At 39.4% G+C, this 144,179-nt stretch overlaps 10 protein-coding genes and 1 pseudogene across 10 annotated transcripts; 1 reads left to right on the top strand and 10 right to left on the bottom strand.

Annotated features, from left to right (window-relative positions):
* Positions 1-5,357: 5,357 nt before the first annotated feature.
* LOC118846606 (keratin, type I cuticular Ha4-like) lies at positions 5,358-14,816 on the bottom strand. The gene is made up of 7 exons (XM_036755331.1): positions 14,385-14,816; positions 13,349-13,431; positions 12,594-12,750; positions 11,639-11,800; positions 11,365-11,490; positions 9,128-9,348; positions 5,358-5,664 (listed from the first exon to the last, which is right to left on the bottom strand). The coding sequence occupies exons 1-7, from the start codon at positions 14,814-14,816 to the stop codon at positions 5,358-5,360; spliced, it is 1,488 nt and encodes a 495-aa protein (XP_036611226.1).
* Positions 14,817-36,487: 21,671 nt separating this feature from the next.
* Positions 36,488-50,866, top strand: LOC118846958 (annotated as a pseudogene).
* Positions 50,867-53,363: 2,497 nt separating this feature from the next.
* Positions 53,364-53,900, bottom strand: LOC118848463 (ferritin light chain-like). The gene has a single exon (XM_036757351.1). The coding sequence runs from the start codon at positions 53,898-53,900 to the stop codon at positions 53,364-53,366; it is 537 nt and encodes a 178-aa protein (XP_036613246.1).
* A 14,455-nt stretch (positions 53,901-68,355) lies between these two features.
* On the bottom strand, positions 68,356-75,369 carry LOC118846526 (keratin, type I cytoskeletal 40-like). Its single transcript, XM_036755181.1, has 7 exons — positions 74,923-75,369; positions 73,894-73,976; positions 73,217-73,373; positions 72,077-72,238; positions 71,844-71,969; positions 69,663-69,883; positions 68,356-68,455 (listed from the first exon to the last, which is right to left on the bottom strand). Exons 1-7 carry the CDS (start codon positions 75,367-75,369, stop codon positions 68,356-68,358), a joined length of 1,296 nt encoding a protein of 431 aa, XP_036611076.1.
* A 9,107-nt stretch (positions 75,370-84,476) lies between these two features.
* On the bottom strand, positions 84,477-84,773 carry LOC118848955 (keratin-associated protein 3-3-like). The gene has a single exon (XM_036758016.1). It carries the CDS (start codon positions 84,771-84,773, stop codon positions 84,477-84,479), a length of 297 nt encoding a protein of 98 aa, XP_036613911.1.
* Positions 84,774-91,656: 6,883 nt separating this feature from the next.
* Positions 91,657-91,953, bottom strand: LOC118848949 (keratin-associated protein 3-3-like). Its single transcript, XM_036758005.1, has one exon. The coding sequence runs from the start codon at positions 91,951-91,953 to the stop codon at positions 91,657-91,659; it is 297 nt and encodes a 98-aa protein (XP_036613900.1).
* Positions 91,954-97,308: 5,355 nt separating this feature from the next.
* On the bottom strand, positions 97,309-97,611 carry LOC118846957 (keratin-associated protein 3-1-like). Its single transcript, XM_036755618.1, has one exon. The coding sequence runs from the start codon at positions 97,609-97,611 to the stop codon at positions 97,309-97,311; it is 303 nt and encodes a 100-aa protein (XP_036611513.1).
* A 6,631-nt stretch (positions 97,612-104,242) lies between these two features.
* Positions 104,243-104,554, bottom strand: LOC118848957 (keratin-associated protein 3-1-like). The gene has a single exon (XM_036758019.1). It carries the CDS (start codon positions 104,552-104,554, stop codon positions 104,243-104,245), a length of 312 nt encoding a protein of 103 aa, XP_036613914.1.
* A 16,239-nt stretch (positions 104,555-120,793) lies between these two features.
* On the bottom strand, positions 120,794-121,228 carry LOC118848278 (keratin-associated protein 1-4-like). Its single transcript, XM_036757107.1, has one exon. The coding sequence runs from the start codon at positions 121,226-121,228 to the stop codon at positions 120,794-120,796; it is 435 nt and encodes a 144-aa protein (XP_036613002.1).
* Positions 121,229-126,126: 4,898 nt separating this feature from the next.
* On the bottom strand, positions 126,127-126,585 carry LOC118848277 (keratin-associated protein 1-4-like). Its single transcript, XM_036757106.1, has one exon. The coding sequence runs from the start codon at positions 126,583-126,585 to the stop codon at positions 126,127-126,129; it is 459 nt and encodes a 152-aa protein (XP_036613001.1).
* A 5,150-nt stretch (positions 126,586-131,735) lies between these two features.
* On the bottom strand, positions 131,736-132,188 carry LOC118848891 (keratin-associated protein 9-3-like). The gene has a single exon (XM_036757936.1). The coding sequence runs from the start codon at positions 132,186-132,188 to the stop codon at positions 131,736-131,738; it is 453 nt and encodes a 150-aa protein (XP_036613831.1).
* Between the last annotated feature and the right edge of the window lie 11,991 nt (positions 132,189-144,179).

The following is a 144,179-nucleotide window of genomic DNA, read 5'->3' as shown; positions in this document are numbered from 1 at the left end:
CTCTTCTTGGAAGCAGCCAAGATCCTACAGCTCAGCAGCAGCTTTGAAACAACTTGACTGAGGTCCATCAGCCTTGAGTCTGGTCCATCGAAATTTAAATCTCAAAGCTGAGGAGCTTTAAATTCCACAGTTTTCAAATCTACTTATTAATCAATCAACTAAGTAGTCCAGGTGACTGTCACCTGCCATGGGTGGCACTGTGCCAGGGGTACAGGATCAGGAGATTTTGAGCTGGGAGGATCTTAGCTCAGGTTTCTCATGTTACAGAAGAGAAAACAGGCTCAGAGAGGGAGTGATTTTCCCAAGGTCACACAGGTATCACCACTTAATCTGAGAGTCTTTAAAAAACGAACTCACTTTTCAAAAGAAATATTTTCATAACTGTATTTCAGTAGAATTTGTTTCCTTTGTAATCCTATTTATTTTTTTATGCATTGAAAAACATTACTCTGTGAAGGGGTCCATACGCTTCACTAGACTTTCAGAGAGGTTTAGGACACACAGAAGATTAAGAACCCCTGCTTTACATCTTGGTGATTCCCCCCCAAAAGGATGCAGAGACTGTAAAGTGTCTTCAAGGAGACCCCAATCTAGCTGATGAGAAAACAGGAACAAATTGTGGCAGATCAGAGGTGAAAATGATGTGGTGGAAAATCAGAGTATATAAGGAATTCAGAGGAGACTGGAATCAATGAGGGAGGGGTACTGGGAGAATGGGCAGCTATGTGGTGCAGTGGATAGAGACCCGGACCTGGAGTCAGGAAGATTCATCTTCCTGAGTTCAAGTCTGGCCTTAGGCAATTATTAGCTGGGGACCTTGGGCAAGTCACTTCACCCAGTTTGCCTCAGTTTCCTCATCTACAAAATGAGCTGGGGAAGGAAATGGCTAAACCACTTCAGTATCTTTGCCCAAGAAAACCCCAAATGGGGTCAAGGAGAGTTGGACACAACTGAAACAACCAAACAACAACATTTGGAGAGTGCCTCATTTAAGAGTTCTGAACTCTCTTTGCCTGTTTGGCTTCTTATGGAAGTATGGTATAACAGATAGAGCATTGAGCTTGGAGGGACCTGAGTTCAGATTCTGCCACTGACACACTTATCTGTGTGAACCTAGCTAAATCACTTAATCTCTCCATGCCTCAGTTCTGTCCTCTGTATAATGAAGCTCATAATATCATCTACTTCTCCAGACTTCTGTAAAGTTCAGATGAGATAACATATGTAAAGCTGTATGACCTCTCTGGGCCTTAGTTTCTCTATCTTTAAAATGGGAAAATTAATACTACACATAGTAGCTATCTCATGGGCTGCTGTGAGGCTCAAAGGAAAGAATATATAGAAAGAGTGCTGTGTTATTTTTTTTGAGGGGGGAAGGCAGGGCAATTGGGGTTAAATGACTTGCCCAAGTGTGTCAAGTGTCTGAGGCTGGATTTGAACTCAGGTCCTCCTGACTCCAGGGCCAGTGCTCCACTTCATGTATCACCTAGCTGCCCCAAGTTATTTTTTTCTCACCATAAGTCTGTAGATGAATGAATTATTTCAAGCCCATGGCACAGTCACGATTTAGCTGATGCAGGTATCAGACCACTATCCCAAATGTGGAAGCCTTGCAGTAATCAATTTCTAAACCAGGAGAATGTTGTACACAGTAACAGCAATACTGTACAATGAAGAAGTGTGAATGACTTAGCTATTCTCAGCAATACAATCATCCAAGACAATCCCAAAGCAGTCATAATAAAGCATGCTATCTGCCACCAGAGAAAGAACTGATACTGTCTGAATACAGCCTGAAGCATGCTATTTTTTTACTTTCGTTCATTCTTTTTTTTTTAATTTGAATTTTCTTCTATAAAATAACTAATATGTAAATGTTTTATATGACTGCACATATATAACCTATATCTGATCTCTCACTGCCTCTGGGAGAGACAAGGGGAGGAAGAAAGGGCAGGATAGAATTTGGAATTGTTTTACCATGTAATTGCTGTAATGGTAATCAGGGCAGGGTTTTTTGCTATTCTTCTCTTTTTGGTTGCTAAGGCTATCACGTGCCTTTAATGAGTCTGGCCTTTGTTTGAATGGGGCAGGTGAAGTGGATTCTTTTTTGTCTTGGAATGTTTCTCAGCACTAAGACAATCGGGAGTCATTGATTTGTATGTGATGCGGTGCTAGAGATTGAGGAACTTTCCTACACCCTGGATGGTGAGCCTCCAGGCCGCAGGGCCCTGAACACTGTATGTGTACTAGAAGGTTAGCGTTTGACTTCTGGGGGTACACTCATTGAAAGAGTAAGGACACTTTGGGCAAGCCATTGAAATAGCCCTGCTCTGGCTTTGACAACCCAGATGTTGGAGGTTCTCTGGTAACTATGTACTGCTATGGATAGACTGGTTTGGGTTATTTGATCTGTTTATAATGTATGCTTGTAATTTCTGTTTGTATTTGCCCTCAAGTTCAGGAGGCTGATTTTTTCCCTCTGAACTAAGTGAATGATATATGTATGTTTAATTAAAGTGAGATTGTTAAGTCCTTAAAATTGCTTTCCTTAGAGAAGCAGATCAAAGAACCTGTGGTGGCAGCCCTTCTGCATGCTGGTGTTATTGGCCTTATGCAGCCACAGCAGCTGCTAGCAACGTTGTTGTTACTTACAATTGGGGAAAAAAATAAAATATTATATATCAAAAAATAATCCATTTCTGACATGCAAACCCAAGACTTTCAAGAATTGCTTTATTGAATAAAGATTGTTTGCAAGACCTCTGGATACATTGTTGAAGTCTTTATTCAAGTGCTATGAAATATTAAAATTCCAAGGCAAATTTGTGGAGAAAAAGTTTATTGTGGATCACTAAGGAGAGATTTGGATATGAGGAAGTAGCAAAGGAGCAAGCTGAGAGCCACTGAGTCCAGGAAGTGCCAGCATTGGAATGCATGGCCTAGTAAAAAGATGTGCTTAGAAAACACAGCGTTTGGTTTTATTTACAGAAGACACAGAAGATGTGAAATAATCGCTACAAGAAAATCCATCTGGTTGAATCCTCTTTGAGATGTTATTAACAATACATCGAAGACCTGTGTTTTTTCAGTAAGGAAACTCCTTCCATTTAAGAAAACTGATGCCTAGGTCTGGAGGTGGCATCTTGGATAGAGTGCTGAACTTTGGAATCCAAACCCTCCCCTAGACACTTATTAGCTGGGTGACTCTGAGCAAGTCAATTAACTTCTCTGTTCTTCAGACTCCTTTTTTTGTAAAATACGGATCATAATAGCACAGACCTCCCAGGGCTGCTGTGAAGATCGAATGAGATGACAAGCATACCATGCATTGCAAGCCTTAAGACATCATATAAATGCTAGTTATTATCATAACATAGAAAGGTTTTAAGTGACTTGCCTATGGCATGCAGTTAGTGGGTACTAGAGAGGTCTTGAGTGACCTGCCCCTGTTAGTGGGTTAGCGCTAGTTAGTAAGTGTCAGAGATATTGTGACTTGCCCATGGCGCACACTTAATGGGTTCCAGAGAGGTCTTAAGTCCATGGTTACCCACTAATTATCAGAGACATCTTAAGCGACTTGCCTAGAGTCACACAGTGTCAGAGAGGTCTTAAGTGACTTGCCCATGGTCATGAAGTAAGTGTCCAAGGACTGATGTGAATGCAGGTTGCCCTGACAGCAAATCCAAAATAGCCACCAAGCCATAAGCCATAAGATGTTGCCATTACTGGAGATTATAATAATGACTAAGAAGCACCACCTTCAGAAGCCCGCTGGTCCACCAAGAACAGCAAGAGCCCTAGCAGATGTATCTGGGGAGAGCAGCTGCACTCCCTTCAGAATATTGTTGTTCAAGCCCACCCTTGGAATCCAGGAAAGATATTTAACCTTTCAGTGCCTTAGGCAACTTTCTGAAATGGGTCAGGAACCTGCAGCCTTGAGGGCACCTGTAGCCCTCTAGGTCCTCAAGTGAGGCCCTTTGGATTCAGTCAAAGGGCTGCACTTGAGGACCTAGAGGGTCTCATGGGGCCTCAAGGCCACAGGTTCCCCTCTCCTGCTCTAAAGTTAGAAGGCATTTCCTCATTCAGCAGATCCCCCCCAAAATAAAATCACATACCCAGTCTCTATTAAAAGGGCTACTTGGGAGGCTGCATTTGGGATACCTAATATTATATTTTCACCTTCCTGTGTTGTGGCCAAAAGCAGTTCTTGTGAAAGAACTGGTCCAACCAGCTCTAGTGCTGAGGATAAATAAACAAGGCCTGGATATGCAAAAGTGGGGTGGGTTACCTGGTGTCTGTGAAGTCAGGTAGCTTAGTCCATCGTTTTGGGCGTTTATTAACAGACTCTTAGGGCTCATGTGGAATGCAAAATGGTAGACCAGAGAAATGTGATTTATTAGGGCAATGACAAAGATGCTTCTGGTCATTTGGCAGATTTGGAGTCTGATGACCTGTCTTTGTTTCTGAGCTTTGACACTTACTACCCTATGTGATTGCCCCAACTCCTTCTCTAAATTGGCTTTACATATAGTTTGTGTTTATTGCTATTGTCGACATCTTTTATAGCCCAGAGACAGGAAGTGACTTGTCCAAGGCCATATAGGTAGCAATTAGCTTAGCCAGATTCATAACCACATCCTCTGACTCTAAATTCCATGTTCTTGCATAACTACAACAGGTTCCTTCAAAGCAAAGATCTTAGGGCAGCTAGGTAACACAGTGGAGAGACCTGACTCCTTGGAGTCAGTTCAAATTCTGCCTTAGACACTTAATAGCTGTGTGACCCTGGGCAAGTTACTTAACCTTTTTTGTTTCTTAGTTTCCTTACCTGTAAAATGAGCTTAATAACAACACCTACATGAGTTAGTCAATAAACGGTAAGTATCTACTACTTGCCAGGCACCCAGTGCTAACTTCACAGAATTGTGCGGGTTTGATGAAGGAAAAAGTAAAGCCCTTTGCAAAGCCTGCAAGCACTACCTAAATAGTAGGTATGGTCATAATGATTATTGCTTTTATTTTGTCTTTGTACTATCACATCTAGCACAGTGTTTAGTATATAGTAGGTGCTTAATAAATGCTTGTTGAATTGAATCAAATTGAATTAATTGACTTTGGGCTGATAATGAACTTTCTGAACCTCTTTCTCTTCCTCTGCAAAATAAGAATGTTGGGCTAGTAAGCTCTAATCTATGATATTATCTAAACCTATGATATTAAGAATTTATATTGAAGAGTAGGAAAGTCTGAAGCTTACAGAAGAAACACACTACAGAATAAGAAACTGGATACCTTCAAAGGATCGGAGAAGGCAGTATTTTTTGAAAGGCATAGGTAGTTATCATCTTGTTCGTTCAACTGATGCCGTCTTTGTCTCCGTTGACAAAGTGGACTTGGAGGCGAGGGATGAAACAAGGTTGTACGTGTTCTCGAGAAGAAATGACCTTCCCGTCCTGGAACTCCTGGGTTAAGGTATAGATTCTGGCAAGGATCGCAGGCAGGGATGAGTAGAAATTGCAGGGCTTAGCTCTTACATTGCATACTGAAGAGTTGCATGGCCTGGATTCTATATAAGCTGGGGCCATACATTCCATGGTCCTAGATGTGCAGGGATTACAAGGTGAAGGCTTACATTCTGTGGCACATGGATTGCAGGGAAGCCTAGGAAGCAACATCATACAATTTAAGGTAGGGTTTACTGGGAAAGTATTGGTGACATTTAAAAAAAATTAAAAAGCAAGGAGAATGATGATAACAACAGGTTAACATAATTCATGCAAAATAATCCCCTTCACAATCTGATCTTTTGTTCTCAATTTACCTGAAGAAAATAATTAAAATAAAGGTTCAGATAAGTAGATTGAAGTTATTGGAAAATAGTCTTCAGAGAGTTTTATGAAACATTAGATCTTATGAACTTGCCTCTATTAGATTGTAAATTTCTCAAGGGCAGAAATGTGTTCTATTTCATTGTTGTATTCCCCAGTGCCTACCATGGTATTTTATATGAAATTAATTGAATTCTGGTCAATCCCTGTTATCTGACATAGCTGGGAAGTGGGGTCTTCAATTTACTACAAGATTCTATTTATTTGAATCATGCTAGCAATGTGCTACAAATACTCCACTATTCCCTTTGATGAAGGGTCTGAGACCTGGGAAAGATCTTAGTTTAAAAAGGCCAGGGTCTCCCATTTCATCTGGGCCCATTAACAGTTGTCCTGACCTATATGTTGCCACTGGACTCTGATGACTCTGAAGGAAAGGGTGAGGCTGATGGTTTTGCACAGCCTTGCCTCATTTAACTCCAATTCCCTTGAAAGTCATGGCATTACCCTTCTGATATCATTGAGCCTCTTCAAGAACAAGGGACAAATAACATTAATAATGAGGGATTCTTGCCTTAAGCCTGCACAGCCTCTCCAAACCCTCTCCCCCAAAAGATACATAAATAGATCTTAAGGTATTTACGAACTTGGAAAGGGAAAAAAAAATCTTTGTTTTCTCTAACCTCAAAATGAAATATTTGGCATTTCCTTTAATTATAGATTTTACAAAACTAAAACAAAACATTATTCTAATAAAAGGTCCTTAGTCTTCATTAGACTCTCAACAGGGTCTATGACACATGAGTCCATGATCTTGCTATAGAGCCTAGCAATATTCCAAAGCACAGAAGAATCTCTCTTTTAGGATGTGGGCATGTATGGAATAGGAATATTAAAAGAATTAATATATATTAAAGAATATATCGATAACATGTCATTGATATACATTTGAAGAATATAGCAGCAATAAAAATAATAGTGTTTCTATGGCACTTTAAGGTTTGCAAAGCTCCTTACAAGCACGATCTCATCTTATCCCTATAATAGCCCTGGAAGATAGATTATTTCTATGCCCATTTTACAGGGGAGGAAGCTGAGGCAGACAAAGGTTAAGGGATTTGTCCAGGGTAACACATCTAATAAGTGTCTGAGGCTTAGTTTGAACTTGGGTCTTCCTGACTTTGGGTGCAGTGCTCTATCCATTGAGCCATCTGATTTTTTGAGGACTATGCTGGGAATGCCATTGGTATAGAGAACTCCCAATGGGGAAACTTCTGTAGACTTAGATTGACAATCATCAATAGAGAGTCTTAGAGAATTTCTTGGGGCAGCTAGGTGGCGCAGGATAGAGCCCTGGGCTAGGAATCAGGAAGACTTATCTTCATGAGTTCAAATCTGGCCTCAGACCCTAATTAGCTGCATATGACCCTGGGCAAGTCACTTTTTATCTCAGTTTCCTTATCTTATCAAATGAGCTGGAGAAGGAAATGACAAACCACTCCATTGTCTTTGTCAAGAAAACCTCAGATGGGGTCACAAACAGTGGGGCTGAACAACAACAAAGAGTTGCTTAAGCATAGATAGAACCATATATTCTATGATACGGAACCATAGCTAATAGATGTCAGAGGCAGAAACCTGTGTTCCTGACTTCCAGACTGGTCGTCTACCTACTAAATTATAATGTATCATCTCACAGTAATAAGAGCAGCTGGCATTTTTATAGTACTCAGAGGCTGGCAAAGTACTTTACAGTAAGTGATCTTATTTGACCCTAAAAGGAACTTTGTGAAGTCGGCATTGTTGATGCTATTCACTCCATTTCAGAGATTAGGAAAACTGTGGCTTCAAGAGATGAAGTGATTAGTCCATGGACTCACAGCCACTAAGTGTCAGGAATACGATTCAAACCCAGTTTTTTTTAGACTAGAGGTCTAGAATTCTATTTGCTATATCTCCTTGCTTTTCTATGAATATTTTAATTAATCAATATTAATATTAATTAATATTAATTAAGATACATGTGATGATAAAATGCTACTGAGTACAGTATAACATTTCTTTGATGATTCAGAAAGTCCCTGTAGTAAGTGTCTCATTATCATAGTTATCGATATACTGGTAACAACAACAACAACATTTTAAGATGTGGAATTTGAGACCGAGAGAAGGTAACTTGCCTGGTGTCACAGCTAGTAAGAATCTGAGGAAGGATTTGAACTCATATTTGTCCTGACTCTGGGTGAAGTGCTATTTGAATTGCGCTGCCTAGCTGTCTCTGGTAACATAATAAAAACAGCTTAAATTATATAGTGCTTACTAAATATTATCTCAACAACAACCTGGGAGATAGGTGCTACTATTACCCCCATTTTTACAGATGAGAAAAAACTAAGGCAAATGGAGGTTGCCAGGGTTCCACAGCTAGGAAAATATAAGACTGGATTTGAACTCAGGTCTTCCTTAGTCTCTATTCACTGCACTATATAAAAGCCTGATGCAAAGAGCTGTTTAACAGAATCTGTGTAACAGATTCTGGGGATAGCTAGGTGGTGTGGTGGATAGAGCACTGGCCCTGGAGTCAGGAAGATCTGAGTTCAAACCTGACCTCAGAAAATTCCTAGCTGTATGACCCTGGGCAAGTCACTTAAGCCTGTTTGTCTCAGTTCCTCATCTACAAAGTGATCTAGAGAAGGAAATGGCAAACCACTTCAGTATCTTTGCCAAGAAAGCCCCAAATAGGGTTACAGAGAGTCCAACTGGACATGACTAAACTACTCAACAATGACAACAATAGATTCTGCTGTACTTTAGAGGGTTCTTATCAGAGGGTTTTAAAATCTATTTATAGAGTGTTAGGCTGTATGTATGTTGATAGAGTGTGACAAGCTTAAGAAGTCACTATCTCTGGCTCACTTCTCATATGGATCATTTAGCCCTTCATATGGAAAAAAGGAAAAAGAAACAGAAAACCTCTTTGTTGCATAGCATTCATTTTCTCCCTGACTCCAGACTTTGTTAATATCCCTATTACTCCCTCTTATGGATATTTACTATTGGTTATCAGAGCAATTCCTTAAGATCTTATGGTTCCCTTTTCCCAAACCTTTCTCCAGGACTAGAAAAGCCACCAAAGGTATAGTCCAGTTCTGTAAAATTTGGATTCAGTCAAAAGGCTGCACTTAAGGTTGTAAAAGGCCACCGACAGCCTCAAGGCTGCAGGTTCCCCAGCCCTGGTATAGTCAGTTCAGAGTACCCACACCACAGGCTGAAGAAGTCACTCTGGCTTCACAAACCTGCAGTCGGTGTTCTCCAGAAGATGTTGGTATGTGGTGATCTCACACTCCAACTTGGACTTCATGTCCAGCAGGACCTGATACTCTTGATTCTGCCTGTCCAGTGTACATCGGATCTCAGCCAGCTGGGATTCCACGCTCTCAATCAGACATTGGATCTGGGCTAGCTGGATCGTGTAGCGGCCCTCTGTTTCTGTCAGGATGCATTCCTGAGAATCTCTCTTAAGACAGAAAGGGAAAGGAAGTTAACGGTTCATTATGAAGAGTCGTTCTTTAGAGTTCTGCTTTGTGCTCCTTGGTGATATTATGGAAAATTCAGGCTAAACCGCATTTTAAATGATGATTTGTACAGGTTAGAATAATTTTATATTATTTATAATAATTTTATGAGTATACTTCTTATTAAGATTGTAGAATTAAAGCTGGAGTACAAGTGGCCTGCTCTATACTCACTTTATACATAGGACAACTAAGGCTGAGAGAGATGAAATATAGTTTTCTGCAATGTGATTTAATGAATTTGTGCAGCTTTTTCAAAATAAATCTTAAGGTATGAATTGAGTTTCCTCTGAGGTTGGTATATTTGCCTCATCTGGGATACCTATGATTTTTAAATCTCATCCATGATACCTATAGGTTTTAAATCTTGTCTCCTCTAGTTAAAGATATCAATTCTCCCTTGACTTTTAAATACTTTCATTATCCACTTGCTGTAGTTTGGTCATTTTTCCTTCGTGTCCAACTCTTTGTGACTCCTTTTGGGGTTTTCTTGGCAAATCTGCTCTTGTCATTTGTTATTTCTTTCTCCAGCTCATTTGACAGATGAGGAAACTGAGGCTCACAGAGTTAAGTGACTTGCTCAGGACCACACAGCTAATAAGTGACTGAGGCTGGATTTTGAACTCAGGTCTTCCTCATTTCAGGCCTCACACTCTATCCACAATGCCACCTAGCACTGAATAGGTTCAAATCTTAGGCACCATTGTGAAGTGGGGAAGTTTATCTTCCCTTGACCTCCCTCTCTCCACATTAGTTGTCCTCTTTTCTTAGAATCATAAATTTGGAACTAAAATGTCCCATCAAAGTCATATAGTCTAATCCCTTTATTTGACATAAAAGGAAATTAAGGTCTCAGGAGCTTAAATCACGTGCCAATAATCACACAGATCTGAACCTGGGCCTTTTCATTCTGTGTCCAAAACTCCACTGCCTCTTCTCTCAGGGTCTCCTTCCTTCTCCCTCTCCTAGGTAGCCAGTGCTACCACATTGCTACACTCAAGGGAAGACTCCAAGAAAGGAATCTTTTAAGTTCATTCCTTTTAAGATATTGGGACTCACCCATTGTCCTAGCCTTGCATTTTAAAAGATGATGTGGAGAGAGAGAAAAGAGAAACACTAAAGCAGGGGTGGGGAACCTGCAGCCTGAGGCCACATGTGGCCCTCTAGGCTGGGCCCTGCTTGAGGAGCTAGATGGACACACATGCCCTCCAGGCCACAGGTTCTCCACCCCTGATGACTAAAAGATGGATAGACTTAAGTAATGTTAAGGGATTAAATTGCTAATAACAATAGCAATAAGGCTAAATCACAGCCAACATTTATATAGGCTTTAAGTTTTGCAAAGTGCTTAATATATAAATATATATATATGTATATATACATATATGTACATACACATACATATACATACATATACATATATACATACACACATATACACATATACATACATATATATATATGTATATATGTATATATATATGAAAGCTCATTTGGTAGAATACCAGGCCTCATTGGGGTAGACATTTGGGAAAGAGGTGAGTTTGGAAAGGAAACCTGGAATCCCTGTAAGGTGGATTGGAAATAACCCTGAATTTAGAGTCAGAAGGTATGGATTTGAATGTAATGGGACCATGGTCCAGTCACTTAACTAATACCAGTTTCTTCATCTTCAAAAGAAAGAAGATGAACTAGATGACCTCTCAGGTGCCTTCTAGCTCTAAATTTATGATATTATGAAATCATAGCATACAGATGACCACAGACTCTGCCTAATCTAAGGGCTGGCCCTGATGCCAAAGCTTTTGATCTTTTGCCATTTTGGCTTCAGAGAATGCCAAGGACTAGATGGCAAAGGAAGCTCCTAAGTTAATTGAACTCACCTCCTACACTGAATCATCCCATATCTATAGAAGTCAATGCATACTAGGCTTTGGCAACTCCTATGGGCTACACACCAGGCTATGCTGGGCCTGCAGTTCGATCTCCAGAACACTGACGGTACGCCTCAGATCACAGATCTCCTTCTGGAAGCATTGCTGCTCTTCTGAGCTGGATACCACCTGCTGGTTCAGTTCCTGCAACTGAGACACAGACAACATATTTTTTTAACATTTTTTTAAAAAATGTTGTTAAAAAGTGATGGGGACTTTTCTAAGAGCAAATGTGTGTGTGCTTATGTGCAAGTATATGTTCATATATGTGTGTGCTGGTCTATCTCAAAGCGCCCACCTGGATGTTGAACCATTCTTCAACATCTCTGCGGTTAGTCTCAACCAAAGACTCATATCTGCATCTCATTTTTTGCAGTGCCTCATTCAGGTCAACAGAAGGGGCAGCATTCACTTCTATGTTGAGTCTGTCACCAAGCTGGCATTGTAATGAATTCACTTCCTAGAGAAAGGGGGAAAAAAAGACATGTTTAGTGAATGGATTTATACCACATTTCATGGTACAGTAGCCTGGGAATGGTAAATTTCTTTCCAGGTTCCATTTAGTATCAGCATGTAGAGTTTCCTAAATTTTTAACTGTGGTTCTGAATAAAGGATTGAATAGAGAATTGGTATGCAGAGCTGAAACTAAGGTGGGAGGCGGGGAGAGTTTTGTACTAAGGCACTGAAATTACATGGAAAAAATAGAGCGGAGCACCAACTTTAGCAAGAATAATAAAATAGAAAGGTACCATATAGTGGATTAAGCTAAGACCTGTCCCCTTACTTACCCTTTCCATCCTCCCCCTATAAATTGAATTGTAAGGGCTTTAAATTGTTTCTGAGGACACCCAAAGGATAAAGCAGTATAGGGGACTAGAGCAATGAGACATCTCTTTTCCCAGTTGTGCTGATTGAAGGCCAGGACTGCCTAAACCCACTTAAGGAAACTCTTTGTGTCTTTGTGTTAGACTAGGGAAATGTGGCTTTTTCCCATCATGGTAGAAGCCAGAGTTGCTGCTGATTTTTCAACCCAGGCTCTCTTATACAACTTTAAGAGTGTGTTGCATTGTACCCATACTGCTGAGATGGGAACAGATTGGGGGGATTGACAGTAGTCAGAACAACTCTTCTTTTTAAAATGTAGAAATGAGAGAAACATTTGGTAGGGCAGGCCACTCTCTGAAGACCAGCTCAACAGAATTGAAATTTCTGAGGTTTGGGGCCCTGATGACTTTTTTGATGTTTTGCTAACCTCTTCATGGTTGTGTTTGAGGTGAAGCAGTTCCTCCTTCAGAGACTCCACTTGCCCTTCCAAGTCAGCCTTGCACAAAGTCAGTTTATTCAGGATTTGATGGAGGCTGTTGATGTCAGTTTCCACCAGCTGCCTCTGGGCCACTTCAGTTTCATACCTTTAAACCCAAGAGAAAGCAAGAGAAGGGGAAGGAAAGGATGGTTCAGTAACAGAAGGTAACAAATCCAAGCAGCAGAAATCTCTAAGTTTATCGCTGAATCTCCTGTTGGCTCGCTTTCTACTATGGGGCATTTTAGAGGTGAACGCCACTCTTTCAGCTTCAGCCTTTAACATTCATTCTTAATTGTCCCTGGACCAGGAGCAAAGAGGCACTGGCAAGTATTTGCTAGTATGACATCAGACTGTCATTTTCCTGAAAGAAGGAAGACTAGTCATTTCCTAACTATGTTAGAAAGAAAGATTCCCTTTGAACCTTGATGAAGAATCCAGGGGAGTGACTAAAAAAGATGTTATAAATTCTTTAAGTATGGGAATTAATTAATTTGGATGTCTATAGCTGGTAATTAAATTTAGGTGGTTGTGTTGATGTTAAGTATTAAGCTTTTAACAAAACATTTTTCAAAAAAAACAAAAGAATCATTCTTGCTGGACCCCTGCATGTATCCGCATTGGGACATAGTCGGTCCTCAAGTGAATGCTTAACCTTGGGCTGGCCTTGAACAAAACAACATATGAAAGGGTCCAAGTGAGCTTACTTTGCTCTGAAGTCATCAGCGGTCACTTTAGTGTTGTCTATTTGGGAGACCAGCCTGGAATTTTCAGCTTTGGTGCACAAGATCTAGGATTTAAGAGATTGTGCAAATGAATGAGACTTGAAAGCCAGCAACTCTTCCTAGGATGTTTTCCTTTGGCCCTATCTCAGCTGCTATGAAAGACTTTTAAAGATAAAATCTCTGTCTGTGGTTTCATCCGTGTGGGGAACTGTCCACATGGCATCCTACAAGTAGTTTATCATCTTAGAGCGAGCTCCCTGAGAGATTAGGCAACTTGCCCAGGATCATATAGCTGGTTTTCCAAGTTTTCCTGACTCAAAGGCTAGCCTTCTAGCCACCATGCCAAACTGCCTCTAACAAAAATGCTTTAATGCTTTCAATAAGCTTCATGGTTTGGTTTATAATCCCAGAATACTTTTGTAAATCAGAAGTTAAAAACATTATAGCTAGCATTATATAGCGCTTTATATGTATGTTGTATAGTGCTTTATATATGATATTTTATATATATTATTTGGTTCTTGCATTTGATCCTGAAAAAACTCTGGGAGGAAATTCTATCATCATTCTCATTTTTACAGCTGAGGAAACTGAGGCAAACAGAGGTTAAGTGACTTTCCCAGGGTCACACATCTAGTCAGTGTCTGAGGCTGTATTTGAACTCAGGTATTGATTTTAAGACCAGCATTCTATCCACTGTATTATTTAATTAGCCAGAGAGCTGTCAGCTATTATAACTTAGTACTGGGTAGTCTAATTCAATAGTACTGGGCAGAAGGCACCTCTGCAAAGATGAGGAGATATAAAAGGTTGGATGGGACCCTTATATAACATTTTTCAAATCTACTTGAGGAATTCCCTCCAGACATATACACAAAACAACACAAAAATCTCTTTCAAATGTTATACATGAATGCTAGTTCTTATTATTTCCACAAGTGTTAAATTCTAGCAAATACCTTTGTCTCAAAGGTCCTAAGGCCACAACTGGATTGCACAGAGACTCAAGAATCATTACCTTTTGCTGAAGCTCTTCTATGATCTTGAAATAAGGGAGGTAATCAGGACACACAATGGGGGTCTGCTTTTCATGCTTCTCCCGGATCTTGCACTCTAGGCAGGCATTCTCCTGTTCCAGGTTTCTCACTTTTTCCAGGTAGTTAGCCAGGCGCTGATTTAATGTCTGCATGGTCTCTTTCTCATTGCTATCAAAGTTGCCCTCACCACAGCTGGCTCCACAGAAGGATACCCTGAAGTTGTTCAGGAGGTAGATGGGAGAGCGATAGGGAACTGGATGGCACGCATTAGGTAGACAGATCTTAGCCTGGCACTGGCTGATTTGACGATGGCAGCTCATACAGGCAGAAAGGGCCCTGGGAATTGGAAGCCTAGGGAGGCTTTTAGAAGTAGCTGAGGAAGAGCATTTGGGAGCACCACAATTGGATGCCATTGTGTTAATATTGGTGGTTTCAGTTTCGTTTCAACACCTTCCTTACCCCACCTCCATAGTCCTCACAACCCAACCCCAAGCCAAAAGCCAGACTTCTTCCTTCTTCACACATTTATATAGCCTTCTATGAGGGGGCGTTACACCATGCAGGATGTTTTCCTTTCTAATGTTTCCATCAATTTCCATAGAAACATCTAATTACTCTGCTTATTTACTTGCCTGAGAACTCCTAGTCCCATAAAAAAAGGTGTAGTTTGAGTTGTTATTAAATTATTACCCATCTCATAACTATTATTTGCTACTGGGCCCAAGGCTTCATAGGATGGCTTCAAAAGGGACGCTCATACCAGCATCACCCAAATTATTAGCCAGCTGTGAGTGGATAAAAAAAGCAAGTCACTTAAGTGCCTGTTGACTTCTCCATCTGTCATTGATATTTGCCAATAATGAGAAAGCAGGGAGATGTAGTAGATAGAGAATTGGCCCTGGAGTCAGGAAGATTTAGGTTCAAATCCTGTCTCTGACACATCCTTACTGTGTGACACTGGGTGAATCAGTTAACCTCTCAGTGACCCAGGCAAATTTGTAGATTGGGGCAACTCTGTATTGGTGGAGGGAGTCTTTTCATGGAAAGTTCTCTATAGCAATGAGGTTTAGTCAAAAAGAGAAAAGTAAGTGGTTCAGAAAGCTAATATGAACTGAGAGGCATAGTTTTCAGAAATTAGGGAGGTGAGGGCCTATTCAATCCAAGCATCCCTAAACCTCAACAGTTGTTTTGGAGGTGCTGTATAGAGAAGGCAGTTTTTAATCTGATGTTCTGTGTGGTAGGTAAGTCATGCATTAAACTCTTCCCTCATTAAGAGAAACTCTTCTCTTAATGAAGGAAGAATTTAATGAATAATTTGGGCATGTGAATATGAAATAATTTTAGACTATCTACTTGAAAGGTAATGTGTAGAAGGAGGCGGAGTCAAGATGGTGGAGTAAAAGGAGGGACTTGCTTGAGCTCTCTCCCAAACTCCTCCAAATACCTGTAAAATGACTCCAAATAAATTCTAGAGCAGCAGAACCCAAAAAATGACAGAGTGAAACAAATTTCCAGTCCAAGACAACCTGGAAAGATGACAGAAAGGTCTGTTACACCAGTCTGAGAGAGGAGCACAGTCTAGCATGGGCTGCACCAACAAAGACAGTGCTCTAGCAAACCTGGAACAGGCCTCAGGTGACTGAATCACTGGCAGCTGTGGCAGTTTCCAGACTTCTCAACTCAGAAATGCCAAAGACAACTTAGAAGGTCAGTAGGCAAGGTCTGTCAGAACTGGGTGAGAGAGGAGTGAGGGAGGTCTGATCCCAGCTCTGGGGTGGTGGTGGTGGCAGTGGCTGTTTCTGGAGCTCTTGGCCCACAGAAAGTGGGGGGATCAAGCAATTGATTAGAGGGGGATTGCAGGGATCTATTTGCTGGCTCTGAGGCAGGATTCTCCTGCTTTGCCATACTTGGATCTGGGTTGCGGTCCTAGGTGGTGGCCCTGGGGCAAGGAGGTATGCTGGCATGGTGGTGGTGGGGAGGGAATCCTCCTCACAGTTCCAAGGCAGAAAATAGTGCTTGTGGTCACTCACAGGCCAGAGCACAGGCTAGGAGAGGAGTAAACATGACTCCTTTGATCATACCACCTTGAGAAAACTGATAATTCTAGATACTAGAAGTATCTTTGAAAATGGCTGTAAAAACCCCTGCAGCTTTGGACAGTATACCCTCCACACTGGAACCAGAGCCCTTCCTTAACAAAGAGTTAAAAAGTCAAATAATTGTTAGGGAAAATGAGCAATCAGCAGAAAAAACTCAGACTATAGAATCTTACTTTGGTGACAAAGAAGATCAAAACATACAACCAGAAGAAGACAACAAAGACACAGCTCCTACATCCAAAGCCTCCAAGAAAAATATGACTCAGTCTCAGGGCACAGAAGAGTTCAAAAAGGATTTTGAAAATCAAGTAGGAGAAGTAGAGGAAAAATTGGGAAGAGAAATGAGTGATACAACAAAATCATGAAAAATGAGTCAACAGCTTGCTAAAGGAGACCTAAAAGAATGCTGAAGAAAATAACACCTTGGGGTGGTAGAGGCAAGATGGCAGAGTGAAAGGAGGAACATACCCAAGCTCTCTCACAAATTCTTTTGGATACCTCTTGAGAAGTAAATCTAAACATATTTGAGAGAGGTAGAATCCACTAGGAGACAGAGTATGGCAGATTTCCAAGCCAGGAGAGTCCAGAAAGAGAGGGATCTGTCTCACCAGGCCAGGAGAGCACTGGGCATGTGGAACTACTCCAAACCATACCATAGCACCATACTGGAACAGGAGCAGGCCTAGCCTTCTGGCTGCAGTGGCAATCCCCAAGCCTCTTGGCATAAAACAGGAGTCTGTTGGAGCTAGGTGAGACAGAAGCACAGAGACTGCAACAGTGCCAGCAGCTACTCCTGGGGCTGTCAGCCCATAGTCTAAAGGTTTGAAACTTACCTTTTTGAACTTCTGGGAGGCATGATGACTGAGTAAACTCTAAGCTCTGATCCTTCCCTTGAATAACCCAGAGAATACTGCCCTAGGGGAAACCCTGGAATAGAGAAGCCAGAAGTGGGAGTTCAGTAGTCTTTTAGCTCAGGAAGCTAGGTAGACCCCCTCTTGCAGTGACAGAAGGAGACCAGTGCAGGAAAAGAGGCATACCAACAAGCCCCACCTTAGCAGACCAGCAGGAGTTCTTGAGCTCTAGTGGAGTGGAGCTGGCAAGCACCAACACCAGGATCCCAGGTGTGCCTTTGCACAGATAGGGGAACTGGTAGACACCAGAACAGAGCAATGGCTGAGAACACCCATGCTATATAGAGCAGCCCTTGGGGAAGAGACTTCCAGCAGCCAGATCACCCCTTCCCCACACCTCATGCTGTGAGCTTCAGTGTAACCCCAGGGAAATGTAAAAAGACTTCACTGGGCCTTGATCCTTGGCACACACCAGCCAGCTCCAGCTCAGCATCAGGTGAGCTGCAGCAGTATATAGCTTGCAGCTGACAAAAACAGAGGCTGCAGCACACAAAGCCAGTAACCAGTCCCCTAGGTCTCAACACAAGAAACTTGGGACAGAGCCCCCTGGGCCCCAGAAGCAGAGATCCACTTTAAAAGACAGGAAAAAGGCAACCACCATGAAGAAGCAAGCTAGAAAAGTAAAAAAAAAAAACCATTAAATTGTATTACGGGGACAGAGAAGATCAAAATATGAATTCTAAAGAGGACATCATTGACACTATACCCACATTTGAAACCTCAAAAGGGAATATGATCTGGTCTCAAGCGCCAAAAGAATTCCTGGAAGAGCTCAAAGAGGATTTTAAAAGCCAAATTAGAAAGGTAAAAGAAAAATTACAGAATATAACAGGAGAAAATGAATCCTTGAAAAGTAAAATCAGCCAAATGGAAAGAGAGAGGCAGAAGCTATCTGAGGAAAATAATTTGTTAAAAATTAGAATTGGGCAATTAGAAGCTAAAGACTCTATGAGGCACCATGAATCAATCAAACAAAATCTAAAGAATGAAAAAAATAGAAGAATATATAAAATATCTCATTAGAAAAACAACTGACCCGGAAAATAGATCCAGGAGAGAATCTAAAAATTATTGGTCTTCCAGAAAGCCATCATGAGAAAAAGAGCCTGGCAAGTATCTTCCAAGAATTCATCAAAGAAAACTTCCCAAAGGTCCTAGAACAAGAGGGTAAAATAGTCATTGAAAGAATCCACCAATCATCCTCTTGAAAGAGATCCCAAATTGAAAACTCCAAGAAATATTGTAGCCGAATTCCAGAATTATCAGGTCAAGAAGAAAAGACTGCAAGCACCCAGAAAGAAACAATTCAAATATCATGGAACTACAGTCAGGATCACACAGGACTTTGCAGCTTTTATGTTAAAAGATTGGAGGGATTGGAATATGATATTCTGAAAGGAAAAGAGCTTGGACTACAACAAAGGATCAACTATCCAGCAAAGTTGAGCATAGTCTTTCAGGCAAGGAGATGTACATTCAGTGAAATAAGGGAATTCCAGACTTTCTTGATGAAAAGGCCAGAGCTCAATGGAAAATTTGATTTTTAAATACAAAATTCAAGAGAGGCATAAAAAGGTAAACCAGGGGAAAAAGAGAAAAAAAAAACACCTTGTTATTCAACAAAGGCAAACTATTTACATCCCTATGTGGGAGGATGATATTTGCTAATTTTGAGAATAGTATAGTTAGTACAACATTTAAAAGGGATTTGCATAGACAGAGGGTGTGGGTATAAATTATCTGACATAATGATAAAAAATTTAATTAAGGGATGAAAAGGAATTGTAATGGGAGAAGAGGTAAGGATGAGGCAGAAAAGGATAAATTACATCACATGAAGAGGCACAAAAACATATTATACTAGAGGGAAAGAAGGGAGAAGAGCAGTGTTTGAGCTTTACTCTCCTTGGATTTGGTTCAAGGAGGGAATAACATATTCTGTTAAGTATAGAAATCAAACTTGCCCTATAGGCAGTAGGAGGGGAAAGGGGAAAGAAAAGGGGATGGGTGTTTAGAAGGGAGGGAAGAAGTAGTTAGGGAAAAGGATAAGGGAGTGCTGAAAGAGAGAGAAAATGGAGGGAGGTGGTGGTCAAAAGCAAAACTCTTTTGTGGAGGGGAAGGGAGAAGAGAGAAATAAAAACATAAATGGTGGGAATAGTATGGAAAAAAGGACATAGATAGTAATCATAACTGTGAATGTGAATGGGAAGAACTCTCTCATAAAACAGAGGTAGATAGCAGAATGGATTAAAAACCAAAATCCTCAAATATATTGTTTGCAAGAAACACATTTGAAACAGGGGGAAATACACAGGATAAAGGTAAAAGGATGGAGTAGAATATATTACGCTTCAGCTGAAGTAAAAAAATAAGTAGGGGTAGCAATCCTAATCTCAGGCAAAGCAAAAGCAAAGGAAGATCTAATTAACAGAGATAAGGAAGGAAACTATATCCTGCTAAAAGGCACCATAGACAATGAAGTAATATCATTACTTAACATATATGCACCAAGTGGTATAGCATCTAAATTCTTAGAGAAATTAAGGGAGTTACAGGAAGAAATAGATGGCAAAACTATACTAATGAGGGACCTCAGCCTCTGCCTTTCTGAACTTGATAAATATAACCTCAAAATAAACAGGATAGAAATTAAGGAGGTGAATAGAATTTTAGAAAAGGTAGATATGATAGACCTCTGGAGAAAACTGAATGGGGATAGAAAAGAATATACTTTTTTCTCAGTGGTACATAGCACATACACAAAAATTGACTAGGGCTTAAAAGCTCACAATCCAGTGCAGAAAGGCAGAAATAGTCAATTCATCCTTTTCAGATCATGATGCAATAAAAATTACTTGTAATAATAGACCATGGAAAGATAGACTAAGAATTAATTGGAAACTAAATAATCTAATACTAAAGAATGAGTGGGTCAAACAACAAATCATAGAAATAGTCAATAACTTCATTCAAAAGAATGACAATAATGAGACAACATACCAAAGCTTATGGGATGCAGCAAAAGCAGTTCTTAAGGGAAGTTTGATATCTCTGAATACTTACATAAATAAAATAGAGAAAAAATGAGATCAATGAATCAGACATGCAACTGAAAAAGCTAGAAAAAGAACAAATTGAAAATCCCTAATTAAATACCAAATTAGAAATACTGAAAAATCAAAGGACAGATTAATAAAATTGAAATCCAGAAAATTATTGAACTAATAGATAAAACTAAGAGCCAGTTTTATGAAAAAAAAAACAATAAAATTGATAAACCTTTGGTCAATTTAATTAAAAAAAGAAAGAAGAAAACCAAATTACCGGTATAAAAAATGATAGGAGTGAATTCACCTCCAATGAAGAGGAAATTAAAACAATAATTAGGAATTATTTTGCCCAATTGTATGCCCATAAATTTGACGATCTTAGAGAAATGGATGAATATTTACAAAAATATAAATTGCCCAGATTAACAAAAGAGGAAGTAAAATGTCTAAATAACCCCATCTCAGAAAAAGAAATTGAGCAAGCCATCAATGAACTCCCCAGGAAAAAATCTCCAGGGCCAGATGGATTTACAAGAGAATTCTATCAAATATTTAAAGAACTATTAATTCCCATTCTTTATAGATTATTTGGGAAAATAGGAGAAGAAGAAGTCCTACCTAATTCTTTTTATGAAAGAAATATGGTACTAATACCTAAACCAGGAAGAGTCAAAATAGAGAAATAAAATTATAGACCAATTTCTCTAATGAATATTGATGCAAAAATTTTAAATAAAATATTAGCAAAAAGAATACAGCAATTTACCAAGACAATAATACATTATGACCAGGTAGGATTTATTCCAGGAATGCAAGGCTGGTTCAATATTAGGAAAACTATGACCATAATTGATCATATCAAGCAGATCATAGTGGAAACCATATGATTATCTCAATAGATACAGAAAAAGCTTTTGACAAAATACACACCCATTCTTACTAAAAACACTAGAAAGTATCTACCTAAAACCATCAGCAAGTATTATATGTAATGGGGATAAGCTAGATGCATTTCCAACAAGATCGGGGGTGAAACAAGGATGTCCCTTACCACCCCTATTATTCATTTTGGTATTCATGTTAGCTTTAGCAATAAGAGAAGAAAAAGACATTTTTTAAAAATTATTTTTTATTATTTTGTTTTTAGTTTACAGCATTCAGTTACACAGGTTTTGGGGATTTAAAATTTCTCTCCCTCCCTCTCCTGCTCCCTCCCCCCAAAGCCAGCATGTAGTCCAATGTAGGTTCTATATTTACAAGAAGAAAAAGAAATTGAAGGAATTGGAATAGTCAAAGAAAATAATTTATCACTCCCTGCAGATGATATGATGATTTACTTAGTAAATCCTAGAGAATCAAGTAAAAAACTACTTGAAATAATAAAAAAACTTTAGTAAAGTTGCAGGATACAAAATAAACTCACATAAATCCTAGGCATTCCTATATCTGACTAACAAAGCCCAACAGCAAGAGATAGAGAAATTCCATTTAAAGTTATTGTAGACACTATAAAATATTTGGGAGTCTACCTGCCAAGACAAATCCAGGACCTATATAAACACAATTACAAAGCACTTTTCACACAAATAAAGTCAGATCTAAATAAATGGAAAAAACATCAGTTGCTCATGGTTAGACTGAGCTAATATAATAAAAATGACAAATTTACCAAAATTAATTTACTTATTCAGTGCCATACCAATTAAACTACCAAAAATTATTTTACAGAGCTTGATAAAATAATAATAAAATTCAACTGGAAGAACAAAAGGTCCAGAATATCAAGGAAATTAATGAGAAGAAATGCTAGGGAAGGTGGCCTAACCATACCAGACATTAAACTGTGCTATAAAGCAGCAGTCATCAAAACTACTTGGTACTGGCTAAGAAAAAGAGTGGTGGATCAGCATAATAGGTTAGGAACACAAGATGCAGTAGTTAATGACTATAGCAATCTGCTCTTTGATAAACCCAAAGAGTCCAGCTTCTGGGTTAAGAATTCACTATTTCACAAAAACTGCTACGAAAACTGGAACAGTATGGCAGAAACTGGGCATAGGCCAATATCTTACACTGTATACCAAAATAAAGTCAAAATGGGTTCACGATTCAGGTATAAAGACTGATACTATAAGCAATTTGGGAGAGCAAGGAATAGTTTACCTGTCAGATTTATGGAGGAGGGAAGAAAGTGTGCCCAAACAAGAGATAGAGAGCATTACAAAATGCAAAATGGATAATTTTGATTATGTTAAATTGAAAAGTTTTTGTACTAACAAAACCAATGCAACCAAGATTAGGAGAGAAGCAGAAAACTGGGAAAGAATTGTTACAACAGTATCTCTGATAAAGGCCTCATCTTTAAAATATATGGAACTGAGTCAAATTTATAGGAATTGAGAATATTTACAAAAATATAAATTGCCCAGATTAACAAAAGAGGAAGTAAAATGTCTAAATAACCCCATCTCAGAAAAAATGGTCAAATTGAGAAATGGTCAAAGGATATGAACAGAAATGAGTTTTCAGAGGAAGAAATTAAAGCTATATATATATAGTCATATGAAAAAAATGCTCTAAATCACTATTGATTAGAGAAATGCAAATCAAAACAACTCTTAGGTACCACATCTCTCTTGTCAGATTGGCGAGCATGACAAAACAGGAAAATGATAAATGCTGGAGAAGATGTAGGAGAATAGAAACACTGTTACATTATTGGTGGAGTTGTGAACTGATCCAGCCATTATGGAGAGCAATTTGGAACTATGCCAAAGGGTTATAAAAATGTGCATCTCCTTTGACCCAGCAATACCACTTCTAAGGCTATATCCCAAAGAGATCATTCAAGTGGGAAAAGGACCCATATGCATAACAATATTTATAGTGGCTCTTTTTGTGGTGGCAAAGAACTGGAAATCAAGGGGATGCTCATCAGTTGGGGAATGGCTAAACAAGTGTTCCATTACATATATGAATGTAATGGAATACTCTTGTGCTATAAGAAATGATGAGCAGACAGACTTCATGATAAGATGGAAAAACTTATGTGATCTGATACTGAGTAATGGGAGCAGAACCAGGAGAACATTATATATGATTACAGACACACAGTATCTGTAATGACTAACTTTGCTAGACATGGGTCTTTCTAGCAATGGAACATTCTAAGACAACTCCAAAAGACTCATGATGGAAAAAGCTATCCACACCCAGAGAAAGAATTGAGGAGTCTGAATGCAGACTGAGGCAAACTATTTCTCTCTCTTTTTTTTCTTTCTTTTTTGGTTTTGTTTCTTCTTTCTCATGATTCATTCCATCGGTTATAATTCTTCTTTACCACTTGACTATTGTGTAAATAAATAAGTTTAATGTGAAGGTATATGTGGAACCTATATTGGATTACATACCTTCTTGGGGGGAGGGGAGAGGAGAAAGAGGGAGGCGGAGAAAATTTGGAACTCAAAACCATGTGCAACTGAGTGTTGTAAACTAAAAAAAAATTAAAAACAATAAGAAAATAACACCTTAAAAATAGACTAACCCAAATGGCAAAAAGGTTCAAAAAGCAAATGAGGAGAAGAATGCCTTAAAATGTAATATTGGCCAAGTGGGAAAAGATGTGCAAAAGCTCACTGAAGAAATTAGAATGGAGCAAATGAAGCTATGAGAAATCAAGAAATTACAAAACAAAACCAAATAAATGAAAAAATAGAAGACAATGTGAAATATCTCACTGGATAAACAACTGATCTGTGTGTGGGTCTGAGACCACTACTCACATTAAAAATAGAGACCATTCTTGAGAGAAGGCACAAAGGAATGTTATTGCTTTCTCATGAGAAAGGGTGCTGCTCAAGCGGGGGAGCTTTAATTATGTTTTACATTTATTCGGTCTGAATAAATGGGCACATCCGCTGAACATAGTACAGGAGAGTACAAAGGACTCAGATGGATGCCAGTCCTTTTATTTATTCTCCCTTTGAATCTCCCGCCAGGCTCTTCATTGGCCAGGTACAGTGTCCTGACTGCCTACTCATGCTGACCTCAAATGGCTTGTTTAAGCATGCATATAAGCCTCCAACCTTTCACCCCAGAGTTTTGATTAGAACTAGTTCTAACCAGTCATCTGAGTTACATTCTGCTATGGGGATGGGGAGAGGGAGGAAGAGGAATGCTTTCAACTCTGTGGAAACAAAACTGTTCCCACCCCACCCCGCAACTCTTAAACCTGGAAAACAGATCCAAGAGAGATAATTAAAAAATTGTTAGACTACCTGAAAACTGTGATCAAAAAAAAAATAGACATCATCTTTCAAGAAATTATCCAAGAAAACTGTCCTGATATTCTAGAACCAGAGAGTAAAATAGAAATTGAAAGAATCTACTGATCACTTTCTGAAAGAGATCCCAAAAGGAAAACTCCTAAGAATTTTGTAGCCAAATTCCAGAATTCCCAGGTAAAGGAGAAAATATTGTAAGTAGCTAGAAAGAAATAATTCAAGTATTGTGGAAAGACAATCAGTATAATACAAGATTTAGCAGCTTCTACATTAAAGAACTGAAGGGCTTAAAATGTGATATTCCGAAGGTCAAAGGAGCTAGGATTAAAACCAAAAATCACTTACTTAGCAAAACTGAGTATAATCCTTCAGGAAAAAATGGATATTCAATTAAATAGAGGATTTTTGAGCATTTTTGATGAAAAGACCAGAGCTGAATAGAAAATTTGACTTTCTAATGCAAGAATCAAGAGAAGCATGAAAAGGTAAACAGAAAAGAGAAATCGTAAGGGACTTACTAAAGTTGAACTGTTTACATTCTACATGGAAAAATGATATTTGCAACTCATGAGACCTTTCTCAGTTTTAGAGTAGTTGGAGGAAATATATGTATATAGACAGAGGGCACAGAGTGAGTTGAATATGAAGGGATGACATTTAAAAAATAAAATTAAAGGGTAAGAGAGGAATGTACTAGGAAAAGGAGAAAGGGAGACATAGAATGGGGTAAATTTTCTCTCATGAAAGAGCCAAGAAAAAGATTTTTACGGTGGAGGGGAAGAAAGGGGAGGTGAGAGAGAATGAGTGAACCATATTCTCATAGGGAATAATACACACAGTCAATTGGGTATTGTGAGAATTGTGCTCACAAAAGAATAGGCCATTAATTACTGAACCCAGGAAACCATTTATTACATTCTTACAAGAGCATGTAACCTATGCATAGACACATTTGTTTAAGGCAAATACATAACTTTTACAACTTATCCTGATTCACATTTCCCTCCCTATTCCCCATCGGCTGGGAATTTCAGGGTTCACAGACTATCCAAAGATGCCTAAAACTACCCCCATGTAGGTCTACTCCCCTGATTACACATTTCACATTTCAACCCCACCCCCACCCCCATTCTCATTTCCTTTATACTTTATTTAGTAAAGGAAGGACAAGTCATACATACTTTCTTTTTTTTTTTTCCTCTTCCTAGTTTTTTTTCTGGATTATTTATTTATTTATTTAATATTTTTAGTTTTCTGCATTGATTTTCACAAGAGTTTGAATTACAAATTTTCTCTCCATTTCTACCCTCCCCCCTCTCCAAGATGGCATATATTCTGGTTGCCCCATTCCCCAGTTAGCCCTCCCTTCTGTCACCCCACCTCCACCCCGTCCCCTTTTCCCTTACTTTCTTGTAGGACAAGATAGATTTTTATGCCCCATTGCCTGTATATCTTATTTCCTAGTTGCATGCAAAAACTTTTTTTTTGAACATCTGTTTTTTAAAACTTTGAGTTCCAAATTCTCTTCCCTCTTCCCTCCCCACCCACCCTCCCTAAGAAGGCAAGCAATTCAACATGGGCCACATGTGTATCATTATGTAAAACCTTTCCACAACACTCATGTTGTGAAAGACTAACCATAATTTACTTCTTCCTATCCTATCCCCCTTTGTTCATTTTCTCCCTTGACCCTGTCCCTTTTCATTTTAAAAATTTTTTTTATAATTTTTATTTTTATTTTTTTTTAAATTTTAGTATACAACACTTGGTTCTACATAATTTTGAGTTCCAGATTTTCATCCCTCCCTCCCCCCCCCCACCAAGATGACATGGAATCCCATATATCTTCCATGTATAATTTTGCGTTGAATTAATTTACACACTAGTCAAGTTGTGGAGAAGAATTATGACCAATGGAATGAATCATGAGAAAGAAGAAACAGAACCAAAAAAAACCACCCCAAAAACAAAAACAAAAGAGAGAAAAAAAAGGGGAAAAAAGTGTGCCTCAATCTGCATTCATACTTCATAGTTCTTTCTCTGGATGTAGATAGTATTCTCCATCGTTGGAGAATGTCTTTGGAGTTGTCTTTGTACCTTGTGCTGCTGAATGTCTTTGGAGTTGTCTTTGTACCTTGTGTTGCTGAATGTCTTTGGAGTTGTCTTTGTACCTTGTGTTGCTGAGAAGAGTAAAGTCTATCAGGGTTAGTCCTCACAGAGTGCATATATCTGTGGTTGTATATAATGTTCTCCTGGCTCTGCTCTGCTCACTCAGCATTATGTCATGTAGGTTTTTCCAGGTTGTTATGAAGTCCATATTATCCCCAATTTTTTTGGCACAATAGTATTCTATTACCTTCATATACCACAGCTTGTTCAGCCATTCCCCAATTGATGGGTATTCCTTTGATTTCCAATTCTTGGCTACCACAAAAAGAGCCGCTATAAATATTTTTGTACATACAGGTCCTTTTCCCACTTGTGTGATCTCTTTGGGCTACAACCCTAGAAGCGATATTACTGGGTCAAAGGGTATGAACATTTTTATCACCCTTTGGGCATAGTTCCAAATTGCTCTCCAGAATGGTTGGATTAGTTCACAACTCCACCAACAATTTAACAGTGTTCCTATTCTCCCACATCCTCTCCAGCATTTATCATTTTCCTGTTTTGTCATGTTAGCCAATCTGACAGGAGAGATGTGGTACCTAAGAGTTGTTTTGATTTGCATTTCTCTAATCAGTAGTGATTTTGAGCATTTTTTCATATGCCTATAAATATCTTTAATTTCTTCCTCTGAAAACTGCCTGTTCATATCTTTTGGCCATTTCTCAATTGGGGAATGACTTGTATTCCTATAAATTTGACTCAGTTCCCTGTATATTTGAGAAATGAGGCCTTTATCAGAGACATTAGTTGTAAAGACTTTCTCCCAATTTTCTGCTTCCCTCCTAATTTTTGTTGCATTGGCCTTTTTTTGTACAAAAACATTTCAACTTAACATAATCAAAATTATCCATTTCGCATTTTGTGATGCTCTTTATCTTTCACAAATTCTTTTCTTTTCCATTAGTCTGATAGGTAAACTACTCCTTGCTCTCCCAAATTGCTTATAGTTTCAGCCTTTATTCTTAAATCATGAACCCATTTTGACTTTATTTTGGTACATGGTGTAAGATATTGGTCTATGCCCAGTTTCTGCCCTACCATTTTCCAATTTTCCCAGCAGTTTGTGTGAAATAGTGAATTCTTAGCCCAGAAGCTGGCCTCTTTGGGTTTATCAAAGAGTAGATTGCTATAGTTGTTGACTTCTCCATCTTGTGTACCTATCCTATTCCACTGATCCACAACTCTGTTTCTTAGCCAGTACCAGGTAGTTTTGATGACTGCTGCTCTATAGTACAGTTTAATATCTGGTATGGCTAGGCCACCTTCCCTAGCATTTCTTTTCATTAATACCCTAGATATTCTAGACCTCTTGTTCTTCCAGATGAATTTTGTTATTATTTTATCCAGCTCTGTAAAATAATTTTTTGGTAGTTCAATTGGTATGGCACTGAATATTTAGATTAATTTAGGCAAAACAGTCATTTTTATTATATTAGCTCAGCCTAGCCATGAGCAACTGATATTATTCCATTTATTTAGATCTGACTTTATTCATGTGAAAAGTGTTTCATAATTATGTTTATATAGTCCCTGGGTTTGTCTTGGCAGATAGACTCCTAAATATTTTATAGTATCTACCTAACTTTGGATGGAATTTCTCTTTATATTTGTTGCTGTTGGGCTTTGTTAGTAAAGTATAGGAATGCTGAGGATTTATGTGTGTTTATTTTATATCCTGCAACTTTGCTAAAGTTGTTTATTATTTCAAGTAGTTTTTTACTTGATTCTCTAGGATTCTCTAAGTAAATCATCATATCATCTGCAAAAAGTGATAATTTAGTTTCTTCTTTTCTTATTCTAATTCCTTCAATTTCTTTTCCTTCCCTTATTGCTACAGCTAACACTTCTAGTACCAAATTGAATAGTAGAGGTGATAATGGACATCCTTGTTTCACCCCTGATCTTATTGGGAATGCATCTAGCTTATCCCCATTACAAATAATGCTTGTTGATGGTTTTAGGTAGATGCTATTTATAATTTTAAGGAAGGCTCCATTTATTCCTATGCTTTCTAGTGTTTTTAATATGAATGGGTGTTGTATTTTGTCAAAGGCTTTTTCTACATCTATTGAGATGATCATATGGTTTCTGCTAGTTTTATTGTTGATATGGTCAATTATGCTAATCGTTTTCCTAATATCGAACCAGCCTTGCATTCCTGGAATAAATCCTACCTGGTCATAATGTATTATTCTTATGATAAGTTGCTGCAATCTTTTTGCTAATATTTTATTTAAAATTTTTGCATCAATATTCATTAGGGAAATTGGTTTATAATTTTCTTTCTCTGTTTTGACTCTACCTGGTTTGGGTATTAGTACAATATTTGTGTCATAAAAAGAATTTGGTAGGCTTCCTTCTTCACCTATTTTCCCAAATAGTCTACAAATTATAGGAATTAATTGTTCTTTAAATGTTTGATAGAATTCACATGTAAAACTGTCTGGCCCTGGAGATTTTTTCCTGGGGAGTTCATTGATGGCTTGCTCAATTTCTTTTTCTGAGATGGGGTTATTTAGAAATTTTACTTCCTCTTCTGTTAACTTGGGCAATTTATGTTTTTGTAGATATTCATCCATATCTCTAAGGTTGTCAAATTTATGGGCATACAAATAGGCAAAATAATTCCTAATTATTGTTTTGATTTCCTCTTCATTAGAAGTGAACTCACCCTTTTCCTTTTTTATACTGGTCATTTGATTTTCTTCTTTCTTTTTTTTAATTAAATTGACCAAAGGTTTATCAATTTTATTGGTTTTTTCATAAAACCAGCTCTTTGTTTCATTTATTAATTCAATTGTTTTCTTGGTTTCAATTTTATTAATCTCTCCTTTGATTTTCAGTATTTCTAATTTGGTATTTAATTGGGGATTTTCAATTTGTTCTTTTTCTAGCTTTTTCAGTTGTACGCCCAGTTCATCGATCTCCTTTTTCCCTAGTTTATTCATGTAAGCATTTAGAGATATAAAACTTCCCCTAAGAACTGCTTTTGCATCCCATAAGTTTTGGCAAGTTGTCTCATTATTGTTATTCTCTTGAATGAAGTTATTGTTTCTCTGACTTGTTCTTTGGCCCACTCACTCTTTAGAATTATATTATTTAGTTTACAATTAATTTTTAGCTTATTTTTCCATGGTTTTTTACTAAAAATAATTTTTATTGCATAGTGATCTGAAAAGTATGCTTTGACTACTTCTGCCTTTCTGCACTGAATTGTGAAGTTTTTATGCCCTAGTACATGGTCAATTTTTGAGTATGTGCCATGTACTGCTGAGAAGAAAGTATATTCCTTTTTATCCTCATTCAGTTTTCTCCAGAGGTCTATCATATCTGCCTTTTCTAAAATTCTGTTCACCTCCTTAACTTCTTTCTTATTTATTTTGAGGTTAGATTTATCAAGTTTAGAAAGGGGGAGGTTGAGGTCTCCCAATATTATAGTTTTGCTTTCTATTTCCTCCTGTAACTCCCTTAACCTCTCCCCTAAGAATCTGCATGCCATACCACTTGGTGCATATGTGTTAAATACTGATATTGCTTCATTGTTTATGGTGCCTTTTAGCTGGATGTAGTGTCCTTCCTTATCTCCTTTAATTAAATCTATCTTTACTTTTGCTTTGTCTGAGATTAGGATGGCTATACCTGCTTTTTTTTACTTTAGCTGAAGCACGATATATTTTACTCCAGCCTTTCACCTTTACCCTGTGTGTATCCCCTTTTTTCAAATGTGTTTCTTGTAAACAGCACATTGTAGGATTATGGTTTTTAGTCTATTCTGCTATCTGCTTCTGTTTTATGGGAGAGTTCATCCCATTCACATTCACCATTATCATTTCTATCTGTGTCTTTTTCTCCATCCTATTTCCCCTGTTTATGCTTTTATTTCTCCCTTTCCCCTCCTACTACCTGTAGGACATGTTAGATTTCTATACTTATCAGGGTATGTTATTCTCTACTTGAACCAGATCAGATGACAGTAAAGCTCAAATACTGCTGTTCTCCCTCCCTTCTTTCCCTCTACTAAAATGTCTTTTTGTGCCTCCTCATTTGGTGTAATTTACCCTTTTCTACTACCTCCTTACCTCTTCTCCTGTAACCCTCCCTTTATATCTCTTAATTATGTTTTTTATCCTTGTATCAGTTATTTTATACAGACATTCACAGTCTATGTGTATCCCTTTCAATTGTCATAATAACTGTACGATTCTCAAGATTGATATATATATATATATAAGATACACAAGATGATATAATCCTATATAAAGATGCAAATAATTTGCCCTTATTGATTAATAAGGTTTGTGGGTTTTTTTCCCGTTGTTTACCTTTTTATGTCTCTCTTGAGTTTTGTATTTGAAGATCAAATTTTCCATTGAGTTCTGGCCTTTTCATCAGGAAGTTCTGGAATTCCCTTATTTCGTTGAATGTCCATCTCCTTGCCTGAAAAATTATGCTTAATTTTTCTGGGTAGTTGAACCTTGGTTGCAGTTCAAGCTCCTTTGCCCTTGGGAATATCATATTCCAACTTCTCCTGTCTTTTAATATATAATAATATAATATAATAATTATAATAATAATAATAATAATGATAATATAATAATGAGAGATCCTGTGTGATCCTGACTGTAATTCCAGGATATTTGAATTGTTTCTTTTTGGCTGCTTGCAGTATTTTCTCCTTGACTTTGTAATTCCGAAATTTGGCTATAATATTTCTTGGTGTTTTCAGTTTGAGATCTCTTTCAGGGGGTGATCAGTGGATTCTTTCAATGACTATTTTGCCCTCTGGCTCTAGAACATCATGGCAATTCTCCTTGATAATTTCTTGAAAGATAATATCTAGGCTCTTTTTTTTTGATCATGGCTCTCAGGTAGTCCAATAATTTTAAATTCTCTCTCCTGGATCTATTTTCCAGGTCAGTGGTTTTTCCAATGAGATATTTCACATTGTCTTCCATTTTTTCATTCCTTTGTTTCTGTTTTACAATATCTTGATTTCTCATAAAGTCACTAGCTTCCACTTGCTCCAATCTAATTTTTAAGGTAGTATTTTCTTCAGTGGTCTTTTGGACCTCCTTTTCCATTTGGCTAATTCTGCCTTTCAAGGCATTCTTCTCCTCATTGGCTTTTTGGAGCTCTTTTGCCATTTGAGTTAGTCTATTTTTTAAGGTGTTATTTTCTTCAGTATTTTTTGGGTTTCCTTTAGCCAGTCATTGACTTGTTTTTCATGTTTTTCTCATGTTACTTTCATTTCTCTACCCAATTTTTCCTCTACTTCTCTTACTTGATTTTCCAAATGCTTTTTGAGCTCTTCCATGGCCTGAGACCGATTCATATTTTTCTTGGAGGCTTTTGATGTAGGCTCTTTGACTTTGTTGACTTTTTCTGGCTGTATGTTTTGGTCTTCTTTGTCACCAAAGAAAGATTCCAAAGTCTGAGTCTGAATTTGAGTCCATTTTCGCTGCCTGGCCATGTTCCCAGCTGACTTACTTGACCCTTGAGTTTTTCATTGGGGTATGACTACTTGTAGAGTAGAGAGTACTTTGTCTCAAGCTTGAAGGGTTGCACTGCTATTTCCAGAGCTACTTCCACATGGCAAGCTCTGCCACACAAGTGCTCCTTCTCACCCAAGAACCGCCAACCAGGATTGGGGCCCAGATTCAGGCTGGGCAAAGCAGGTTTTGCAGTCTTGCTCTAATCTGCCTCTTAATTCCTCCCACCAGGTGGGCCTGGGGCCAGAAGCAACTGCCGTTGTAGCTCTGGAAGCAGCCTCCGAGCTGCACCACCTCCACGGGAGATGGCGAACCGAGAACTCTTTTCACTCAGTCCCAGCAGGTTTTCCCACTAACTTTCTTTGTCATCTTTGGCATTTGTGGGTTGAGAAGTCTGGTAACTGCCACACCTCACTGTATCAGGATGCTATACCTGTTCCGCCTGGCTCCAGATTTGGTTGGTCCTTGTGTGGCCCAGGCTGGGTTCTGCCTTGCTCCGCTGCAAGCTCTGTGCAATAGACCAGTCCCAGTGACCATCCAGGCTTTCCTGGGCTGGAGCCCTGCTTCCCTTTGCTATTTCATGGGTTCTGCAGCTCTAGAATTTGTTCAGAGCCATTTTTTTTATAGGTGTTTGGAGGGACCTGGGGGGGAGCTTAAGCAAGTCCCTGCTTTCCAGCAGCCATCTTGGCTCTGCCCCACCAAAGTCAAAAATGCATATTTTCAAGAAATGAAATGAATGAAATTTTCAACCAAGTTTTATTTAATTGCAATATTAACAAATAACATCTTCAAAAGATTTCCATCATTTGTGATGCAAAATTTGGTGCACTTTGCAAGATTAACATGAACTCCATCCAATAATTCCACACTGCCATCAATTTTCCTATGTGTCCAGACTTTAGGGACACCCTGTATGTGTTTTGGGAGGTTGGTCCCTAGATATTTTATGCATTTTGTGGTTATTTGGAATAGGATTCTGTTTTTGCTTCTTCTGTGGTGTTATATAGAAATACTATTGATTTTTAAAGATTTTATAGCCTCCAACTTTTTCAAAGCTATTGTCTTAATTAACATCTTTGCTGATTTCCAAGTAAATCATATCATCAGCAAATAAGAATAGTTTTATCTCCTCTTTGTCTGTCTTTATGCCTTTAATTTCTTTCTCTTGTCTCCTTACTGTTGCTAGTATTTCAAGAACTATATCAGATAATAGTAGATAGTAGGCATCTTTGCTTCACTTTTTATTGGAAAAGTTTCAAGTATTTACCTTTCGTATGTGACGTTTGCTTTTGGTTTTAGGTAGATGCTTTTATTAAAGAATGGTCCTCTATGTCTGTACTTTGCGGGGTTTTTAGCATAAAAGTGTTGTACTTTATCAAAGACTGTATGCATCTATTAAGATGATCATGTGGTTTTTTGATGTTTTGGTTTTTAATATGATTAAATATATTGTTTTCTTAATGTTGAATCATCTTTGCATCCCTGTTATAAATTCTACTTGGTCATGATGAATAATATCTTGGGTAAATTGCTTTAACCCCTCAGAATTTTGTTTAAAATGTTCATGTCTGTTCATTAATGACATTGGCTTATAGTTTTCTAATGTATGTTTCCCTGGTTTAGTTATTAGAACTATATTTGTCTCATAAAAGTATTCTTGTAGAGTGCCTTCCTTTTTGAGAATAATTTATGAAATATGGGTACTAACTGTTTAAAAGTTTGATAGATTTTCTATATGAATCCAGGAGTTTTTTCATTTGGTACTTCCTTTACAATTAAATCTCTTTCCTTTTCTGAAATTAAGTTATTTAAGATCTCTATCTGATCTTCTGATAATCTAGTTATTTTATATTTTTAAGACATTCCTTTATTTCTTTTGTGTTCTCAGATATTTTGTTAGCATGTAACTATGAATACTACACTCTATTTTTCTTTTTAGTTCTTCTGGTCTTTCTGTGATTTCACCTTGCTCATTTGCTATTTAATTGATTTAATTTTCTGTTCTCTTTTTAGGTAAATTAGCTAAGGGGTTATACATGTTGTTGGCCTTTTCAAAAAATCAGCTTTTAATTTTGTTATCATTTCTATAGTTTTTAAAATTTTCTCCTTTTTCTGTATGCCCTTCTCCAAAAAAGGATTTCTTTTACTCTTTGTCATCTGTCTTCTCTGTCTATTCTAGACCTTCATTCTCCTGATTCATGATGCCTATAATTATCCGGTCTCTCTCTACTCTCTGTGTTCTTCATGCAGTCAAAAATTCCAACAAATTCACCACAGGCTTTTCCCTGTAGTTGGTTTCTGCCACTTCCTTGTAGACCTTACTCTTCAGTTTCCCTTTCCAATTGTGTCTCCTAAAACCATGCCAGATACTACTGGTGTCAGAGAGGATACTGCCGTGTATTAGGGCCTCTTCCCCTTGATTTATTATGCAGCCCACAACTGATCTGTACCCTCCCCAGTTACTGTTTGTTTTTATTTTCCCTTTTCCCTCAAAAGTCTCCTTCCTGGGGGTTCATGCTCTCCCACTCCCCAAGTTGCTCCCACCCACCAGATCTGATTCCTCTTCCCTTGGAGTAGGATGAGTGGACTTTAAAAGCACTAAATCCACTAGACCACCCCTAGCTTAAGGTCCCTATCTCTCTTCATAGACCATCTTCACCCATAAGAGTAACCATCAGTGGAACACTTCTACTACCAAAGAGAAGCCCTCCTTTCTTCTCTCCCCCTTTTCAGTTCCACCCACTACCCTGCATGCTAGTTTATTTCTGAGGATGAGGATTATCATCCTCCATTGTTAGCTCTCCTTTGACTCCTGTCCCATCACACATTCCTCTGTCCTCCTGCTCACTCCCCTCCTTTCATGTATGTTCCCATGTTGTAATGTAGTTCTACAAAAAAGCATTGATTCACCCTAATGTCACCTTGTCCATAATGCTCTAGGCTTGCCTTTTCACTGTTACCTCCACCAGACTTCCACGTTTGCTTCCATCTCCTTGTGTGGATTTAGGAAGGAGTCTCTTACTGGTCACTCAACTGTTCTGTTGCTATTCTTGGCTCCTGCATTTATTCGCTCCATTTGCATTTCTGTTGTTTGGAGTGTTTAAGAAGTAAGTGATCTCTCTAGTTCTGGTTTTCTTTTTTAAAATGTTTGAAATACCTCTTTATTATTGAATGTCTACCTTTTTTCATTTACTGCTTAGATCAGGTTTGCAGAGTAGGCAACCCTGGGCTGCATCCTGATCTCAGTTGTTCTTTATAATACATTATTTTTTGTTCTCTCCTAGTTTTCTGATAGGTACAGAATATAGTTTCACATTATTAGAACATCCTTACCTTTATGTTTGAAAATCCTTCCCCTGGTAGCTTGTTGAATGTTTTGTTTCTGAATTGAATTATTAAATTTAACCACTATGTGTCTTTAGCTTTGGGATTTCTTTGTTTGTTTTTGTTTTCTGGAGATGATCTATGAATTCTTTCAATTGGTATTTCTTTTTCTATGCTCAGAAGTTCTGGGCAGTTTTATTTACTGCATTATGGTGTTATTTGGCGGGGAGGGTCATATTCTCCTGGGAAACCTATGATCCTTGGGTTGTTTCTAAGCACCTTATCTTAAGATTGGTATGCTTTGTTTGTATAATTTGCATATTTTCTTTTACTGCTACTGTTTTTTACTTTTCTAGATTGTTCTTCACTTCTATATATTTGCATTCCCATTTTCTTGTCCTTTCTTTTGTTTCTTTGGTGAGATTTTCCATCACAGATTCTAGTTTTTCTGTTTTGTCCATTCTTTTTGCTCTGAGGGTCATACATTCTGCTCTCAGACTTCTCATTTCTCTTTTGAACCTCTCAGGAACAGTGTGTTGTGGTTCCATGCTTTCCTCATTATTCTGTAGGGTCTTCTGTCTGAAATCTTGGATCATTTTCTTTTTACTAGGTCTGGAGGCCCTGGTACCTTCTGTTGTTAAATGATTTCCTTGTTGATATATCTGCTAATGTTCAAGACCTTTGAGTTTTCTTCTCCCAAATCTCTTTGGTAATTTTAGTCTTTTTTTCCCTTTTTTCTTCCCCTGATTTTCCCTATTAATGCACTTTCTGGCTTTGTCTTCTTCTGGTGGTTTCCTTGGGGCCTGGATCTCAAAGTTTCTCAGCCTCCTTTTAAACCAGGTAATTCATGGTTCATCTGCCCAGGTCTCTGCCCCAAGTGACTTTTGGGTAGCTGAACTTGTTCCAGATGAATGTTGAACTCTACCTCCAGCTTAGTGGAATGCTGCACAGCCCTTCACACACAGTGTCTTCACCTAGTGTCCTGCTTACTATCTATTCTTCTGGCCCAACACCAGCAGTTTAGAGAGTTGCTGTGCTGGCACTATGGAATTGGCTCCCCTGTCACTGGCAGCCCTGGCAGGGCAGAGCTTTGTAGCACTGGTGCTACAGGGTTGTCTGCTGCTATAAGGATGGCAGCTCCCAGCATGCCTTTGCTCCTAAAGGGTTTCTGGAGCACTTGATGTTGAGGACTGAACTTTGGCAGCCTAGAGCTAGAATCTCCAAGGCAGTAGAGAAAGGAAGGGGGCACCGAAGGTATATTTTGTTGCAAGCCTTTAAGTCCTTGAATCTGCTCAGTGCTGCCTTAATAGTGTGGGAGCTAGGGAAGGGGTGCTGAGTGAACTTGGCGTCAGTGAACATTGTTCATTTCGGTTTTGGTTTGGTTTGATGACAAATCTACCTGATTGTAGATTCTGGGTGCCCATGACAGTGGAGATAGCTGAAGTTGTTTTATCCTTGGTGTATAATTTCTGTTGTGAGAGGTCATGGGGATGAGAGAAAATGTCTAATCCTCCATCCTGTTGCTCACATCTTGACCATCTCTTTTCACTTCTTGCTTATAGATTAGTCGAATTGAATACATTCATTCAAAGAACTTCATCCACCGTGATGTGAAGCTGGATAATTTTCTTATGGGACAGGGGAAAAAGGGTAACCTGGTCTACATCATAGACTTTGGGTTGGCCAAGAAGTACCGGGATGCTAGGACCCATCAGCACATACCGTATCGTGAGAATAAAAACCTCACAGGAACTGCTTGTTGTGCCTCCATCAACACTCATCTTGGAACTGGTGAGCTTTTGTGTAGTGTACTCTCTTACCAAGAAAACGGGGAGTCACTGACCTTCTGGATTACTTATCTCTCAAATCTGGAAATGTACTACTGCTAATCTGTGTTCTTGGGCATCATCAGAATGTGTACCCCTCCAGTGACCATTACATCCTTGTGGCAGATAGGTTGTAGCTTCTGAGTAACTGAATTGAAAGCAGGTTTTTTTTTGTTTGTTTTTTGCTTTGTTTTGTTTTAGGACTTGAAGGGTTGGTAACTTTGCTTTTTATTTACAGTCATTATTTTACCCCAGTCTAAGGGTTAGTTGACTTAGTTTAAAGCAAGAGTGGCAATTTATTATAAATCCAAGGTACCCAAGAAGTTTTATTGTAATTTTTAAAGGTTTTTTTTCTTTTTTCCATAATGTGACTGTTAAACATTTACTTTGTGAATTTTTTGTTACTTTAAAAATACAGTGAATGAATGAATGTTGTCACCCTGTCATATATTTTTCTTTCCTTGTCCTTTCTCTTCAGAACAATCTCGAAGGGATGACTTGGAATCCCTGGGCTATGTGTTGATGTACTTCAATTTGGGCTCCCTACCCTGTCAGGGGCTGAAGGCTGCTACCAAGAGATAAAAATATGAAAGAATTAGTGAAAAGAAAATGTCCACTCCCATTGAAGTGTTATGTAAAGGCTACCCTTGTAAGTCTCTGTGGGAGTCTGCCTGTTTCACACTGTTAAATTGCACTTAGTAAACTATACGTCCGCTCTGTCACTATATGGAAGAAGTATAATACAATAGCAAACAAACACAAATGGTATTAGGCTTGCTTCTTAGCACCTCCATTTTGTCTTTAGAAGAAACATTGTGGAAGGAAACACTTTTTTTCTCTCCACAGACCAGAAAGGTGACAGACAGTTAATCCTTTGCACAACCTGTCCTTATCTTCTTTGCTGCTTAAATGTTGGACATGTCTGATTGTCAAGAAGAGACAGGTTTTTGCCCAGTTCCTTGACCTTATCTCTTATATTACTAGCATTGTACTCCATGGCCTTACCTCATTTCACTTGCTGTGCTGAAATAACTCTTCTTTCAGCTCCTGATGTTATTGTTCCACTAGCTTTTCTTCATGTTCTTTATATGGGCATTCCCAGAACGCATGCCTCAGTTCTTGGTAGCGTCAGATAAATTTCCTTCTGGGATCTAAGTTCCAGAACAATGATGAATACCTCTGATTTCATCAATGTTTTAGATCATGGTTCTATTTTTTAATGTGTTTATAACACAGATAAAAGGTAAAAAGATAAGATAAAGATAAGCACAAGGAAACTGTAGGGGGAGAATTGTACTAACACTCAAACCAGGTTTCCATACTGTGGCTATAGCTTTGAGTTTCTCAATGTTTTGCTGCTGAATTTGCTACATACCTGAATTTCTGTCATTCCTTGTGTTTTGATGACAAATCTGACTATTCCTACCTGAGACAGCTCTTCAGGAACCTGTTCCATTGCCAGGGTTTTTCCTATGACTATGTGTTTGATTGGAACATGCTCAAATTTGTAAGTATCACTGTTATTCCTTTTAAGAACCGGGGTTCACAAATAGGATTTTACTTTTCATTTTAGAGTTATTTAGGTAGCATTTCCTATTTTCTACCTCCTTTTAAAATCACTTGGATAATCATAATCCCAGTAACATTGAAATGCTGGAGTAAAAAGGAAAAGACATTGGAGTCCTTCAAATGTTTATGCTATACCTGGCAGCCTCCTGACAACCTGGAAATATACCATGGGTCATCATGACAGCCTGGTCCCAGAAAAGAGACTAATGGGGCCTTGGGAATTGTGTTTTGCCTTATACCTATTCAAGTATTGTCTTATATCTTTCATTGGAATTTTTACTTCTTTGCCCATAGTTAATTGATTTTGTAAATCCTGGTTCCATGCTACTGCTATCCCTTGGCCTTTTTTTTCTTCTGACAACACAGGGTTGGTGATATTTGGTACAGAACCACTAAGAATTCAGGCTTAAGCTGTTCTACATCCACTTTTGTTAAGAATTCATTCTATTTGGTTATTACTCAAGACAAATTGAAAACCTTCCAGGGTGATGAAATCTATAGCCTACAGAGTCAGACCTCTTCCTCAAAGGGTATGCAAAACAGGAAGCCTTAGAATGACTTTACAGAATGAAAAAGGGCTAACCAATAATGCCAAGAATATTTTGCCCCAGAATTTGGGGTTAGTTTCATTTTTGCCCAATTTAAGCATTTGTGTTTGGAGAGAGGATCATCGTTAGAGATCTTTGAAGGATAATAAAGAATGAACAGATATCTTAAGAATGGAGAAGGCCAAATGTCCTGATTTTTATTTTTTAAGGAGAAACAGGGTTGGAATATGTAACCATAAGTCAGCAACTTCATCCTCGAAAATTAGAATATATTGTAAAATAGGTGGTTTGTGAACATTTTGAAAGGTGAGTTGTGACCACCAACAGCCAGCATGGCTTCATTAAAAACAGCCATGCCAGTCTAACATGATTTTTCTGACAGATCCATGTTTTGCCTTGGAGGATGATACTCAGTTTTGCTGGGTAGGTGATTCTTGGTTTTAATTCTAGCTCCATTGACCTCTGGAATATCATATTCTAAGCCCTTTGATCCCTTAATGTAGAAGCTGCTAGATCTTGTGTTATCCTGACTGAGTTTCCACAATACTCAAATTGTTTCCTTCTGACTGCTGCCAGTATTTTCTCCTTGATCTGGGAGCTCTGCAATTTGGTGACAATATTCCTAGGAGTTTTCTTTTGGGGATCTTGTTCAGGAGGCGATTGGTGGATTCTTTCAATTTCTACCCTCTGGCTCTAGAATATTAGGGCAGTTTTCCTTGATAATTTCTTGAAAGATGATATCTAGGCTCTTTTTTGGATCATGGCTTTCTGGTAGTCCAATCATTTTTAAGTTATCTCTCCTGGATCTATTTTCCAGGTCAGTGGTTTTTCCAATGAGATATTTCACATTGTCTTCCACTTTTTCATTCCTTTGGTTCTGTTTTATAATATCTTGATTTCTCATAAAGTCACTAGCTTCCACTTGCTCCAATCTAATTTTTAAGGTAGTATTTTCTTCAGTGGTCTTTTGGACCTCCTTTTCCATTTGGCTAATTCTGCCTTTCAAGGCATTCTTCTCCTCATTGACTTTTTGGAGCTCTTTTGCCATTTGAGTTAGTCTATTTTTTAAGGTGTTATTTTCTTCAGTATTTTTTTGGGTCTCCTTTGGCAAGTCATTGACTTGTTTTTCATGGCTTTCTCACATCCTTCTCATTTCTCTTCCCAATTTTTCCTCTACTTCTCTTACTTGCTTTTCCAAATCCTTTTTGAGCTCTTCTATGGCCTGAGATCAGTTCATGCTTTTCTTGGAGGCGTTTGATGTAGGCTCTTTGACTTTGTTGACTTCTTCTGGCTGTATGTTTTGGTCTTCTTTGTCACCAAAGAAAGATTCCATAGTCTGAGTCTGAATCTGAGTCCATTTTTGGTGCCTGTTCACGTTCCCAGCCAAATACTTGACCCTTGAGCTTTTCGTCAGGGTATGACTGCTTGTAGAGAGTACTTTGTCCCAAGCTTGAGGGGTTGTGCTGTTGTTTTCAGAGCTATTTCTACACAGCAAGCTCTGCCACACCAGCACTACTCCTCCCCCAAGAACCACCAACCCTGACCTGTGACTCAGATCTAAGCTGGCTCTGCACTCCTGCTCTGATCCACTACTTAATTCCTCCTACCAGGTGGGCCTGGGGCCAGAAGCAACTGCAACTGTAGTTCTGTAGCTGCACCTTCTCCGCTGCCCCAGGGACGGTGGCCGAACTGTGAAGTCCTTTCACTCTGTCCTCCACAGTTTTTCCCACTAACTGACTCTGTTGTCTTTGGTGTTTGTGGTTTGAGAATTCTGGTAACTGCTCACTGATTCAGGGTGCTAGGGCCTGTTCTGCCCAGCTCCCAGTCTGGTTGGTCCACTGGACTCTGCTCTGCTTTGCTCCCAGCTCCATGTGTGATAGACCTTACCCAGTGACCATCCAGACTGTCCTGGGCTGGAGCCCTGCTTTCCTCTGCTATTTTGTGAGTTCTGCAGTTCTGGAATTTGTTCAGAGCCATTTATTCATAGGTGTTTGGAGGTACCTGGCAGGGAGCTCAGGCAAGTCCCTGCTTTCCAGCCTCCATCTTGGTTCAGCCCCCTCAAGCCATATATACTTGCAAAGGAACTTTCTCAATAGGTAAGAGTTGAACTCAGGATGTCTGAGTTTCTTTTGCCATTAAAATAAGAAAAATCCCAATATGCAAGTTGTGGAATGAAGTTCTCTGATCTGGCCTTTGGAGTTGTTAACACTGGAGAGACAATTCCTGGGTTTACTCAAAGAACAAAGAAGGAGATGTTTGCCTTTAAATATGCTGATAAGCAGGAGCCTGCATCCTGATGAGCGAAGTGTTAATCAATATCTCCACAATTTTCCCTCTAATCAATTCATTTTCCTGCATTCTACTCCAAATAAAAGGTTTTATGGTATTATAAGTATTGTATGATTTCTGTGGAAACAAAAGTTCAATTCATCTGTTACAGCTATGTAAATCTATTTTGCTCTACAGGAAAGTGGGGGGAAGGGAATAAGAGAGTGGGGATGATAGAAGGAAAGGCAGATTGGGGGAGGAGGTGGACATAAGCAAACACTTTTGAGGAGGGACAGGGTCAAAGGAGAGAATAGAATAAATGGTGGGGGTGAGATAGGATGGAGGGAAATACAGTTAGTCTTTCACAGCATGACTATAATGGAAGTGTTTTGCATGACTGCACATATATAGCCTATATCAAATTGCTTGCCTTCTCAATGACAGTGAGTGGTGAGGGAGGAGGGGGAAGAATTTGGAACTCAATGTTTTAAAAACAAATGTTAAAAATTGTTTTTACATGCAACTGGGAAATAAGATATACAGGCAATGGCGTATAGAAATCTATCTTGCCCTACAGGAAAATAGAAGGGAAGGGTATAAGAGAAGGGGGGTGGTGATGGAAGGGAGGGCAGATTGGGGTAAGGGGCAATCAGAATGCATGCTTACTTGTGGTGGGGGGAGGGGAGAGATGGGGAGAAAATTTGGAATTCAAAATCTTGTGGAAGTGAATGTTGAAAACTAAAAATAAATAAATTAATAAAAAGATTACCACTTCCTAAAAAAAAAAAGAAAAGAAAGGTAATGGGTAGAAGAAAGACTTTTGTCTTTGTAAAAACATAAAATGGAAAAATTACCACCTTTTGTTTAGAAAATAAATTACAGCATTTCCCCCACATTCAGTGATGTTTTGTTACTACATGTCAATCTTCTGTCCACTTCTGGGGACGTGGAAAAATCCCATAAAACCCACAAGGCACAGCTGTGGAAAATGCAATGACTTTCTCTTTTCTATGGATGGTTACTAGTCTGGTAGTTGAGAGAGGTAGATCCTGGGAAAGAAGCTGTTGACCATGAAGGCAAGTGAGACAAGTTTATTTTGATGCTAAACAGTATTACAGACAAACATCTTTTGAAGCCGATTCAGCCTATTGTGTGTGGAGTTGTGAACTAGCCCCAGGATAGATATGAGTTAGAAGCAGATGTGTGTTTGTAAATGTTTAAACTAAAAACGTCTCTGTGAAAAACAATGTGTATGGACAATACACTTTTAAGTTTAATCTGCATTATTAATATTTTTCTCCATCACTTTCTTAAGTCAAAACAACCAATGAAACAATAAATAACCTCTGATTTGTAGCATTTGCTGATTTCTAAGATCTAAGTGCTCACATTGAAAATTTAACAATCTGCTCTCAGAGTTTGCTTGAACTGCCTCTACCATACCCCTTGGTATAAGTGGTTCAGTCAGGACTGGAAAGGTTCTGAATTATGGATTAGTATTTGCCTTAAAATCTTCATCTATGTTAGATGTTATTAATATTTTAGGTGTCATGGACCCCTTTGGCAATCTAATCTCTTATCAGAGTAATATTTTTACTCTAATAAAATGCAAAAAATAGAACAATTTTCATAAATATAAAATATTTATAAAAATTATTTAAAAGATTTTATGCATAAAATAAATAGTAGTACAAAGGAAACCAAAGGTTAATGAAACTAAAGATGCATTTTTTTTCCTACCCAAGCTCATCAACCCTCCCCTACCCCCAAATATGAGTACTGGGAATCTCAGATTAAGTGTCCTTGTTATATATAGTTTATCTTTAAATACAACACTTCATAACATTGTTTAGGTTGACCTGTTTCCAGAAAATATTTTGAGAAAAGAAAACAGAAATTAACATTTACTTACTCCTACAATTGAAGTGCCAATTCACATTTTTTTTAATTTTAAAATTTATTTTCAACTTAAATACAAAATAAGAAAAGAAAAAAATAGTATACAGCAGAACATAAGAGTGGATTCAATATAAAGCAATACATTTTCATTTCAAGAAAACCTACATAATAAATACTGCACTTTATTTTCAAAGCTGCCCAGCTTTTCATTGCTTCTTTGTAGGTTTTCTTCTGTCTTCTGCTATTACATATTATTATATTGCTTTATTTTTTCCCTTTCCTCCCCTACTCCCCCAAAAGACTACCTACAATTAAGCATGGATATACATGGTTGGTGGGTGGTTGTAATTTATTTTCTAAACAAAAGGTGGTAACTTTTCCATTTTATGTTTTTACAAAGACAAAAGTCTTTCTTCTACCCATTACCTTTCTTTTCTTTTTTTTTTTAGGAAGTGGTAATCTTTTTATTAATTTATTTATTTTTAGTTTTCAACATTCACTTCCACAAGATTTTGAATTCCAAATTTTCTCCCCATCTCTCCCCTCCCCCCACCACAAGACAGCATGCATTCTGATTACCCCTTACCCCAATCTGCCCCCACTTCCATCACCACCCCTCTTCTCTTATACCCTTCCCTTCTATTTTCCTGTAGGGCAAGATAGATTTCTATCTTGATGGTCAGTCTAACACCTCTTCTCTCCCACACTTTCCTTTGGAGGCTCCCAAACACTGAGTTAGCTCTGGCAATGCATGTATCAACCTCATTATCAATGTGTACATCCCTGGAAAGTCCACTACCAAGGTAAGTGAACTTATCAACAACATTCAAAACTTCTCCATTCGCTGTAACTGATGGTTCCATGTATGAATCGTGTGGTGGTGGCTGATGGAGCAACTGTGTTTTCTTGGTGTTAATTGTTAGGCCAAAATTAGCACAAACAGCAGAGAATTGATCTATACTTGGTTGCATCTTACCTTCAGAAGCTGTATTGAGTGTACAGTCATGTGCAAACAGAAAATCATGCACCAACACTCCTTCCACTTTGGTCTTGGCTTGTAGCCTTTTCAAGTTGAAGAATTTACCATCAGTGTGGTAGCTGATCTTGATACCTTGTTCATCCTCATTGAAAGCATTTGACAACAGGGCTGAAAACACTGTGCTAAAAAGCACGGGAGCAAGCACACAGCCTTGTTTCACTCCATTGGTGACTGGGAAGGCACGAGAGCATTGTCCATTATCTAGAACCCAAGCCAGCATGTGGGACAACAACTACTTGCTGTACTGTGGCTGTGTAAGGCCAATAAAACCAGCACACAGAAAGGCTACTAGCACAGGTTTTTTGATCTGCTTTTCTAAGGAAAGGAACTTTAAGGGGTTAACAATCTTACTTTAATTAAACATAAATATATCGCACATTTACTTTAGGGGAAAAAGTCAACACCCTGAACTTCAGAGAAAACATAAACAGAAATTACAAGCAGAAATTATATAAGCAGAGCAAAATAACACAAATCAACAGATAAGCTTCTATCTGTCTGACCAAATCACAATACATAGTTACCAGAGAGAGAAGCAACAACATCTGGATTTCCAAACTGGGGTGGGGGAGGGGTGCAGCTCTTAATGGCTACCCAGAGTCATGTCTGTCCAAACCACAAAACCACTCTTCTAATGAGTGAAACCCCCCAAAACAAAATACTAGCCTCAGAACATATATACAGTCTCAGGGCCCTGGGGCTTAGCACTGACTTACCAAAAAGGTGTGGGAAAAGGCTAAGCATCTACTTAGCAAAAGGGTGTGGATCCTGGGTCCTGGGGCTTTCTTGTTTCTTAAGCAGGTCGTCAAAGACACTTGATTAAAACAAAGACTCTTAATTCAAACAAAGGACTCAATCAAAGGCACTTGATTGCCTTAGTCCTGAGAAGCACTCCAAAACAAAAGACAACAAAATGTTGCACTTTGCTTGCCATTACATTTGAAAAGCAAAACTCATTAAAGGCATTCCTAAAGAAAAAACAGAGACAAAAAGTCCCACCCTGTTTGCCATCACTGTATGAATTTCTCAGGGCAACCAAATTTTGACATAGTTTTCATAAGCTGTCCCAACTAACAGTATGGAAGGCCTTGCTCATATCTACAAATGACCTTTGTTCTGCTCCTGGAATTTCTTCTGAAGTTGTCAGGCAGGAAACACCATATCAACTGTTCCTTGGTCCTTCCTGAAGCCACACTGGCTCTCAGGTAGATCACTATCTTCCAGGTGAAGGATCAGCCTATTAAGGAGGACTCTGGCAAGAAACTTGCCAGCAATGACTAACAATGACTAACAATCCCCTGTGATTGTTACAGGGCAGTCTATTTCCTTTACCTTTATAGAGATGGACAAGGGAGGCATCCTTGAACTTCTGGGGGATAACCTCTTCTTGCCATATAACCTGGAAAATTTCAGTCAGCTTTTGTATGAGCAATGGACCCCCACCTTGTAAATCTCAGTTGGAATAGAATCAGCATCAAGTGATTTGCCACATGAATGGAGCCTAATGGCATTCAAAAGCTCTTCTTCAATTGAATCTTCAGCTAGGAAGGGATTGAGTTCAACCTGAGGTAAACAGTCAATGGTTTCAGCATTGATTGATGATGGTCTGTTGAGAACACTATGGCACTATGGAAGTGTTCAGCCCATCTCTCTAGGATCTTTTCCTTATCACTAATCAATGCAGCTAAGTCAACAAAGAGTAGTTGAGATGGACCATAGGTCTTTGTCCCATAAATAGCCTTCAGGGCATCATAAAAGCACTTTGGATTACTACTATCAGCATAAAACTGAATTTCATCTGCCTTCTTTACTGAGTCAAGAACCCTGCATCTCTCTAAGCTTTGCTTGTCCTTTCTTTTGATGGAATTAAATGCTGCCATCTTAGAGATGGATGAGCTGTCCTGCTGGTAAATCCTGTGGGGTTCCAATTTTTCATTTCTTTTAGCAGCTTCTGAATTTCCCCATCATTTTCATCAAACCAGTCTTGGTGTCTGCTAGTGTTCTGACCCAGCTGAGCAAATGCAGTGCTATATACCAAATCTCTGAAAGTTGCCTACTCCTTTTCTGCTCCACTGTTGCCAACTGTGTGTTGGTTCAACTTTTCTTCCAAGTTGCTGCTGAAATGGTTTGCTGGGGTGTGGTCACTGCTCATGCCACAGCTTCTTGGAGTCACAGGTGAGAGTGGGGTGGAACAAGTGGACACCAAATGTGGAAAGCAGCCCTGAAAAGGGCTCAGCAGCCATCACACCAGAGGTACCAGTCCTCCCTGAGCACACCCAACACCCCGGATATACACATATACATACATACATACATACATACATATATATGTATGTATGAGTGTATATGTACATATATATATATTTATATGTATATTATACACACACACTAACATATTGTGGTTTGGGGTGCTGGGAACCCCAAAATATAAGGGTACAAGGGGGTCTGCCTGGAAAGAATTCAACTACTCAAGCCTCCTTTCCATCAAAGTATTGAGGTTTATTATAACACCAGTATGGAAGGAAAAATTCCTAGTAAATCTGCAACTTAATGGGGGTAAGACTGATACTTATGTACAAAAAAGGGAAAAAAGATCAGTGAGAAGATCTGGATGGGATTAAGGAGTGGTAAGTAGCCTGGGGTGGGCCAGGTGCCCACAATGAAAGGAATTAAGTGGTCAGAGAGCCACAGTGAAAGGTCAGTTAAAAGGATTATTGAGTATCTGGGATGGACCAGATGCCTCAGGAGAAATGCCAGTTTGGGAAAGTTCAGGGACAGAGCTGCTTTCAACATCGTGCTCTTTTCCTTTTAAGGGTCCAGGTCCCATCACCCCATCATATACACGTACACACATATATACATAGACACACATACATACATAGGTATCCATAAACATAAACATATATACACATATACACTCACACACATATATGTAAGAACATATTATGCTTATTTCCACTTGTCTTTCTCTGTAGGTGGATAGCATTTTCCTTCATAAGTCCAAGTCTTTCCATATTTTTCTAAATCATCCGGCTCATCTTTTCCTATACCACAACAATATTCCAGCTTAATCACATTCTATCTGAGAGATTGTCTATGAGAATTCCTTAATTTTCTATGTTCCCTCTATTCTCGGCCACATAGGTTTTATTTATACAGGAAAATTTTTTTTTAAAATAAACAAAATTATCCATTTTATACTTTAATACTACCACCTTATAATATGGTTTAAGGTCTGATACTACTGAGTCTAGTTCCTTCACATCTTTTTCTCCCGGTTTCCTTGAAGTTCCTGACCCTCTGCTCTTCCAAATGAACCCTGTTATTATTTTTTTTCTGACTCGATAAGATAATTTTAAGTAATTTAATTGGGATGGCATTACATAAATAGATTAGTTAGGTAAAATTGTTATTTTAAAAATTATATTAGCTTTACCTACACATGCACAATAAATACTATTTCAATTATTTAGATCTAACTTTGTTTATATAAAAGGTGTTTTGTGTTTATTTTCATATAACACTTGTGTCTGTTTTGGTAGGTATACTCACATTTTTTTTAATACTATCTAGCTATTTTATATGATCTAAAACTATGCATTATACATGGGTGACACATAGTGTAGTTTCCCTATTTTTCTCTCTTGATTAAATCTATTTTAGCTATAACTTTGTCTGAGATCATGATTACTATCCCTGCTTTTATACATGATAAATTCTTCTCCTGACCTTTATTTTATGTTTGTATGTATCCCTCATTTTAAAATATTTCCTGAAAGCAACATATTGCTGAATTCATCTTTCTAATCTGCTATCGGTTTCTATTTTATGGATAAATTTATCCCATTTTCATTCTGAACTATAATTACTTGCATATTTTCCTTCTGCATATTTTCCTCACTATTCTTCTCACCCTAGTCCTATACCTCCTTGCTTCTCACTTTACTTTTACCTGCAAACTTGACCTCCTTTTCCTTAACCTAAACCCCTCCAAGAATCCCTCCCTTATCCTCTCCCTCCATTCCATCTCTTTACACTCTTATTTCTTTTTGAATTTAGAAGCTTCTTACACCCTTCTAAATATATATGTTGTTTCCTCTTTATCCCATTCCTGTTAATCTATATACCCTTCTATTACCCTCTCCCCCATCCTATTCTTTATTCCTCCCTTATCCTCTTCCTCTTCCCTATCCCCTTACTCTTTTATTTCTTTCTGAATTTAGGAGACTTTTATGCCTCTGTGAGTGTGTGTGTGTGTATGTGTGTGTGTGTGTGTGTGTGTGTGTGTGTGTATGTCTCTGTGTGTGTGTTGTTTCCTCTTTAACCTATTCCCAGAGTAGGGTTCCAGAATTACCAGTTGTCCTCCCCCTTCTAATTCCTCTGTGTCAACTCTTCCTCTTGCACCTCATTTGTATGAGATAATTACTCTCCTTATCTTTTCCTACATCATTTTGCTTTATGGAATCACTTCATACTCAATTGTACTTCACTTTATTTCAAGCTACCCAATTAGTAATGACAATCTTAGACATACAGTTTACATTTCCACATATAAAAATTAAAAAATTTATCATTATTGAGTCCCTTTTAATTAATCTTTGATGTTTACCTTATATTTCTCTTGGATCTCCTATGTCAATTTTTCTCAAAAAAAAGTTCTGGTCTTTTTGTAACAAAATCCTGAAAGTGTGTCACTTCAGTGAATACCCATTTTTTTTTCATTCAGGATTACACTTAACTTTGTTGGGAATGATATTTTTGGCTGTAACCCCAGTTCTTTTGTTTTTTCATATGTAGTGTTCTAAGACCCGTGGTCTTTTAGTGTAGCTGCTGCTAGGTCTTGTGTAAGTTGGATTGTTTCTGCCATTTTTGAATTACTTTTTTCTTGTTCCTTGTAATATTTTCTACTTAATCTGGGACTTTGAGAATTTGGCTATGATATTTCTGTAAGTTTTCCTCTAAGAATCTCTTGCAAGTGGTGAACAGTGGATTATTTTTTCTGTTTCTACTTTCCCCTCTTATTCTAGCACTTCAAGACAATTTTCTTTAATTATTTCTTGTATTATTGTATCAAGATTCTTTTTTTTTTTGATCATAGCTTTCAGGTAGTCAGATTATTCTTATGTTTTCTCTTCTTGATCTCTTCTCCAGATCAGTTGTTTTCCTTATGTTTCACATTCTTTTCTATTTTTTCATTCTTGCTATTTCGTTTTATTATTTCTTAGTCTTTTATAACTTTGCTGGCTTCCCTTTGCCCAATTCTAATGTTCAAGGAGTCATTTTCTTCCTTAAGATTCCAGATCTCCTTTTCCAGTTGGTTGACTTTCTTTTTCATAATCTTATTTTTCTTTGATTTTTCTTACTTAAATTTTTTCCCCCTCAATCTCTCTTATTTGTTTTTTGAAGTCTTTCTTGAATTCTTCTATGAATTCTTTTTGGGCATGTGACCATTTGATGTTACTTTTTGGGGTAGGAGAATAGCTTTTTTTGCTTCAGTATGCTTCCCTGAAGATGAATCCCTGTCTTCTCTATTCCCATATTAGCTGTCTATGGCTGGGTTCTTCTCCTTTATCTACTCATTAAAAAAAAAAAATTAGTAGCTTGTTATTATAATCACCTCTAATCCTGGGGTGTGGGGGGTGGTGTCTCTGGCCTCAGGTCATTCTTATTGCTATTTTTTGAGCTTGTCCTGGGTCTAACCTCTGCACTGCTTTCTCTCTCCAAGCCACAGGTGGGGCCCCCAGGCACACTATGCTGGAAATGCTCTTGCTCCCTGAGAATCCTCGGTTCTCCTTTCTGGCCTGGAACTGAGACCAAAAACTCAGCTCTGCTGTTTTTACTCATAGCCAGCAGCACCTCTGCCCCACTGCTTCTGCACTCACCAAATGCGTGCTGGTTCTTTCTCTTTCAGGACCATGTCTCAACAGCACACCTGGGTCTGGTGGCCCTTGTCAGCAGAGGCTTCCCCAATCTTCTCCTGCACAGATAACTGACTCCCCACACTGTCTGGGAGGCAAAAATTCCTGTGGCTAAGGTTGAGGCTACTTCCCAACCAGTTGCCCCCAGGGCTTGCCCCTTGCTATTTCAGTGGAGCTAGCCTGGAGGTGTTTATACTTCACTCCAGCCTAACTTCTTACCTGGCCTCTTTCTCCCATCTTCTCCAATTGTCCCAGGAGGATCACTGTTCTGCCCCAACTCTTGTTTATTTTGCTGGTCTATGTTCACCCTAAGGTGTTATTTTGTCTTGTTTGTGGAGGAAATCTGGAGAATTTGAAATTTTCTGACCTATTCTGTCATCTTCTGCCAAACCTCTCCCAATTCACATGTTCTTTTTGTTTGTTCTTCATTTTTGAAGAGGACCAATGACATCACAAGGTGATATCATGACTTGCCTGTGAATTGGATTTAAGTGAGGCAGAACTGCACAAAGTTATCAGCCTCACTCTCCTCCAGAGTCATTGGAGTCTAGTAGTGCGACAAGAGTCAGGATGACTGGTGGTAGCCTGGGGCACAGTAGATGACCTTGGCATCTTGGATGTCTGACCAAGCTCTAAGCATTTTATAGCACCTGCTTCCATTGCCTTCATGACTGTTGGAACAAGTTGCTCTCATCTGCCCATTCCACTGTGGAACTCTTCATATGCTTAGAGTAGATGTTCCTCCAATTCACTGGTGGATTTGTGGTCTGTTTGTTACCCTTAACCTGGTTTAGCTCATCTCCTGGGACCATTCACTGGGTTGTGGTTGCTGTGCATGCTATAGTTTCTTGGGGTCACAGGTGAGAGTTGAGTTCCAGGGGACACCAAAAGTAAAGGAGCAGCCCTGGAGAGGTCTTGGAAAGCCCTCATACCGGAGGTGCTAGTCCTTTTTGAATGCCCATGCACCCTCAATTCATATGTATACTATATGCATATGTATTCGTTCATTCATTCCCCTAGAACTTATCACCTACTATGGGCTAGGCTCTATGCTAGGGTAGTGATCTTCTTATTTGAATATTTGATTTAATGAAAGAGGCAGAAAAATACCATTTGTGTAAAAAACAGAAAAAAGCAGCTTGAGTGGAAACAGATGGTTCTGAGAGGAACTGAATGAAAGCAACTCACTTGGAGGCAAAAGTATTGACCATAGTGAAAATAGTGACAGGGCATTGTTTCCGAGCAGCTAATTTACATACAATTATCTTTAGGATTATGGTACTTAGAGCTGGGAAATTTTGAATCAAAAAGTTATTTGAGGACTGTGGGGAAATTGCATATTGACTGTTTCCTATTTTATAGAAATATGGATTTTGGATTTCTCAATCTAAGATTGATTTGAGCCCCTATATGCAAAGAGGTCTTGCTTTTATCCAGGAAGGACATGAGAAACTAAGGAATTAGAAGGAAGAAGCTGACATTAGAATCTACCTACAGAAGCTAACTGAGCTGAAAAGTTGACATTGGCAGAGAAGAGGATATAATAACAACTGCTTTGATCTGAGACTAGCTAAGATCAGAAGACCAGGCTTTGCAATTGGTATGAGGAGCTGACCTGAGGGGTTGGGGCGGGGAAGCTCTGATGCTAGGAGTTGATTGGAGAAAGCAAAAGCCTTTTCTAACTAGGCAAAGGGTACTTTGCTCTCTAGCATCACCTACAGATTGAGAGAGGGAAAACACTTTAGAGATTTTCCTATGGTACCTGTGGGGAACTCCCAAAGAGGAGAACTTTTTCTACCAATGAAGATAATCAATTACTTTCCAATATATAGCCTTAGAGAATTCCTTGGGGTTGCGATGAGTGGGATGTAATTGTGAAATTAAGTGACTGCCCCAGAGTGACACAACCAATATATGTCAAGTATAGGACTTGAAGCCAACCCTTTATATCGTACTTCTTCTCTAATTAAAAAAAAATATGTGCATGCAGATATAATCCTAAAGTAAAGTCCTACTTTGAACCTGCCCTGTGGCATGGTGGTAACCATTGATTTTTTAAGACTGTGCCAATGGAGTACAAGTTCTGACAGATCCAACCTTACTGGAAGGGACTAGAGTATAGGCCCAGTGAAGGAATGTATGTCTGTTGTTCCAAGAAACATCTACAAGTTGGGTGAGATTTATCACCAGATTAGCCCTAGGTTAATGATTTTGTTGGCTACAGTGATTCTTAAAGACCATGTGCAATTTATAGAAATGTTACAATTTGCACTGGGGTAAGGAGTACCTAAAGTATAGAATTACAGATCTCTGACTTATAGAACTATTATAAAAACACTTTAAGGATTACAGAGTATTTTTGTTACAACAATGCTATGAGGTAATTTGCAACACAAACCATACTACTTTTCAGATCACGTGTCTATGATTAAGATACCCACTGCCACATGGGGTCATCATACCCTAATTAAAAGTTCAGCTTTTTTTTTTTTCTTGCTGGGTGAGCAGCTAGCTTTATTGTGGGTGTTCTTGGTTTGGCCTTGGGGCTGCCTGCCCAGGCCGCTTCCCCTAGTCATTCTTCAGGCTCAGCCTCTCGAACAGGTACTCCCCCAGCCCGGATTGGGGGTCTTCCTGAACATGGCGCAGGGTGGTCAGGTGGTTGCCCAAGTGCTTCAGAAGCTTCACTTCCTCACCCAGGTAGTGGCTCTCCAGGAAGTCACAGAGGTGTGGATCCCCTTGGCTTGAGCCCAGGGCATGCAGCTTCAGGAGGGCCTGGTTCAGGTCCTTCTCTAGGTTCAGGGCAGCCTGCATGGCATCCAAGCTGCGGCCCCATTCATCTTGGGCAGGTTTCTGCATAGCCTGGAGGAGGACACGGCCCCCACGCTGGTTCTGGAGTCTCATAAGGTGCTTGGCACCCTCGTGTTTGTCCTTTGCCAGCTCACGGATAAAACGTGACACCCTAGACAGGGCAACATTGTCCCGGTCAAAACAGAAACCCACGGACAGGTAGAAGCAGGAGGCCTGCAGGTACAGGTTGACCAGGTGGTTGATGGCAGCCTCGGCCTCAGAGGAGAAGTTTTGGTGGATCTGGGAGCTAGAGCTCATGGCACTGTCAGCGAAGGGAGGAGGTGGCTGGTCCCGGAGGTGGGGGGTCTGCTGGTCCCATAGGCGGGGGTTGGCTGGTCCCGGAGGTAGGGGGCAGGTGGTCCCGGAAGCAGGAGGCGGCTGGTCCCAGGGGCTGACAGACTGCAGAAAGGTGAAGTTCAAAATCGAGGGGAGCTGGGGGACCCCAGATCTGTTCCGTCCAAACACTGTTGAAGCAAGAACCAGAACTGGGAGACGTGGTGCAAAAGTTCAGCTTTTTGAAAGGTAAGTCAACTAGAAGAATGAATGCAAAATTAAATATCTACTATGATGCTAAACATCTTGTGATTATAATTTTCTTATTATATGATATTATTCTCTTCACCTAATTCTCTACCTTACTCCTTCTCAGGAAATGGCCTTACTTATCAAGAAGACTAAGGCCATCCATGATAATTGTCCTCAATTTCTTTGATTTCAACTTCAAAATATGTCCTAGCATTATACCTTCATCTCTATCACAGAATTTCCTCTTTTCATTTCTGTCTTATAGGAAGAAGTGCCTCTTTCTCCTTCTTTCCAAAGTTAACCATTTCTCTGTAGTCCTGATCCTATCTCTTCCTATCTACGTCAGTAGTTCAAGTAAACAAGCTACATACAGCAGGAATAGTCAATGATCCCATGTGAATGCGGTGTCATAGAGACCCGTCAGTGAAGAATGGGAGGATGCAAGAATGGCAGCCTCTCAGACAGACTCTGGGGCTAGCTGCTCCAAATCACTCCTTCCTTAGTGGTGACTGGAAATAGCAAATGAAAAAACAGTGATGGAGTGTTCCCTGATGATCTTCATATTTTTGGTCAACTTTATTTTGAGAGAGACAGAACAAGTTTTGTAGTATCATTGAGGTGAATTTCATAAATAGTAGATTGGAATGAGATGGAGAACTCAGAGGAACTTCTGAACTCAAGAAGACTTTCATTATTTCCATAATTGTTGTATAAGTTCAGGGGTATGCTGAAACCAGGCTAGTAAAGGCCCATGAGAGCCAACTGTTAAATTTTCAGCATAATCATTTATACTTTGGAAATTGGCAAATACTACAAATCAGGGCTTGGTTTATTGTTTTCTTTGTTGTCTAGACTTAAGAAAGTGATGGAAAAAAATGTTTATAATGCAGATGAAATTTAAAAGTGTATCATGTGTACTTTTTTTCTTCTGAAGAGCTGATTATTAAATATTAGCAACACAGACCCACGTAGGTTTCTTTATCTTCCTGAAGTTTTCTCAATAATTTCTTGAAAGCTGATGTCTAGGCTCTTTTTTGTGGTGATGGCTTTCTGATAGTTCAATAATTTTGAAATTATCTTTACTAGATCTGTTTTCCAGGACAGTTATTTTTCCAGTGAGATATTTCACATTGTCTTCTATTTTTTCATTCTTTTGGTTTTGTTTAATTGTTTCTTGATTTCTCATCAAGTCATTAGCTTCCATTTGTTCAATCCTAATTTTTAAGGAATTATTTTCTTCTTTTGTACCTCCTTTTCCATTTGGCCAATTCTACTTTTCAGTGAATTCTTCTCCTCATTGTTTTTTGGACCTTTTTTACCATGTGGCCTGGTCTGTTTTTTAAGGTATTATTTTCTTCAGAATTTTTTGTGTCTCCTTTACAAAGCTGTTGACTCTTTTTTCATGATTTTCTTGAATCACTCTCATTTCCCTTCCCACTTTTTCCTCTACCTCTCTTACTTGATTTTCAAAATCATTTTTGAGCCCTTCTATGGCCTGAGACCAATTCATATTTTTCTTGGAGGCTTCAGATACAGGAGCTTTGACTTTGTTGTCTTTTGAGTGTGTCTTTTGATCTTCTTGTCACCAGAGTAACTTTTTATGGTTTGATTTTTTTTTCTGTTGTTTGCTCATTTTTCTAGCTTATTACTTGACTTTTAACTCTTTGTTAAAGTGGCACTCTGCTTCCAGGCTGGAGGATACATTGTCCTAACCTTCAGGGTTTTTGTGCAGGTATTTTCAGAGATACTTCTAGAGACCTGTAAGTTTTCAGTTCTTCCAAGATGGTATCATCTAAAGCAGACCTGTGTAAATTGTAAACTTCTTTGGGCCACAGATAGATTAGACTAGAGAAAGACTGGTGATAGTTGGTTGCTGCAGGTCACATGACAGCTGCCTAAAATCCTTTGGTGGGCCACAAGTAGCTCATGGACCATATGTTGTGCAGGCTTGATCTAAGGAGAAATGTTTGCTATTCTCTTGGCCTGCGCTCTGGTCTGTGAGTGACCACAAGCACTCTTTTCTGCCCTGGAACTGTGACAAGGGTCCCTGCTCCACTGTGGCACTCAAGCTTTTGCGTGCTAGTCTTGTACCGAGATCGAGTGAGACACGCCACAGAGTATAAGTTTTAAATGGAGAATTTACTAGCCGGCGACCATTCGGGGTTCAACCCAAATCAGAATGGCCTTGATTTGGGGTGAAGCAGTCATATTTATAGAAAAATCAAGGTGCAGTGGTTAATTATCTCTTGAAATTTACATATGTTATTTTAGCAGACTCGGCAAGCCTGCGTTATTTCACTTTTTATGACCATGATACAAGAAGAGGAACTTCCTGAATAGATTGTAAATACAACATATCAGATAGCTGACAAAGTGTCTGGGACTGTGCTGGACTGTGCTCCACTCTCACCCAGGTGAGACAAACCTTTCATGCTGACCTTCCACATTGTCTTTGGCTGGAAAATTATTTCATCCTGACCTTTTGTGGGCTCCGCCACTGCAGGAACTGTCTTGTAGCATTATTTAAAGGTGTCCAGCGGGGACAGCTCAGGCAAGTTGCTGCCTTTTCTCTGCCATCTTGGTTTCTCCTCCTCTGAGGCTTTCTCTTAAGGGCATTGGACCCAAGGAGCTTGGTCTTGCTTGTTTCTGGTAGAGTGGTGATGTCCAGGAAGAGTCTGTTCCTTTGTCTATAATAGAAGTAAACTAGAGACATGATCTGGTCTGAGCAGGTCAAAACAGGATCCACCTTTCACGATATCTAACTCTCAGTGCTAGTGAAAAAGTGCATGTTGGCATTCCTTCGTTCATAATTAAAGAGTGGGAGATTACTTTCTGGAAGCTTGACTCACAGGTGAAGGACTGCCTGTGTGAACATAGGGAAGTCCCTTTATCCCTTTGAGCCTCAGTTATTTCATCTGTAAAATGAAGGGGTTGGACCAGATGACCTTTAAAGTCCCTCCTACCTCCAATCAAAGATTCTACATGGTAACATGGAAAAGAGACTGCATTGGTAATCAGAGCACTGGAGAGTCATCAGTCAGGGACCTTCCTTTTGGCTGATTTGTGCCTCAGCAGATTCAGTGGGCCCTGCCAATGCAGTCATTTCTGAGAGGTAGGTGCTATTGTTAGCCACATTTCATATGTGGGGTACAGGGGTCCTGGTCACAGTTCCAGGGCACAGAAGAGTGCTTGTGGCCACTCACAGGCCAGAGCACAGGCCAGGAGAGCGGTGACCATACCTTGGATCACACCACTTTAGAAGAACTGAGGGCTTGCAGTTCTCCAGAACTGGCTCTGAAAACAAAACAAACAAACAAAAAAAACACCTGGCAAGAATGAAAGTGTTTCTTGAAGTGGGGGAAGATGAGGCTAAAGATGTCTGTTCTGCCTCCTTTGAAACCACACACTACAGCCCCTGGCTACATGTGGTCCCTCTCTCCACTTGAAATGTTATTTCTTTACATGTGGGTACTCTCTCTGTGAGAATACAATTATTGTTTGCTTATATTTTGTAAAATATTTGGGGGTTTGAGGGCTAGATTTTTATTCTAAAAACTGGGACAATTTACTTTTTGTCCTGTGTAGTTTTTGTTTATGATTTCTTGAAATATAGCTCTGGAAAAAAAAAAAAAAACAAAAACACAAGCTTTTAAAAAATAATGGTTTTGAAGGAGTCTAGGGATTCTCTGGACCAGCCCATTGTGTTTCAAACAGACCTAATTGACTAAGCCTTTAAACCCAAATCATTCTGATTATCATTGAATGGCCAGTAATAGCCCCAGCCTGAGGCTCTACACCCAGCCCATTGTTTAGCTTTGGATGGCCTAATATGTAAATAGCAAATGTTTTCCATTCTGGCCAGAAACTTTGAGGATCTTCCCCTCCCAGGCCAATATTTTTGTCATGGCAAATTAGGCTATCTTTTGTCTCAATTCTTTCCTAGCTTAGTCATTGAATGGGTATTGCTTCAGACTAACTGAGCCTGGGAAAGTCTTTAGTTTATAAAGGCCAAGGTCTTGATGGTTGTGTTCTTGTGAATGGTTGTACCAAAACCACAGAATAACTTCTTCCTCATTCCCCAGATCACTCACCAAATAGTGTCACTTTTGCTTTTTTCACTGTTTCTAGTATCTAGCCTATCCTTACCATTTTTATTGTTTCTACCATGGGATTATTTTATGCCTGCATTGTTGAAAAGGCCTTCTAATTAGCCTTTCTGCCTCCATTCTATTCCCCCTCCAATCCATTCTGCAACTTGCTACCATATTCACTTTCCTAAGACTAGTACTTTGACTCTGATGGTTCCCCAGTTGGATCAGGTCAAAAGATAGGTTAGTCTAAAGACTAAGACAAAGAAGTTTATGATGAAAAGCATTTAGTATGATAAATAGGACACTTACTACAGTTATGGACTCTCCATGAGGTCCTACATTTGGCAGTAAAATCATTCTATATCTCTATTTATTAGTTCTTCCTCTGGATGCAGATAACATCTTCCTTCATAGGCCTTTTATAGTTAATTTGGGTATTTATAATAGTTAAAATGACTTAGGTACTTAAAGTTACTCTTAAAAGAATTTACTGTATACAACATTTTCTTGGTTTTGCTCTTCATTATTTCATGCAAGTCTATTCATGTTTTTCTAAAATCATTGAGCTCATAATTTCTTATAGCACAGTAGTATTCCATCCTGATTGTATACTACAACTTGAAGGCATCCCTGTAATTTCCAGTTCTTTGCCACCACAAAGAAAGCTGCTATAAATATTTTAGAACATTTGGGTTCTTTTCCTCTTTCCCTAATCATCTTTGGAAAAAGACAATGTAGTGGTAATGCTGGGTCAAAGGGTACAGGTAGTTTAATAACATTATGGATGTAATTGCAGATTACTCTCCAAAATGGTTGGATCAGTTCTTAGTTCCACCAAATTAGTATTCTAATTTTTCCACATCCCTTCAATAATTTTAGCTAATCTGATAGGTGTAAAATGATATTGTTGTTTTAATTTTCATTTTTCTAATCAATAATGATTTATAGCATTTTTTCAAATGACTATAAATTGTTTTAATTTCTTCATTGGAAAACTGCCTGTTCATATCCTTTGACCACTTATCAATTGGGGAAATGACTCATATTCTTATAGATTTGACAAAGTTCTTTACATATTTGAGATATGATACCTTTATCTGAGAAACTATCTATAAAATACCCCCCTGCCCCCAATTTTCTGCTTTCCTTCTGACCGTGGATACATTTGTTTAATTTGTACAACCCCTTTTTAATTTAATGTTATTGAAATTATCCATTTTCCATGTCATTGCTCTCTATCTCTTGTTTATTCATAAATAGTTTGCCCCTCCACAAAAAATATGTATTAAAATAAATTCTTGCCATTTATGACAAACAAAAAAAATGAATTGCAGCAGTCCTAGTTTAATGGATCCTTTACCTTGTGAACTCTATCATTTACTCTTCTCTCTACCTCAAAATATTTTTGTCCTTTCCTTGTCTCCAAAGCCTTCAGAAACATCCCATTGCCTACCCAATAAAGTACCAATTTCTCAGCTTGGCATTCAAGATCTTTCACAATATGACCTACATCTAACTTTTTAGCCGTATCTTCCATTACACCTACATTTATGGTCTACATTGCATATAAACTGGTTTAATAGGATTGTGGATTTAGAATTGGAAGAGACCTTAGATATTATCTCTTCCAGCTCTCTCATTTTATTTGTAGATACACACACACACACAGACACAGACACATACACACACAGAGAGACAGACAGACAGACAGACAGTCAGGGAGAGAGAAAGAGAGAGAGAGAGAAATGAACATCGATCGTTAGGCACTTACTATGTTCTAGGTACTATGCTAAGTGCTGGGCACACAAAAACAAGAAAACTGGATGGTCCCTGCTCTCAAGGAGCTGACATTCCAATAGGAGAAGACGCAAAAAGGGGAGGCAGGAAGAGGGGCACATGGGGTGAGGTAGCCAGTGAAGGAAATGGGCAGCGTGGCAGGGAGTTCTGATGACGTGGCTGTGCTGGGTAAGGGTTCACCAATCAATGAGTAAGTCTTATGATGAAGTTATCCTGCACTGGAGAGAGGGGAGGAAGCAAAGCAGCCAATGTTGAGGACAGAGGTAGAGCCAGCCCAGAAAGTGAGCAGGGAGCAATGATGAGGAAATTGCAGCCTAGAAAAGAGAGTGACTTGATGGTTAAAGGAATGTATTCTTCCTTTTTTTTCCCCTATTTCTGTGTCTTTGCTCATGTCATTCAATCACTCTCTCTCCAGTCTGTCTTTGTTGAAATCTTGTCCATCCTTCAAGGCCTAACCTCAAGCCTACATCCTCCATGAAGTCTTCCTTCATCCCTTCAGAGATATCTCCAGGTAACATTGCCTTTCTCTGAATTTATATAGCACTTTTATCACATAGAGATAGGGACTATATTAGCGATTTCACTGGTACAGGGAATTGGTACAGGAATTGGTAGAGAGGGAATGCAGCTCAGTACATTTCTTCAATGTATGGTCTTAGCTGCCTAGAGTGTTGGGAGATTAAATGACAAACCCAGAGTCACATAACCAATATGTGTCACAGGTAGTACTTTCCCCCAGGTCTTCCTGGATTTGGGGATGGCTCTCTCTCCACTATCCATACTTTCTCTCATACTTTTATCACTTACTAACTTAAAATATAATTATTAATGCGCACATCTGATTTTCTTTACTAGACTATAATCTCCTTGAGGTCAGGGTTAGTCTTATTTGTTTTTTTAAAAATTAATTTTGAGTGTCTTATTAATCTTCGTTTCTCCCAGTACCTAGTGTTCTATGCTTAACACTTGTTTTTACTCTGCAAATAGGTACTTAATAAATGTATGTCAACATGAGTGAAATAATTAACATTAGAACTAAAAGTATGCCTGGAGCTTAGTTGCTCAGATTTTCTTTTCATTTCTTGCAGTGTTCCACTTTCTTTTTTCCCATGAATCCACCTGGGTGAGGAGCAAGCCTGTGTGGCTCATTCTGTGGTATCCCTCTCCAAGAATACAAGGTGAGCATGTGTGAAAAGTCCTCTTCCTTTCTTTAGGTGTGACTGCAGGAAGCTCTGTGTTCCAGAGAGATACATTAGAATGTGAGATATTTCAGGACAGAGACCATCTTTTTACCTTTCTTTTAATCCTCAGCTTGTAGTCCAGTGCCCAAGTTAGTAAATACTTAATAAATGCTTGTTGTTGACTGAGACATCATGAATAACATATATCTGTTTTATAACCATGACCATTTGTTGATTCTTGGTTCCCTACCTTACTCCCTGGTTTTCAGTAGTGGCATCTATTGTACCAATTCACTACCTTTCCAGTTACCTGACCTTCTGGCTCCCTACCAATGGTCCAGTAGTCAGATTCTGACCCTTGTTGTTCCCTGTCCAAGCTCAGTACCCAGTTACTTCCTCATAAATAGGCTATTTCCTAGTGCAGATGCTTGTTCACTTTCTATACCTGACCCTTGTTCCTGGAGCTCCCCCATCTGGGGCTTATTAGTATGTCATTTTACCTGTTAGGAATGACCAGTGCCTTATACAACACCTTTTTCTAGGCACAAGAACTGGGAACACACTCTGCCGATCAGTTCAATCAGGCAGTACTAGAATGGAGCCAATATTCTGGCTTCATCGTTTCTTGTTTTTCAAAATACTTTATGCTGGTGTATACTGAGACAGATACTTATTAATAACTTCCATATGTACAATAAAGACAAAGAAACTGATACCATGGGTGCTTGGGGCATATCTTGATCTCTCCCCTGCATTTTTCTACCAATTTTGACCAGATATTCTTTCCTCCATCTTTCCTTCCTTCCTTCCTTCCTTCCTTCCTTCCTTCCTTCCTTCCTTCCTTCCTTCCTTCCTTCCTTCCTTCTTCTGTCTAGCTAATAGAGGTGGCAAGTACAGGGGCTACTCATGGGCTGGCCCCACTCTGATTGTCCTGGGAGCTTTGATCTGATAATTTTTCTGACCTGGGACATTTTGCCCCATCCTTGACCTACTCTGTTTTCTAAGTTGGGCCAATTTGTTCCTCCTTAAGCAACCTGGGGACCACCCATTTCTAAAGGGCTCACCATATTAATACTAAACTTAGTGCAGACACCCCATAGGCTTAGACTATTATATCCTAGAAGTCCTGAGCCTTGATTCTAGGCACCACATACCCAGCAAGTAACACGCTTTCTGCCCACCCCCCCCCCCAACCCAATCAAAGGCTGAGCCAGTCTGCCTTATTAAACCACTCATACACTAGCCCCCATTTTTATGTCATGGTTTCCTTAAATATCACTGAAAAGGCTTCTGGGACCAGAGCTAATAAGACAGAGTAGGGGAAGCTCTCCCAATATTCTCCTCCAAGCAACTTTAAAATGATGCCTCAAATCAAACTCTGGAGCAGCAGAGCCACCAAAATGTTAGGGAAAGATGTTTTTCTAGCCCAAGAAAATTTGGTAAGTCAAAGGAGAGATATGTAATAGAGGAGTGGTGGATGGTCCATAGCCCTCATGAATGCAACACTAGTTGGTGGGACTTGGTGATGGCAACAGCAGTATTAGCAACTTTGGGAGCACTCAAGTCAGGCATGGTAAGAAGATCAGGCAACTAGTCAGAATTTTACAGAGGTTCTGTGTGCTTGCACTGGGTGTAGGACCAGATGCCGTTTGGCAACTCAACTATCTATACCACCTTCCAGGTCAGAGTTCAAGGGTGGAGAGGAGCATTTTTGGTAATGAAGGAGCAGGCACCCAGAGGAACAGTATTGCTTTTCATAAAAGGGATCAGGGGCCTTAAGAAACAATATCACTTACGATCCCAAGAGATCAGGAGCCTTAAGAAGAGCAGAGTATCACTTCTGGTCCCAAGAGAGTAGGGACCCCATGCAAATCTAAACTGGAGCAGAATCTTTGAAGGAGGATCGACTTTCTCTCAAGAAAAATCATAATGAAGTAAGGAGGCTGGGGCAGGGGTAGGGGCAGCTCAAGTTAAATAAGTGGCCAAATTAAACTGATGGAACCTGGAACAGAGCTCAACTTTAACATAAAGTTCAAAGTCAAGAAGTAAGCTGGAAGAATGAGCGAACAACGATGATAAAAATCTGACCATAAAAAGCTACTATGGTGACAGGCAATATCAAGAGCCAAACTAGGAAAAGACAATGATGTCAAAACAGCTACCAGCAAATTCTCAGAGAAAAAACAACCACATGAATTGGACACAAGCCCAACAAGAATTCTTAGAAGAGCTTAAAAAATATTTTTGAAATGAAATAAGAATGGTAGAGGAAAAATTGGGTAAAGAATGAAAGTGAGGGAAGAAAATTATGAAAAGACAATTAACAGCTTCATAAGAGAGGCACAAAAATACTAAAGAAAATAAGACTTTAAAAAATACAGCCAAATGGAAAAAGAGGTATGAAAGTGCACTGAAGAAAATAATTCCTTGAAATTTAGAATTGGGCAAGTGGAAGCTAAAGACTTCATGAGACATTAAGAAAATAGAACAAAGGTAAAAGAATGAAAAAAAATAGAAGAAAATGTGAAATATCTTACTGGAAAAACAATTGACCAAGAAAACATATTGAGGAGAGATAACTTAATAATTATTGGACAATTGGAAAGCCATGATCAAAGAAAGAGCCTAGATACCACATTTCAAGAAATTATCAAGGAAAACTGCCCTGATATCATAGAACCATTGGGGAAAATAGAATTTGAAAGAATCTACTGATGACCATCTGAATGAGATCCCCAAATGAAAGCTTCAAGGAATATTAGAGCCAAATACCACAGAAACAAGATTAAAGAGAAAATATTTCAAGCAGTTAGAAAGGTACCATTCAAATGTCATGGGGTCACAGTCAGGAACACATAAGATTTAGCACCCACCATGCTAAAGGATTAGAGGGCTAGGAATGTATTATTCTGGAAGACTAGGATTGCAACCAAGAATACTTATTCAGCAAAAGTGAATATAATCCTTTAGGTAGAAAAAAGGATATTTAATGAAAGAGCGGACTTTCAAGCATTCCTGATGAAAAGAACAGAGCTGAATAAAAATCTGACTTCCAAATACAAGACTCAAGAGAAGTATAAAAAGATAAACATGAAAGAGAGATCAAAGGGACTCAGTAAGGTTAAATTGTTTATATTCCTATATGAGAAGATGATACTTGTAACTCCTAAGAACTTTATTATTATTAGAGTATGTAGAATAGTTGATTATAATGGAATGATCTAAAAACATGAAAGGGTGAGAAAGAGGGATGTATGGGAGAAGATGGGAAGGAAAGGAAGAATGGGAAAAATCATCTCATATAAAAGAGGCATGTGAGGAAGGTAGCCTTGCAATGCCAGATTTCAAACTCAATCATGAAGCAGTAATCATGAAAACCATCTGGTACTGACTAAGAAATAGAGTGGTAGATCAATGGAATTGATTAGGTATAGAAAACACTGTACTAAACTACCATAGTAATCTAGTGTTTGATAAACCCAAAGATCTAAACTTTTGGGGAAGAACTCAGGATTTGACAAAAATTTCCATGAAAACTGGAAATCAGTTTGGAAGAAACTAAGCACAGACCATTATCTGCAAACATATGCCAAATTAAAGTCAACATGGATAAATAATTTAGACAGAAAGGGTAATATCATAAGTATACAAGGAGATCATGAAAAAAATTTGCCTGTAAGATATTTGAATAAGGGAAGAGTTTATGGCCAAACAAGAGATAGAGAAGATCACAGGAAGTAAAATGGATCATTTTAATTATATGGAATTAAAAAGGTTTTGCCACAAAGGAAACTAATGCAGCCAAAAATTAGAAGGAAAGCAAGATACTGGGAAAATTGTTTTACAGCAAATTTCTCCGAGAAAGTCCTCTTTTCTCAAATACATAGAAAACTGAGTCAAATATATACATATATACATATATAAAAGTGCATACATATGTATATACATATATGTGTATATATACACATATATGTATGTGTAAATAAGAACCATGCCTCAATTGGAAATTGGTTGAAGGATATCAACAGGCAGTTTTCAGGAGAATAAATCAAAGTTATCAATAGTCACATAAAAATGCTATAAATCACTTGATTAGAGAAATGCAAATTAAAAAATTAAATAACAACAAATTAAAATACACCTATAAGATTGGCTAACATGACAGAAAAAGAAGATAACAAGCATTGGAGGGGATGTGGAAAAATAGGGCCACTAGTGCATTGTTGGTAGAGTTGTGAACTGGTCCAACCATTCCAGAGAATACCCAAAGGTCTATAAAACTGAGTATACCCTTTGACCCAGCAATACCACTATAAGGTCTATATCCAAAAGAGATCAAAGAGAGGATCAAAGGGAGGAGTACCAAGAAAAAAGATTGACTCTTTCTCCAACATCTCTTCTCAGTGCTTATCTATTCACACACTATAATGCAATCTATTATTTCACTACCCAAACATTTCCAGTAAATTTAATTTTGTTTCATCCACAAAGAAGCCAGAGTCTGACTAGAGATACATGTAAGTGTAAAATTAAGCAAAGACCTCAACCTCTACCTAAATGTTAGGAATTTTCCTAACCAATGGCTCAGGCTGATTGTGCCTGAACTTATAACCTTTCAGTTAAAATAAACTCCTTAAAACTGAAGGGTTCAAATGACCTAATCATCATAATCTAATTTTATGCTATTTTACTTTTTGTAATAAAGATAGTAGGCAAAGTGGTGTGGTGGAGGTTGAGTCAGGAAAACCTGTATTTGAATCAGGCACTTACAAGCATTTGCTTTGGGGTCTTTTTTTTTAATCTAACTGTCCTGAAAAATTTAATACATTGTCTTGAAAAAGTTTTCTCTCCTGCTAGTGTGTTAGAGTTGCTCGTCATCTTTATGCCTTGCCTCCTTGCCTTTGACCAAGCACTCCATTCCATGTCCTGCCCTGGGCTCTACGCTCCTGATTAGTAAGAGTTCTCCATAACTAGCCTGGCCCAGACCCATCATTTTACTGCTCTCTAACCATCTTCATTTCATGAAGCCTTTCCCTTCCCCTTTACCTTGCCCTTCCCCTTTACCTTGCCCTTGCCCTTGCCCTTCCTCTTTCCCTTTCCCCTTCCCTTCCTCTCTAATTTCTTGGATCAATAGTCAAATCAATGTTACCATTTCTAGAAAGAACCTATCAGTCTTTCTTATGACTCTACTCACTGTTCTTGTGACATCCCAGTCAAAATCATTCCTCTCTGATCACGTTGCCTTCCCCTATTAAAATACAAATTCTTTAAGGATAGAGATTTTTTAATTTTTATATTTGTAACCCCAGTGATTAGCATGGTGCCTATTACATAGCAAATGTTTCATAATTACATTTTATTTACGCATGAATACATACATTCATTCATTAATCCATTCATTTTACATTGTGATATTTCAAGTCTTTCAAAGGACATATTTATTATTTCAAATCATAAAATTAGTATGCTCAATAATGGCATTTTCCCTTCATTTTGGCTTTATGCACTAAAATCATTGATGAAGCACTTCTTTTTTGAAAAAGACTTTACTACTTAGTTATCTCTCAAGACTTGGTAGTGTTTTATTAGTAGAATTAATAGAATTAGTAGAATTAGTAGAATTAGTAGAATAGTAGAAAATTTCTACCAGTCAGGGAATGAGATGTTCAGAGACAGCACAAACTCCTGGCAATGTGATACCAAGCCCTGCCCTGGGGTCTGGGATGGCTTCAGTAAACAAAAGGCTATTTCCAACACGGTCAATATCAGCAGCTTCAAGGAGCTATTCATGACTGAAACTCAGAAGATCAAAAGCAACAGGTCACCTTCAAACATGAGGGTTCAGAAAGGCATTCAGTTATTGACTATGACAAGAGAGTTCCAAGCTTGAAGTCAAGAAGATCTGAATTAAAGTCCTGTCTCTGACATATACAAGCTATGTGACCATGGGCAAATCACTTGTTCTGTCAGTGCTCCAGAAGGCGCTATAGGATTATAAGTTATAGGTGAGTCAGTACATACCAGTAGAGGTATTTTCCATACCAAGAGTTTCTCATATGGATTAAATCACAAATCTGGACTTACAGTTCCCATTCCGAAATCTGATGTTTGCTCCTCTACATCAAGCTGATCTTCTCAAAATAATTATTATGTGTTTAGACTCACGAAGGTTAATGGAGGTGGAAAATAAGAGAGAGAGAGAGAGAGAGAGAGAGAGAGAGAGAGAGAGAGAGAGAGAGAGAAAGAGAGAGAGAGAGAAAGAGAGAGAAAGAGAAAGAGAGACAGACAGATACAGAGACAGACACAGAGACACAGAGACACAGAGAGACAGAGATAACAATTAAAAGAAACAGAGACACAGAGAGAAACAAAGGAATAAAGCGACAGAGAGACAGAGTTAGAGACAGAGAGAAAGGAAGATAAAGAGACAGAGAAAGAAAGAGAGAAAGAGAAAGGGAAGGAAGGAGACAGAAGGGGGAGAAAGACAGAGAGATACAAAGAGAAGGAGATAGAAAGGCAAAGAGTCAGAGAGAGACAGACAAGACAGAGAGACAGACAGACAGACACACACCCACACCCACACACACAGCTATTTTTCTAGTAGAATGTGAATTCCTTGAGGACAAGACTGGTTCATTTTTGTCTCTGTATTTGCAATACCTATCAAAGTGCCTTGGGCATGTGACTTGAATTTTTCCCTTGTTTCCTTTTGTTCAGAATGGGCATTCTCAGTCGTTTAGCAAATTATACTTCTTGAAATCTGGGCAGACATTAGGAAAATTAACCTGAGACCCAATGGAACTTTATAAAAATACCCAAGAGGGCAACAGTCACCAGAATGAACACCAAAAACTGTATTAACCATGCCAAGAAAATGAAATGAGTTTTCTTTGAAAATTAATGAGAGAGTCAAAGAACACATGAAAGTCATTAAGGAGAGAATACACAAAAACCAGAAACATGCAGAGGATTCTTGGAGGGTAACCGGTGGTGGGGGCTTTGTAGCTCTCATGAGAAGGGCCTAGTGCTTTGAAGTCCATGGATCAAATGCAGTTTCTTGTCTCAGTGGTTTGAACCAGACTGTTTGCTTCCTTGATGAGACATGTCAGTACTGGATACTCAGACTCGGCATCCTTCGACTGTACAAATCAAGCAGGCTGTGCAGGGTTCACAGGTGTTGCCAGAGGTAGAGGATGAGGAACATGGATGGCAGGGAAGTCTGTAGACAAATAATTTTAAATTAGATTTCAAGGGAAGGAGTTCAGTGGAAATTTACATAAGTGGAGGAAAATACATAAATGAGAAAGATGGTATTGAATTTTACATTAGAAATTTTAGTTATAGAAAATATATTTAGAATAAAAGTTGGTTTGAAAATATCCTTTGACTCAGTGATGTTATTACTGGGTTTACACTAGAGTAAATGCTGGGCCCTGGAATCAGAAGAACCTGGGTTCAAACCTGGCCTCAGACACTTATTAGCTGTGTGACCCTGGGCAAGTCACTTAACCCTGTTTGTCTCAGTTTCCTCATCTGTAAAATGAGCTGGAGAAGGAAATGGTAAACCACTCCACTATCTTTGCCAAGAAAACCCAGATGGAATCATGAAGAATCAGATAGGAGTGGGACGATTCAACAACAATAACAAAGCTCGATCACAACCATAAAACACTTACATGTACCAACATAGTCACAGCAGCATTATTTGTGATAACAGAACGATGAGACCAAACATATGCTCAGCAATTGGGGGAAAGTGAAACAAATTGCTATATGAGAATTTAGCGGACTACTCTTTGGTAATGGAGAATGAATATGGAGAATTCAGAAAAAAATATGAGAAGACCTGAATGAAGTGACAAAAAGCAAAAAAAAAAACAAACCAGAACAATATACAACACTGTAAATAAACACAACACATAAACAGCATATAAAACTCAGATTAAATGCCTTGGATAATAATGTTAGTGCCACACTATCAAAGTACATTCTTCCTGTCTGTTAATTAATTACAAAAGTGGGATGTGACTTGTAAAATCACTATCAATCAATTTTTTGGCTTGTATTTGTATTCCTAGTTTTTAGACAGTGCCTGGCATATAATAAGTGCCTAGCAAATGCTTTATATATTTCCACTCTCTTCATTCTTTCTCTCTCTCTGTCTCTCTCTCTTCTCTCTCCCTCTCTCTTCTCTCTCCCCCTTCTCTCTCTCTCTCTCTCCCTCCTCTGTCTGTCTGTCTGTCTGTCTCTCTTATCTATCTCTGTATCTATAGATAGATGTCCTATGAGACAGCTAGGAGGTTTCTCCTCATGGATGTGGGTAAATGGGCAATTTTAGAACAAGGCTCCTTTGGCAGGATTCATGTCTTTTCAAATCCATTGTAATTATTCAGAGACTGGCATCCCGCTGATCTGATTGCACCTACTTGCAGTCTTCACTCTCCAGCAGGCTTCGATAGGTGGTGATCTCACACTCAAGCAGTGCCTTCATGTCCAGGAGGACCTGATATTCTTGGTTCTGCCTCTCTAGGTCACAACGTATGTCAGCTAGCTGGGACTCCACGTTATCAATCAGGCATTGCATCTGGGCCAGCTGAGTGCTATATTGTGTCTCCGTTTCTTCCTTGGTGCATTCCAGAGATTCTATCTGGATGGGGAAAGAGGGGGCAGCAAAGGTGAGCTAGTTAGCTGAAGGACTGTGTGTCCTGGGATCACCTCCCCTCTTTGGACTTCAGTTTCCTTTTCTGCAAAATATGGTGACCGGACTAGATGAACTCTAAGGGACCTTCTGTCTCTATGATGTTCGGCTTGTAGATTTATAATGGAAAACTTCAAATTATGTTGTGTCCCCTCTTTAAAAATGTGAGCTCTTTGAGAGCAGGGGTTGTCTTACTTTCCTCTTTGTATTTATATACCCAACATTTAGTACAGTGTTGTGCACAAGGTAGATACTTAATAAATTCCCCTTTCATTCATTCATTCATCCATTCATTGATTCAAGAACCTTTATGTTCTTTAGCATTTTTGAAGCCTGAGAGGTTCTGTTGCTTAATATTAACTGATATTTACACAACCTTTTGAAGTTTGCAAAGCAGTTTACATGTCTGATCTCATTTAAGTCTGTAATAATCCTGTGAGATAACAGATTTTTGCAGATGAAGAAACTGAGCCTCAGAGAGGTGGCACTTTCCCCATGGGTTATACACTCAATGAGCGTCAGAGACAGGTTTCGAACCTAGATCTTCCTGACTCCATGGTTGGTACTGCCTAGTACTCTATTATTTGGGAGGAAGGCATGAATACTAATATATATAAATTGCATGACACTCCTGTTTCTTCTTTTTTTGTGGGCAAGGCCAAATTTAAGTGGCAATATGATACATAAGGTTCCTGGGAAAACTTAGAGAGTTTTAAGATTCAAATTCAATCTAACAATTGGACAAACGTTTATAAACACCGCAAAGATAAAACCCTTGCTTTACTTATAATTTGTATTTTCCCTAGAACCTAGAACACTGTAGGTCCTTGATCAACATTTCTTGAATGAATGAAGCAATAAACAAAGCACTTTACTTTATGCAGAACTCTGTGGTAGATGCTAAGGAAGATACAAAAGTTAGTAAAGACATGATCTCTACTCTCGTGGAACCTAAAATCTAGAAAAATGAAAAAGTTTTAGAAATTCACTGGTGGTGCCCCCTCCTTGGAACACTTCTCATTTCCACTTCTGAGCTTTTCTGGCTTCCTTTAATCTCTGTTCAAGTTCCACCTTCTGTAAGAAGTCTTGCAGATTCCTCTCAATACTAGTAGGAGCTGCTAGGTGGCAATATAGTGCATAGAATGCTGGGCCTAGAGGATTCAGAAAGACTCATCTTCATGAGATCAAATCTTGTCTCAGACACTTACTAGCTGTGTGACCCTGGGCTAATTATTTTACCTTTTTTGCCTCAGTTTCTTCATCTGTCAAATGAGCTAGATAAGGAAATGGCAAACCACTCCAGTATCTCTGCCAAGAAAACCTCAAATGGGATCATGATGAGTCATTTGGGACTGAATAACAACTTGACCTTAGTGCCTTCCCTCTGTTAATTATCTCCAATTTATCCCACATATATCTTGTTTATACATATTGTTTGCATGTTGCATGACCGAATGAGAACTTAAAACTTCTGCTGTTGATTATCTTCAATTTATCCTGTATGTATCTTATTTGTTGTTTGCATATTGTCTCTCTTATTAGACTATAAGCTACTTGAGAGCAGGGATATCTTTTGTCTTTGTGCCCCAGTGCTTAGCACAGTATCTGGCATGTAGTAGAAACTATTGCGTTAGAGATATGAGTAAAATCTCTCAATCTGCCATTATTCAGTCTTTGACACCAAAATGAAGCGATGGGTTTGGGAATTAGTACCACTCTGTTACTCAGTTACTCCTTTGATGACTGTCTAAGTTCAGACCTGGATGCCTGTTCTGTAGAGTAGCCATCCACAGATGTTGTAGAATATGGTTTCTAGGGACTGCATTGATTTAAGTCCTCTGTCAACCAAGGTCATTCCAATGGCCTCATTCATCCCTCTATAGTGTATCTATGTCTGCATGTTCCATACCAAACCATGCTGTGCCTGGAGTTCAATTTCCAGAGCATTCGCTGTCCTCTTCAGCTCAAGAATCTCCGATTGGCAGCACTGGAGCTCCTCGGAGCTAGTCAGCTGCTGCTGACTCAATTCCTCTGTCTGAAATACAAGAATAATTTAAAAGGGAGAAAAAAATACAAAGAAGGAAGATGAATATTAAAACATGACCTGAAATCTCTGGTTAGTTTTTGGCCTCAGGCTCTGACCTGAAGGGCGAACCATTGCTCAACATCTCTGCGGTTATCAGCAACCACTGCTTCATATTGGCACCGCATGTCATCCAGGACCTTGTTCAGATCAACAGGTGGGGTGGTGTCCAGCTCTACATTGAGTCGGTCCCCAAGCTGTTCCCTTAATAAATCGACTTCCTAAAGTAAAGGAGGTTAGAAAGGTGACAGTGTAGGCAGAGATCATTGGTTCAGCAGCCATCCCATCATACCAGCACTAGTAATTAAAATAACTGCCGGTGTTATACATGCAGCATGCCTTATTATAGCATTCAGTCTCCTCTTTCACGTGTTTGGAAATATGTGATTTTCTTTCACACTATAGTAGTAATAGTTCCAGATTTCACTATCTTAATTCCATCAAGTAGGGTGAGGAAAAATTGATTCTTTTATAATAGCAATAATAACTCAAGTTTATAAAGCACTGTGAAGTTTTTAAAGCACTCCTTGAGCATTATCTCAGCTGATCTGCATTACAGCCTTGAAAGGTAGATCCTGTTATTATCCCCATTTTATAGATGAGGAAACTGAGTCTCAGAGTGGTCGCGTGGCTTGCCCAGGTCCACAGAGCTATAATTTGTCTGAAGTAGGATTAGAATCTAGGTCTTCTTGATTTCAAGTCCGGAGCAGAAGATCAAGGCCAGCCTTGAGGTAAGGGAAGATTTGGGTTCGTATGTTGTCCCCAACACTTGAATGACCATAGAGGAGTCATAAAAAAAACATCTCTCTGAGCCTCAGTTTCTCCAAATATAAACCAGAGATAATAATAGTATTTATTTCTCTGGATTGTTGTGAGCATCAGCTGAGCTAATGTTTGTAAAACACTTGGCAAATATTAGAGCCCTCTGTAAATGCTAGCTACTACTGAGCGAAGTAGCCATGGCCAGTCACTTGTTGTGTTCCCTGTGTCAGCACTGTGTCATTATAGCCACAGAACTGAAATGGCAGAATTCAGCTGGATATTGAAAGTGTTTCCCCCACCGTATTCTTATCAGTTAGTTTCTCCACTTGCTCGTTAAACATTTCGTGACATTAAATCCATCGCTTTAGTTTGGCTATTTGTTCCACTTGGACTGCCCCTCCTCCTCCTCCTCTCCTTTTCCCCTTCCCCTTCCTTACTTCATCATGATTTTTCTTGAGACAGAGCAGATCCTCCTTCAAAGATTCCACGTGCGCCTCTAGGTCACATTTGCATAGGGTCAAATCATCTAAGATTTTTCGGAGGCCGCTGATGTCGTTCTCTACTAGCTGGCGAAAAGACAGTTCAGTCTCATACCTTTAATAAAAAGAGAGAAACTTAATTTCATTTTGTTCTTATTCTTCATGATGTGACCTGCTCAAAATCACAAAAGTAAGGGGGCAGAGATAAGACTAGAACTCAGGTCCTCCGACTCCAAATGTAGAATCAGGGGATGGGTACCTTAGCACATAGATACACAACTAATATATGTCAGAGGTAGGATAGGTTTTCCTGACTCCAAGGCTGGCCTTTATCCATGCTGGTTCCCTATGCAGACAGCTAGGTGGTGTAGTGGGCAGTGGGTAGCCTCATACACTTACTTCTAGCTTCATGACCCTGGGCAAGGCACTTAACAAAGTCACAAAAAACCCCTCTATTTTCCTCAGTTTCCTCAACTGTAAAATAGGAATAATAGCCCTACCTGGGAGGACTATTGTGAGTATCAAATGAGATAACACTTATGTAGTACTCAGCATGATGCCTGGCACATACTAGGTGTTATATAAATGCTTATTCCCCTCCCTTCCCCTTCCCTATCCCGTGCCACCAGACTTACTTTGATCTAAAGTCATCTGCTGCCAATTTGAAGTTGTCAATCTGAACGGCCAACCTAGAATTCTCTGCCTTGGTACACAAGATCTGAAAAACAGGAGATGAAATAGTATTAAGGATTTGAAAGGAATCCAAACATCCATTCTTTTAAAAACCATCAGATATTTGGTAGTGGGGAGGAGTGTGAAAGGAAGGGAGGAGTGGTGACTTTTTGAGTGTTTCTTGGGAAGTATATGATGCCCCCCCATAAAGATCACTTAAATATAAAAAGAAAAAAAAAGCTAGGAGACTATATCTCTTCACTTTTATTTCTGTTTTTAAATTCACTTTATTCTCTCTCAAAAAAGAGAGAACTGAGAATTTGGAGACCAACTAAGGAAGTAGAAAACATTACTTTTACTTAACTACTTCACTATATTTATAGAAATCCATGCCTCTAATAACCCAATGGCAGTAAAACATAGGTATTTTCTTTCTAGAAAGGGTTTTAAACATTACTGTCTTTGCCATCTGAGTCTTTAAAGAATGACATTCTTCTGTAATTTCCATGATTGTAAATTTTATACCTCTGAGAAAAAAGAAATTCTGTTGGTAGAATTCTAGCTTTAGAACAAGAATGAACCTTAAGAGGCTCAACCAGTCCAACCTTTTCATTTTACAGATGAGGAAACTGAGGCACAGAGGGGTTAATTGGTTTACCAAAGATCACATAGCTAGTTAAGTATCTGAGGTGGGCAATTAACTCAGGTCTTCCTGACTCCAAATCTAAGATTCTAAGTAGCAGCAGCAACATAATAGCAGTAGTATAATTTACGTAGTACTCTAAGGTTTCCAAAACTCTTTACCATGTTGTCTTATATGATCTTCCATATAATATACTGATAATATTCCAGATTTCACTTTTAGAAAATATTTTTATAATTCTCTCCCCCACCATCCTCATTTCCCTCCATTAATAAAGTAGTCCCATCATATATCAACATAACCAGTCAGATTGGGGGAGGGGGTGGGGAAGAAGTATTGGCTAACAGACCTTTTGCTGGAGATTTTCAATTGTGTTGAAGTAACACTGATAGTCTGGACACACAAGAGGCACTTCTAGTTCACACTGCTCTCGGATTTTGCATTCCAGGTCTGCATTCTCTTGTTCCAGGCCTCGGACCCTGTCCAGGTAGCAGGCCAGGCGGTCATTCAGGAATTGCATGGTCTCCTTCTCATTGCTGTTGAAGGCTCCTTCCTCACACCAACCACAGCTACCCACAAAGTAAGGGATGTTACAGCTCCCAGGTACGTAGCAAGTTGCTAAGCGACTTGTGGGCCGACAGGACCTGGCGAAGAATGTTGGGGTTTGACATCTGGATGCTCCTCTGTTACTGGGGAGGCAGGGAATCTCAGTAGAACAGGTTGAAACAGAGGGATATTCTGATGCCCCAGAACAGGACTCAGGAGTATCACTTTTGGGGGCACATTCAGAAGTCATAGTATCTAAGGGAAGGGCAAGGATCGGCTTCTAGGCTCAAGGTACCCACACTTGGTTCTTTCCTTCTTCATCGAGATTTTTATATAGCCTCTCCAGGGCTGTTGACAGAATGCTCAGGATGTTTGTCTAAGTCAAGTCCTGTTTATACTAGCTTTCAAAAGAACATTTCATTAGTCTGTTGTGTATTTACATGGAAGAGTTCCTTGCCTCATTAAAAAGGTCAAGTTCATGTTGCTGGAATAAGGCCTGAGTGTCCATGTGCCAGTAGGACAACAAAGCTGAGCTCTTGGGCATGTGGGAAAAAAAGGGTTTAGTAATGAGGTATCTTTATCATTGGCATCTAGATCTGAACTAGAAGGTTTTGGAAGCAAAGCAGTAAAAATTCATTATTTTCTTTAGAATAGAATAAGAGATATTTACCCTGGTATTTAAGACCCTTACCTTTCCAGGTTTATTTGCATATTACTCCCCTTCATGCATAGGCAAAAATGCATATTTTCCAGAAATGAAATGAATGAAGTTTTCAACATTTTATTTAATTAGAATATTAACAAACAACATCTTCAATTCATTTATGATGCAAAGGTTGATGCACTTTGCAAGATTCATGTGAACTTGATGCAATAACTTGACATTGCCATCAATTGCCTATGTGTTCAAACTTTAGGAACACCCTGTATACTGCAGATAAAGCTGGCCAACTTGGTGCTCTCCAAATATGCCACTCCATCTCCCACTGCCATGTCTTTGTACATGGTGCCTCTCATGTGTAATGTATCACCTCCACAAGACCTTTCCTGATCCTTAACCCCCTCAGTTAGCAGTACTCTCTTCTCTCGATATCACTTTGTATTAACTTTTCTATGTGCATGTCCCTCCTCCCCTTCAATATAATCTCCTTGAAGGAAGGGACTATTTTTGTTTTTGTCTTTGTATTGCTGCACCATAGTGGTGCATAGTGGTCACTTAATAAATAGTTGTTGATTGATGAATGAATGCCTGTTTTAGATAATCACCCCGGGAATTCCAGGGATTTAAGCTTCAAAAATGTGGGAAAGGAAGAGAAAAATCTTGGTCAACAAACAAGCAGGGGCTTTAACTTGTTACAAATGGGAGATGAAGGACACAGCTGTGCACTTTACAATCGTCCGTGTCTGTCTTAAATGACAATGCAATGTCAAACATGCATGCTGATGAAGATTTACAGAAGCATTCTCCAGATTATTCCCATTTTTGCTGAGGTGTCCGATCTTACCAACTATAAAAATAAATTTTAATGAGATCAGAAATACTTTTAATAGCCTCCCATCCTCAGGGGGAAGAGCAGACGTGCTAAAGGAATGAGGTGTGCCGAGGTATGCTTGGCTTAGGCAGCATCTCTTTGTGTGATTGGCCTGTCACACTCTGTGCTTGATCTGGAAGGTCAAACTACATCATTCATGGCTGCCTCCTAGGCTGCTGACAGGTGACATTATATACAGGTCGTGGCACAAACAGATGGTCAGGAATTTTGCTTTAGTCTGCTGATTTGCCCAAACTAGGCAATTTGCTTTAATTCTCCACATTCCTGTTGTCTCATAGAATTAATGGATTTCAGTGTTGGAAAGGTCCTCAGAGACCATTTAGTCAGACAAGGGCTGTACCTGAGGACCTAGGGATCCACATGTGGCCTCGAGAGCTCAGGTTCACCACCCCTGATTTAGTCTAACTGACATCTGTATTAGAATCACCTCTACATACCACACAGTGGCCTCATTCTGATGTTCTTTGTTATAGAGCAGGGCAAGGGTCATGTTGCTTTTTTTGTCTTTGCTTTCCTAAAACTTTGAACACAATAGAGACTTAATGTTTGTTGAGTTGTTTCTGAGTCAGCTCAGAAAATGAATTCCTTTTTGAGAGCCTTCTGAACTCAGGTAGGATTCAGGCTTTTGTATGATGGAGCCATTCCATAATGCTATCAGGGCCATTGTGGCTGAATCTATTTTCTGGTATTTACATAACCCCATTGGCTGGGGCCCACATTAGATATGGACAAAATGGGAATAAACATTGTGTAATGCAGGGTATGTAAAGGGGACAGAAAAGGCCAGTACAAAGGCTTGTACATCATTCTGTCTATTGCATCCGCACATGGGTTGCTTGGGGATCCTGTGTCGGGAAGTTTGTGATGAAATAAAATGGAGGGACTCAGCTTGCTACTCTAGAATGTGTTTAGGTATTCTCTGATTGTTTCCAATCTGCTTAATGTGTGATACACAGCACACACACACACACACACACACACACACACACACACTTTTTTGATTGTGCGCTGAGCCAGAAGTTGGTGCACATTCAAAAGGTAAAACTTGCCAAAATGAGCCTTTCTTTCTCACACACATACAAATATACTTTCTCTTTGTCTCTGTCTACGTCTTTCTCTTCTCTCTGTCTCTGTCTCTCCCTCTATCTCTCTCTCTTCTCCTCTCTATCAATCTCTCTTTGTCTCTATCTCATCTTTTCACCTCCTTCTCTGTTTCTATCTCTCTATGTCTCTCCACTTTCCATCTCTCTGTTTCTCCCTCTATCTCTTTCTCCCTTCCATCCTTTCTCTTTCTCTTTCTTTCTTTCCCTCTCTCTCCATCTTTCTCCCTCTGTATTGATTTTTCTGCTTTTTGCCCCATCTCTCTTAGAACATCCTGAAATGGGAACTCAAGCTGATAGTGTTAGAGAAGAACATTACTGCCCTTGGGGGATTTCCTAGAACCCTGAAAAGGAGATGCAGCCAGTCCTTTGGAAACAGAACTGGTCAATATAAGTAGGAATTGGGATAAGGACACTTAAGGCTTTTTAAAAACTCTAGTTGCTGCTGACCTTGGGGCACATTCTTGGGAAAAAATTGAGATACTGGTGCCAAGTAAACACCTTCCTTATTGTTCTAGGATCAGCAATCAATCAATGAATCAAAGAAGCATTTATTAAGCACCTACTATATGCCAAGGACTGGAAAATCCTTTGCTGCTCTCAGGTAGAGCTAGTGGTCCTTTACTATTCCACACCATGACATCTGACTATCCTTGCTTCCTCATGAACTGCCCCCTCTCCCCTTCCCTTCTCCCAAGGTCCTGTCATCTTGACACTCTTTCTCAAGGCCTGCCTTCCTCCACCATCACCCTACTCTGCCTGCTACCTGCCCCCTGCCACGTCTTGCTAGGGTTTCACTGGATAGGGGATATGATTGGATTTGTAAAAAGATGGGCTACCACCTCTTTCAGTACAATTACATCTAACTGTGCTCTTCCACCATCTCAGCTGAATTGGCCTGGGTTCGAGAATTCCTAGTTATAACTCTGAATAAAAGCAAGCAAATAACTCAATGAACAATGACAAGGTTTAACTTTAAAAAAATCAGATGATTAAAACTTAGGTGCTTAATTTTAAAATCACAAAAACAAAAATTAAGGCTGTGTAAGCTCAAAAAAAGTGTAAGCTTCTTGAGAGCAGGGACTATCTTTCTGCTTATGTTTGTATTTGCAGAGCTCAGCACAGTGCCTGGCATATAGTAAGCACTTAATAAATGCTTATTGACTTGATAAACATTCCTATTTAAAATTATGTCTTGCCTATAAGTTTCCATGAATAAGACCCTGTTGTTTTTGTAAAAATTCTTTATTCATATTGTAAGTATTTTTAAAGAAAAACGGTTCTGGAGTCAGAAGAGACCAGTTCAGATGCTGCTTTTTGCCTCTTATGCTCTATGAGATCTTTGGAAAATCACTTAATTTCTCTAGGTTTCATTTCTCTTATCTGTAAAATGAGGGATTCATAGGATTATCGATTTAAAGGTTGAAGGGATCTGATAGGCTATCAAAGTCTAGTCCTGTTTTACAGATGATCAAACTGAGTTACAAAAAGGTTAAGTCACTAATAAGTGTTTGAGGCAAGATTCAAACACAGGCCTTCCTGACTCTGTGCCCTGTAATTTATCCATTACAGCAGGCTACCTTGTTTGTATTTGATACCTCTTAGCTCTCTTTCAGTTTAAAAATGAATATTCCTTGGAGGCATGTAGGTGGCTTACTGGATAGAGCACTATGCCTGGGGTTAGGAATACCTGAGTTCAAATTCAGCCTCAGATACTTACCAGTTCTGTGACCCTGGGTAAATCATTTATCTTATGTCTGCATCAGTTTCCTCAACTGTAAAATGGGGATAATGGCCACACTTATCTCACAGAGTTGTTTGTTGTTGTTCAGTTGTGTCTGACTCTTCCTGACCCCATTCAGGATTTTCTTAGCAAGAATACTGGAGTGGTTTGCCATTTCCCTCTCCAGCTTATTTTACAGAGGAGAAACTGAGGCAAACAAGGTTAAGTGACTTGCCTGGGCCAGGGTCACACAGCTAGAAGGTGTCTGACACTGGATTTGAATTCAGGTCTTCCTGACTCTAGGCCCAGTGCTCTATCCACTGTCCCATCTAGTTGCTCCCAGAGTTGTGAGGCTCAAATGAGATCATATTTGTAACAATACAGTGCCTGGCACATAGTAAGCATTATATAATTGCTTATTCCATTCCTGTGACTTTTGTTAAAACATGTTAGAAATACATGTATATAAATGTATAAAATCTTAATTTAAATTAGTTTTATTTGCACTGACACGATAACCTTGATTGCTCTAAGACCTACCCATGTTACACATTGCAAGTCTAGATGATCTGCCCAAATGACCCAATGAGTCAATAACTAGAGATTTTGAATAAAAACACATACCTATACTTCTGAGCACATGGTCTAATAAATGAAAAAAAATTGTTTTCCCTAGAAAGAATACAAAGAATATATCATTACCATTAAAAATAATAATCATTAGTGGTAAATCTGTCTTTTCCTTGAATTAACTTCTATTTGTAAGATAGTAATTATTATAAGTGCAGCATAATGTTTCTGTCTGTGTAGTTTATGGTGAGAATGTCAATATTGACACCCAGCATGGGCTCATACAGTTCAATTTCTCTAGCAGTGTCTCAACAGCTTGGCTACTAGACAAGGATCTCCCATTTAGCATACCATCAGTTAAATTAATGTTAATTGATGGTCTAAAACTCATGTGATTCTCAGCACGCTCAGCTGCCCTGTCTACCATTCTGCCACCATCGCTAGGGAAGCCATAAGCCCAAAATTGAGGGTCATTTTTTTATTCTTAGGTTTCATGGGTTCAATTCAAAACAACACATAATTTTTAAGCACCTGCGATTTGACAGACAGAGGCCTCCATATACTGGCTAGTGAGCCTGTCTCAGAGTCAGGAAGACTTGGGTTTAAGTCTCATCTCCCACAGCAGCTAGGGAGCACAGCAGATTGAGTACTGGAGTCAGAAAAACCTGAGTTTAAATCCAGCCTCAGAAACTTACTGGCTGTGTGACCTGTTTAAAGTCACTTAACCTCTATTTACCTCAGTTTCCCCATCTGTAAAATATTGATAATAACAGTGCCTACCTTCTGACACCTTGCTCCCTTGGAAAGGCTGTCTACTCCCTCCACCCCTTCAGCTCCTTTTTGTGTGTTCTCTTTCCCTATTAGAATTTAAGCTCCTTGAGGGCAGGCACTGTTTTTCTCATTCCTTGTATATGTATCCCTAGTGCCTAGCAGAGTGACTAGCATATAGTAAGTTGGTTGGTTGGTTGGATGTTGTCCTTCGTTCTTGAAGAGGACCAAAATGACGTCACTATGCTAGAGTCAGGTTTCAGTGTGTCTGGCTGTGGCTGATTAGAGCAACATGAGGTCGGAATGCTCTACCACAGGTCGGGCACAAATAATCCATGTGAACATTTGGGGTGGATACTCTAAACTTGCACATCCTGCATTTCCTTTGAGCTGTTTCAATTCTGCTTTGCTCATAGAGCACAGTGCCTTCTCTGATGAGGGCATGCCGTGCTGAGTGGTCCTGTGCCAATGTCTCCCATGTCAAACAATCAATTCCAAAGTTCTTAAGACCTTGAGAGCGTCCTTATACCCCTTCTGCTGACCACCATGTGAACACTTGCCATATGGGAGTTCTTCATAGAACAGTTTTTTGGCAAGTGTACATTTTGCATTTGAACGACATAGCCCATTGGAGTTGTGCTCTCTGAAGTAGTTTGAATGCTTGGCAGTTTAGTTAGAGTAAGGACCTCAGTGTCTGGTACCTTATCCTGACAGGTGATCTTCAGAATCTTCCTAAGACATTTCAGATGGAAGCGATTCAGCTTACTGGCATACTATCTAGGTTTCACAGGCATACAACAATGAGGTCAACACAATGGCTCTGTAGACTTTCAGTTGGGTAGGCAGTTTAATACCTCTTCTCTCTCACACTTTTCTTCGAAGCCTCCCAAACACTGAGCTAGCTCTGGCAATGCATGTATCAACCTCATTATCAATGTGTACATCCCTGGAAAGTATACTACCAAGGTAAGCAAACTTATCCACAGCATTCAAAACTTCTCCATTTGCTGTAACCAATGGTTTCACATATGGATGGTGTGGTGCTGGCTGATGGAGCAACTGTGATTGTTGTTGCCTGCTTGCCTACTTCCCAAGGTGGGAGCCATCTCCAGTTGTCCTGATCTGTATCCTGCCACTGGACCTAGATGGCTCCAGAGGAAAAAGTGAGGCTGGTGATCTTGCACAGCCTTCCTCACTTAAATCTAATTCACCTGTAAGTCATAATCCCTTTCCTGATATCATGGTCCTCTTCAAGAATGAAGGACAAACAACAACAACCTCTCAGGGTTCCTCTGAGGATAAAATAAGACAATATTCATCAAAAATAAAACAAAAAACACTTTGCAACCTCTAAAGTCTTACATTAATATAGCTATGGTTATTATCTCATGTACGATGGCTGTGTGATCCTAAGGAGTTCCCTTGAATTTTTAGTGCTCTCACAGAGGTATCAAATTCCAAAACTCCCAAGTATAGCCTTAACCAGATTAAAATGTGATTAAGAAATATTTAACAAAATAAATAAAAATACAATATAACATAGATAATGTTGATATATAGTTTTCTAAGTCAATATGGAATCTACAGGGATTACGTATCATTTTTATTTTGACACCAATTCTCTAGAAACATAAGTTGCAGGGAAGGTATCACCCTGCATTGTTAGGTGGAATTTTCGCATCCAAGAATTCCTCTTATCAATGAACTCACAAGTCCAATCCTTATCTCCTCTGCCTAGTTGATGAACACTGCTCTAGATACTGTGGTACAAAGACAGTAACACATCAAACTGCTCCAAGGACTTTATGTTGTACAGGGGATGGTGGGGTGACTTGAAAAGTATTAATTACTACCCAAATGTAAAACGCCACTGCTCTATTATAAAATTTGCAGTTTTGTCCGAGAGCAGTTGAATTAACTGACAAACTGTCACATTTGATTTATTGGCTTATGATAAGTCTAGTCAATTAAGGTGCTCTTAGTAGAGAAATGTATTTGGATAGAACGTATAAGGTCACTTAGCTTAAAACAACCTCTAATTTTCCTGCTATTATTTCAAATATGCCAGATGTTTATAGTTTTTTGATAACTAGACTTATTTCACCTGAGTTCATACTCTCATCATTTTTTCTAGACAATTGCAATAACCCCCAGTTACAATGTTCGCCCTCCCTCTCGTTTCTCCTTTCTCTAAGTCATCTTCCTTCTAGCTGCCAAAGAGATTTTCCTCAATGGCAGCTCTAACCATGTCACTATTTTGGGCAATAAACAATGAGTTTCTATCACCTCTGGGATCCAATATAAACTCCACTGTTTGACATGTTGTTGCCATTGTTCAGTCTTTTCAGTCATGTCTGACTCTTTGCGACCCATTTTGGGTTTTTTTTTTTTGGCAAAGATACTGGAATCGTTTGTCATTTTCTTCTCCAGTTTGCCATTTACTTTAAACGACACTTTTAGACATTTCAGACCCTTTACAACTTGGCTCCAATGTACCCTTCTAGGCTTACCATATATTATTCCTCTATGCATTTTCTGGTCTGGATTGCTAATGTGGACTTCTTCCTCTTCCTCTCTTACTTTGATCCACCTCCCCTCTCTTCCTTTGCAAGGCCTGGAATGCACTTCCTTCATTTCTGTCTCTTAGAAGTCTTTTTTTTTTCCTTAGTGCTCAGCTCCCAAAGGTCTTACAAAAGTCTTTCAGCCACCAGCACCCTCAGTTATGTTGCGTTTATTTTGTATATACTTGGCATAGTTGATAGAGAGCTAGCTTTAAAGTCAGAAAGACCTGGGTTCAAGTCTTGCCTTTGATACACTCAGACTTTGTAGTCCTGGGCAAGTCACTTAATCTCTCAGTCTAGGCAACTTTCTTTTTTTTTATTTTATTTTGCTTTATTTTTAGTCTAGGCAACTTTCTAAGGTTATAAGTTGGAGAAAAGATGCCAACTTATAGCTATAAGCTCAGGAGTTAACCCAGAGTTTTCTATACTAATGAAATCACAGGTATGTCCTATTCCTATATTTTGAATATACTTATATGTTGGCGTATCTTCTATCTTGATTCAATGCAAACTGCCTGAGGGAAAAGCTGTTTTTTTTTCTGTTTTTATCTCCCCAGTGCTGATAACAGTTATTGGCATGTAGTAGGAGCCTAATAAATGCTTTTTTATTGATTTCTACTCCTAAAAATCTAGAATCACTTTATATTTTTCAAATGCTCCTGTTCTGAAGATGGGGAATATATACAGTAAGAGTGCAGAAATAATTTTTTAAAATCATAGACGTGCTATGCCAGAAGGGGAAACAAAGTTTATTAGGAAATTCAGAAGGAAACTCCTTAATCTCTAGGAAGACACAAAAGACCATAAATGAAACCCCCAAAACATTCCGAATGAAGAATCATACACATCAGTCTGAAAGAGTTGAGTATCCTTGGAAGGACAGGTGATATTCACCACTCCATTTTCCAGGTTACCATCGGGGGCTTTACAATTTCCTTTGCATTGATGTTGGAAGTGGTTCTGGCACATCTGGCCCCCATCCCAACATCTGGTGAAATTGATTGTGGCTATTGAAGCAGGTCAATACAGGATAGGCATCTTGCAGGTATTGTCAGGCTCTGGGCAAAGATGGTCATCACTCCTCAGCACTGGGGGACACAGGGCTCACAGGGGCATGGCTGGGTGTATGTGGTCAGGTCCAGGTTCTCCAGGCTTGGTCTGGGCTGGGCAGAATTGAGCAGGAAGCATGTGGGCACACAGGGCTGAGGGATGTGGCAGGGGGGTGGGCAGTTGTCACAGCAGGTGGGCTCCAGCAGCCAAGTGGTGTGTGGGCAGGTGCTGGGCAGGCAGACTCCACATCGGCAGCACTTGTCAGAAGAGCAGATGGTGGTGGCGGGTCCAGTGGGGACACTGCAGCAGCAGTCGTGGTAGAAAGACATGGTGTAAGGAGTCTGTTTTCCTGCTTAGTAGGAAGAGAGATGGGTATTTTTGAAGGTTTGAATGTCTGCTCTCTGTGAGGCTCTTATATACCACCCCCCATCAGGGGTTGGTCCAATCCCAAGGCTTCTTTCCTTGTTTCTGTTTGTTTTCATGGATCTATTATCTCTTGCCTGATTTGCCATTTAGATGCCAGCAAAGAGTCTTCGTTCTTGGTAATTACATTTTATTTGAGTTCATTGCTAAGTCTTAACTGACTACTCTAGCTATTTGTCACTGGGAATAAAGCTTTATGAGGTACATCAAAGAGTTTGTCATTCCAGCGATTTGCACAACAGTCCTGATGAGAAACATTACAAGTGACACATACCTAGGGCATCTCAGACCTTCCCTAGGGTGCTATTAGCATCTTCATTCCCCTTTGGCTTTGGCTATTGAGTGATGGGGAATGAACTGCCCTGTTTTTATAGAATTTTCTTTACAAAACTATCATTCTGAAATGGACAAACCTCAACAAATTTTTCCTGTTTTCTTAAGAGGAGGGCTGATTCTTGGGGACTTTCTTTTACCTATGGAAAAAAAACCAACAGCTTGACTATGGAAATCTGTTCTATCTAGGTTGATCCTGTCTGATTGTTGCCCTCCAGCATACTTGCCAATGAAGAGTGTAGAAAGAAAAATTGGACAATGTTGATGCAGATGATGAGAATCTAAGCAGGTTTTTTGTTAAGTGTGTGTCTTGGGATGGGGGGACAGGGAGGAAGTCGAGGTGAAATAGGAATTTTAGGTCATGTCTACATATAGTCAAACTGGCCTTCAAATCAACTCACAGAATCCTTGAGACCTGTGCACCTGCAGCTTCTCAACAAAGAGAATGTGTCTAAAGATTCAGTGAGCCCAGCCAATGGGACAAAGGAACAAAATTAAATGAATGAAAATCTAAGAAGTGGCTCATCTTCTCCCCAAAGACCCAGTCTACATTTAGGAAATACCATAGGGTCTTATGCGTAGGAAGGATTGAATAAATGCTTAGTGAAGTGGATTGAATGAAGGAGAATGGGCAATGCCTAAATAAATAACTCAGATTCAGAAAGAAGTCAGATGTGTGTGACCTGCTTTGAACAGGGACTTCAGGAAGCATTCATTATTAATTTATAAAACACCAACTATGAGCCAGACATTGTGCTAGTTGCTGGAGATACAAAGGCCAAAATGAAACTGACCCTATCCTCAACTAGCTATGGTCTCGGTGGTCAGAGGATAGCATGCACACAGATTAGTAAGTATGAAATATATTCATAGTAAATACACAAAGTAATATTAGGAGTGGAGAGAGAATGAACAGCTTTGGGGTGGGTGGGAGTCAGGTGAAAGATGTGGCTTTTAAAATGATGTGAACAGCTAGATAGGGTTTCGTAACTAGGATTCGTGGTTTATACAAAGCTCTGGAACTCCTCATTGCATTGTATACCAGATCACTTTCCCTTTTCACGTGTCAGATTTTTTCTGCAATGCAAGAAACATTTTGTTTTTCCACACCTATTGTGCACCTGGCAATGTGCTAGTTGGTCAAATCAGTTAGATTCATCTGTTTTTTCATGCCTGATACTCTTTTGGAAGGAAGCTTTAGCAAGCAGATCTGCTAACACCATACTTCATGGCAGAAATAGCATTACTTTCTCTTTCTAGAATGGCACATTGCCTTCAAGACAGCTATGTCATGATAATGCAACTGACCACATTTAAATTGTAGAGGAATTATGCTTATTATCACACATCGTAGGCCTTAAGGTAAAAAAATAAAACAACAGATATATAATTATGGCTATACATATATATATATATCCCTATCAGTTTTCATTAAAATCCCTGGGAGTGTTTTATAAATAATAATTAATTCTGACCATGTTACTGTACTATCTTGGAGTTGAGTATTACTCTCCTCATTTCATAAAAGAGGAGATTGGGGCCTCAACAGGTGAAATACCTTGCCTGAGGTTACCCAGTGACTCATGAGTTGAAAGCTAAGAATAGGATCCACACAACCAAACTCCCCTCTGTTGTGGTCTGAAAGGCAAGCAAAAAGTCTGCATCACTGATGGGAAGCATGACTGTATATTCTTATAAAGGAACAAAAAAATATTCCTCCACTCTTTCTGCTTTCTCTTTCAAGTCCATGACAGATCAATGCTGGGCAAGGGGGTAAATTTCGGGCCATGAAGGTATCATTTCTATAACAAAGGAATTAGAATTCTAACCATCATCATGGCCTTGTCCAATGATCATTAATTCTCTCATTCCATAGTCCTTGAGGATTGAGTCCCGGGGATAGTGAAGGCCTGGAAAGGATGGACAAATGTCCAGGCAGAGGAAGCAAGAGTTAGAAGTAGACATCCTTGTTAACAGTGGGGTATATCCTAATTTATGTACAAACACCACTGACTGTTATGTTTATTCACTTCCAAGTAGATATACCATTAAGGTCCAGGAAATAAGCATGAAGTACTTATAAAGAACATAGCCCAGTGTCTGGCATATAGTAGGTACTTAGTAAATTCTTATTCTTTTCCCTTTCCAAGAGAAATAATTTTCATGCTCCTTGTATCATTGAACCTCTAGATATAAGACTACAGGATCATAGACTCAGACATCTCTTATTACAGAAGAGAAAACTGAGACCCATGGTACTTAAGTTTCTTGCCCAAAATAACATAGTTAAGAAGTGGCAGAGATAAAATTTGAACCAAGGTCCTCTGGCTCCAGAGCCACTACTCTTCCCATGGTTCCAATGACCTCTAGTCCAACCCTTCTATTTTTCAGGTAAAGAACTGAAGTGTGGTGGTTTGCCCAAGATCACCCGGAAAGAAGAGCTGGTATTTGAATCCAGGTCCTTTGAATTCAAGTCCAATGTCCTTATTATGGTACCGTGCTGGCATTAGTTAGATTTGGAGGATGGTACCCAACTTGAGGGCAGCTAGGTAGCACAGTGGATAGAGTACTGGGCTTGAAATCACAAAGACTTATCTTCATGAATTCAAATCTAGCCTTGGACACCAAATAGTTGTGTGCCCCTGGGCAAGTCACTTAACCCTGTTTGTCTCAGTTTCCTCATCTGTAAAATGAGTTGGAGAAGGAAATAGCAAACCACTCCAGTATCTTTGCCAAGAAAATCCCCCAAAATAGGGTCACACAGAGTTGGATGTGACAGAAACGACTCAACAATAGGAACGACCCAACTTGGGGATGGCATAGAGTACAGTTGTTTGTGAGCATCCCCCGGCATGCTTTCTCAGCGTCTCCACATCCTTTCTTTTCAGCTTTACATTAATTCATGATAAATTTAGCCCTAGTATCTTCCTGATTATGCCTTTGTCTATGGCTTAAGACTTAGCAGAGGGGAATGTACACATGATAGTGCCTGTAGAGGGCCTTTAGGCTGGCACACTTGTAGCTGAAGCAGGTGTATAAGATACAGAGAAATATTTTTGTGGTGAATCGCTATTACCACAGCAGTCCCAGTTTCATTCTCCGTCTGGCCTGCCCTCTGGGACCCACTGGAATTCTCCAGGTTGTAGAGTGAAGTCCTCTCTCCTGAGTTGTGCATTCATGGAGAGTTGTGTCATTACAGTGGTATTGGGACATTTGATATCCCCAATGGCAGGCCCTATTTTGGTTTCCTATGGTTTAATTAGGAAGTACAGGGTTTGTTCAAGTAGATTTCAGTCATGTCTGACTATTGACCCCATTTGGGCTTTTCTTGGTAAAGATACTGGAGAGGTTTGACATTTCCTTCTCCAGCTCATTTTACAGATAGGGAAACTGAGGCAATTGGGGCCAAGTGACTTGCCTAGGGTCACAGAGCTAGTAAGTATCTGAGGCCAGATTTAAACTTAGTTCTTCCAGACTCCAGGGCTAGTGCTTTATCCATTGTGCCACCTGGCTGCCCCAGTTGACCAAGTTTAAAAATGAGACATACTGTATGTTACCAGGCAGTGATGGGTTAAAATACAAAGGTAATTTCTGCATGAGTCAAAGTATCCTTAGCCTAGTTAAGTGCTGATTTCATACCTACAGTCTTTGGTTAGCTGTTGTTCATCCTTCATTCTCAAAGAGAACCAATGACATGAAGAAGGTGATGTCTTGACTTGCAAGGGAATTGGATTTAAGGGAGGTGCTGCCACCAGCTTCAGTCTGTCTGTGGTGCTGTGGAAAGAGGGCTGTATTTGAAGTCAGAAGATATGAGTTAAGATCCCAGCTCTTCCCTTTGCCCTTTGTGTGACTTTAGGCAAATCTTTTCCTCTTCCTCAATTTTGGTTTCTCATCTGAATAATGAGGGGGGTTTGATTAAATGGCCTCTGATGACTTTTCCAGCTCTACATCTATATCTATGCTATGTTAAAGAAGAGAACTTGGCATCCCGCTGTAAAAATGTAAAATTTATTCCGTATTCAAGTCCTTAAGCAGCTAAGACTCAAATTGATCTCCCAGAGGATTTGTTAAACTCCCACAACCTGTAAGTTTTTGTAACCTTATGCATGACATAGAATGAAAGAATATTAGACCCGGAATGGATGTTTGGAGATTATTTTATAAATATTTGAGGAATGAACAAGAATGATCAAAGCTTAAACAAATAACTCAAATTCAAGAAATAAAGTCAGGTTGTATACCCTGTTCTAAACACGGGGGTTAGCATGCATGCACTATCATTAATTCATGAAGCACCTACTATGTGCTCGGAAACTTATTTTACAGATGAGGGTATTGTGACCTAAAGTAGAGAAAAGGCTTTTCCAGTCTACCTTCTGTTGACTGTTTCCAGTTTACTCTGTCTATAGCTTGTTTGTACACAGTTATTTGTATTTGACTGTGAGCTCCTTGAGTACAGGGACTGTTCTGTGACTTCCTTTGTATCCCCATCACTTAGCACAGTTCCAGGCACTTTAAAAAAAGGCTTATTGATTGATTGGCTGAAGTGAGTTAATGGTTCAACTCAAATTAAGAGCCAAGTCTCTTGACTCGTTAGTCCAGCATACTTTATATCACATTTCTGGTCTTTAGAGTACCTAAAAACCCTAATGTCACTTTATTATTTTAGTAATTTATTATTATTTTAGCCTATGTCATATAATAATAATAATAATTAATAGTAATAATATTAACTGGCATTTGTGTAGTACCTACATGCCAGGTACTGAGTTAAGCACTTTTACTAATGTTATCTCATTTGAACCTTACGATAACTATGGCAGGTAGGTGCTATTATTATCCCTGTTTTACAGTCGAGGAGACTGAGGCACGTAGAAGTTAAATGACTTGTCCAGGGTCTTACAACGAGTAAGCATCTGAGGCCAGATCTGAATTCTGGTGTCCTACCTCCAAGTTCAGTGTTCTGTTCATCGTGCCACCTAGCTGCCATGCTTAGCCCATGAATATCCTCTTTGCTAAATTAATGTCCTTTATTGTCTGGCTCCAAACTATCTTTCTACACTCATTTCGCCTTACTCTCCTTCACACACTCTTCATTCCATTTAATCACCTACTTGAATCAATGCATCGATAAACATTTATTAAACACCTATTATGCACCAGGCATTGTACTAAGCTCTGAGAATACAAAAAGACAAAAATCAGTCCCTGCCTTCAAGGAGATTGCAGTCTGATGGGGGAATACTTGCTGTTACCTTTCCACAACAATTTATCTCTTGTTGTTGTTCAGTCATTTTCAGTCACTTCCGATTATTTGTGACCCCTTTTGGGGTTTTCCTAGCAAAGACACTTGGAGTGGTTTGCCGTGTCTTTCTTCAGCTCATTTTACAGATGAGGAAACTGAGGCAAACAGAATGAAGTGACTTGCCCAAGGTCACACAGCTAGGAAGGCTCTGAGGTCATATTTGAACTCAGTTCTTCCTGACCCCAGGTTTGGCTCTCTTATCCACTCTTCCACCTCTATACCTTTCCATAGGCTGTCCGGCGGGACACGAATCTCCCCCTACCACCACTTGTTAGCATCCCTAGATTCATCCAATGTGCTCATGTGCCACCTCCTTTGGGAAGGCTTTCCTGACCCTGATAGCTGTTGGTGTTCTCTCCTTCTCCAGATTATTGTGTATAGGCTCATCTGGGTTCTTGTCCTATTTTCTATCTGGGTTCTTGTCCTATTCTCCTAATAGAATATAAGCCTTCAAGGGCAGGGCCTGAACTTTTGGTTTGTCCTCTTAGCCCCAGAGTCCAGTACAGGATTGTGCACCTAGTAGACGCTTGACTAATGTTAGCTAGATTTGATCAATTATCTTAACCTACACTGCTCTGGTAATGGGAATCTATTTTGCTTCCAATTCTTCTTTTTTTTTTGGCAGGGCAATTGGGGTTAAGTGACTTGCCCAAGGTCACACAGCTAGTACATGTGTCAAGTGTCTAAGGTTGGATTTGAACTCAGGTCCTCCTGACTCCAGGGCTGGTGCTCTACTCACTGCGCCACCTAGCTGCCCCCAATTCCTCTTTTTAAAAGAAACGCACAGAAAATGCTGAAATTAAGTGCTTGAGAAATCAAGTTTATTTGGAAATTCGTAAAGACTTGACAAAAAGCATTCAGGACAGGAAAAGCAACCCAGGTAGCAAATAGACAAAGAAAACATAATCTGAAGATTCAAGAATTGCAACAATATTTGGATACAACTAGCCAGTGCAAAGCTTCTCATTCCCATTCTTCCAAGTTGCCAAAGGAGGCATCTTGTGTTCTTTTTCACCGATGATAAAAGTGTTCTTTGCCACATCTGGCATCCCAACATCTGTGGAAATTCATTGTGGCTACTGAAGCAGGTCAATACAGGATAGGCATCTTGCAGGTATTGTCAGGCTCTGGGCAAAGATGGTCATCACTCCTCAGCACTGGGGGACACAGGGCTCACAGGGGCATGGCTGGGTGTATGTGGTCAGGTCCAGGTTCTCCAGGCTTGGTCTGGGCTGGGCAGAATTGAGTAGGAAGCATGTGGGCACACAGGGCTGAGGGATGTGGCAGGGGGGTGGGCAGTTGTCACAGCAGGTGGGCTCCAGCAGCCAAGTGGTGTGTGGGCAGGTGCTGGGCAGGCAGACTCCACATCGGCAGCACTTGTCAGAAGAGCAGATGGTGGTGGCGGGTCCAGTGGGGACACTGCAGCAGCAGTCGTGGTAGAAAGACATGGTGTAAGGAGTTTGTTTTCCTGCCTAGTAGGAAGAGAGATGGGTATTTTTGATAGTTTGAATGTCTTCTCTCTTATATACTCTCCCCCAGTGGGTGTTCACCCAGGGCACTTCCTGTCCCCAATTTTCTGTCTATGTCATCTTCTTTCCATGAGATCCTCTAATCAGTCTGGTATTTAGTTATCCATGAAGATTTCTGAGTCCTATTAAGTTAGTCATATTTGCTTTGCAATACTCAGATCCATTGTTCAGGAAGTTTGCCCATGAAGCTCATCTTCAAAGTGACCTATCATCACAGCCCTATCACCAATGATTGGTCATTGGTTGGGGTGACAATTCAGCAAAGTCTATGAGACTAAACAATTTCTTTTTGTCTTTTCTTCTTGGTTCTACATATGATCTGTGGCTGGTGAGACCATGACCATTAATAAAATGAGGATCCCACATGACTCATTCTTCTCGTGTTGCTTTTGCCTATTGAGGGATGTGGCAACAACAGCAGCACCCAATAATAGCCAGTACTTAGGTAGTGCTTTAAGATACGCAAAGTGCTGCACATGCGTTTTCTCATCTGAATGCATCAAGGATAGGAAGATGTTTCTAGAGCCTTGCTGCTTGAAAAGTATATCCACCCCTATGTAGAGCAGGTTAAAGTTGACTGCCCAGGTTGTGCTTTGAGAAGTGCTATCTGACCATTTGAACTCTCCAAAAGGGAAATGCTGAGTCTCAGAACTTAGGGCTCTGACCCAAAATGACCTTCATCTCTGGTAGTCAAGCTTTTGAGTGATTTTGCTTGGAACCAGTCTTCCATGTAATTTCCCACCCGCCACTTCCAAACCATCCCATCTGCACTCTGTCCATCATTCCCCTTCTTCCCACCCCCAGAAAATTGGACTCTCACCCTGAAGCAACCCTGTGCTCTGCTAGATGAGCCTTCACCTTATCTTGCATAGAATTTGAATATTTCTCATTTGCTGGCCCCTATTTCCAAATGTCCCTTTCTAGCTCCTTCTTTATGTATTTTCTCTCTTCTACTGGAATGTAGTGGGCAGCTTTGTGGTGCAGTGTATAGAGTCCTGGCATGGAGACAAAAAGACTCATTTTCCTGAGGTCAAATCTGGCCTCTGACACTTGCCAGCTGTGTGACTCTGGACAAGTCACTTAACCCTGTCTGCCTGAGTTTCCTCATCTGTAAAATGAGCTGGAGGAGGAAATGGTGAACCACTCCAGGATCTTTGCTAAGAAAACCAAAAAAAGGTCATGAAGAGTCGGATGTGGCTGAAAGATTATGGAAGAATAACAAAAAACTGGAATGTAAGCTCCTTGAGGGCAAGACTGCCTTGCTTCTTGTATTTGTACCCCTTAGCATAGTGTCTGACTTGCTGTTATTGTTGTCTGCCATACAGTAAGTGGTAATAAATGCTGATGTCTGTCTCTGTCCCTCTCTGTCTCTGTCACTTTGTCTCTGTCTCTCTTTTTCCTTTTCTTTCCCCCTCATTGAATAATTACTTGTCGGGTACGTTGAAGGAGGTGTTTGTTCCCCTCTGGCATGGAATGGACCAGATGGCCACTGGGGAGCCTTCTGCTAGACATTTTATGATTCTGAGGCCACATATATCAATTAATGGCAAAGTTTAAGAAAGTGTTCTCAAAATGCATTATCCTGTGGGAACTGACAGGGTCTTTGCTCTTGACAAGGAGATGAGACATAGGCACTCTGAAGAGAGGAGTCTAGATTTAGAGCTAGAAGAAGCCTGAGAGGTCATCTAGTGCAAGCTTTTCATTTCAGAGACATAGAAATGAAGTGATTTGTCCGAAGTCACACAAAGAGTAAACTATAGAGCCAAGGTTTGAAGCCAACTCCCCTGAATCTAAATACAATGCACTTAAATTTTTTTAACCTTTTTATTTTAAGTTTTGAGGTCCAAATTCTATCCCTCCCTCCCTTCTTCCTTCCCTCCCTGAGATGGTAAGCAATCAGATACAGGTTATATATGTACCATTATGTAGAGCATTTCCATGTAAGTAATTTTGCACAAGAAGACTCAAATAAAAGCAAAAAAAGAAGGAAAGTGAAGAATAGCATGCTTCAGTCTGTAGTCAATCAATATCCATTTTTTTTCTTGAGGTGCATAGTATGCTTCATCATTAGTCCTTTGGGATTGACTTGGGTCTCATTTTGTACATATATGTTTTGATTTGACTTCATTGTCTATAGTACCTTTCAGCAAGATACAGTTTCCTTCTTTTAATTCGATCTGTTTTTGCTTTTGCTTTGTCTGAGATCATGATTGCTAACCTTGCTTTCTTTGCTTCAGCTAAAGCATAATAGATTCTCTCCAGACCCTTGCCTTTTGTCCATCTCTCTGCTAATACGATGCACTTTTGACACCACTTCTTAGGCTTTTAGCATAGTGATGATCCTTTTAAAAATACACAGTTTACATAAAAGGAAAGAGGTCTTCATTTACTGGGATGTATTGTAGGGGAAGTGTGCTGGACTTTACTGAGTGATTACATGGTATTTTATCAATATTAATCAATCTTCCTTACACTAACTGTTGCTCCTTTGAGCTGAATTTTAGACTTTATACCTTAGACCTGGGTTTGAATCTTGGCTCAGCCACTTACCAGATGTGTGATCTTGGGAAACTACTCAGGCCTCAGTTTCTTCATCTGTAAAATGAGAGAGTTGGACTTGATGATTTCTGAAGTCCCTTCCAGGTCTGATGTTCTATAATTCTGTGATTTTTAGGACAACAACTCACTTTTAAAAAAGCATCTGGAAACACTGGATCAAGGTATAAATGACAAGAATCCTGTTTACTATGATTTCAAAGTATGGATTCCAGATGGAACATGGGAAAGATGTGAGTCAGTTAGAAGCATTGTAAATTATGGCATGTTCCTCTTTGTGTCTTTACTGTCCAGCGCTCAAATGGTCAGCTGATAGTTTCAGGTGTATATCTCCCCTATGACTATAGATTATAAATTCCTTGAGGGTAAATTCATTTCTCAATGCTCTGCAGTGCTACTGTACACATAGAAATGCCTCAATAAATATTAGTTGAATGATTTTTTTAATTCAAAATGTACTGTTTATATAATGCTATAAGATTTGCAAAGTGTTTTATAAATATTGCCTTATTTGAGCCTCACAACAACCCTATGAAGTAGATGCTACTATTATCTCCATTTTTCAGACGAGGAAACAGACAGTGCCTAGGGTCACTCAACTACTAAGCATCTGAGGCCACATTTGAACTCAGGTCTTCCTGATTCAAGGGTAGCACTCTATCTACTATAGCATATAACTTCCTCCTAGGTATTTCAAGGGGACCAACTGCTTAGTAGTAGTTTTATGAGGACTCGGGAAATAAAATAATCTAACCTGACTACATGTAGATAAAAAGGGTGATTGAACCAATTGTGAAGAGATTAATGTCCTTAACTGTAAAAATATCACCAATAGTCTCAAGTAACTTTTATTTAAAAAAAACATTAGTACAATTTGGATGTTACAGATTTAAATATTCCCATTTATCATTTCTTGGTAGAGAATATTTAAAATCAAAAGGAAAAATTAGAGACAAAAATGGAAAATGTGTGATTCCCAAAAGACTCCACTTCTTTCTCCTCTCCATTCCTCGCTCCTTCCCTCATTCCTTCCCTCCCTTTCTCTTTCCTTCCTTCCCTCCATTCTTTCCTTCCTCCTTTCCTTCACTCCTTTCTCGCTTTCTTCCCTCTTTTCTTCCCTCCCTTCTCTCCCTTCTTTGTTCCTTTCTTCCTTCTACCCTCCCTCCCTCCCTTGCTTCCTTCCTTCCCTCCCTCCCTCCTTCTTTCCTTCCTTCGTTCCTTCCTTCGTTCCTTCCTTCGTTCCTTCTTTCCTTCCTTCCTTCCTTCCTTCCTTCCTTCGTTCCTTCCTTCCTTCCTTCCTTCCTTCCTTCCTTCCTTCCTTCCTTCCTTCCTTCCTTCTTTCCCTCCCTCCCTCCTTCCCTTCTTCCTCCTTCCTTCCTTCTCTTCTTCCTCCCTCCATCCTTCCTTCATTCCTTCCTTCCTTCCCTCCTTCTTCTCTCCCTCCCTCTTCTCTTTTAAAATATTTAATTGTTCTTTTTTCCTTACATTGTTATTACTTCCCTTTGAATGGAAAAAATGAGATGTCCACATAGCAAGTTAGGGATAACCAATGAACAGCTTGCATACTCCATTGGGATCCTTATGATGTCAAAAGGACTAAAGAAAGGCCCCTAATATTGATGAACTTATGGAGGAACATCGACAAGAGAAACACAAGATTCATCATTGGAAAGAATACCTACATTAATGAGATTATACATTCACTGGAATTTTAGGCTAACTTATACCTAATTCTCTTCCTGTACTTCCCTTCCCAATAGAACCACTACACTTTTAACAAAGTATTGTTAAGCAAAAGAAGCCAAAACATTGGCTCTTTGACAATGTATGACTCATTCTGCACCTGTAGTTCACCACCTCTTTGCTGAGGAGAGGAAAGCATGCTTCCCTTTTAGTTCTCTGGAGTTCTGATGAGATGATGGTTTCTTCTGAAAACAATTCAGCTCACAGGGATCATCCTCCTTTTGTTTCTTCTTTTGTACCGTTTGGCTGGGAAGATCAAAATAACCCCTCCTCTGAGTGATAAGAAGTTCTTCAGATCTTAAATGATAGAAGTAACTTAGTTGTAGGAGTTGTAGGAAAATGAATATTAAAACCTGAGACTGAGAAGTTATGCATAGTGATGTTGGAGTTGCAATTTTAAATTTTGAAACAGCCTTTTTTTTGAAGGTAATTTTCTTTAGATTTCCAAATCTGAAAGGCATTAAGGTGTTGCTTTAAGCTACAAGATTTCTACTGATGTCATCAGAAAGTGTAATTCTGCTGAGTATATTTATGGAAGTATGATGCCCAGGTTAATAGGCTTTGGATAATTATGGATTGGAATGATGAGGCAACACATAGTTTGGGAGGCATGGGTGTTTATTTGCTTTTTAAATATGGAAGGGCTTAGTGGCATTTTCTATTTTTTAATTTTATTTTTTCAATAAAGCACTTATCTTTTCTCCTTCCCACCTCCTCCCTACCACCAAAAGAAAAAAAAAATCCATGTAATAACTGTGCATAGTCATATTCTTAGTGATATTTTCCATTTTTCTTTTCAGGTATTTTAAAGCACATTCCAAAAACTTTTCATAAACTTTAATGTCCAAGTACTGAGTGGTTTCTTTGAGGGGATTCAATCATTTGCTAAATTGACCTTAGCACATGCCAAGGGTCCCCAGAGTCATATCGGTAAGCTGGCAAAGGCCATGACATCCTTTAAAAAAAACCAGATATCTAGCAGGAAGATGGTTCACACACATAGGGCTGAAGGCATGTGGTCACCGAGATGCCACACAGGTTGGGAGTGGGATGGCTGGAGTTGAGCAGCCAGCATGTTGGCACATAGAAATCAGGTACACAGCATGGGGGAGGGCAGCAGTCACAGCAGGTGGGCTGGAGGAGGCTGATCTCATGAGGGCAGGTACTGGGCAGGCAGACTCCACACCGGCAGCATTTGTTTGAGGAGCAGATGGTGGTGGCTGGACCCGTGGGGACACTGCAGCAGCAACCCTGGAGGCAGGTTCCATTACAAGACATGGTGTCAGTGGTTGGAGCTTCTCTATGGTGGCAAAGGAAGATGATGGCTAGGGAGTAAGCTCAGCAAGCTTGGACAGGTGCTCCTGTGTTGAAGGGGGCTCTGGGTCTTTTATATACCTTCCTCCCCCACTGAGCATTTCCTCAAAACTTAAGGATTCTTCCCTGTTGTTGTTTGTTTCTTTTCTCGCGTGCATAACTTGTTAGTTTATTTATTTTTCTAGGAGGGTTAAAAGTAGGGGCATGTTGCTACAAGTAGAACCCAGTACAGATGGGGCACTAGGTTTAGGAACTGGAATCAAACCTGACTTTACACACTCCAAGAGAGCTAAGTGAATTTGAACCTTTCACTTTATTTCTCTCTTATCCGTAACATGTGAAGTGCCAACCCATTTTATAGACAGGGAAACTGAGGCCTGGAGAGATTAAGTGACTTGCTTAGGGTCACACAGGTTGAGGTTGGACTGGATCAGAAATTTTTAACCTGAGGTCCATGAAACCCCTAGGGATCTTTGGATAGATTTCAAGGAGTCTGTGAACTTGGATAAGAAAAAAAATACATCTTTTTGTTATAATTGCTTTTCTTTGTAATCTTATGTATTTTGTACCTTTAAAAATTATTCCAAGAAGAACTCCTAAGGTTTCACAGACTACCAAAGGGGTCCATAACATCAAAAAGGTTAGGAACCCCTGGGACTAGATGGTCTCTCAGGTCCTTTTCAGCTTTGATGTCACATCAGATGAGATGGTGACCCCTGATGTTAATTTCCTCATCTAGCAGTAGAAGGTTGGACAAGATTGTCTCCAAAGATTCTTAGAACTTTAAAATCCTGTAACTGGAATATTTCTATGAGAAAAAAACTTTTCTGATTAGAAAAAAATAATTGTTCAGGTGAGCAATCCTGCGATTTCATTGGTATCTAGAAGTCAGGTGTCTGGACTCCTAGCACAGTGAATGATTGAAAAAAGTATTGAATAGGTGAAAACTATGTGCCAAAACTATAGTAAGCCCTGGGAAAACAGTGTGAAAAGTGAGACAGTCTCTTCTCTCCAAGAGCTCATATTCTAACTATTAAGTTACAGATGAGTTTTAGGGAGTTATTTAGAGGCCTAGAGCCAGAAAAACCTGAGTTCAAATCCAGCTTTGAACAGTGACTACCTGGACCCTGAGCAAATCCCTTAATTCTGTTTGCCTCAGTTTCCTCATTTGTCAAATGAGCTGGAGAAGGAAATGACAAACCACTCCAGTATTTTTGCCAAGAAACCCCAAATGGGGTTACGAAGAGTCTGACATGACTGAAATGACTGAACTGTAACAAGTCATGGTAACCATGGCAATGGTCCTCTTTCACAAATTGAATTCTAGAGAGGGCATGGTACAGGATTCCTCATTTTTTGCCCAGGTCCTGTCATCCATTAGACCTCAGAAAGACCTCTGTATCCCTTTTGTTATTAGCTTCCTCCTCTGGAGAATAAGAGGGCTGGGGAAAGATGTTGCGTGATCTCTGGCAGTTTTTCATAGACAAGACAGGCAGGGCCCTAGATCATTCTCTAACACCCTAAGTTGCAGAGGAGTTGTTGATATGCTTCGGTGGAGGTGTGTTTGTACACTAGGGAGATCCCCCACGCTGATGAAATCATTGGCCCAGACCAAAACAAAAATCATTTTCGTAATTCCCCCTCATAAAACTACTTAAAGCACAGATGTAGGCGAGTAACAAATCCTCTAGGACATCTCGAGAAAATGGAAGTTGGGAAAGAAGTTTAGACTTATTAAGTCCTCATAGTTTAATCATTATGCAACTTGCTTTGATATGAAAAGAAACATGAGGATGACATCATCTTATGCCTTAATTAAATATGAAATCTAGAAAAAAACTTTTTATAAAGAAACAACCTTGGTGTTTCAGAAATTTCTGTTTTTTTTCTTTAAAAATCTGTTTTGGGGGGCAGCTAGGTGGCACAGCAAATAGAGCACCAGCCCTGGAGTCAGGAGGAACTGGGTTCAAATTTGACCTCAGACACTTGACACTTACTAGCTGGGTGACCTTGGGCAAGTCGCCTAACTCCCATTGCTTCACTTCCCTCTCCAAAAAAAAATCTGTTTTGCTCATTGCATATGCTGTCAGGCTCCATTGATGAATTTGTTAGTTTAACCAAATTCTTTTAAAAATATTTTTTAAAAATTATTTGTTTATAGAGGATGAATCTCTGCGTAGCAAAGTGAGGAGAGATGCATTTGGGAAAAAAGATGATATAAGAACCAAAGGTATCAATGCAATTTACAATTTAAAAAAAAGCACCTTGTATTTCTGTTTAATTTTTTAAAAAATCATTCTAGTCCTTTAGTTAATCTAGGTAACTTTGCATCAGGACCCTCAGAATTTATAGAGCCAATCAATTAAGTAATGCCCAGAATGATCTATCCACTGTAATTAACACAAAGGACCAAACAAACAAATTTTTAAAATTTTTATTTGCTTATTATGTTTATTTTATTTTTGTTTTTGTTTTTAAGTCAAAACAGAACCCTGATTCATAAATTTACAGATTTCCCTTTCCTCTTCTGAATATTTGTTTAGTCTTTCATTAGAGCACTTAGATTGAACGACTGAGGATGAGCTTGTCAAGACAAGGTTGAGGACTGCTGGGTAAATACCAAGGGTATAATGAAGAAAGATATTAAGGAATGGTATTAAATAGTGTACAATTTTCCTTGAGCAAGGAAGGAGAATATGCTGATAACATTTCTCCCCATTTGTCCGTCCTTTGCTTTTAGAGCTCATATTATACTACCCTTCCAGCAATACTATCCTTCCAGTATCCATGAGGCAGCTAGGAGGTACAGTAGATAGTGTGCCAGACTAGAAATCAGGAAACCTTACTGGGCTCGTATCCTGCCTATGGGATCCTGGGGGAATTACTCTACTTCTCCTGCCCTCAGTGTCTTCACCTGAAAAATGGGTGCAATAATAACTCTTTTTTTCCCAGGGTTGTGAGGATCAAAGGAGATAATATTTGTAAAGCACCTTTCAAACCTTAAAATGCTATAAAAATGCTAGCCATTATTATTATCACAATGAATAACTATGGCAGACTGCTAACTAGGCATCCAGCTTCTCATCTCTCCCCTTTCTAATCTATACTGCACATACTTCTGATAAATTAATCTTCCTAAAGTACATGTCTGATAACGATAACTGTCTTTCTTACCTAATATACATCCCATGTGAGCCTTGTTGAAGTAGATACTTTGGGAATCATTATCCCTTCTTTGCAGATGGGGAAACCAAAGCTCAAAGAGTCTGTGATTTGCTCTTGATTACACAGCTGATGGAGGCTGCTAGGTGGTGCCGTGGCTAGAGTGTTAGAGTCAGGAAGATCCAAGCTCAAATCCAGCTTCGTACACTTACTAGCTGTCTTACTACTTACTACACTGGGCAAGCCACTTAACTGCTGCCTACTTCAATCCACTGGAGAAGGAAATGGCAAATCACTCCAGTATCTTTGCCAAGAAAACCCTGTGGACAATATTGTCATGCTTTGGTCCATTGTGTCATGAAGAATTGGACACGACTGAGCAATGACAATACGACTAATAAATGCCAAGGGTGGGCTTTGAACTCACGTTTTTCTGGTTTTAAGTTCATTGTGCTGTCTACCATGTCATGATGCCTCTCTGATCATAGAATGTAGAATGTTAGAGCTACTTCTTTCTTCTGGTGGGGGAGAACTGAAAGCTAAGGGGGTACCCATCAATTATTAGCATATAGCTAATGCATTATAGCATAAGAATGTAATGGAATAATCTTATGGTGCAAGAGATAACAAAAGGAATATTTTCAGAGAAACCTTAGAAGACTTATCTGAACTGATGCAGAACATGGTGGGCAGTATCAAGGAGAATAATTTATACAGTAACAACATGGTAAAGACAAAAAACTTTGAAAGACAAGTTTGATTAATGCAATGACCAGCCAAGATTCCAGGCCACCAATGATAAAGAATGTTACTCACCTTCTGGCAGACTGTGGTCCAATATGCAGAATTAGGCATGGACAGGGCACATAGGGAAATTCGTTTTGCTTGGCTATGTATATTTGTTACAAAGATTTTGTTTTTCTTTTTCTGTTTTTCCAGTGGGGGAGGGAGATGTAGGATGGAGAGAAAAAATATTAATAAAAATAAATTAAAAGACTGTTATAGAGCTATATTATAGATTAGAGATGTAAGGTATTTTGTAAATCATTTTGTTCAATCTCCTCCTTTTTACAAAAGAAACTGTTAGAGAGGTTAAGTTATTTGCCCAGGGTCACACAACTAATCAGGCAAAGAGCCATATTAGTGCTTAATACAGTGCCTGGCATATAATAGGTGCTTAATAAATGCTAGTTGACTGATTTACCCCCCACCCCAAACACACACACACACACACACACACACACACACACACACACACACACAAACATACTTCATCTGCACTTTCAACATGGTGCAGTGGAAAGAGCATTGATCTTGGAGTCAAAGGACCTGAATTCAAATTCCAGCTCTGCTGCTTACTACCTGTAGCCAAGACTTAGCATGTCTGGGCCTCAGTTTCCTTATTAGTAAAGCGAAAGAGTTGGACAAGATAACCTCTAATATTCCAAATCTGTTATCCTGGGCCTTCAATGTCCTGCAGAATGAAGTCTAAACGCCTTAGTCTGACATTCAAGGACCTCTATCATCTGTCTCTCTTCTACCTTTCTATTATTATTTCATACTGCCCCCTTCATTGACTTATGATTCAGCCAGATGAGATAGTACACACCTCATACTTCCTATATCTTTTTTTTTTTTTGTTTACTTTGTCTTTTGAACTGCCAAGCTCTCAAACTCTACTGTAGAGAGTGCAACTCCAACGGGCTGGCCACATTGTTTGCATGCCAAAAATACTTTTGCCTAAAAAACTATTTTACAGAGAACTCACACAAGGCAAGTGCTCACATGGAGGTCAGAAGAAGCAGCACAAGGACACTCTCAAGGTCTCTCTGCAGAACTTTGGAATTGATTGTGAGATATGGGAGACACTGGCACAAGACTGCCCAGCACATTGTGTCCTCATCAAAGAAAATGCTGTACTCTTTGAGCAAAGTGGAATTGTGATAGCTCAAAAGAAACATGACATGTGAAGTTAGAGACATCTTCACTCCAAATGATCATGTAGACAATTTGTGCCCTACCTGTGGTAGAGCCTTCTAAGCTCATATTGGTCTGATCTGCCACAGCTGGACACATTGTACCTTGACTCCAATATGGTGATGCCATTTTGGTCTTCTTCAGGAATGAGGGACAACAACCAATCAACCAAACAACCTAGTATACCTTATGCCTGCCACCACCTTGGTACAGGCCTCATCATCTTATTTCTGGACTATTGCAATAGCTTGCTGGTTGATCTCCTTGCCTCAAGTCTCTCCCTACTCCAGTCCATCCTCCACTCATTTGACAAATTGATCTTTCTAAAGCACAGATCTGATCATGTCACCCTCCTATTTAGTAAACTCTAGTGGCTCTCATGACCTATAAGATCAAATACATAATCCTCTATTGATTTTAATGCCCTTCATAACCTGTCTCCTTCCTATGATTCCACTCTTTTTACAGCTTACATGCCTCTCCTACCCCATTACCACCACCATGGTATTCTGAGATTCAGAGACACTGGCCTTTCTGCTATTCTGCTATTCCTCACACATGGCAATTCATGTCTAGACTCTGAGTGTTTTTACTGGCTCTCCCTGAAACTCGTTCCTTCCTCCTGGCTTTCTCAAGTTTCAACTAATGTCCTGTTTTCTGAAATAAACCTTTCTCAGTCCTCCTTAATCATAGTACCTTCTCTCTAAGTTATCTCCAATTTACTCTTTATATCTTACTTGTACATAGTTGTTTGCATCTTCTCTCCCCCATTAAACTATGAGCTCCTTGAAGACAGGGACAATCTTTTGCCCTCCCAGAACCTGGCCAATAGTAGGCACTTAATAAATACTTGTTGACTTCACTTGACAAATAGAATTCCACCAGCTCACTCCATCAGTCTGCTTGGTGAAATTCAATTGATTCAAATCAATTCAATTGAATAACTTTTTATTAAGTGCCTGCTGTATGCCCTTCTGGCACTGTGTGAAACATTTAGACAAGTGAAATTCAGGGGCTAAACTACACTGCAATGGATTAACACCTATGGAAGTCATGCAAAGAGCTGTCCAGCATCAGAGTTAAACATTCCATGTTCTTTTAAAAAGAGAAACATTGAACCAAATGAAAAGTCTCAACAGTCATATTTGCTAAGCCAGGAAACTGAAGTTTATTAGCTCATGAATAGCAGAATTCTGTTCATACACCACCCCGAAGCAATAAGATAGCATTAGAAAGAGACAGATCTCCCAACCTCCCACGAGTGTGGAAGGATGGATAGGTACTCTTGTGGAATGAAGAAGTTGGATAGCTTCATGGAAACATTGTCCAAGGAGCTGGAAGCTGATTCTTTTCAAATCCTTCCACAGAGAACATAGAGTTGGCAGAGGGTAATGTTGGAAGCCATGGAATACTTCGGGGTCTGGACAGCCTGGTCACAGGAGGGTGGAGTCTTAGATTAGCAGCATGGCTCGCACACTCTCTCCCCCTCGCAGCAAGGCTGGGTGAAGGTGGTCAGGTTGATTCCATACAGTCCAGGTCTGGGTTGGTTGGAGTTCAGCAGCCAGCAAGAAGGCACATAGGGTTCAGGCACGCAGCAAGGGGGAGGGCAGCAGTCACAGCAGACGGGCTGGAGAAGGCTGATCTCGTGGGGGCAGGTGCTGGGCAGGCACACTCCGCACCGGCAGCATTTGTCTGAAGAGCAGATGGTGGTGGCTGGACCAGTGGGGACACTGCAGCAGTCCTGGCGGTAACCTCCACAGCAAGACATGATGTGAGTAGCTTTAGTTGGTTTTTCTAGTAACTGTGGGAAGAGGAGGATTTTTCAAATCTGATGGCTTACTGTCTCTCTGCCACCCTTATATATACTAAGCCAAGTGGGCGTTGGCTCGTGATAGTTTGTGTCAATTTCCATTGAAAACAACACCTCATTACTTAGATGTTTATTTCATAGGAAGTGTTCCTCACCTCATAAAAAGGTGATTGGCTTGTTTGGTTGCCAGATTAGGATTCTTTCCAATAGCTCTTCATCACTACAAAGAGGAACTCATTTTCATGTTCAAAGGCAAAAGTCATTATCTTCTAATCATCATCCATTATTAAAGATGACTTGGTATGCGTGTTACCTTGCAGCCTTCATCATGTCTTCTGACTTACTGTTCCATCAGCAGCCAACATATTTCATGTGACTGTTTTTCCCTTTTTGGTTAAATAAATGGTAGAATTTTAGAATGAGTTATATGTGAGGTAGAAAGTGTTATTTGGTCTTTGGAGAAGTGAATAATTTGGTTTGTAGAATTATAAGAATGGATTCTTAATAGAAGGGCTAAAGTAAACAATCTATACCTTAGAAAGGTGTCATTGAAATACTATTTTAAAATGCAAAGAACAGAAAGTCAGAAAGAAGTGAAGACAAGCAAAACAGCTTTGAAAGCTATTGGTTGAACTTGTATACTTAAAAAGAAAAGCAACTTGTACATAACAGAGATCTGAATTTTCATGTGGCATTTCCCTTTTCTGTTTTTCTGTGTGTATGGAAGTGCCCATTTTATTTAATGTTTGCTAAGTTCAGAATAAAAGTAAGATTTAAAAATACAAAAAATGAAATAATTAGAAACAAAACAAAACAAAACAAAAAGCCCACCAAATTTTCTGGAAGTGTTAGTGGGGGAAAATTTGTACCAGTAACTATAAATAATCTATCCTAGTACCTATAAGCAAATTTCAGTAATCTTCACCAGTAATTAATAATAAGTAATAAGCAAGTCTCAAACAGGGTAGTATCTTCCAGGGATCTGGATTTAGGAAGTATAACTTTGGCTTATAGGGGAAAGTGGGTTTTCTAGATCTCCTCCCACTTAAAGAGTTAATTAGAAGATCATTTACTTGCATAAAAGTGTAAAAGACAGGAAGTTTATAAATGTGATGTTTGCTGAATATTTTTTAAAAAGGGGAAAATAGCTTGAGAAATCATTGAAAAATAGCACATCCTTTCTATTTGAGGCATCTCTATTTTGAGTTTTTTTTAAAAAACCATGCATACTATTTTCTATTTGTAGTTCAAATAAAATACAGACACATGTGAGTTTACATGTACATGTGCATACACACACATGCATGCACACACCCACATGTGCATGCATGTATGTGAGCGTGCAATTCCTTAACTGGGAAAGGGGACTGAGGTTAAGTGTGTTTCAATGGATAAACTGGCAGAAGCAGTAAATGTAGTCATTACACTTGATAGTCAATAGAATGTAGGCTATTTGAGGATAGTCTCTGTTTCATTTTGTCTTTGCATCCCCCGGCATAATAGAAAGCTATTATGTACAGGTTCTTAATAAGTATTTGTTGAATTGAACTGAGTTGATGGTGGTCGATTTGCCCATTCACCTGCTAGTACATTTGTGGCACTGTGTGACCATGCTAAGATTTGTTCTATTTGTCTGCATCCCCAAAGTGGACATAGCTTCCCTGAGTATCAAGTTCTCACAGGAGCCTTCATTCAGCCATTTGATTCTTCAAGGACTGCTATCTCTCCTGGTAGAGTCTTATCAGAGCATCACAGATGAAGGATTGGAAAAGATCTCACAGACCATCTAGTTCAGTCTTCTCATTTTATGGATGCGGAGACTGAGATACAGTGACTTGCCCAAGGTCAATCAGGTAGGAAGTTTCAAAGTCAGGATGTGCTAACAGCTCCTCTTTGAACCCAGTGTTCTTTCCACTGTAACATGCCATGTTCCCTATCAATCATTCAGTCAATCAGTAAGAAATTATTGAGCGCCTTCTGTGTGCCAGGTACTATGCTAACTATTGAGGATACAAACACCAAAATAAAACAGCCCCTGTCCTCAAGGAGCTTACGTTCTGTCAGGAGAAACAATATATAGATATACATTTTTGTTGTTGTTGTTGTTGTTCAGTCATTCAGTCCTGTCCAGTTCTTTGTGACCCTGTATGAGTGTTCTTCCAGCAAAGATACTGAAGTGGTTTGCCATTTCCTTTTCCAGTGGATTAAAGCAAGCAGAAGTTAAGTGACTTGCTTAGGGTCACACAGCTAGTGAGTGTCTAAGACTGGATTTGAATTCAGGTGTTCCTGCATCCAGGCTCAGCACTCTATCCACTGAGCCACCTAGCTACCTCCATGTCTCTCTCTCTCTCTATCTCTCTCTCTCTCTCTCTCTTTCTCTTTCTCTTTCTATCCATCTATCTATCAACACATGAAAAATAAAGGTAATTTGTGGAGAGTGGAGTGGGAGGATGTGGCTGGGGAGGTTGAGAAAGACCTCCTCTCTTTGGGGAGACTTACATGAGCTAACATAGGATGTGTAATGTGCTTTACAAATTTTGAAAAACTATACAAACATTGGTTCTTGTCATCACCACCATTATTATTTTTCAGTTTTGGAATTGGCTGCAATGGGTCCCTATGAAATGTCACTTCCATGCTGAATATATGAAAATCTTAACCTTTACTCCAAGAAAAATCTGCCCCCCTCCCTAACAATCAAAATTTAAATTGTATTAAGTATTATAGAGTGTATTTCACAAAACAAAAATTGATGCCATTCTAGGTCAAGCTCTTATTTTATAGGTGCTATGAAGTTATGTGCAGTGAGAGCAAGGGATCATTAGTCACCTTTTTTAAAAGAGGGCCCCTTGATGCTTTACTAACCCTCCTCCCACATCAAAACTGGTGAGGTCTCTCACGCAAAGGCTCATGGATTTACCTGAGAGCACCCTGTGAGTCAGGCAGAGACAGTATTCGAAGCCATCTACCCTTCACAGTCATTCCTTTTTCTTAAGCCTGAGACATCATTCCATCTTTCCCCAGAAGCAGGATGTAGGACACCTTCCTGTTTGTCACTCTAATAAAAATGTCAGTAAGTAAAAACCATTGGGCTTTACTTTGTGAGTTGAGGGGCTTGCGTTTGTTTTGTTTTAAATTTTAAGTGAAGTTCTTAACAAAACAGGCTGGGGGAAATTTTTGTGATACCAATGTTGTGACTGTGGTCTGGGGCAAGTTGCTTAACTTCTCTGGTCCAGAAAAATGTCCTTCCTTCCTTCCTTCCTTCCTTTCTTCCTCCCTCCCTTCCTCCCTCCCTCCCTTCTTTCCTTCCTTCCTTCCTTCCTTCCCACTTTCCTTCCTTCATTTCTTTTCTTTTCTTTTCTTTTCTTTTCTTTTCTTTTCTTTTCTTTTCTTTTCTTTTCTTTTCTTTTCTTTTCTTTTCTTTCTTTCTTTCTTCTTTCGTCTTTATCTTTCTTTCCTTTCTTTCTTTTTCCTTTCTTCTTCCTTCCTTCTTTTCTTTTTGTCTTTCTTTCTTTCTTCTATTTTCTTTACTCTTGATTTCCTTCTCTTCTCGCTCTCCTCTCACTCTCTACTCCTCACTCTCTCTCTCTCTCTCTCTCTCTCTCTCTCCTCCTTCCTCTTCCTCTCCTCCTCCTTTTTCTGCCAGAAACTTATACCTGTGGTATAATAAGTAAACTGAAATAACTCTTATTGATTTGCAAACATGCCCTGAAAGTAAATCTCAAGCTAGGAGTTTCTCTGACTCAATTTGAGTTGTGTAGTCATGTAAGGATAGTTGGTGTAAGGCAAAAGATATATAGATGTGTTTGAATGGATGTAGAAATTTTATTCAAATATATGTTTCTTATGTGATATATGGAGTGTAGAGTCTTAATGAAAGAATACTTCAGGTATCTGCATGACATTTCTCTTCATGACTAGCTGATGGGTGGGTAGGTGCTCAGATATGGCCCATAAATAAGAACAGAAATTAATGGCTCCCACCCATAGATGATCCTTGTAAAGATAATGACATTGGCTCTTTTAAAATGCAGTTAAAGCACTTATAAACAAACAACTCAATATATTTCTCCCTTCTAGGTGTGTTCCATTTTGCCTGTGAGCTCCTCTGCTGTTTCTCAATCTTTTGCATTCCCCATTAAGCATTTTTATAATTTGACCAATAAACTATGGCTCTTTCATATTAATTATGGCTCTCATTGATATAGATGCAACAGGATATTTTTATTGAAGATTTTGTAAAGATTAATTTCAAAACAGATATATGAATATCTCACTTAACTCAGAAGGAAAATATTGTTTTATCTATTTAAGGACCAGTGATCATCAAAAGATTAAATTAATGAGTATAGCTACCTAAAATATTAAAAATTGTTACATTGAAAGTTAATATTTGTACTTGGGAACATTGAACTTCCTAAGTTAAGTCTTCCTAAAGACTGTCAAATAAAACTACTGAAGGAAATAAGTGATTTAATTGGCACAGTGCTTGGCATATGTGTCAGTTTATTATTTGCTTAATAAATGCTTTTCTCATTCATTTAATTCCATCCCATCGCCAGGCTTCTTGTCTAAACAACCAGTACAATTGGAACAAAAAAAGAAGAAAAAGCTGAGATTTGAAGAATGATGTCAGTTCTAAAAAAATCATGAAAGTTTATTGGCTCATGTTCCCAGTTTTAAATAGTTTGATGCTTTCTTTGATCAAATGTGATTACAGTGAGAAAATGATCACAGAATCCCACATCAGAAGGATCTCATTTTTTTATCACTTTGGTTTTGCTTCCTTATCTTGAATATAAGAAAGACACTATAGTATAGAGCAGGGCTTTTTAAAGTTTTTCCACTAATGACCCACAGTTTAAGAAGTCCTGGACAGAGTGTGTGGCATGGACCAGAGGTGTTCTGGAGCCAGCTTGTGCAGGAGAACTCATAAATTACATGGGCATTTACACCTTGGAAATCAGCAAATGTTAAGAATTAGGGTTTGATTTATTGTTTTATTGATTGTCTGGACTTAAGAAAAATGGAGGCAATGCAGATTTCCTCTGTCTAGATTCCTCTATGTAAGAATGTAGATTAAACTTAGATCCTGAATTTTAAATTTTAAATCCTGAATCTAAAATTCTGAATGTATTCTGAATTTTCATAGAACCAGTTGTTAAATATTTGCCCCTGTAGGGACATTTTTGGCAGTCTGGGGCACTCTAAAGTCACATCCCTTCTTATAATAATATTTTTAAATGAATAAAAAAATAGTAGGACTACAAAGGAAACCAATTACACTGAAATGTAGTTACTAAAATATTCAAACAAAATAAATTCACAGGTCTCAGGTTAAGATCCCCTGGTAGAGAATAGAGTGCTAGCCTAGGAGGCAGAACAACTAGAGTTCAAGATGAGCCTCATACTGGTTGTCAGACTCTGAACAAGTCATTTAACCTCATAGTGCTTAAGGCCAATGGTTCTCAAGCTTTTTCACTGAAGACCACTTTTCCCTCTTAAGGGTTACTAGCACAGGCATGGTGCTAATCGCTGGGGATACAAAGAAAGGCAAAAGCAATCCCTGCCCTCAAGATACTCACATTCTAATGGGGGAGATAATGTGTGTATAAACTTTATGATATATTAAATAATTACATGTTATATATTATAACATAATAAATATATAATATACACACAACATATATACATATGGTATGATATGGTATGTACACACATGTGTGCATGTATATGTGTATATATACGCTTATGTGTATGTTTATATATGCATATACACATGCATACACATACAATATACATATATACATATACACATGCACATACAAGATGCATATAAAATAGAGACAAGAACCTTAGATGGGAAGGCATTAGAAAGGTCTTTTTGATAGAAGGTGCCATAGGAGCTCAGTCTTGAAGAAAGTTGAGAAAACTAAGTGATAGAAGGGAGGGGATGGAGCATTCAGGGCATGGTGGACCAGTGGTGATGGAGTACTGTGTTTAAGGAACTACAGATAGGTCATGCAGTGGATAGAGTGCTGGGCTTGGAGTCAAACTAGCCTTAGACACTTACTAGCTATGTGACTTTGGGCAAGTCACCTAACCCTGTTTGCCTCAGTGTCCTGATCTGTAAAATGAGCTAGAGAAGGAAATAGCAAACCACTCAAGCATCTCTGCTAAGAATACCCCAAATGGGGTCATGAAGAGTCAGACATGACTGAAATGACTCAACAACACAATATGTTTTCCATGTTACTGTGTGCCCCAATTTCCATAGGAGACAACTTATCATTCTGCCTTTTAGTATCTGGCAATAAATCTCTCTACAGGTATGTTTGGCAGCATTCATTGCCAGTCTGAGTAAGAGCTTCATGTAGGCTTTTTTGCTGAGATAGTCACTTCAGTTCACATTTCAGCGGCCATTCCTCAGAGGTGAATATGCAACAGGCTTATTGTATTTTTCCTCCCCATATAGTTCAGTTTAGGTCTGGAAGGAAACTTATAGGGCATCTAATTTAATATTCTTGTTTTATAGATGAGAGAACTTAGGCCCATTGATGGGAAGTGACTTGTCCAAAGTCACATGGGGAGGCAGACAGGATTAAAACTCAGATCCTTTGACTCCAAGTTTAAGCTTTTGCCTCTATGGTGACATGATTAGATTTTTAAGAATTCCTGAACATTGTGAGATAATAAGAGGGTCTTACTTAGTGAGGGGAGTGTCCTAGGGCAACTTAGCACCAAACTTTAGGCTCATAGGGATCACAGATTTGAGGCTGAAAGGTATCTTGGAGTTCACCTAGTTCAACTGTCTCATTTCACAGAAAAGGAAAATGGAGGCCAAAGAGATGAACTGACTTGCCAACAGTTCCATGTATTAAGTGTTGCTGTTGTCCAGTCATTTTCATTTGTGTCTCTCTTTAGGACCCCATTTAAGGTTTTCTTGGCAAAGATATTGCATTGGTTTGCCATTCCCTTCTCCAGCTCATTTTACAGATGAAGAAACTGAGGCAAACAGGGTTAAATGACTTGCCCACCATCACACAGCTAGTAAGTATCTGATGCTGGATTTAAACTCAGGTCTTCTCTACTCCAGGCCTGATGTTCTATCCACTGTGCCATGTCGGTGCCATGTAGTAAGAGTCTATTGCCAAAAGAACTTCGTTGGATGTGGTTTTCCTCCATAAGGAAGGAATCCCAGGGAAAAAAAAGGAGAGAGGAGAGGCAACAGATAATAAGGAGAAAAGACCACAGGGAATATTAGAGATTGGGCAGTTTCTAGAACTGCAGGTAAGAATGATTGTGTTTGGGGCAACTACTACTAACCATACAGGGGCAAGACCACAAAGAGTGACCTCAGTTGAAATGGGTATAGTAGGAGACAGAGACCCTGAAAAGATGGCGCACAGCTGTAGCTGGCATGGCCCCTGCAAGGAGAATAAGGGCTTATAGGATGGTGGAATCATAGATTTAAAGCTCCAGAGGACGTTGGAAGTCATCTAGCCCAACTCCCTTATTTTTCACTTGAATAAAAAAACTCAATGAGATTTAGTGACTTGTTCAATGCTACACAAGTAATACATAATAGAGACAGAATATGAATGGAGAGTCCAATAGGGTGCCCATCCCAATCCTCCATCTGGCAGCTTCCTATTTTAACTAATTATTCTTGCTAATAGAGTGCTGACCTCTACTGTTTCCCTATTGCAGAAAGACTTCAACTGATAAATTTGGTGCCCTGGGGAAAAGTCCCAGTTGCCTCACCCTAGCTATAGCTCTGTTGAGTTTGGAAAAGATAACATGAGCTTTATAAAGGAGAAGTTAGAAAACTGAAGCCTAGGGCAGGGAACAAATGAAAGTTTCTGGCCTTGTTTTGTGGGGAAGGTGTAGGACTTAAGAATAATTTGGCACTACAACCCCAGGAGATCTAATATTTTTCCTCCCAGAGGCAGTCACAGGAATCATGGATTTCTCCCTTCTTGTTTCTGACATCTTCCTTCTTTGTGATATTTGATGCAGTATAGTATATGCACAATCAGTTGCTGAAAGTACAAAAGGTTCTTTATAATGTGCACAAACTTTTTGGGGTGTGGTAGTTAATCACAAGGCCAGGCTCATCATTCATTTTAAGGTAGCTCAGTCAAATCAGAGGTTCACAGTATCTCCAATTCTGTTTCCTAGCTTAGTCTTCCTTCTTCTAGGCCTGATGATGTGTTCTCTCCATAGCTCTTCTGGTCACTAAGGAAGTAAGGTCCTTTTTGTCTAGTCTCCAGGTCCAGATTCAAGATCAAATCTCCCTTTTTCACAGTTGCCTAAACCCCAACTTAGGCAGTTAGGTGGTACAGTGGCTAGAGAACTGGGCCTAGAGTCAGGAAGACTCATCTTCCTGAGTTCAAATCTGGCCTCAGATACTTATTAGCTGTGGGACCCTGGGCAAGTCACTTAACTCTACTTGCCTCAGTTTCCTTATCTGTAAAATGAGCTGGGGAAGGAAATGACAAACCACTACAGTATCTTTGCCAAGAAAACCCCAAATGGAGTCACAGGCAGTCAGACACTACTGAAATGACTGAACACAAACAATAGCAACAACAACTCCATGCTTGGTTGGGTGTCAGAGCACCTGGGTTCAAATCCAACTTCTGTTGAAACCTTAAGCAAGTCGTTTAAATTCTCTGGTTTTCAACATGATGCAGTGGCTAGAGGCCTGGATTTGGAGTGTTAGAAGACCCAGGTTCAAATCCTTCCTCTGCCATTTTGTGACTCAGTGACCCCAATATGCCTCTCTCTATCCTCAAGTAAACTTTCTAGGACTTGGAATTAGATAGCACATACTGATCTGCATTGAAAGAGGGAGTTTCCTTACTGGCAGGTCCCCATTTCAATGAAATCATGGGTCTGGCCTTGGAAGAAAAAAAATGAGGGGAATAGATTATAGTAGAGGGCCTCTGGGGTCCCTTCCGTTTCCAAAACTACAATCTTATCATCCCTTCCTACCTTTACCTTGTATTCTGATGACATAGCATTGCCCCAAGACCGGGGTGAATCATCGGAGGAGAATTCCGAATATGATATTTCTTTTAAGGAAAAAAAAATGAATCAGTGCTGGGTAACCCAAAGCATCATTTGGGGTTAGGGCTTTCCCAGGCTCGCATAGATTATTTTAATTAGCTTCTTTGTTTTTCTCATTTTTTTTCTTACCTGAAGCTTTCAGCTTAGAATTCATTTCACAATCTCACAATTTTCAGATTGGTGAGGATCTTTGTCTCTTCCAAGTTTCAGAATAAATTTTTTTTTGGCCAAAGTAGCATTTGAAGGATTAAATGGAATCAAGTCCATATTTCCTAAACCAGATGTACAGCTTTGGGAGTGAGCTAGTAATTAACAAAAGCATTTTTCTGCTAGAAAAACAGAATGTAAGTCCCTTGAGGGCAGGGGCCATTTCTTTTTTCTCTGTACCCCCCCCCCCCCCCCCCCCCCCCCCCCCCCGCCCGTGCCTTGTACAGTGTATTGTATACAGTGAGTACTTAATAAACGCTTGTTGATTGAGTGATTACTTCTCGGTTATCTTTGATTCTAAAAGAGCACCATAGAAGTAGAAATGAAAGTAAATGATTCGACCAGGTACTAAAAATGAAGAACAATTTATAGGGATTTCTGTATTTTACCCTTTGGTCTATTATTAAGACTGGAGGAAATTTCTATGTCTATCACCTCTGCAGCCTGGGGAATAATTTTACTCTGAGTAGGCTCTTGTGACTGTACCATTCAGATCAGTCTTAGACGGGATCCCAGAAAACATCTAATTTAGCTCTGTCATATTTACAGAAAAAGAAACTGAGGCCAAGGGAGATTAAGTTATTTACTCAAGGTCACTTAGATGGTGTTGGAGGCAAGAGTAGAACCCAGGGCCTCTTACTCAGGAGCCAGGGGTCTTTCCATTCTATCATTTCTTAATTGATAAGAGTAATTGAATAATAGGAACAATGATAAATCAGGTATTTTGGATTTCTTCTTTTTTTTCCCAAGGCAATCGGGGTTAAGTGACTTGTCCAGGGTCACACAGCTAGTAAGTATCAAGTGTCTGAGGCAGAGTTTGAACTCAGGTGCTCCTGACGCCAGGGCCGTTGCACCACCTAACTGCCCGCAGGTAATTTGGATTTCAAAATAACTAGTCACGTGGAAAGCTGTAATGTTGATCTAAAGGAAGCTATCATTTATAATTGGCCCTGGTAGCACAGCCTGGGTAAACAACACTGTACACTGGCAAACTAACTGGATGGGGCGTTTAAAGCTGGAGCCAGGAGACCTGGGGTGTGTGGGATAATGGACAAATGCTTCACCTCAGAGCCACATTTTCTTTTCCTCTATAATGTGGAGAATCTACAACATGGGATTATTGAGAAGAAAAAAAAAGATTTGTATACAATGAGGTGATGCACGAATCTGTTATTATTCCATCTATTCCCTCTGTTGCCAGTTCTCTCTCCCTCTCTTTTTTTAAACCTCTATTGCTCTTCCTTGCTTTCTCTTTTTATTTCTCTCAGGAGATCTCTCCTTCCTTTCTGTGTGTTTCTCTGTCTTCTTTCTTGACTTTCCAGTATCTTTGTTAAGAAAACTCCAAAATGGGGTCACAGAGAATCGGACGGGAGTGAATCGACTGAACAACAACTACCACCCAGACTTCTGATTCCATCCATCGTTTGTCCCATCACCTGACACTTTTCTCTGATGATACTCTGTACTCTTCTGCAATTCTTCAAAAGCACCATAGACCTCTCTTTTGTCCTTGGGTGACTCATAGCTTGGAATTAAGGACCCTCATCCTTCACAAATCCTTCTGCGAGATTAGAGATCTCTCCTTCCTCTGAAGTTTTAGTATTAGTCTTTATGCTCATTTGCAACCGAACCCTGTGCAGGCCTTCCTATGATTAACATTTCTCAGCGTTGTCCTTCTTGCCAATATCCTGCCTAACATGAGCTGTATAAAAATGTACACAATACTACAGAATACAGTAAGACACAGGAGAATAAATTTAGGTCTGGAAAGGGTCAGAGAGGCCATTGAAACCGATCTCCTCTCTCACCTCTTCAATTTCTCGTCCCATCTCTCTCCCTTAACCAACCATGACACAGAATTCATACATATATAATATATATATATATACACACATATATACACATATACACAGATATACATACACATGTACACATTTGTGTATATATGTATATTTGTGGAATACTTTTGTATTTATTTTTAACATTAATAACAACTAGCATTCATATGTCACTGTTAAAGTTTACAAATATGACCTCATTTGAGCTTCACAACAACCCTGTGTGGTAGGTGTTATTATTATCTCTATTTTACAGATCAGGAAATAGAGGCTGCAAGAGGCTGAATGACTTGCCCAGTGCCACACGACTAGTACATGTCTGAGTTGGGATTTGAACTCAGGTCTTCTGGGCTAATCCCTGTTTATAAGTTAAGCCATTGAGGTCTTTCTATATTTCTTTGTATTTCTCATACTGGAAAGAAATGAATTTGTGAAATGTAAGAAATAATTCAGAATAATAAATAAAGCAAAACCAAATGAATAATGCATATACCAAACAACAATCATGTGAAGAAAAGGGAATGAGAATAAATGGACAGAGAACGCTGATTGGTGGCAGGGAAGAAAAAAAAAGTGTTGATGATACTTTGTATTGAAATTAATTTAAATGTAAATAGTTGTTGAGCACATTTCTTTTTATGTTGATCCATATTTTATATTTGGGTAGTTAGATGGCCCAGTGCATAGAGCACTAGTCTCAGAATTAGGAAGACTCATCTTCATGAGTTTGAATCTGACCTCAGACACCTACTAGTTGTGTTTCCCTTGGGCAAGTCACTTAACCTCATTTGCCTCAGTTTCCTCATCTGTAAAATAAGCTAGAATAGGAAATGGCAAACCACTTTGCCATTTATCTTTGTCAAGAAAACTCTAAATGAGGTTATGAAGAATTGGATATGACTGAACAACAACAATACATGTCATGTTTCTAATAAATTATTTGATTTTTTAAAAGTAAGCAAAGTGAAAGTTTTATCTTTCTGTTATTTAAAAAAATTAAATTACTTTTTACTGGTCTTGAACTTCAATTGATTATTTTCTCTTTATGAATTAGTCACCCATTAGAAAAAACAGACAAACAAACAGCAGAAGTCTTCTCTATTTTAGGCTAAGAACACTGACTCTGTCACTCCCCTTCCAGATAATCTGTTCACATTTTGCTCCTCTAGAATATTTGAGGTTATTTATTGGGACAGTTAATTAGTAAACATTCAAACACAATGGCCAGCTGTGCAGCTAACAGCCCAGATAGAACCATGAGGGATCCCCAAAGGACTTAATCTTCTCAGAAACAACCTTTATGACCTCGACCCTGCCTTAGTCTTGGGAGCAATACCCATTTCATCCATTCACACCAAGGAGGTTTATTGCCATAGAGAATGTTGCCCATTGAACTTGGGTGCTCTAGCTATCCCCAGGTTGTGCTCTTAGGTGGACCTGTCTCCTATCTGTTTTGGATCTCACAGCTCTCCACTTAGTCTCCTATTCCAGAGGTTCCCAAACTTATTTGGTCCCCTTTTAAAAAATATTCAGTGTCCTTCCCCCCACCCCGGAAATCTACTTTCTTTTACCCTTTAATTTTTTTTTTTGAAATTTGCATCATTTCAAAAATATAATTTTTTTAAAAAATGACACATCTAAAATTTAATAGCTTATTGTAAATTTGTGGGTTTTTTCCTGCATTAAAATTTTGATGACACAATATTGCATCATGTAACCATATGGTATCATATTGTAAACAAGTCATTACATGCGCATATTCCTGCCAACGCATGCTGGACTTACCAACAATGTGCAACATGCTGGCCTGCCAACACTTGTTTGTTAAGACCTGTCAGTGGACTTGATTACTGATTGGCTATGATTTGCATTTTGTGTGTTTATTTGGAAAATAATGTAATCACTACAACTTTAACTGTTACACAGCAAATGAAACATATATGAACAGTTTTTAAAAATTTTCTTCTCTTCTTTCCTTATGTTTCCATTGCCCCCCCAATTATACACGAGGCTAATATCACCCCTGCCCCAGATCGTTCCAGTGCCCCCCCATGGGGTGGCATCACCCACTTAGGGAACCTATGTCCTAATTTAAACTCCATTCCTCACCATCTTAATCATACCCAGTCTGCATCCCAAACCTTGATTACCACTGGACACCGACTGACAGTCTGCGATCCTCTATCTACTCTCTATCATGTCCTTATATTCACTTTGGGCTTCTGAATTCCAGGCTATCCCCTCTTGGATTCTGGATAATAAAAGTCAATAGATGGAGGTCACTGGCCTGGGTTTCAAGCTGAATAAAAACCATCATCAATTGATTGCTAATAGTGAGACGGAGGAGAGAATGTTGAGCTTGGACTCAGGAAGACCTGAGTTCAATTCCTTCCTCAGACACTTTCTAGCTGTGCAACTCTGGGCAAGCTACCTAGCCTCTCTCAGCCTCAGTTCCCTCATCTGCAAAATAGTGATAATAATAATGCTATCTCATAGAGCTGTTGTGAGAATCAAATGAAATTTCATCTGTATAGTGCTTTGTGAAACTTAAAGCACCATGTGTAAATGTTAACTTATTATTCACCTGTGAGACAAATGGTTTGAAATGTAATTGCACAAAAACTGGATTTTGTCATTCACGATGATTCCATGTAGATAGAAAAAAGTTTGTTAAACTTAAAAACATGCGATTATATTTTATTTTTGTGGTGCCTGATTTTATTTTCATACGTTTTTTGTTCGCTAACAAGAAAACAAACCAAACAAAAATTATGCCAAAGAGCCTCAAAAGCTCAGTGAAGGAGTGTCACGGACTTCCGAAGCCTCGTGACTACGCTCGGGGTTCCCCCCAAGCCCCAGGCCTCTGCCTAAGCAAAGGGCCTGATCTCGCGGACAATGTACGGGGCGGGAGCCGAACAAGATGGTGAATGACTCCGTTTATTATTTCAGCAAGCAGCACATTTATACCTTTAGTGACGTAGGTACATTCTTTGGTTACGTGGATGAAAGACAGGTAAAGCTAATACACCTGGGTCCTAGGACCGCCCTGACTCCGCCTACTCTCCTCCCACACTACCCAAAGCTCCCTGCGGGCAGGCAGTCCAGGCAAAGACCGGAAACTCCACATGGTCCAAGTTCCACATGCTCTGCCAGAGAGCCGGAAGTTCCACGTGGTCAGGCAGGTCCGACCTGGAATTGCCAGGGAGGCAACAAAGGCGAGACCCCTCCTCCTGGCTCCACCCCCATCCCAAAGCCCTGAGTTTATCTCAGCAGGCCCTTGGGCCTGGAGGTCCGAGGAGGACAGGGCTCAGCTCTAACTCAACCCGTAACAAAGGAGGGTTCTTTAGGAGATCTCAGAGTTTATCCTTTGACCTGATTCTTTAGACCTTGGCTTTGCCCTGAGGACTCATGGTGACCATTTGAACCCTTTCCATTCTTAATTAAATTCTGCAAGATTCTAAAGAGGTCTCTCCTGGTCTTGGCTTCTTACACTAACTACCTCTACTAACTCTCCCTGTTCTTCCTGTTGCATCCCTGTTTCCTGCAGAGATAGGACCGAGTGAATTAAGGGAAATTAATAAGGCCTGAGGGAGAAGAACTCTTCAGGTGAAGCAGGGTGTGTCCTCAATTTATTGTTTGAGAAGCTGACACATGAAGGCCATGCCAGGTCAAGCAAGATTTCACCTGATAAACAAATCCAAAGGGTTAGGAGGGACTCCTTAAGGCATTCATGTTGTTGTTGTTGACTTGTGTATGTCATATATGACTCTTCATGAACCCACTTGGGATTTTCTTGGCAGAGATACTGGGGTGGCTTGCCACTTACTTCTCCAACTCATTTTACAGATGAGGAAACTGAGGCAAACAGGGTTAAATGACTTGCCCAGAGTCACACAGCTAGTATGTGTCTGAGACTGGATTTGAACTCGGGTCTTCCTGACTCCAGGCATTCATAAATTTGGTCTAAAGCTGTTAAGTTGGCAATAGGTAAGGTCTGCAAGGAGTATGATAGGAAAAAACTTTCTACAGAGAGCAATATTGGGTATTGACAAAGTGATCATTGGTCTTCATCTTCATCTGAGATAGTCTTCTTAAGGAAAGGATATATACTCTCCCTCTTCTTTTATTGTTGTTGCTGTTACCATCATTATGTAGAAGCTGATAGCTAAAAATTGTCTGAAACAGGATTCAAACCCAGGCCTTTTGAACCCCAAGTCCTGTGCCCTGTTTACTATACTGTACTTCCCCACTTAAGTTAGAAAGCATAGCAGTTGGCAGTTTCGGTTTGATGGAGAGGAGGGCACTAAAATCCCCTTGATCTCCTGAAATTAATATCTATATATCTATATCTACACCCATATATCTTTCTATATCATCCAATGGGAGCTTAGGTCTTGAAAGTTAGGGGCTGGTTCAGTCGGCAGCCTGTCCTACCTGAGTGGATATGACAAATTCTGCGCGTTTCGAATCCACAGGGATAAAGGCTTGCAAACAGTTTTCATTGGGCCAGAAACCCTGAGAGATTTTCTTGCCCAAGGTTACGTTGCTAGTAAATTATGGAGATAGCATTCAAACCCAGGTCCTTGGACTCCAATTCTAGTCCTTCTACAAGATGGTGATGTTAAGAAGCAGTAATTAATTTAGTGAATTAATAGAGGCAAAGACTGTATTTTATCTAGTTTATAGAATTTATTAGGCCACTAACAGAGGACACTATATCACAGATGTCATTAAGAAGACAAAGAAGAAAAATATATTCTATGTTGGGAAGACTTGGAACACACCAACAAGGCCATTGCTGTGTGATGGAATAGTCATTTGAGAGTTCAGTCAACTGTCCAAGCAGATTCTTATCCATGGCATTTGAGAAATCTCAGTTCCTTAGTTTCCATGATTCATCTGAGGTTTGAGACTATTCCTGAGAATCAAGGAATTCGGTCAGTCAGTTAAGAAATAGGCAGAAATAATGATGGTAGCTTGCCACAAAATACAAATTTCACAAATTTATTAATGGTCCAATGTCAGTTCTCTAATGAGCAATTTAGAGATGTTGTGTCCTCTGCAGGCTGCATCGTGGTTCTTAGCAGGTGGGTTCACAGCAGTAGGAGCAGCAGGCTGGACGGCAGCAAGACTGACCACAGTAGGATGGGCGGCAGCAAGAAGCCTGGGCATGGTGGAGCTGGCAGCAAGATGGGGGAGTGCAGCTGACCACACAGCAAGGTGGCAGGCAAGTACCCTCAACCCTGCAGTCTGGGCGGCACCACCTGGTGCGACAGCTATCACCCCCACAGCACTCGGGTACATAACATCTAGTCCTGCAGGTGGTCTCACAGTTGGATCCGCAGCCGATCCCAGAGCCGATCCCAGAGCCGATCCCAGAGCCGATGCCACAGCCACCCTGTTGGCAGCAGCTGGTCCCACAGCTGTCTTGGCAGCAGTTAGATCCACAGTTCCCCCCGGTAGAGCAGCTAGGGAAGCCACAGAAGCTGGTGGAGCAGGTGTTGCAGCAGGCCATGGTGTTGGGAGATGGACTTTGAGTTTAACTACAAAGAGAAGTTACTGAAGTTTTGTTCTCACCTTCCTAGCTGCACCTTTTATATACTTTATGGCTAGCTACTGTTTACATGAGACCCAAAATCTCTTCCTTGTTTTTATGTAGACCAAGGTCTCTTTAACCCTCTGATTGGCCTGTCACTGAGACACTCATGGAATAACATGAGCAGTAATTCTAAAATTACTCTGCTTTTATGATTCCATTAGAATTCATCATATCAATTCTTTGCCCCTTAGAACACTTCTGTGGTTTTTCAAGATCAAAGAGCTCAGGCATTTTAGTCCAAGCCAACACCTTTATTTTCCATCTGAAGAGGTGTCATGTGATCATCTCTTGGGGCCTCTCAAGGCTCAATACATATTGTTTTCTCTCATTCATAACTACCACATTTCCTTCTTGGATGAGTAAGCCAAATGCACCTGCATTCCCAAAGTTCTTTTCTTGGTTGATACTCAAGTGGACAACTTCCTATTCTAAGATCAAGTTAATAAAATATTCAAATTCAACAAACATTTATTAAAAGCCTACTGTGTTCAAGGTACTGTCCTAGGTGCTAGGGATAAAAAGAAAACAAAAATCCTTCAAAGAGCTTATATTCCACTAGAATACCAATAAAATGTCACTATTGTATTCCTATCAATTGGTTTTAAATATATGAAAACATATTCTGCTTAGGGACAAGGATCTTTCCTTATGGATTGAGTAAAAGCTATGATTCATAATATCTGAATCTTATATATGAGTAAATGCAACTTTAAATTGCAGTATTTAACATTCTTTGTTATTTATACAGTGCCTGTGAACACTCTCCAACAGACTGAGTAGGTCCCCCAGGGAACAACTACTCTATGGGCCACACCTTTAAAACCATAGCTTATTAGCCGTACCAGTGCATTTATCTTGAAGAGTCAGAGTATTCAATTAGTACAAAGCAGAGGCATATGATGAAATGGAATTAGAAGGAAAGTAGTAACAATACATTTCTCCCACAAATTTGGAGTATGTTCTCCTATGAATACATATAGCATTGGTGAGGAACATGGATTCATGATTTTTTTGTTGTTGTTGTTCAATCATTTCAGTCGTGTGTGACTCTGTGATCCCATTTGAGGTTTTCTTGGCAAAGGTACTGGAGTGGTTTGCCATTTCCTTCTTCTGCTCTTTTTACAGAATGAGGAAACTGAGGCAAACAGGGTTAAGTGACTTGCCCATGGTCACACAGCTAGGAAGTGTCTGAGGCCAGATTTGAACTCAGGAAGATGAGTCTTCCTGACTCCAGGCCCAGCACTCCATCTCCTACTCCACCTAGCTACCCTTGGATTCATGTCAGGGACACATATGGAGTGGTACCAATACAGGGAATGTGGATGACCACAGTGCGCATGTAGAGGTGCAACTCATGCCTTGGATGTTACTGGGCTGCTGATGTTTTCTAGCATTGTTATGCTACTCACCTGTTTCTCCAGATCTTCCCTCTCTTATAGTCTCTAGAAGATGCTGCTCCATTTTCTGAACTTATAGTGTTACACTAACAAGATGCTTACATTTTTACAAGATATTGACCCAGCTTCAGGCTCAGCTGAAGTCTTTGGCTATCTTTTCCTGAAGCAATACACGAGTGCTCCTAAGCCCTGTCAGCTTAAAGTTCATGTTTTCTCTCTAGTTCTTTTAGCAAAAGGCAGAAAACACTTGCTATAGCAACATCAATGATAATAATAGTACCCCCGTTTTTATTTCTTTCAGAATCTTTCAGAATCCTGGCCACTAAGACCTCTCATCTCTATAGCAGTAGATTTTTAGGTGAGGTCTTAAGGCGCCAAGGTCTTAAGAACAAAGATCGGGGTTCTCTCAGTAAGTCTTTTCTTTAGACTTGAGACTCTGTTTCTCTCTTTTTCTCTGTCTGTGCCTTTGTCTCTGTCTATATTTTTATCTGTCTTTCTATATATGTCTCTCAGAGACCTCACCCTTCACTTATAATGATCATTTCATGTGTTTCTGAGTTTTTAGCCTTTGATGGCTAGATTAAAGCTCAACAGTCATCAAACAGCTCTGGGATTTGCACTCCCCAGTTTTCAGACCCTAATTCTCATGTATTCTACCATGTAAATAGAGTGAATAAAGAAAATAAGCTGAGCTAGGGAGGGGTGGACATGGGGGGAAAGTCATAGTCTTTTCTATCAGCTAGAATCCCTGGACTTTTCATATGTAGAAAAGGCCCAAAGCTTTGGAGTGCTCCCTTACAAGCAGTATTGGGTGATGGAGAAGTTTTAAAATCTTTTCTTCTGGATTAAATGGACATTTTTTCAACCACTGTGTTAAGACTAAATAAATAACAGTAGTAATTATAGTTGGTACTTAAACATTGTTTTAAGGTTTGCAAAGCTTTGGACATACTTTATTTCTTTTGATTTCCACAACTCCCCTGGGATGTAGAGACTATAGTTTTTCAAACCTAAGTCTCTCCTGTCTGCAGGCCCAACATGCTTTCCACCTAAATTAGAGTGCATACTATTTACTTTGCTTTTCTACCAAATCCATAACAGTGTGTATTAATCAATAGAGCCACCATTTAAATAGTTATTGCTGTTACACTTTTGCAAATTACTCAGGAAATGCCATTTTATTATAGCATCATTTTATGATGGTTGGCACAATGACAATGCCATCACAGGCATTTGATAATATTTGTTGATTGATATATAGAAAGCAAAATAATATGCATTATCCTTTGTCCATCCACAACTTAAGGACAAATGGCATCAAAAATATAGTCATATCAAAAATATAGCCAGAGGAGGGTCTGCAGCTGATTTCAAACTGGATATCTCATCAACATCCCAGACCCAACATGTCCAAAGCAGAGCTAATCATCTTTCCTACCCCCAAACCCTCCTGTCTTCTGAACTTCCCCATTTCCACCATCCTTCCAGTCACTCAGGTCCACGACCATGGTTGTCATATCTGGCTATTCATTCTTATTCATCCAATATACATAATCAATTGCCAAACATAATATTTTCTGTCTCTACAATGTCTCTCACAGATATCTCCTTCTCATATAGCCGTGACTCTCATTAAACCATCAGTACCTCTATCTTGGAGAAACACCATGGATGGACAAAGGCCTGAATGATCCCAGAACTGAATCAGAACCATTACAATTCACTTGTATTTGGTTTCTCTGCCTCAGTTCTCACCCCATTCCAAATCCATCCTCTGTACTGTTTCCTCCTTATTTTTGGAAACCATGACTCTTTTAATGTCGCTTAAGATTGCATTAGCTCTCTTGGATGCCCCATCAATACCATGGATACACTGATCTTGCAGTCCACTAAAATCCCCAGTTCTCTTTTTTGGTTGAACTGCTATCTGGCTCTGTCTCCTCCTGGTGAAGTTGGCTTTTTGGACCCAAATATAACTTTACATTTATCTTGGGTGATGGTGTGATACAATGAAAAGAATGTATGATCTGAAGTCAGAGGAACTAGGTTTGAGTCCCAGCTCTATTCCTCACTGCCAGTGTGACTGTGGGCATGTCACCCACCATTTCTAGACCTCAATTTCCTTATCTGTAGAATGATGCAATCAGATTAAATGATATCTAAGATCCCACCCATGTCTAAATACATGATTCTATGATTTCCAGTTAATTCTTTCTTATTAGATTCTGTCTAATATTCTGTTTAGCTTATCAGGGTATTTATTAAGCATCTATTGTATGCTAGTCCCGCCTTTTAGGAAAATCACTTTAGTGGCAGAATGGAGGAGGGATTGGAGCGGGGAGAGACTCAAGAAAGGCAGACCCCCTCCCATAGCAGGCTATTGAAATCATCCAGGCTTGAGGTGATGAGGGTCTGCACTAGAGTGGCAATAGTGTTACAACAACCCTGAAAGGTAGGGGCTATTATTGTGCCCATTTTGCAGTTGAAGAAACTGAGGCAGAGAGAGGTTAAATGATTTACCTACATAGTTGCACAACTAATAAGTATCTGAGGCAGGATTTGAGTCAAGTCTTCCTGACTCCAGGCCTGGCATTCTATCTACTGCTCCATCTAGTTGCCTATAGATCTTCAAGTCCAATACTTTCATTTTACAGGTGAGGAAACTGAGGCACAGATAGGTTAAGTGACTTACACAGGGTCACACAGCTAGTTGTCTAAGGTAGTATTCAAACTCAGGTCTTCCTGGCTTGAAGTCCAGCTCTCCATCCATAATAGCAGGGTTGGGGAACCTGAGGCTTCAAGGCCACATGTGGCCCTCTAGGTCCTCAAGTGCAGCACTTTGACTGAATCCAAACTTCACAGAATAAATCCCCTTAATAAAAGGATTTGTTCTGTAAAACTTGGACTCAGTCAAAAGTCTGCACCCAAGGACCTAAAAGGCTACATGTGGCCTCAAGGCCACAGGTTCCCCACTCCTACACTGTCCTACCTAGCAGCATGAGCTCCAAATGGAATTACATTTAAAAGAATAAAATAAAGACCATGGTCAAATTTCCTTTGCAGACTAACCGAATTTATTTGAAATTAACAGAGGATATGCAAGAATAAATAAAATAGGAGAAAAATTAAGGGGATAGAGAAACTTGTTCAAATAAAGAGTAAGTGGACAATATTTTGTGCCATGTCTAAGTGTTTTCTGAAGAACAAGATGCTGTAGAAAAATCCATCTCCAGTTTGTGGACTGTCTCAGTCTATGGAAATCCTAGTAGAAGAATGCATTTGAAATTTTTTAAAAAATGAATCTTCAAAACAGGAAAGACCAAGCCTTCTTCGTAATCTCTGTGACTCTACAGTGTGTTCAACTCATATCAATTTCTTGCAAATATCAATTTCTTTGTAAACCACAGATCCTGGTTCTCAGCAGGTGGGCTCACAGCAGTAGGCGCAGCAGGCTGGACGGCAGCAAGACTGACCACAGTAGGATGGGCGGCAACAAGAGGCCTGGGCATGGTGGAGCTGGCAGCAGGATGGGGGGATGCAGCTGACCACACAGCAAGGTGGCAGGCAAGTACCCTCAACCCTGCAGTCTGGGCGGCACCACCTGGTGCGGCAGCTCTCACCCCCACAGCACTCAGGTACATAACATCTGGTCCTGCAGGTGGTCTCACAGTTGGAGCCAGCAGCTATCCCAGAGCCGGACCCATAACCAAGCCCAAAGCCAGAACCATAGCCAGACCCATAGCCAAGACCACAACCTCCTTGTTGGCAGCAACTAGATCCACAGCTGTCTTGGCAGCAGCTAGATCCACAGTTCCCCTCAAGAGAGCAGCTAGGGAAGCCACAGAAGCTGGTAGAGCAGGAGTTGCAGCAGGCCATGGTGTCTGGAGTTCAGTTTCTTGTCTTCTAGTAAAGAGAAGTTCCTGAAATGTGATTGGCCTTTGTCCCGCCAGCCCTTTATATACACCTCTGCCAGCTCTATTTACCAAATATTTAGCATTTTTTCATTGTTGCCAGCTGCATGGTGAATCTCTGATTGGCTAATACTAAGGTATTATGAAAATTATAAACAGCATTTTTAAAAATCACCATGGTTTAATTAAGTCTAATTAAATCTGTTCTTTACTCTGTGGAATAAGTTTGAGGTTTTCCATCCATTGAGTCCTGTCATTAAAAGGCCAATCTCAACCTGCTTTCTGCATAGGTGAAGATATCCCATGATAGAATGACTGGATCACAGTTTTTGAGCTGGAATGTTTGTCTTTTATTCCCCTCAGAAGTGGTTCTCTTGTTTCATTGGTGTAGTTGACTCAGAATTTGGGAATCCCTCTGTGTACCCAGATTGACAACTTGTCTAGAACTTACATTTTTTTTTGGAAAACATTTCTGTATTAGTTATTTTTAATAGAAGATTTGAATAATTGGAAAAGAATGAAAGACAGAAATAGCATGCTTCAGTCCAAATTCAAATAATATTAGCTCTTTCTCTTGAGGCAGATGGTATGCTTCATTATGAGTCTTTTGGGATTGTTTTGGATCATTGTATTGCTGAGACTATTCTAAGTTATTCACAGCTCTTCATTGAACAATATGGCTGTTACTGTGTATAATGTTCTCCTGGTTCTGTTCTCTTCACATTGCATCAATTCATATCAGTCTTCTGTAAATCATTTCTTATAGCACAATAATATTCTATTGCAATCATGTACTATGGCTTGTTTAGCCACTCCCCAATTGATGGGCCTCCCTTCAATTTCCAATTCTTAGCCACCACAAAAAGAGCTGCTACAAATACTTTTGTATAAATAGGTCTTTCTCCCTTTTTTTGATGTCTTTGGGATATAGACCTAGCAGTGGTAGTGCTGGATCAAAGGGTATGCACAGTTTTAGAGCCCTCTGGGCATAGTGTAATTTACATTTTCAAGAGAGTTGTCTGGGGGCACTCAGAGTTAAGTGACTTACCCATGGTCACAGAGTTAGTATGTCAGTGAATAGTTGTAACTCCCGGGGTCACTGTGAGTCAGTCAACTAGTATTTATTAACTACTTACTATATTATGAGCTTGGACAGACTTTGGCAGATAGTGGAGAATAGAAGAGCCTGGCGTGCTGTGGTCCATGAGGTCATGAAGAGTCAGACACAAATGAAAGCCCAAACAACAAATTATTATATTCCAGGCACTGTGTTAAGAGCTGAGGACACAAAGCAAGGCCCAAATAGCCCCTGTTGTCACAGAGCTCACAGTCTAAGGAAGGAGACAATATGCAAACAACTATATAAAAACAAGATATAGACAGGATAAATTGGGGGCAGACTCAGGAGGAAGGCACAATGGTTAAGGAGGACCAGGAAAAGCTTGTTGTTGAAGGTGAGGCTTTAGCTGAGATATAAAGGATGCTAAGAAAACTAGTAGGTAGAGATGAAGAGGGAGAGAGTTCCAGCCATGGGGGACAGCCAGTGAAAATGTTCAGATCTGGGAGATCGAGTACTGCGTGCCAGAAAGAGATTGGAGCTTTGTCTGCTAACCAGGGGTGGTCACTTTCTTTTCACAGTGATTCAGGAACCTTTTCAGCCTGTTCTGTGTAATGCATTCTTGTTGCCTCATGTAGTCCCATCCCCAATGTCCTGTGACCATACTATTTCCCCTCTGCCCAGGGAGTTCATATCCCCTTAGTGTCTCATCTCCCTCATTGAGCTCTGTGCTTCTGTTGACCCTATATGATCCAGCCACCCATACTACAACCTGGAAGAAATCATTTCTAGGCAGAATCTAAACTCAAAGTAAGCTTTTTATCCACTATCCAGTACTGGTAGTCCTTTTTTTTTTGCCATGTCTGTCTTATGACAACATTTATATGAGCATTTTCTACATTTTTTTGTCCTACCCAGAAGAACTGTCTTAAGGACTGCACAAGCATCTGAGAAAATGCAATATTTTAAATTTAATTTTACTTAATTTTGCTACATTTAAAGTTCTGACTCTCTCTCTCTCCCTTACCACCCTGTATTAGAGAAAACTACCATTTCACACATACACACACGTATATATACATACACATATATGTACTTATGTGTAAATATATTATATAAAACGGTATTATGCATACTTCTATTTATCAGGTTTTCTTTTTTTTCTGGGGGTGAATAACATCTTCCTTCATAGGGCCTTTGTAGTTCATTTGAGTATTTGCAATGTTCAGAATAGCTTAGTTGTTCAATCTTCAAACAATTTTGCTGTTATTATGTACAATGTTCTCTTGGTTCTGCTTATATCATTATTCATTATTTGATGCAAGTCTTTCTAAAATCAGCCTGCTCATCTTTTCTTACAGAAGAGTAGTATTCCATCACAGTCAGAGAAAATGTAATATTGATATTGAAATATGATGGAATAAATACCATGGCATATGAAATTCCAGAAGTATATCTTTCTCTACTTTCAGCTTCCCAAAGTTATATGATTCTTAAAGCTCTCTTCAGGCTTTTGGTTGTCAATCGGTACCTGATTTGTGAATCAGTTCAGCTTAATTTCTTTTTTAAAAAATAATTTATTTATTTTTAGTTTACAACATTCAGTTCCATAAACTTTTGAGTTTTAAATTTTCTTCCCCCCCACCCCGGATAGCATGCAATCTGATATAGGCTTTATATTTGCACAGTAGTCATGTTGCAAAGAAGAATTATAACCAATGGAATGATCCACAAGAAATGAACCTGTAAGGTCATACAGTACAACCCTTTCATTTTATAGATGAGGAAACTGAGATTCAGGGGAGATTAAGTGATTTATTCAAAGTAACACAAGTAGTAAATATTCAAGGTAGGATTCGAACCCAGGTGCTCTTTCCTCCTCCCACATTCAGTTTTGTATTCTTGTTGCAGTTTGTTGTTTCCTTTTGCATTGCTGAAGTCATTATGTATAGGGTGTTCCAAAAGTTTTAGTGCAGTTTTAAGCTTTAGGAGCACACTGTATATTGTCCTCCTGGTTCTATTTACTTCAATTTGCATCAATGCACAATATCCTGTGCTTCTCTGCATTACTTTCATTATTGTTTTCTTATGGTCCAGTAATGTTTCATTATATCCATGTATCACAATTTTTTTTGATCATTCCTCATCAATGGACGTTTACTTTATTTCTAATTCTTTAAATGACAAAAAATGCTGGTATAAACATTTTTGTGTATATGGGATCTTTCTATTTCTGACCTCCTTGAGTTATATGGTGAGGCACTAACAGAATCCTTTTTTACCATGTTCATTTACTGATGTTCTAACAAGGGACTAAACTAAAGAATTTGGAATTGGTTATGTTTCCTTTTCTTTGAGAGAAAATAGTGGCATAGTGGAGAGAGAACTGGCTTTAGAATCATAGCACTTGGGTTCAGGTCCTGCCTCAGACATATTAGCTGTGTGATCCTGAGTAAGTCATTTGACCTGTCAGGGGTGTAAGTTGCAGAGAAGGTGCTGATTTGCTGTTGATAGAAAAAGCAGCTTCATCTGATCTGCTATTGACAGAGGCTGTTTCTTTATCCATGAGTTCCCTCTACCCATAAAATCACAAGACTAGTCCCTATCCTTTTATTTCCTTAAAGAGAATCTATTAGGAGAAAAATATTCGGGGGAAAAAACCTAATAAAATAATAATGGATGACATTTCTATAGTAGCTTAAGGTTTGCAAAGCCTTTTTAAGTGATCTCATTTAATCTTTATAATATTGCTATGAGATAAATGCTACTGGAACCATTATCTCATTTTACTGGTTACAAAAGACATTAAGTGACTGTGTCTAAGGCTATATTGCTACAGTGGATAGAGTACCAAGCCTGAAATCAGGAAGATTCATCTTCCTGAGTTCAAATCTGGCCTCAGACACTTACTAGCTGTGTGACCCTGGGCAAGTCGCTTACCCTGTTTGCCTGTTTCCTAGTCTGTAAAATGAACTGGAGAAAGAATGGTGAACCGCTCTAGTATCTTTGCCATGCAAACCACAAATGGGGCCATGAAGAGTTGAAAATGACTGAACAACTACAAAATCTCTTCTCATTTTGTTCTATAGATAATCTGTGTTCCCATTTTATCTTTACCTGATTGTAAGCTCCATGAGGTCAGGGACCTGGTCTTATTTCATCTTACTATCCTTAGCCTATATTAGCTATATAAAATAGCTTTTTACATTATTCATTTACTGATATTCTATCATGGGACTCGTTCAGAGAATTCAGAATAGGTCATAGTTCTTTACCTCTGAGAAGAACCTGTGGCATAGTGGATAAGAGAACTGATCTTGGATCCAGGAAGCCCTGGGTTAGAGTCCCACCTATCACCTATACCTTGTGTATATACATTAGACACATAAGGAATATATGTAGGATTGATTCTAGCTTTCCATGAAATCTATGTCTAATGTCCGTTGAACAATGAGAAAAAAGGGAAAAAATATCTGCCAGAAATTATATAATTTATTTTGACTGGATTATTTTTCCTTCTTTTCAAGGTAAACTGAGATTTGATAGTCCAGGGGAGGAACAGTGACTTGTAAAAGAGATGTTCTGAAGGTAGATACCTCTGAAAAGAAGAAATTGTCTGTGGGATCCTTAGGAAGGGGATGTTGGTGAGCAACAAGAAGTTTTTGCTAAAAAGACCATAGGATCACAGAGCTAGAGGTAAAGGTGGATGGGACCTCAGAGGCCATCCCACTCCTTTTGTGGATGAAAAAATACTGAGGCTCAGTCAGTCATACAGCCACTAAGGGACTGAGGCAATATTTAAACCTAGATTCTCCGGTACCAACAGCAACCTTCACACTCTTGTATCACACATAGACCTTTTTCTGTGTCTTGGGCCATATCATTTTTTTTTCCTCTGGGGAAAGAAGCTGAGCTCTGCCATGTAGCCTAAAGCAATCTTCTTGGGAGCCCTGGGACAAAGAGTCAAAAGTTGCAGCACTGGGTGAGAAAGTGATCAGTTCAAAGCCACGGTGTGCCCCATGAGCTAGGAGTTGACATCCTGGTTTTTAACAGGTAGGCTAACAGCAGGTACTGGGCTCACAGCAGTAGCAGCAGCAGGCTGGACGGCAGCAAGACTGGCCACAGTAGGATGGGCGGCAGCAAGAAGCCTGGGCATGGTGGAGCTGGCAGCAAGATGAGGGAGTGCAGCTGACCACACAGCAAGGTGGCAGGCAAGTACCCTCAACCCTGCAGTCTGGGCGGCACCACCTGGTGCGACAGCTATCACCCCCACAGCACTCAGGTACATAACATCTGGTCCTGCAGGTGGTCTCACAGTTGGATCCACAGCTGATCCCAGAGCCGATCCCAGAGCTGATCCCGGAACTGATCCCGGAGCAGATGCCGCAGCCACCCTGTTGGCAGCAGCTGCTCCCACAGCTGTCTTGGCAGCAGTTAGATCCACAGTTCCCCCCGGTAGAGCAGCTGGGGAAGCCACAGAAGCTGGTGGAGCAGGTGTTGCAGCAGGCCATGGTGTCCGGAGGTTTCTGGCAAAGAGAAGTTTCTCAAATTTAAGTGTCTCCTTTTTGGTGTACCTTTTATATGGCTTTCTCAGCTGCTGTTTACACAGTGCTTAATAGCTCTTCCTTATTTTGGTCTTAAACAGTTTGCTTCTGAGACAGCAGTTGAGCTATTAATAAAACTGTTAAGAAAGCTTTGAAAGTCGATTGTATTTGGTTTACAATTAGGATTCATCGTCAACAGTATCCTCCTCCTCGTCCTCCTCATCAGTGTCTATTAGTGTTCACTGGATGCACAGCCCCAGTGTAAGCAGAATCTGGGCTCTGCTCATAGGGTGGGGGTGGGGTGCTGTTTTACCTTCAGAGGAGGTTACTATTATTCAACATTAACTCTTTAAAATTTACTGTGAGCATATGCACTATGGTTGATAGATATCCCTGAATGCACCAGTGACACCAGGGTCCCAGACCCTCTTCTCTAAGAGAATATCCTGTTTCAGCCAATCAGAGAAGGTTATAAGAGAAGTCCTGGAAGTTGGGGTAGAGGAAGCCTTGAGGTTGTGAATTGTCACTATTAAGTTAAAAACTCAGGAAGGGGCTTATACGAGTATGGTGTAGTAGAGAGCAGGCCAGCCTTGGAATCAGGAAAACTTGAGCTAAAGCCCCAACTGACACACAATAGCTGTGTGACCATGAGCAAGGCACACCCTCTTTCCATATCTATTAATTGGGGATAATAATAACATCTCCACATAGGGTTATTGTGAGGATTTAATAGGATATATGCTAGAGAAGTAAAGGGCAAACCACTGCAGAATCTTTGCCAGGGGAACCCGTGGATGATATTGGCATGCTATGGTCCATGGAGTCATCAAGAGTCTGACATGACTGAATGAACAACAACATAAGGATGTGCTTTTAAAGAACTTTACAAAATTTAAAGTGCTGTAGAAATGATAGTCATATGATATTATATGATATTATATGATATTATGCCATATAAAATTATTATATTGGCTTGTCATGTTATATCATATACTAGGCAGGTAGGTGGTATAGTAGATAGAGTACTAGACCTGGAATCAGCAAGACCTAAGTTCAAATCTGACCTCAGACTTTCACTAGCTGCGTGACCTTAGGCAAGTCACTTAACCTCTGTTTGCCTCAGGTTCCTCATCTTTAAAATGGGGATAGTAACTGTACCTACTTCCCAAGGTTGTTTTGAGGATTAAATGAGACAATATTGCAATGTGCTTTACAAACCTTAAAGCACTATATAAATGCTATTATTAATTTTTATTTTTATTATTATCATTACTTAACTCTAATTGCCCCTAGGAACCTCCTTACAATTCTCAGTAACAGAGAAATTGATGACCTGCATCTATGAAGGGAGTTTCTAAAATGGGCATTCCATACACTGATGAGTCCACTCCCTCCCTGAAAATTACAAGTCCAATGGACTTGTAATATTATTATATTATATTAATTATATTGTATTAATATAACAAATATTTTCTATATCTGCTTTTTTTCTTCTTTTTGAGAGGAGTGGGCAGAGAACTTTTTGGACATCAAAGATGTGTGTTTGTGTGTGTGTGTATGTGTGTGTGTGTGTGTGTGTGTGTGTGTGTGTGTGTGTGACATATCTATGATCCCATCAGTGTAGGAAGTTATGGGTGGGGGACTTTTTCTATCAATGATGATCTGAAACTTAGAGTTTTGGAGGGGTGACGGACACCGATTGGTAAACTGACTTTTTAGGAAGCCAATGGAAGAAAAGTTAATTTTATAAAAGCCTCAACAAAAGTTTAAATGATCTAGTTTGGGACTTATTAATCTTTTATCTTTAAGAGCCTTTACCCAGAGGGATCTGTGGAAGAGCTAGGCAGGCATACACCTGGAGAGATGAGCTATTAAGAACTAGTGTAACAAAATTATGTATCTTACACCAAAATCCCTGAGGGTGACCAGACTTCATGACTTCAGGGAACTAGAATTTACCAGCTAATTCAATAAAAACAGCAAGCATTTGAGTTATCAGTACGTGCAAGGTAACATGAAACCTGCTAGGTACTGGGGAGTACAAAGACAAAAATGAAACAAGCCCAGCCCTTGAGGAAATTATATCCTACTGTCAAAAGGAAATATTCTGGTTTATGAGCAGCAGAAGACTTGGATGATCTCTATGATGTCCTCATATCTCTGACGTTCTAAGATTCAGCTCTTCCAAGCTTAAGGGATATGGAGAAAAGTTTAGTCTGGGCATAGTAAAAATGTGACTATCATGGATGCATGATTAGCTTTGTTTTGGAAAGATGGATGCTAAGATGTGATTCATCAGCACAAAATGGTTTTGTTGCTTAACCATGAATCCTTACTCTTAATATTGAGTCCATTTTTTCAAATCATTCATCTAATTGGGTCTAAAAGGTACAGCAGACCAAGATTTTCCTTCTTCTTGGGTTAGCTTAGACCACTAATATTAGCCTTTTATCTCTTTAATTCCTGGACATCAGTGTCATGGGAAGCTGATGTCTGGATGTCATGGATGTCATTAATTGCAGTCTTTAAAATAGGGACTGAGGCCCCATTCCAGAACAGTGCTTGACCACATGGGGTCAGTGACATGATTCCAAGGAATAAGTGATGAGCTAAGCAGGATGGGAATATGGATTGCATCTTATCCCCTCTGTCGTAGCCAAATTTAGAGCCCACCAACACAACCGCACTTATGCTTATCTCTCAAGATCCCCTCACTTTGCCCTTTCCCTTTGCTGTGAAAGCTACCAAGCTCCTTCCTTCCAAGCAGAACTTCAGCTTCTTAGAGCAATTATAACCAAACTGCTACCCAGACACCTATAGTACCAGCTGCACAGGTGCCATTAGGTAAACCTCTGCCCTACCCCCTCCCATCATAGCCATCCTTGGTTCCTCCAGATCACCTTATGGCTGGCTGCTGTCAACACCCTACAGAGGGCTGATTCTTTCTTCCTGTCCAGTGACAGATAGGAGATTCTTCTTCTCCAATTTTCAGTTTGGGTCAGAAAAGAGTGAGTCTCCCAGGATGATCAGCAACAGGTTGGAACAGATCATGGATCTCATTCCAACAGCTTTTCTCCCAAACCCACCCTTCTTGCAGACTTTCCAATTGCTATTAAGGACACTGCAATCTTTTCAGTTAGCAAGATTATCATTTTTAGTGTCATTTTGGGCATAACCTTCATATCATCTGTCCCTCACTCTCTCTCACCCCAAATATTCAATCAGTTGTCAGATCTTATTTCTACTTCCATGTCTTTCCCATAATGTCTGCTTTTCTCCACTCACACGTTTATTTTCCACACACACTTTCAGGTCCCCATCACCTCTTCCCTGGAATTGCATAGCTTCCCAACTGGTCTTTCTCCACTCCAATCCATTGTCCATATAGCTGTCAAAGTGACTGTATTTCAGTGCTGATTTGAACATGTCACTCTGCAATTCAACAAACTCTGTTGGCTCCAATTGGATCTGGGATCAAATATTGTATCATTTTTATCTCATCTTTTTAAAATTTCTATTTTGTGCACATTTTATAATGTACATAATTATTAGTAGAGAAATACAGACATATAGTTTATGAATAAATCAATGTACACATATTAGGTGTATGTGCTAAAAGGTTTTACTGATAAGGATGTGAAATAAAAAAAATTTGGAGACAAGTGGTCTATAGACTTGGTCACTAAATTTGGTCTTTGATATTTGGAAGAATTGTTATGTACAAATACCCTTATGAAATAGGTTTCTGTGTAAAGGGACTCAGTGTTTGGTGGCAGAAAGGGAAAGACACTTTGAATACGGTACCATGATCATTGAGCCTTATTCTTATTGCACTCTTCTCTTCAATGCCCAATAGCTCCTTATTTTTATACCTTAAGTAGTATCTGGTTTCCTTCCTTCCTTCCTTCCTTCCTTCCTTCCTTCCTTCCTTCCTTGCTTCCTTCCTTTCTTCTTTCCTCCCTCTCCCCTCCCCTCTCCTCTCCCCTCCCCTCCCTTCCCCTGCCCTCTCCCCCTCTCCTCCCCTCCCCTCTCTTCTCCTCCACTTCCCTCCCTCCTCTCTGCCTCTCTCTCTCTCTCTCTCTCTCTCTCTCTCTCTCTCTCTCTCTCTCTCTCTCGTTTTAAATATTTTTTAATTTTAATATTCACTTTTATAAGATTTGAGTTTCAATTTTTTTTCTCCTCCCCCCCCAAGATAGAAGGCATGCAATCTGATATAGGCTATATGTGTACAGTCATATTAAATGTGTTTCCACATTAGTGGAAGTGTTGTGAAAGAAGAGTCAGAGTAAAATAGAAAAAACCAAGAGAAAGAAATAAAAGAGAAAATAGTATGTTTCAATATGCATTCAGAATCCATAGTTCTTCCTTTGGATGTAGATAGCATATGCCATCTTAAGATGGAATTGTCTTAGATCATTGTGTTGCTGAGAAGAGTAAAGTCTATCAGAGCTGGTAATTGTTGTTACTGTGTACAATGTGCTCCTGGTTCTGCTCACTTCATTCAGCATCAGTTCATGGAAGTCTTTCCAGGTTTTTCCGAAATCTACTTGCTCATCATTTCTTAAAGAACAACAGTATTCTGTTACATTCATATACTACAGCTTGTTCAGCCATTATCCCCTCAATTTCCAATTCTTAGCCCCCACAAAAATTTCTGCTATAAGTATTTTTGTACATGTTGATTCTTTTCCCTTTTTATGATCTCTTTCGGATACAGACCTAGTAGTGGTGTTGGTGGATCAAAGGGTATGCTCAGTTTTATAGCCCTTTGGATATAGTTCCAATTTGCTCTCCAGAGTAGTTGGATCAGTTCACACCTCCACCAACAATGCATTAGTGTTCCAATTTTCCCACATCTTCTCCAACGTTTATCATTTCTTCCTTTTTGTCATATTAGCCAATCTGATAGGGGTGAGGTGGTACCTCAGAGTTGTCTTAATTCACATTTCTATAATCAATAATGATTTAGAGCATTTTCCATATGACTATAGATAGCTTTAGTTTTTCATCTGAAAACTGCCTGTTCATATTTTTTGACCATTTATCAATTGGGTAATGACTTGTATTCTTATAAATTTAATTCAGCTCTCTATATATTTTAGAAATGAGGACTTTATCAGATATACTGGCTGTAAAAAAGTTGTTCCCCAGCTTTCTGCTTCCCTTCAAATCTCAGCTGCATTGGCTTTGTTTGTGCAAAACCTTTTTAATTTAGTGTAATCAAAATTATCCATATTACATTTCATAATGTGTCCTCTCTCCTGTTTGGTCATAAATGCTTTCCTTCTCCTTAGTTCTGACAGGTAAACTATTCCTTGCTCTTCTAATTTGCTTATGATATTACCTTTTATATCTAAACCATGTACCCATTTTGACCTTATCTTGGATTATGCTATAGGATGCTGGTCTGTGCTTAGTTTCTGCCATACTATTTTCCAATTTTCCCAGCAGTTTTTGTGAGATAGAAAGTTCTTATCCCAGAACCTGGAGTCTTTGGGTTTATCAAACAAAAATTTACTATAGTCATTTATTACTGTGTCTTATGTATGTAACTCATTCCACTGATCCATCATTCTATTTTTTAACCAGTACCAAATAGGTTCAATGATTGCTGCTTTATAAAACAGTTTTAGATCTGGTATAGCTAGGCCACCTTCCCTTGCATTTCTTTTCATTAATTCTCTTGATATTTTTGACGTTCCAGATGAATTTTGTTATTATTTTTTCTAGTTCTACAAAATAAATTTTTTGGTTCACCAGAGTTTCTTTTTTTTAATTTATTTTTTATTTTTAGTTTACAACATTCAATTCCACAACTTTTTGAGTTCCAAAGGAGAGAAAATGCCTATAGGTATCTTTAATTTCTTCCTCTGAAAACTACCTGCTCATTTACTTTGAATATTTCTCAATTGAGGAATGACTTGTATTCTAATAAATTTGGCTCAGTTCCCTGTATATTTTAGATATGAGGCCTTTGTCAGAGACACTGGTTGCAAAGATTCTTTTCCACTTTTCTACTTCCCTCCTAATATTTGTTTGTACAAAAACTTTTCAGTTGAACATAATCAAAATTATCCATTTTGCATTTTGTAATGTTCTCTGTCTCTTGTTTGGTCATGAATTCTTCCCTTCTCCATAGATCTGACAGGTAAACTACTCCTTGGTCTCCCAAATTGCTTAAAGTGTCAGCATTTATTCCTAAATCCTGAACCCATTTTGACTTTATTTTGGCATGCAGTGTAAGATATTGGACTATGCCCAGTTTCTGCCATACTATTTTCTAGTTTTCCCAGCAGTTTTTATGAAATAGTGAATTCTTAACCCAGAAGCTGGACTCTTTGGGTTTATCAAATTGCTATCGTCATTTACTACTGCATCTTGTGTACCTAACCTATTCCACTGATCCACCACTCTATTTCTTAGCCAGTACCAAGTAGTTTTGATGACTGCTGCTTTATATTATAATTTAATATCTGGTATGGCTATACCAGGGTTTCTTAACCTTTCTTGTGTCATGAGCCCTTTTTGGTAGTCTGGTGAAGCCTATGAGGCCCTTCATAGAATGTTTTTTTTAATTAGTAAATTAAAATATGTAGTACCACAAAAGAAATGAATTTTGTTGAAATACCATTATAATTTTTTATTTTACATTCAAGGACCCAGGTTATAACCTATGCAATTGGACACAGATTGGTTAATCTTCCGCAACTCAGTTTTAGAGGACAACAAACCAACCAATTGTGTGTATATACACTTATATGGTATGTGTGTGTAAGTATGTTTGATTGGTTGCTGTCCTTCATTCTTTTTTTCAAAAAAATTATTTATTTATTTAATATTTTTTAGTTTTCAGCATTGATTTTCACAAGAATTTGAATTACAAATTTTCTCCCCATTTCTACCCTCCCCCACCCCAAGATGGCATATATTCTGATTGCCACAGTCCCCAGTCAGCCCTCCATTCTGTTATCCCACTCCCCCACCCCCTTTTCCCTTACTTTCTTGTAGGGCAAGATAGATTTTTATGCCCCATTGCCTGTATATCTTATTTTCTAGTTGCATGCAGAAACTTTTTTTTTTGAACATCTGCTTTTAAAACTTTGAGTTCCAAATTCTCTTCCCTCTTCCCTCCCCACCCACCCTCCCTTAGAAGACAAGAAATTCAACATAGGCCACATATGTATCATTATGCAAAACCCTTCCACAATACTCATGTTGTGAAAGACTATTTTGTTCCTTCCTATCCTATCCCCCTTTATTCAATTTTCTCCCTTGACCCTGTCCCTTTTCAAAAGTGTTTGCTTTTGATTACTTCATCCCCTTATCTACCCTCCCTTCTATCATTCCCCCTTTTTATCTCCTTCCTCCTTCTTTCCTGTGGGGTAAGATACCCAATTGAGTGTGTATGTTATTCCCTCCTCAGGTCAAATTCAATGAGAGCAAGATTCACTCATTCCCCCTCACCTGACCTCTCTTCCCTTCCTACAGAACTGCTTTTTCTTACCACTTTTATGTGAGATAATTTACCCCATTCTATCTCTCCCTTTCTCCCTTTCTCAATATATTCCTCTCTCATCCCTTAATTTGATTTTATTTTTTTAGATATCATCCCTTCATATTCAACTCACCCTATGCCCTCTGTCTAAATATATATATATACACACACATATATATGTATGTATGTATGTATATTCCCTTCAGCTTAATACTGAGATCTCATGAATTGTACACATCATCTTTCCATGTAGAAATGTAAACAAAACAGTTCAACTTTAGTAAGTCCCTTATGATTTCTCTTTCTTGTTTACCTTCTCATGCTTCTCTTGATTCTTGTGTTTAAAAGTCAAATTTGCTATTCAGCTCTGGTCTTTTCACTGAGAAAGCTTGAAAGTCCTCTATTTTATTTAAAATCCATATTTTGCCTTGGAGCATGATACTCAGTTTTGCTGGGTAGGTGATTCTTGGTTTTAATCCTAGCTCCATTGACCTCCGGAATATCATATTCCAAGCCCTTTGCTCCCTTAACATGGAAGCTGCTAGATCTTGGATTATTCTGATTGTGTTTCCACAATACTCAAATTGTTTCTTTCTGGCTGCATGCATTATTTTCTCCTTGATCTGGGAGCTCTGGACACTGGCAACAATATTTCTAGGAGTTTTCTTTTTGGGATCTTTTTCAGGAGGATATCATTGGATTCTTTCCATTTCTATTTTGCCCTCTGGCTCTAGAATACGAGGGCAGTTGTCCTTGATAATTTCTTGAAAGATGATATCTAGGCTCTTTTTTTTGATCATGGCTTTCAGGTAGTCCAATAATTTTTAAATTATCTCTCCTGGATCTATTTTCCAGGTCAGTGGTTTTTCCAATGAGATATTTGACATTGTCTTCCATTTTTTCATTCCCTTGGTTCTGTTTTATAATATCTTGATTTCTCATAAAGTCATTAGCTTCCACTTGCTCCAATCTAATTTTTAAGGTAGTATTTTCTTCTGTGGTCTCTTGTACCTCCTTTTCCATTTGGCTAATTCTTCCTTTCAAGGCATTTTTCTCCTCATGGGCTTTTTGGAGCTCTTTTGCCAGCTCAGGTAGTCTATTTCTGTGGTGTTTTTTTTTCCAGTATTTTTTGGGTCTCCTTTAGCAAGTCAGTGACTTGTTTTTCATGATTTTCTGACATCACTCTCATTTCTCTTCCCAATTTTTCCTCTACTTCTCTAACTTGCTTTTCCAAATCCTTTTTGAGCTCTTCCATGGTCTGAGACCAGTTTATGTTTTTCTTGGAGGCTTTTGATGTAGGCTCTTTGACTTTGTTGACTTTTTCTGGCTGTATGTTTTTGTCTTCTTTGTCACCGAAGAAAGATTCCTAAGTCTGAGTCTGAATCTGAGTCCATTTTTGCTGCCTGGCCATGTTCCCAGCCAACTACTTGACCCTTAAATTTTTGGCAGGGTATGATTGCTTGAAGAGTAGAGAGTGCTTTGTCCCAAGCTTGAGGGGTTGTGCTGTTGTTTTCAAAGTTATTTCTACACAGCAAGCTCTGCCACACCAGTGCTCCTTCTCCCCCAAGAACCACCAATCTGGACTGCGTCTCAGGTCTAAGCAGGCTCTGCCCTCCCACTGTGATCTGCCACTTAATTCCTCCCACCAGGTGGGTATGGAGCTGGAAGCAACTGCAGCTGTAGTTCTGTAGGTGCACCACCTCCGCTTCCCCCTGGGGTGGTGGCTGAACCATGAACCCCTTTCAGTCTGTCCCTGCAGCTTTCCCACTAACCTTCTCTGTTGTCTTTGGTGTTTGTGGATTGAGAAGTCTGGTAACTGCAACAGCTCACTGATTCAGGGCACTATGGCCTGTTACCCCTGGCTCCTGGTCTGGTTGGTCTGGGCATGGCCCATGCTGGGCTGTGCTCTGCTCTGCTCCCAGCTCCGGGTGATATACTTTACCCAGCGACCATCCAGGCTGTCCTGGGTTGGAACCCTGCTTCCCTCTGTTATTCCCTGGGTTCTGCAGTTCTAGAATTTGTTCAGAGACATTTTTTACAGGTGTTTGGAGGGTCCTTGGGGAGAGCTTTAGGCAAGTCCCTGCTTTCCAGCATCTTGGCTCTGCCCCCATTGTCTTTCATTCTTGAAGAGGACTAAAACAACACCACTATTCTAGAGTCAAATTTCAGTGTGTCTGACTGGCTGAACAAACCAATGTGAGCTCGGAATGCTCTACCACAGGTCAGGCACAAATAGTCTGTGTGACCATTTGAAGTGCATTCTCTAAATCTGTGCATCTTGTTTTTCTTTTGAGCTGTTTCAATTCTGCTTTGCTCACAGAGCACAGCGCATTCTCTGATGTGGGCTTGCCATGCTGAGCAGTCCTGTGCCAGTGGACCCCATGTCACACAATCAATTCCAAAGTTCTTGAGAGAGACCTTGAGAGTGTCCTTGTATAGGTTCTTCTGACCACTATGTGAACACTTGCCCTATGTGAATTCTCCATAAAATAGTCTTTTTGGCAAGTCTATGTTTTGTATTCAAACAACATGGCCAGCCCATTGGAGCTGCACTCTCTGAAGTAGAGTTTGAATGCTTGGCAGTTTAGTTTGAGAAAGGATCTCAGTGTCTGGTATCTTATTCTGCCAGGTGATCTTCAGAATCTTCCTAAGGCAATTCAGTACACATGTACTCAAAGTGATTGAGGAGGGGCCACTCACAACAAGGGGAATCTAGAAACACCTCATGACGGATGTGGCCATTTAGATGAATCTTGAAGGGAGCTGTAATTTTAAAGAGACAGAGATAATGAAGAAGAGTATTCCAAGCATTAGAGACAACTTTTAAAGAGACATAGAGTTGGTTATAATTCTTCTTTACAACTGGACTATTATGCAAATAAGTTCAATGGGGGAGAGGGGGGAGGAGAGGGACGGAGAGAAAATTTGGAACCCAAGAACTTGTGGAACTGAGTGTTTTAAACTAAAAATAAAAAAAAATTAGTCTAAAAAAAGACATGGAGGCATATGATGGAATGTCATAATATGGAGGACAGTAAATATGTGAGTTTGACAGGAAGATGAGAAAGAGAGGATGTAATCAGCCTGGGAAGGGAGGCTGAAGAATATGAGAGGATTAAATGACAAAGGAATTTTTATTTGAAAGTGAAGGTAATAGGGGGTTGCTGAAGTTTGTTGATCAGAGGAGTGACATAATCACACCTGTGCTTAAGATAGATTGGAAAGGGGAGAATCTAGAGTCCAGGAGACCAGTTTGGAAGCTACTCCAATAGTCTAGGGAAGAGGTGAAAAGGACAATGGCTCTGTTGTGACTAGAGAAGAGTCCAGATAGAAAAGGTGCTAAGGAGGTGGAACTAGCAAGATTTGGCAACTGGTTGAATTGGGGAGGGGAGTAAAGGGGATGGAGAGTGATTCTTTGTTTTGGAACCAAAATGACTTAAGGAATGGTTATTTCCCTCCACTCTCATCCCCCACCTCCAAACCTCTTTGCAGAGAGGTTGTTAATTAGAGATGCTGAATTGAGATATACCTTTTGAGTTACAGTCATTGTGTGAATTGATTTTGCTGGACTATAACTTGTTACAAGGGAGGATTTCAAAAGAAAAGAGATGAAAAAGAAAAAAATCATCAATGAAACACTAAAAATATACACAGGAGCACCAAAAGTAAGTTCAGAAGTGGATATAGTCAAGCAGGGAAGTGTTAGTAGTATCATGTTAACTATTCAATTTAATATATATTTTAAAAATGCCAACTGTATAAAGTAGAAGTTCCCAGCTTCACACAAATTTATTGTTTTTTGTTCTTTTGATATAGAAATTCTTTTTTTTAAATTAAGGTTTTTTATTTTTAGTTTACAACACTCAGTTCCACATGTTTTTGAGTTCCAGATTTTCTTCCCCTCCCTCCCCTTCCCCTTCTCCTGCAGGGCAGCATGGAATCTGATACAACTTCTATATATAGCTTTGCATTAAACTTATTTACACAATAGTCAAGTTGTAAAGAAGAATTATGAACAATGGAATGAATCATGAGAAAGAAGAAACAAAACCAAAAAAAGGAGAAAAATAAAGGAGAGCAAATACTTTGCCTGAATCTGCATTCAGATTCCATAGTTCTTTCTCTGGATGTATATTGCTCTTTCAACCATGAGTCCTTTGGAGTTATCTTTGAACCTTGTATTGCTGAGAAGAGCCAAGTCTATTAAAGTTAGTCATCACAGAATCAATATATCTGTAGTTGTGTACAATGTTCTCTTGGTTCTGCTCTGCTCATTCAGCATCATATCATGTAGGTCTTTCCAGGTTATTATGAAGTTTGTATCTTTCCCATTTCTTATAGCACAATAGTATTCCATTATATTCATATAACACAACTTGTTTACCCATTCCCCAATTGATGGGTATCCCCTTGATTTCCAATTCTTTGCTACCATAAAAAGAGCTGCTATAAATATTTTTGCA

This window comes from Trichosurus vulpecula, chromosome 4 (genome assembly GCF_011100635.1).
Source record: "Trichosurus vulpecula isolate mTriVul1 chromosome 4, mTriVul1.pri, whole genome shotgun sequence".
Lineage (NCBI taxonomy): Eukaryota > Metazoa > Chordata > Mammalia > Diprotodontia > Phalangeridae > Trichosurus > Trichosurus vulpecula.
This window is presented reverse-complemented; position numbering and strand designations above follow the sequence as displayed.

What these genes read in the sequence shown, in the direction of transcription:
- LOC118848278 (XM_036757107.1), bottom strand. Translation starts at nt 121,228, where the DNA reads ATGGCCTGCTGCAACACCTGCTCCACCAGCTTCTGTGGCTTCCCTAGC.
- LOC118846526 (XM_036755181.1), bottom strand. Translation starts at nt 75,369, where the DNA reads ATGACTTCTGAATGTGCCCCCAAAAGTGATACTCCTGAGTCCTGTTCT. An exon ending in TCCAGGCACAGCATGGTTTG is followed by an intron (nt 69,884 to 71,843) that starts GTATGGAACATG and finishes TTCCCCATCCAG; the next exon opens with ATAGAATCTCTGGAATGCAC. An exon ending in CTGGAGAGTGAAGACTGCAA is followed by an intron (nt 68,456 to 69,662) that starts GTAGGTGCAATC and finishes ATTTGTCTACAG; the next exon opens with ACTTCCCTGCCATCCATGTT.
- LOC118848277 (XM_036757106.1), bottom strand. Translation starts at nt 126,585, where the DNA reads ATGGCCTGCTGCAACTCCTGCTCTACCAGCTTCTGTGGCTTCCCTAGC.
- LOC118846606 (XM_036755331.1), bottom strand. Translation starts at nt 14,816, where the DNA reads ATGGCATCCAATTGTGGTGCTCCCAAATGCTCTTCCTCAGCTACTTCT. An exon ending in AAGAATGGTTCAACATCCAG is followed by an intron (nt 11,491 to 11,638) that starts GTGGGCGCTTTG and finishes TCTGTGTCTCAG; the next exon opens with TTGCAGGAACTGAACCAGCA. An exon ending in TGCAGGCCCAGCATAGCCTG is followed by an intron (nt 9,349 to 11,364) that starts GTGTGTAGCCCA and finishes TTCTGTCTTAAG; the next exon opens with AGAGATTCTCAGGAATGCAT.
- LOC118848955 (XM_036758016.1), bottom strand. Translation starts at nt 84,773, where the DNA reads ATGTCTTTCTACCACGACTGCTGCTGCAGTGTCCCCACTGGACCCGCC.
- LOC118848891 (XM_036757936.1), bottom strand. Translation starts at nt 132,188, where the DNA reads ATGGCCTGCTGCAACACCTGCTCCACCAGCTTCTGTGGCTTCCCCAGC.
- LOC118848957 (XM_036758019.1), bottom strand. Translation starts at nt 104,554, where the DNA reads ATGTCTTGCTGTGGAGGTTACCGCCAGGACTGCTGCAGTGTCCCCACT.
- LOC118846957 (XM_036755618.1), bottom strand. Translation starts at nt 97,611, where the DNA reads ATGTCTTGTAATGGAACCTGCCTCCAGGGTTGCTGCTGCAGTGTCCCC.
- LOC118848949 (XM_036758005.1), bottom strand. Translation starts at nt 91,953, where the DNA reads ATGTCTTTCTACCACGACTGCTGCTGCAGTGTCCCCACTGGACCCGCC.
- LOC118848463 (XM_036757351.1), bottom strand. Translation starts at nt 53,900, where the DNA reads ATGAGCTCTAGCTCCCAGATCCACCAAAACTTCTCCTCTGAGGCCGAG.